Source organism: Pinus tabuliformis, chromosome 2_1 (genome assembly GCF_031772625.1).
Source record: "Pinus tabuliformis cultivar Carrire ecotype Pingquan chromosome 2_1, CPIR1, whole genome shotgun sequence".
Classification (NCBI taxonomy): domain Eukaryota; kingdom Viridiplantae; phylum Streptophyta; class Pinopsida; order Pinales; family Pinaceae; genus Pinus; species Pinus tabuliformis.
In genome coordinates, this window is record NC_142299.1 from 716,173,160 (window position 1) to 716,317,338 (window position 144,179).

Below are 144,179 nucleotides of genomic sequence, written 5' to 3' on the forward strand. Positions count from 1 at the left end.
GGGTAGGACAATGTTAACAACTTATACAACACATTTTCATAAATATATGTATTAGAACAGATGAATGAGTTCAATTGTTTAACACAGGTTAAAGAAACATGTATTACAAGTGTTCAATATTAGTCTTACAAACAGTTACAACACGTGTGAAAACATGCTAGCCTATTATCACGTTTCTGAATTAAGCGAAAGTTCCAATACACATCGATACACCATACATCACTAACCTCGTGGGTGGGGTGTTGGAGCCATTACTCGCTCCTCAAAGAAAATATTATAGACTCTAAAGGCTATGTGGGAGGAGCCAAGGTGAAAATTCCTTTGCATGTACAAATGAGGGGGTATTTATAACCAAGGGTAAAACTGGCCCTTGTGACTATTCAACTTCCCTCATGACTGTTTGACTTATTTAACTCTTCAAATTTACATGACTCTTCGTATGACATGTGGGTCTCTTGGACTTCCACGTTACATTACATTGATTTACACAGTATGGCCCACAATAGTGATGTGGCCAACATGACTCATGAAACGACTCGACATGACAGTGTTGGTATGTTCATGTTGCTGTTGGTGTGCATGTTGAGCTGCAGTGCTGCTGAGTGATGGATGTCCTCTTTGTGTATCACAAATTCACCTCTGCATGGCGAGGTGTGCTAAGTATTCGATGGTCATTGGTGTTCTCTTGATGTTGCATGTGCATGTTGCTCGCTTGCTTGTAGTTTGGCATGCTTGACATGTTTGTCCATTCATGAAAATTTCTCTTCGCATGTTCGTCTATTCGCGAAAAATTATCCTCACATGTTCATCCGTTTGCGAAGAATTCTCCTTGCATACATCATCCATTCATCCATTCGCCAACACATCTCTTGCATGTACTCTCCTTGTTCATCCCATCTATCGTCGCGTCATGTTTTTTCATGTACCTATTTCTGCAGTCACTCATGATGAGATGACATCAAATCCATAAACCTCCTAGTCTACCATGATGCATATTCATCCACTTTCAAAAGCAGGTGAATGGGAGAGAGGAAAAGGATGCGAAATTGTGCAAGGCAAGTTTCAAGATGGGATAGAAGCTCTAGGAACTGCTGCTGAAAATTGCGTAGAGGTCACTCAGAGAATGAGATGGACAATTTGAATCCGTAGTGACTGCCTACGGGATCTGGCTTGGCTAGAGGTAAGATCTTCACAATTTCTAGAGGGAGGTAGTGTGGGAAACAGAGGGGCTTGGTAGTAAAAACTGCATAATTCTTGGATGGAGCTGGCTGTGGGATTTAGGAGGCTTAGAAGAAAAAATGCGCAATTCCTGGAGGGAGTTGGTAGTGGGTTGCGGGATGTCTTGGTAGCAAAAAATACGCAATTCTTGGAGGTAGCTAGCAACGGGATGTGGGGTTGTTGGAGACAAAAACTACGCAATTGCTGCGAAGCTGACCAACTGAACACCTCTGCACAGTTTCTAAGCTGAGCAGGATGCTGGCTGTTGAGGTTCTTTCTCATGAAATCTGCACAATTTTCTGGGTGAGCAGCTGCCCGACTTACTGGGTGGTTGGCTGGAAAAATTACGCAATTTTTGAAGGGAAACAAGGACAGACATTTGGTGTCTGTCCAATATATTTGTGCAGTTTCCTTAGTCAGTGGAGCAGGCAAGGTCTGCAGCTTTTGCGCAATTTTTGAGGGGAGTGAGTCTCGGGCTCATTGCCCGGTGAAACTCTTTGGTTTACCAACAAGAGGGTTGGTTGATTAGCTTGCGGGCAACGTTGATTGAAATGGATTGTTGGACACTTTTGCACTGCTTTGGGTGACAATCGGTCGAGTCGATTATAGGGTGGAGGTCTGGCTGTTAAACGCTGATTCGGTTGTCAAAACTTCAACAAAATGACTAAGTTTGTGAGTGAGTGAATTTGTGCATACGCGACCTTGAAAACACACACTTAACATAACTTGAAAACAAGACACCTCAAACTACCAAGACAACATATGCTCAACATGAATGACCGATAGTGCGAGTGACAAGTGCGATGCTTGTGATGGATCCTTGAACGTCCGCGACGACGCTTGCGCAACAATTCATACAACTTCATGCGTGAGTGCAAAAAATGTTTACATAGCGAACACAACATGTACACACGAAGCGGAGACCTTGTGCATGACCAGAACATGGTTACAAGTGAGACATTGTGACCAACATGCAACAAGCTATTCGTTGAACATTCAAGAAAAGAGGGTGCGAAATCTCAACATGAGCCTACGGGGTGAGCCCAAGTGATTGTAAACATCAAGTAAAAACTCAAGGGAGGCTCCGAACTTGGATGCAGGCCAAAACTTTGGAGGATGTTGCAGTGTCTACAACAGAACCTTTCTAGGAGAAAAGCCAACCTTTCTATTGCTGCTCTGCTTTGAATTTCTATTAGTCAATCAATTGGTCTTTTACATAGCTTGCTGACTCCCATCAACATGGAGACTCAACTTCATATATATAATGCCAACAACAATGACTAGGAGGCTCGATACTACTGATCGATTTAGAATACTATGTTCTCTATGGATCTCTACAAATTACCATCCGCTGAAGGCCACCAGGATTAGTTGATCCTCGCCCAAATAACATTGGACTCTCCAACCACCATTGGATTAAGAAACTTCTTCCTTTCGCTGAAGCTTCGCCATCACTGCTCCTTTCTCATGAAGTCACTGCTCCTCTACCACTATGTGGACCTCCTTTCATGTATTTTCAAACTGGATCCCAAGACACTATTGCCAACCAAAAATCATCTCTGCATACATGCTCTCAGCAACAAGATCTTATCATCAATCAAAATAAAAATAATGCACAAAATTTGTGCTCTCCAATAGTAAATTGTGGCCACACAAATATGAATACTATCAAACTCTCACAACAATATGATGCTGCATAATACAAATAACATAATAAGACACATGGATATGTGATAAATGCATCAACAAATCCTGCAAAGCAAGTGTGAGAGGATCACCAACATATACTCCAACAACATACAACACTCTCCAATCAATCTCTACACTAGAACTCTAAATCAGAACTATACTAAATCATGCTTCATATCTACACATTATTCAGTCATGAACGCTCATGGACTGAAGAATTTATGCTCTACAAAATATCTGAAGCATCAAAAATCAATGCAACCTTCACACTCTCTAGCATCCTCAACTCAATCAATTAACAATCAACCATAACATAGCTCCAAGATCAAGTATATAAAACCTGTAGGGAAAATTTGAGCTTGGGGATAGGATCAGAGGTGCATAAATTGGACAAAATCAATCCACTAAGGTCACTACTAGTGCACTAAATGCATTCACATCGAGAGAGGACCTTTTCAAAAAATTTACCACCTTTTTTATTTTTTCTGGAAGCCTCTGGAAATTTCCAAACTAATTTCCTTCCGAACAACGTGAGGAATGCACATGAAAAGTCATGAAAACCCTTAGTCGTATGCTTAACAATCTCTGCACTCGACAGGGGCTATAAATTCTCCCATAAGCTGGACACCATGTGACAGGAGCATTCCAACCATACCCATAGACCTTTGTGCATGCTACTGGGACTTATGCTCTCTAAAAACATCAGTTCTTTAGTCCAGAACCTTTGTTAGCTATTGAATCACCTTTACATGCATCTGTACTAGCCTCCATACCTATGAAATCACCTCTAACATATATTAAAGTAGATCAAACATGCCTCCCAAATTTCACTACCAATTTTACCTAGAAGGGCCAACAAACAAGGTTGGTAAGTGTGTCAACAAATCCCCCTCTCTCCATGAGACCTCTGAACAATATACAAATCATCTGAATGGACCTGCAAACTTCTATAGCACATCTACAACATTAAAATCATCATCATGAATGCATCACAATGCAAGAAATCATCTCCATGAACCTTAAGCATGAAGACCTAGTTGAAAACTCAACTAGTGTGCCATGAACCATCTCTATCATATGTAGATCTGATCATCACCTATGGCAACCTCCTCTACCTATAGCAAGACCTATTTGACAACTCAACTAGTGCTCCATGAACCATCTCTAATGTATGTATATTTGATCATCACCTATAGTAGCCTCCTCTACCCGTAACCACATCAACAAACCATCATGACATGTCCATTAATGTACATGCCAACACATCCCAACTCCTCCAATAGCATCATGCTACCATCAAGCTCCATTAATTCCAACACATACCGACACACACCATGGTACATAATTCTACATCATCATGAGGTTGACATACATGCATGACCTATAGAGTTGACATCAATGCCAACACTACCATCTCACTATCAATACATCAATGCCAACCAATAGGATCACCAAGTCAATACCCATCACAGAAGCATAAGTGTTATAGACATATTTGGGCACATCAACCCCAAACTCATATGTCGATGATATTAGGGCTCATCAACCCCTAAAAGAGTTGTTTTATACCCTAAAGAAACTTAGTCATCTGAATGCCTCATTCCCCAAAAGTTCCATCTCAGAAATCATCTAGAAAGTGCGTAAACTGAACCATATCTGAAAGCCCTGTGTTAGGGTGAGATGCATCTCACCTACTACACTGTCTAAGTAAGATGCATCGCAGTTTGGCCCTTTAGTAAGTGCGATGGGCGAGGTTGGACATAATTTCGGGACAGTTTGTTAGTTGGTTGCTCATGGAATCTTCTAGAAACTTCTCCTGTGCCACTTGCCTCTCTGAATTTTCCCAAGGATGACCAAGGGAACTAGGAAACCATCTCCAATTCCCCTCTCTTGTGGAACTAATTTCAACAAATGGAATGGCATTCATCATCCCCATTAATGACTCACCCTCTTGCAATCATCTATAAAAGTATCTCCCATCCAAGAGATCAGAAGGCTGAATTATTCTGAGTTGTAAGGAAGTGCTGCTAGTTTTAGTATTGAGGTGAAAGCATTATGTCATTGTTGGTGTGTTCTTGCTGATTCATGAGGTGAAGAAGGCTTAAAGCTGGGAGGATGGCGCTAGATCAGACTTCTTATGGGTTGTAATTCTCCTTGATATTAATATAGTTCTTCAAGATTTTTCCCAATTGATTGTGTCAACTGTAAATGCATTCATTTATTTATCATATTTCTGATTCTATGATGTTTATGTTGTGATGGATCATTATGCTTTGACAAGTCTCTGTTTCTGTCGCTGTGCAGGTACTCTCCAAGCATGTTAAGTATGAGGAGGAGTTATGGATCCACCAAAGGAGGAGATCAAGGGAGGATTCAAGCGAAAGTTACAGGTTGGTCTTTCATAATCTCTTTCTTATCTATCACTCATAGGAAAGATATTGAATTGCTTTAAACTGTTGTTTCTAGGTTAGCTACCAAAACTAGAGCATAGAGGGTTAGGATTTTCATTGGTCAAATAAACAGAAAGATTGTTTATCATTGTAGATTGCATCTTTAGGAATTTCATATCACATTTCGCGGTGAACCATCAAAGGAAATTTTTTAAGAAAGATCAAATTTAAAATGAACTTAACACAATTTGGAATCTAACGCAACACATTTAGAGGTCTAGGCTAGAGACGTGTTCCGACGTCGTTAAACCTAGTGGCTATCATTTTCATTGAAGGTTGGGTGATTCCTCCTCTTTGATATGACAAGTGCTAGCATGGATTTGTGCTACCTGTACCGTCGCGTATATATTGGGAGACCCTAGTAGGCTTAAATCCTTTATCCTTAGGAAACTGAGTCTTCCACCTTATTGATCGCAATGCACTGAACACAACATTTGGGAAGATTGACTGCCGTACATAAGTCCTTGGTAATTTCTCTTTAATTTATCACCAAGGTGTATATTGCAGTTTTGTGATTGGTCTGGTAAACCTTTTTGTCTAGATTCTCCAGAGTAGTCACTTTCGTTCCTTTTCGACTCTCTAAAAGAAAAGGTCCATCTGAGCACTTGTCCTTTCAGGCTCATTAAAAATCGAAGGCGACTAGAGTCATCTTTAGCTTTTTCTCGACTCTTTAAAACTAAAAAAGAAAAGTTGTGTCCAAGTGTCGTTAAAATAAATTGACCGCAAATAACATCCCTATTCCTTAGTTGATCTTAGGTTGAAACATATGGCGACAAATCTGGAGTCCATCGATCAAGGAATTCCTTTTGATGGGAATCCTAGTCCTTTTCCTTCTTTCAAAAATATTGGTGCTCCTTATATGGCTACATTGTCCCTTCCGGGATTTACCATTGGCTTGCCAGTATGGTTGTTTTCAACCTCCTTGGTTCAAAATGTCGTGATTTCTCCGCAATCGAGTACACCTCCAACTGGACAAAATCAACCTCTAGTTGATCCTAAAGTTAACGCTTTGCCTTCTTCCTCGTTTGTTTCTTCCTCCCCTTCTTCCTCTTCGCCTGGTGAAAGTGTTGGTACTAGTAACCAGGTGGCTAAGAAGAAGAAGAAAGGGAAGAAGAAGAAGAAGAAGCAAATTCAACAGAGGGGCAACCAAGCAACCATTGCTCTGAATGCAACCACTGATGAGAAACCATCCGTTAAGCCACACAAAGTTCAATATCCATGCAAAATTTGTGCGGGAGACCATCTTCTTTGGAATTGTCCTAATATTCCTCAGATCTTGAAGAATGGTGTTCTCGTTCACATCATACCGTGTCATCAACCTCTGAAGACCATGTTGGTGACATGCCATCAACTAGTGATAGTAAAGTTCATGGAAAGAAGGGAAAAGTTAAGTTTCCATGTAGGTTATGTGAAGGGAATCACCCCATTCAACTTTGTCCCTATCTGGATGAAGCCAAGAAAGTGTTGGATAACCATCCCACTTCACCGCAGTGACTTCCATCTAGTTACAGGAAACTCTCCCTAAATCCTTCACTAGTTGATGAACCAACTGACCAAAATCAACCATCGGTCGAACCCACTCTCTCTAAAAGTGAATCCTATGAGTCTATACCTGACCAAAATCAACAAGTCGAGGTAACAGTTGACTCGATTTCACCTTCAGTAAATTGTACCTTTTCCGAAGAGAGTGAACACCATACCGCTTAGGTTATTTTTGTTTCTTCAGATTCAAATGAGCTTGGGGGAAATCCTACTGTTCCATCAAGACAAGAGGAAAATCCTCCCACTCTTGTAACTCAAGGGGTTAATTCTCCCATTTCTACAGTACCCCCTCCAAGTAGTCTAGTCACTTCCTTTGATTGGAATCGACTGGCAGGATTCCACCTTCCTTCTTATGTGCCTTTCCAGATCATAGTACAAGTTTGTAAAATTATTGTATCTGGCACTATTATAGATGAAGGTGCATCAATGAGTATCCTTTCCTCAACTGCTTGGCAAGCACTTGGTTCGCCACCGCTTGTGCCTGTTACACAGAATCTGTTGGGCTTTAATAGAGGAACCAATCGACCATTAGGGATCCTCCCTCAGTTACCTATTACTTTGGGAGGAAAAACCATTTATTTGAACATGATGGTACTCCCAGGCCCATTAGATTACAATTTAATTCTTGGGCGCGATTATGTTTATGACATGGGAGCTATTGTTTCATCACTATTCTGAGTGATTTGTTCCCCACATGAAGGCAGGATTGTCACCGTTGACCAGCTTTCATTTCCCGGTCCAAATATAGCTCCTAGTCAACCATCGTCCCTAAATGGTCCATTTATACCAATGGTATCATCCCCGCCACGGGTTAATTATGTGGCAACCTGTTCCATACCTACATCAACTGACGATCAATTCAGTGATGTTGTACATCATGTACCAGGGGCATTGGAACCAGAGCTCTTCGAGGATAGTTCGTTTTCTTGTGTCAACCTCGTTAAAAAATGAAACAAGGAGTCCGAGGATAGTTCATTGTCTTGTGTCAACCTCGTTAAAAAATGAAACAAGGAGTCCGAGGATAGTTCTTTGTCTTGTGTCAACCTCGTTAAAAAATGAAACCAAGGAGTATGAGGATAGTTCTTTTACTATGTCAACCTCGTTAAAAAATGAAACAAGGAGTTCGAGGATAGTTCCTGGTCTTGTGTCGACCTCGTTAAAAAATGAAACAAGGAATATGAGGATAGTTATTTTGCTATGTCAACCTCGTTAAAACATGAAACATGTCCATGAGGATAGTTCTTTTACTGTGTCAACCTTGTTAAAAAATGAAACAGGTCCACGAGGACAGTTCCTTGTCTTGTGTTAACCTCGTTAAAAAATGAAACAAGGAATCTGAGTAGAGTTCCTTGTCTTGTGTCAAGCTCATTAAAAAATGAAACAAGGTTCCCTGGAGAAAAGTTCCAAGTCGAATCTTTGAGTAGATCTCATAAAATCCCAGTTGAGTCTTTCACTTGATCTCGTAAAAGAACCTTCATTCCATCCACCAGATAGCCATGAGTAGTCTACTTAGGTAAATGTAATGAAGCTTGGGGGGCATGCACCTAATGGTAAAGTTAAGTTTCTTTGTAGGTTATGTGAAGGGAATCACCCCATTCACCTTTGTCTATCTGGATGAAGCCAAAAGGTGTTGGATAACCATCTTGCTTCACTGCAGCGACTTCCATCTGGTTACCGGAGACTCTCCTTTTCATCATGCTGGGGGCATGTAAACCAATTCAAGCATAATTTTTCATTTCAAGCTTGCGTAAACATGAAACTGAATCCAAGCATAGTTCCCCATGGTTCAAGCTTGCGTAAAAATGAACCCATTTCCATTTTAACCTTTGTGATTGCCATTTTATCAGCCTCTTTCGTCATATGAGCCTTGGTTGTTTCATTCCATCACCACCATCTCTTTGGCCGATCATACGCTTTCACTTGGTTGTTTTACCCTTTTTGAGGAACAACTGCAATGAGTGGTCTTATTAGCCAACCTCTTCACATCAATCAATATGTTTTGAGAAGTTCCAACATCACCAGAACCAATTACTACCTTAGACACCACTTGTTCCTCAAAATAGAGTCCTCTTTAAACCCTTTTCAGACTCTCTAAACATGAAAATATTGTCGAGCGCTTGTCTTTTCCGGCTCGTTAAAGTATTGGAAACATCATCCCTCTTGTATTATTTTATCCTTTTTCGGACCTGAGGGATTACTTTACGAAAAAGAACTTATGGAGTTTTCTTTTTGTCCCTTTTCAAACTCTCTAAACATGAAAAGGACCGAGTTATCCTTGTCGTTAAACTCGTTAAAATAATAGCGACAAACTTGTCCATCTAGACGAGACCGAGTTTCACTGTCGCTAGACTCGTTAAAACATCAAATAGCAATGGGTTTTCCCGAAGGGTGAATTATAGAACAAGCATATGTTATCCTCCTCAAGCTTGACAAAAATAAAGAGGTACTGGTCAGCAATGACTGGGGAAAAAAGGGAAAAATCTTGAAGAATTTATGGTAGCAAGTCGCTCTTGAACATGACACTTTCACTTCATCTCCATGATTGAGTTGGGTTGGGTTATTCCGTTCACCGGTCATCATACCATTGGTCTTTCATACCATCCATATTTTGGGGTTAACGCTACCAATTCATCTCAGTGTCGCCGATATGTTCAAGAGAAGTCATCCAGTTAATGTCTCATACACTGCAATACCTCCAACCTTCATTTTTCATGACTGCCATTCCTGGACCTTGTGTCGTCAGTTCATTTTCACCTCCAAAAATCATTTGCTTCATTTCATGTCGTAGATGTGGGATACATCAAGGCCCTCCTACGACGAGTCACTTCTTGTCAACATCAGCTCATTATCCAAGAAGTTGACTTAGAAACACTCTTCCAGTGCTTTGAAGCTTGTTTACATCAATGGCAAGTTTCTCTCTTCCGGCGATAGGTTGACATCAATGGCCTTCAACCGAAAGATTTTGTGTGGTGTTTGACATCGGATCATGTATTCGAACCACGTGAAATGTACTATAGTACCTTGAGGATCATTATCATTATTGGTGATCCCTCTCGTGTCTGTTAACAACTCACATCATTGGCTGGTAATTAGGCGATGTCTTTCCATGTTCGATCTCAGAACATCTCTTCACATGGATTGACTTGTACATCGAGCAAAGATTGAACGAGTTTGAAGACCTCGGATCTAGTTTCATCCATCTAGGCTACGATATATTCAAGGATACAAAAATATCAAATGTACAAAGGCTCTACATAGATGGTCATCCTAATCATGGATTATGACTCTATATCTGTAGAATCACAAGTCTGTATCTGTAGACGACTATCTGATCTATGTACATGAAATGAAAATTTATAAAGCTGAGCATGGGAATGCCTCCCTCAGCTAGTTCATGAAAAATCATATTATTATGATGTATTGTATTGAAATTTATGCAAGTCACCTTCCAGTTCAAAAATTCCAATCCTCATGATAAAGCATTTCACCCGACATGAACATTTACGACCTCATGCTTTAGGGGGCAATTGTTATAGACATATTTGGGCACATCAACCCCAAACTCATATGTCAATGATATTAGGGATCATAAACCCCTAAAAGAGTTGTTTTATACCCTAAAGAAACTTAGTCATTTGAATGCCTCATTCCCCAAAAGTTCCATCTCAGAAATCATCCAGAAAGTGCCTAAATTGAACCATATCTGAAAGCCCTGTGTTAGGGTGAGATGCATCTCACCTGCTACACTGTCTAAGTAAGATGCATCGCAGTTTGGCCCTTTAGTAAGTGCAATGGGCGAGGTTGGACATAATTCTAGGACAATTTGTTAATTGGTTGCTCATGGAATCTTCTAGAAACTTCTCCTGTGCCACTTGCCTCTTTGAATTCGCCAAAGGATGACCAAGGGAACTAGGAAACTATCTCCAATTCCCCTCTCTTGTGGAACTAATTTAAAAAAATGGAATGGCATTCATCATTCTCATTGATGAATCACCCTCTTGCAATCATCTATAAAAGGATCTCCCATCCAAGAGATCAGAAGGCTGAATTATTCTGAGTTGTAAGGAAGTGCTGCTAGTTTTAGTATTGAGGTGAAAGCATTGTGTCATTGTTGGTGTGTTCTTGCTGATTCATGAGGTGAAGAAGGCTTGAAGCTGGGAGGGAGGATGGCGTTGGGTCATAATTCTTATGGGTTGTAATTCTCCTTGATATTAATATAGTTCTTCAAGATTTTTCCCAATTGATTGTGTCAACTGTAAATGCATTCATTTGTTTATCATATTTCTAATTCTATGATGTTTATGCTGTGATGGATCATTATGCTTTGACAGGTATATGTTTCTGTAGCTGTGTAGGTACTCTCCAAGCATGTTAAGTATGGGGAGGAGTTACGGGATCCGCCAAAGGAGAAGGAGATCAAGCGACGATTCAAGCGAAAGTTACAGGTTGGTCTTTCATAATCTCTTTCTTATCTATCACTCATAGGAAAGATATTGAATTGCTTTAAACTATTGTTTCTAGGTTAGCTACCAAACCTAGGGGGTTAGTCGTTCAACAAGAAACTAATTTTCCTCGAAATAATAAGACAAGTATAACCATCACCATGACTTGTTGACATCAATGCAAACACAACAATTCCAAAAAGATGAAGCCTACTAATGTTTCTAAGGTCAGGAGTTTCATTGGGGTAGCACATTACCTAAGGAAGTTCATAGCATCATTTTCAATGGTAGCAACACTGCTCCATGCTATAACAGTAAGTGTAAACAATTTCCAGTAGGGAAAATGTCAGCAAAGGGCTTTCGAAGAGCTAAAGAAGAAGATAAGCCAAGCACCAGTTTTGGTATTACCAAACTTGCAGCGACCCTTTGAAGTGGAGACAAATGTGAGTGGGTATGCTATGGGAGCTATCTGTAGGAAGGAAGGCCTGTATGCTACCATTATTAAGTATTTCATGGGGCATTCCTTAAATACCTATTGTAGCATCTGCAACACCCTCGAAAATTTTGGCCTGTACTCAAATTTCAGAGCCTATTGTGCATGTTGTGATTGATCATTCCTTAGTCACTTATTTGGTAAGTTGATAATATCAAGATTCCCTCTTCAACCTTAAGAGTCGTTCACACTTTTATCTCTATATAGTATGTTTCATATTTGGACAGGGGATTATCGCTTGTAATTAAGGGGATTGCTTCAAGGGGAAATATTTGTGAGAATGGGTTGTCCTCACCACAAAGTCATGTTTCACACTCATCGTACACACTAACTGCGCAATGCGCACAAATCCAAACCTCCCTTAGCATTCAAAAATGCGCAGTGGGTTTCCCCCAATGTCCTTCCCTTAGCCGGAAACCACTATCTCCAGAAACTGTGCAGTTTGTCCCTCACTTGCTCATTCTGCCTTGCATCCTGAAATTGTGTAGATGTGTCCTCCCAGGGCCTCGTCCCACAATAGTCACTAGCCATTGAAACTGCGCAAACATGTCTCTCAGTGATCACAAGAAGGATGACATGGTACATGACTCTCAATGAGCTGAGGAGGAAGATAAGAAGACCAAGGAACCCAAGGTATGATAGAAGATTAGGACCGCATGAAGACTCCATTTGATGCATAACCCTTTGGAGGGTAGGTATGGAAAATAAAGCACATCTTTTGAAATACACCTCTTAGTGTAGCTTGAAGGAATTCTTATCATTGTCATATCATTCTGTCTTCAATGACATGCATGGTTGCAAGCACTGAAAGTCATTCCATGTTTTTCCTCTACGTGTCTTGCTCCCTTTCACTTGTTGGATCAATTGTCATATTTTGACATGTTTGGTTGTTATGTCATGTTTGTGAATCGTTCTAGTGACCTTGAAGGTTGGTATTTGTGTATACAAGTTTTCCTATCCATGTAAACACCTATTGCACTCATACACAAAGTTGTAAGAATTGTCGCACAAGTGTCGTCACAGTCGTCCAAAGGTCTATCCCAAGTGTCGCACTTGTCTCTTTCAACTGTAAATAGTCCCACAAAGGGTCATGCTTTGTTATGTTATCCTAGTTATCAATGTTGTCATGTTGTCAAGGTATGCTAAGTGTGTGATCACAATGTTGATTCCTCACAATTCCACTTTCCTCTCAAACTTAGCCATTTTCCTAAAAATATCTCTGATTGAACAACTCCACTTCACCAGACCCTGATTGAGCTAGAATGCGTAGTCTCAACCCTTAGTGGCACTTCTCTGCTACCTGTAATTGCGTATTTCTTAAGGATATCCTCCGAGTCAGTTTCACTGCGCAATCCTAGAGGTGAGTGGCTTGTCTTCCTTCCCAGACCTTTGCAAAAACTTCCTCAAAGCCCAACCTGAATTGCACACTTCACAATATCAGTCATCAAGCCTTCTTCTTGTTTTCTGGAACCCCGCATTGCATAGAGACCCGAGCCTACATTGCTCCTAGAAACTACACATATGTGTCCCCCCAGTGACATCCCTTAGCCGCAACTCACTGCTCTCAAAAAATTCACAAAACTATCCTCTAGTCCCTCTGCTTTCCTACCTTGTCTTCCCTCAAGAAACTACGCAGAGGTGTCCCTCAGGGTCCCACCTTGCAATTGGAATTGGTATCCTCAATTGCGCAATCCTGCCTCCCAGTAGACTCTATGCAGTTTTCCCCAACAGTAATGACTATTCCCTAGAGCTCCCCATCCAAGTCTAAGCCACGCTCTACGCAGTCTTCTTGACTAGTCTCCCTCCTTGTTACTTGGAACTGCGCAGTGCACAGTTACTGAGCCCTCTTCCCAGTCTGCCATCTGTCCTGGGCCCATTCCATGGAAAACAATGCATCATCTTAGACTAGGAGGTTTTGGATTTAATTTTGTCCTGTCCTAAGTGAATTTTAGGAACAAGTATGCTGATAGATCATAGCAAGATGACGAACGGGATGAAGAAGAAGCGAACATGCTAGAAGACTTACTTGCAATTGGATGGATGAAAGAAGCTCAAGCGAAAGGAACACATGCATGTAACCATCTTACAATACCAAGACCATTGAAGACCTCGCAACATCAATCCATGCAGAGGTGAAGACAAAGAACATCCAAGATCACATACATCACTTAGCAGCAACAACAACTTGACATTGCCACGACGACTACCCAGTCCATGTCAACAGTGTCATGTCAAGTTGTGTCATGAGTTGTCAAGGCCACATCACCACTATGGGCCATATCTATTGTAACTGAATGTAATGTAAAGTGAAATTACAATGGATGCACACATGAAGTTGAAGAGTCATGTCAGTTGAAAATTCATAGGAAGTTAAACAATCATGAGGGTAGTCCAAGAGTCACAAGGGTCAAGCATCACCCTTGGCTATATATACCCCTCCCATTGTATGAACAAGGACTTTTCACCTTGGATCCTCCCATGAAGCATAGAGAGTTTTCAGTCAGTTCTTTGAGGAGCAAGGAGTGGCTCCAATGTCCCACTATTGGAACTAGTGATGTATGATGTACAAATGTGTCATGGAACTTTTGCTTAATTAAGGAGCCTGTAAAGACCAACACGTTTTCATGCATGTTTTGTAGATGTTTGTAAGACTATTCTTTTGGCATTTGTAATGCATGTTTGTTTCACCTGTACTAAGATAGTTGAACTACTTTGGTTGTTTTAATACTTACATTGTTGAGAATGTGTTGTGTTTATTATTGCTGTTGTCTCATCCTTGTGGAATACTCTGTAGGATACTAGACATACCTTCCTTGTTTACTAGTTATAACAACTGTCACATCCATGTGAACTACTCTTCTAGATGGAGTACGTGTTTTCCCTTGTACATTGGTTTTAATGACTACCGCATCCACTGTGGACTATTCCGCTAGATGTTGGACAGACCCTTCTTGCTTCGCATGTGTCTCTTCCTGGGTGGTACTATTACCTCTCACTTAGAGGCTCACTTTTCTCCCCCCTTTGCAGTAAGAGAACCTTGACATAGTTACATTATGCACTCACCAGGCACACATACCTTGCTGTTTGAAGATACCAGTGTAACACTCTAATGTATTGACAACCAGAGCCAAGGAAGATATCTAAGTTAATGGAAACTAGGCCATCATGCTGGATGGGACTCCTACACCAAAATGTGTTAGGTCTAGTTGGGACTTCATATTAGGGATATCACCTTGGTTGACAGATTTCCAACATTGTCAACAAAATGGAGCTAGAAGGAGGGCTAGATGACAGACTGTGCCCGTACAATCTGGTTTGAATCTCTGATTTAAAATGGCTCTTCCTAAAATTATAATCCTAGGGTGTTTTTCTAAAAACCCTAATTGTACCATCCCCGCGAAAGTTATCCATGAGCTGTCCAAACTTAAGTTCAATGGTGAGGGTGAACCGTATTTTCATGTGCATGTGCTTCAAGTTATGACTCTTTTCCATCGTTACCAAATAAAGTTCGAAGATGTCTGGGATGTACTACTCACCCTCACATTCGAAGGTCGTGCTGAATGCTGGTGTCATACATTACCCACTGCTTCTATCGATTCATTCAACCAACTTGCCAAGATGATGATGCAATATTTCAATAAGTATAGCCATCAGGATGTCTGTGAAAAAATCCATTGTTTAAGAATGGAGCCTGATGAATCAGTTGAGGACTTTGTTGATCAGTTCCTTCACCTTTGTTGTGAAATTCCTGACCAACTTTTGAACTTGGATTTCTTGAGACAAGAGTTCAAATACTTGGTTCATGTTTCCCAATACAATGAACCTCCTGATTTCCCTTCTTCCCCAACTCTTATGGATCATGAGGCACCTTATATTACAGAAGAGGATCCCACTACCCCATTTGTTCCTTGTCCTCCTTTTCCAGTCCCGATGTGGGTGCCCCCTTGTGGTGATCATGAAGCTGAGAAATCTGCGCAACATGTCCCCAACCCATCTTCTCATCTGTCTCTCACTTCAATGGAGGAAATTCCAGAATGGCTCAGGGATCCTACAACGAAGACTCACTCCTCCATCCCACAAGAGGATGTCACCGTTCATAACTCAAGTCTCAAATATGATCTTCATCTCTTCCACCTCTATCATCTACAAGCCATGGCTCCTTATACCATGACTCGCTTGATTAATCCACTTCACCAGCTAGTTGTTCACATTCTCTTGATTCTCATGCTGCTAGCTCAAATTGCGATCAAGTGCAAGGAAGTCACATTATAGAGGCAAAGGAGCGGAAAGGTGAGGACACTATCAATCTTCCCTCTCTGTTTCAAAATTGTCCGCATCAAAACAATGAGCTTCTACTCTTTAACGATCCTCAATCTACTTATCGTGGAACATCCTGTACAGTCAATTCTTTCAATCAATCCCCAGCCTTGGGTGATAATCATCCCAATTATCATAAATCCATGTCTGTATGCTATGAAAAATGCCCAATAACATCATGTGGTCTTCCGGTTTCCCATGGAGATTCTAATTTAGATCTACAATGTGCTCCTGTCAAAGAAGACGTCTGTATCGAAACTTCCTCTTCACCTGGATTTCCCTTGTGTCCTACCATTCACAACACAACTACATGCGGCAAAGATATTCCATTCTATTTTGTTTCTCCGTACAATGAGATATCTCCTTGATTGACACAAGATAGTGAGGTTGTCCATGATAAAATTGAAAATAATCTAATCGAACTGGACTCTTCCCACCCCTCATCATCTCGTATGTTGCATGAAGACAACTCATCAAATCAGCTTTATCATGCAAGCTCAACAATTCATTTATCTTTGGATGTACCATCAGAAGAGCCTCTTAAATTGAGCAATATGATTGTTGTTGAAACTTGTGACAGAGATGGCTGCCATTCGGAAAGCAGTTTTGAAATTAGCAGTAGCAGCCACCCTCAAACCATGCATGATCTGGTTCAAGATTCAAAATTTGATTATGAAATTATGGAAAGTTCTAGGACGTGCGAGGGAGTCGAGGCACTTCAATGTCCGTTGATGGTTATGTCAGCACTTTGCGACTCTGGTAAGCCTCCTGAACAAAATCAAATCTAGTTTCTCATGCACAATCCATCTATCTGCATGGTTGCACTCAATGTGAATTCCCGTGTGAAAAATGTTTGGTATTCCAGGTGTGATCTCTCAAATTTTCAAAATTTCACTTATGACCAAATTCACAAATCTATTACAACGCATCCGTCTTCATGCAAATATCTCACATCAAACTTGGGTTGGGAATGTCCACATCTCACGAAGTCATGGAATTATGAAGTTGATCATCTCAAAGACTATCTTTTTTCACAATCATACTTATAGAATTCCTCCCTTCACAGTAAGCTCGTCAGTCTTCTCGCGAATCTTGTACTAGAAATATTTCCTCTCATCACACCAAAAATCTCCCTGTGTGATGATGTACGCACAAGCTATCACACGAATCAAGTTCCTCTCCATTCACCATGCCTCAACTAGTTTCATGCATTCATGGTACGATCATCCTTCTTAAACTCTTGTGATGGCTATGATGCTTGCAAAATTGGTCGCAGGAATGTGATCCATCATATCTAGCTCACAACGAACTTAGTTCCATTTTTCAGAGCGTTCACAAGATTGTTCGAATGAATTTTTCTTTGTTCATTGCAAACTGGGAATTTGATGTCTCAACTAGCTCATATGATCATTTCTCTATCTTGGGTGACTTTCATTCAGCTTATCATTTTCCCATCAGCACATCCAATGACAGTTTCTTCGCGCTCTTTGATCTTCATTGCTTAACATCTCTCTCTTCAGATTTCCGTCAAGTAGGTGAGGCACTTCAACCTTCACTGATGGTTATGGTAGGTCCTCACTATCTTGGCATGACCGCTAAGGATGATCAGATCTATTTTTCTTTACAAGATTCCCATCGTGATCCTGCTTCTCCAATAAAAAATTCATATTTTCAGAGATCACGAGGCTTTCAAGACGACCATCATGAATTTTACGATCCAATTAATGAATGGTTGGAACAATATTACTTTGCAAGCTTTGTTGCAGGCAACAAGTTTCAATCCTTCCTCACACTTGCTAAGAAGCTCAGTGCAAACAAGGATGCACCCGTAAGAGGATTTCGAGGTTTGTTGAAAAGCGGTATCCATCAAAGAGGTAAGCATGTGCATTGGGTAAAAGTAGTGGTTGTGACACATCTTTCTGCCCACAGGCAAGACCTTCCTTCCCATGTGAATTTTTTTTAAGTTTTTGTATTTTATGTTACACATCACCTTTTATCTATTTTAATCCTTCATATATTTATGGATGCAGGTCAGGAATGACTACAGTTTCTTCACTGGAAATTTCATTACACGTAGCTCCGATTGTCTAGTTGTAAGGATAGGAGTAGGATTAGTTGCAGCTTAGTTTTCCTTTCCTTGTGTTAGTGTCAGTCTTTACAGCCTTCCTCCAGTGATCAAATGTGCTCTTACATAGTGATTTTGAAGTGTCAAGGTCAAATTTTGTCATTTCAGTGAGTCTTCAAGCAAAATTTGGTCACTAGTCATTAGGTCTAGGGTTTGCCCAAATGTCAGTCTATGTCACTATCCAGCTGAGTCTATCATCATTCATAGGGTTGTCATTATCATGTCAGTGTCTAATGGGTCATTTGATACCTTGTTCATGCTTCAGTTGCGCCCAGGCAAGGTCATTTCCCTCTCTTAGGGTTTTGAAGGCAGTTTCTCTTGGGCGGACAAATCATCGGCAAAACTTGTTTCCTGATGTTCATACACCTTCCCCTATCCTTAATGTACCTTATCAAACACTTCCCAACACTCAGATCCCCCAAAGTCCTCATTTTTGCACAAACCCTAGTTTCTAGCTACAACCTGGCAATTTTCTAGGTTTGGCCTGTGTTTTGTCCTTTTCGACCCCTTCCCCTCACTCAATCTCTGAGATTCCACTTTCCCCTGCTTCCTAACATCCCTCCCCACTCCCAAAAATTTCCCCAAGAATTTAGAAGCCCTCTATCCCCTTCATTTCGCTCCATTTCGACAAAATCCCTTGTTTCACACATCGGGACAAGTTTCACTAAAATGATGGTTCTGAGAAATCAAAGATGAATTTTGCAAAACTGAGAGAGGTTTTTGTCCAAAACATGCCAAGGAAGAGAAAAGTCCTTCACTTTTTGCACAGGTGTCATGGTTTGAAAGAAATGTCAAGAATACCATTGCCTCAGGAGAATCAAAGGCACCTCTGAAGTGACCTTGGGAAAATCAAGTTTTCTCCTAGCTTGGCTGACCAAATGACTTTCTTGATGGGTAAAATGATAACTAGACACAAATATATTTCCAATGCGCTATCATGAGCTCAATTTGGGGTTGAGGAAGGTATTCAAAAGCTGACTGCAACAACACTCTTCCTTGAGGCAGCCTCATTGGGCACTTTTTGACCAGTCTTGGGAGATTTGATTTTTAATAGGTCAAATAAACTCCAAATTGAAAAATTCTACTTGGGTTGGAAAGTAGACTCAAATACCTTTCCAACGAGCTATCCTGTGCCTGATTCTGACACCGGGAAGGCCCTCAAACAAGGCTGTGAATGTGCGCGACCACTCAGGAGGTGCGCGACCACTCAGAGGCTTTCCTGCAGTGTTAAATTACAACGTGCGCGACTACTCAGGAGGTGCGCGACCACTCAGGCTGTAAGTGCCAAAATCACCTCCAACTCACTCAAAATATCCTTCAAACTTGCAAATTGGGTTGAGGTAGGCTCTCTACAAATTGTTTTGTTGGTTGATGGTGGTTGTGGATCCTCATGCTTGTGATTATACCTCCAAGAATGCAAGGAAAGAAGACATTGGTAGCTGCTTGTTCATGTAGGCATAATGCTAGGGTTTGATGTTTTTTCAAGGTGTTGATTCCCATCTATTCCCTCCATTGTTTCCCATTAAATTCACAATTGTTATGATATGTTTCTATCTTATCTCATTTGCAAAGAATATTAAATTTCCCATCCCCAGTACCTAAACCCTATCCCTCCCTCACATACATTCCCTAAACCCTAATGCCCTCCATCTAATCTACCCAAAACCTTAACAATGGGCAATAAACTATCTTGAGCAGCGCAACAAGCAACTTGAGGATGAGAAAGAGTTGGATGAGAGGTGAAGGATTCGAAGTGACCGAGTCATCAACCGTAGGAGGCCCGGTGACTTGCTGCCCAAGGAGAGGGAATCCATGCTTATCCGTGTGAATGCACACTTGCAGAGGCTGTTAGAGAAGGCAAACAAGGACAAAGGGCTGCTACGAAACATGAAGAACCATTATTGGGCAAGGTTACAAGTTTGTAAGGCAAAAATGAAGATACTCCAAAGGAAGTTGTCCCAGGCCCAAAAGAGGAAGAAGAAGCCCAACCCGCTCCGTATCTTGGCTGAGGCATCACTCACTCACCATGATACTCATTAGTATCCTCCCAGCAGCAAACACAAGAAATTTTGAGGATTTTGAGGCATTTTTGGCATTTTTTTGGCATTTTACAGGTTTTGGTCATTTGAGTGGTCTCACCCCCCGCGCGACCACTCATGGGGACAGCTCAGATTGAGGAAAACTCTACGTATTTGGATTTTTCATGACAAAATACACTTGGATATGGATGGGTTTCAAATTTTATGGAGATTTGGGCCTCCAAAAGCTCAAAATACATGAAAATTTTGACTTTCTGCCCACTTTTTGAGTTGCAGAAAGCTGTCTTGGGAGAAATGACTTTTGAGGGGTCAAATCAACTCCAAATTCAGAAATTCTAGTGGGGTTGGAAATTATACTCATAGACCTTTCCAACGAGCTATCTTGCACCTGATTTGGACACCGGGAAGGCCTTCAAACAGAGCTGCAAAGGGGCACGACCACTCAGGATCAGGGGCGCGACCACTCAGGGAAATTTTGCCAGTTTGACCATTTCGGCCTGCAAAACTCAGTTTTTACTATGGTTGACTCTTAATGCTTGTAAATGATGGATTTTTGGATAATTTTCATGGCACATGGATACATTTACTCTCCTTTAACCCTTCTAGAAGTTTCCTTGATGTAAATAGTGAATATTAAATGCATGGATGGGTTACCTAAGTTTTAGAGGCAAGTTGTTTTGACTGCCTATTATCTAGTGCTTAGTTTAGAATTAGTTCAAACTGCTCCTAGGAAGCTGAGCTCGACCCCTAGAGGTGGGGAAAGAGGTTGGCTTGCCTATATTATGTATTTTCTCAATCATTTTCATGGTTGGAGAGGTTGGACTCTTGAGGGAGAAGCTCCTATTGTATATTTTACTTGTATCTCTGCAATTTGAGGAAAAGGAAGACCAGGGTTTTGCAGACATCATTGGGATTCTTGTGGACTCTTGTGTTGATGGTGTGTTCTCTTATTGTAATTGTAAGTGTGTTTATGTGTTCCATCTCTTTCTTTACTGCAGCTTATTAAACAAATGAAGTGATAAAGTTTGAATTCATGCTTGCCATGCTCAGCTTTCAAATTTGTTTAATGTTTATGTTTTCCACTGTCTAGAGAGGATTCAAAGTCATTGTTTGCCCTCTTTAGCTTTTCTCCTTTCTTCCTTGATCATCCATCTCAGCTAAAGGCATCAGCACAAACTCCTACCTTGCCCCAAAGATCCACCTGCAAAAACTGAGCTCAATCCCCGCACCCTGAATTGCACTCCCTCCAATTGCCACCAAAAACCCCAAAAACTTTAAATCAACCCTCCTTATCAGTTTACTAGCCTAATATCAGTGTTCCTAATTGGGTCAGCTCATCCTATTGAAAGATCTACCGAGTTTGACCGGAGAGAGCCTTCTCATACCCCGTAGGGCTAGCTACGAGGTGAAATGGTTTGATGTTGCCTTGAAGGTTTACCTTCCTCAGCCTAGGGTGAAATCTCAAGCGCTAACACCTTGCACTCATCTTGCACTCGTTCTTGGTAGTTCATTTTGGTTTTCTTATTCCGGTTTTACATCATGTTCACTTTAGTCATTTTGTTGTCTTGTATTTCGATTTTGGTTTATTGGTTCAGTGTCTTCTTTATTTTTGCTTTGTTTCCTTGTTCAATTTTCCGTTTGTTTTCACTACGCGAATAAGTGTTGTGCCTGGACCTGCATCCTGGCTTCTAAATGTGTATGTGGCTAAAGTTCAAAGATTCTTGTGACAATGCAGCCCTTGGCTAGTCCCTCGTCCATATTCCTTGTGTCTGGTTGTAACTTTTGGTCGATGAATTCTTGATGGAAAATATGATTCGTCCATAAGGAGAGCTTTGTTCCAACCATGAACCTATTTCCAACCTGGGAACCTCATGCTTGTACTCATTTTTATACTTTGGCGCGTTCAAGTTTCTCCAACTAGTAGAAATGGAGAAGGGGAAATATATAAACTAGCAAACCTAAATAAGACGTCTTTACATGCTTCTCTGAAGGAACAACCTCTCTTGCTCTCAATAAGTAACGATCCCTCTTCTTCCCCAAAAATAAATAATTTCCTATGCACAGTTCTCTTTCAAAAATAAAAAAGGCGAAATAAGAGAAAGGCTTGCTACACAGAGACGTGAAGCAAGAAATTCCACTGGGGTACTATCCAAGCTTGCTGGAAGTGGATCAATGTTTGTGTTCTCGAATGAATTTGCCATGGTACTATCCAGGCCTAATGGCAGTGGAGAAACACCAGAGATGAAAAACTACACTCTTAAAATCTTAAGCTTGTGAGCTAAACTACCCTTTCCAACTTGAAACACTGTGATCGGGATGAATCTTGTGTTGTGTTCAACTGAGTTGGGACAAGGAAAACATGTCTGTTTGTGGGGTGGGTGGGGAATTCAAATTAATCTGCATGATGAATCAATACTCCCTAATGTACCAAGGCCCTGCACTGAATGAACCAAGACAAAGAAGTCGGAATTCAACTAGTGTGTCGCCAAGTGTTGTAGCGACTGCAAAACCCTCCAAAATTTTGGCCTATACTCAAATTTCAAAGCTTATTGTGGATCCTATGATTGATCATTCTTTAGTAATTTATTTTTTTAAGATGATGATCTCAAGCTTCCCTCTTCGATCTTAAGATTCATTCACTCTTTTATCTCTATATAGTATGTGTCATATTTGGGCAGGGGATTATCGCTTGTCATGCAAGGGGAAGTTTGTTTTGCTTCAAGGGGAAATCTTTGGGAGAATGGGTTGCCCTCACGACATAGACTTTTTTTTCACGCATCGAACATGCTTACTGTGCAATGCGCAGAAATTCGAGCCTCCCTTAGCATTCAAAATTGCACAGTGGGTTTCCCCCAGTGTCCTTCCCTTAGCTGGAACCCATTGTCTCTAGAAACTGTGCAGTTTTGTCCCTCAGCTGTCCAGTCTGCCTTGCATCCTGAAACTACACAGATGTGTCCTCCCAAGACCTCATACTACAGCAGTGCCTTGCATCCCAAAACTACACATTTTTTCCCTCAGCTTCTCAGTTTTGCTTGCATCCTAAAACATCTTTATGTGTCCTCCAAGGGCCTCATCCCACAACAGTCATTGCCCACTGAAACTGCACAAACATGTCTCTCAATGATCACAAGAAGGATGCCATGCTAGAGGACCACATGAAGAATCCATCTGACGTATAACCCTTTGGAGGGTAGGTATGGAAAACAAAGAAAATCCTTTGAAATACACCTCCCAGTGTAGCTTAAAGGACTTCTTATCATTGCCATACCATTTTTTCTTCAATGACATGCATTATTTCAAGCACAGAAAGTTATTCCATGTGTTTCCTCTACGTGTCTTTCTCCCTTTCACTTTTTGGATCAATTGTCGTCTTTTGACATGTTTGGTTGTTATGTCATCTTTAAAGACCATTTTGGTGACCTTGAAGGTAGGTCTTTGTGTATACAAGTTGTACTAGCCATGTAAACACCTATCACACTCATACACAAAGTTGTAAGCACTGTCGCATAAGTGTCATCATGGTTGTCCAAAGGTCTATTCCAAGTGTCACAATTGTCGCTTTCAACTCCAGACAGTCCCACAGAGGGTCATGCCTTATTATGTTTTCCCGTGGTCAGGGTTGTCATGTTTTCGATATAAGTTAAGTGTGTGATCAAAATGTCGAGTCCTCACAAGACCACTTTCCTCTCACACTTATCCATTTTCATGAAAATCTCTCTAACTGAGCAACTCCACTTAATCAGACCCCAAATGAGTTGCACTGCATAGTCTCATCCCTCAATGGCACTGCTCTACTTCCTGGAACTGTGCAGTGCTTGAGGCTATCCTCTGGGTCAGTTTCACTATGCAATCCCAAAGGTGAGCACCCTGTCTTCCTTCCTAGAACTGTGCAGAAACTACCTCAAATACATACCTATACTGTGTACTTCGTAAGATCAGTCATCAAGCCTTATTCCTGTTTGCTGGAACCCTGCATTGCACAGAGACCTGAGCCTGCACTTCTCCCATAAAATTCACATAGGTTTCCTCCCAATGACATTGCTCAACTGGGACTAACTGCTCTAAAAAACTGTGCAGAACTGTCCTCTGGTCCCTCTGCTGTCCTACCTTGTATTCCCTCAGGAAACTGTGCAGAGGTTCCTGTTAGGGTCCCACCTTGTAGTTGCCACTGGCGTCCTCAACTGCGTAATCCTGCCTCCTAGTGGCCTTTGCGCAATTTTCCTCGACATTAAAGACTATGCCCCAGAGTTCCCCATCCAAGCCTGAGTTGCGCTCTGTGCAGTCTCAATGACCAGTCTCCCTCCTTGTCACCTAGAACTGTGCAATGTGCAGTTACTGGGCCATCTTCCCATTCTGTCATCTGTCCCGAGCCCGATCCATGGAAATCAATGCATCATCTTAGATTGGGAGGTTTTGGTTTTAATGTCATCCTGTCCTGAGTTAATTGTAGGAATAGTTACACTGATAGATCACGACGAGACGAAGAACGAGATGAGAAGGAGCGGACATGCTAGAAGACTTACCTATAATTGGATGGATGAAAGAAGATCAAGAGAAAGGAACACATGCATGTAACCATCTTACAGGACCAAGACCATTAAAGACTCTGCAAGATCAAGCCATGCGGAGGTGAAGGCAAAGCACATCCAAGATCACATCCATCACTCAGCAGCAACAACAAATTGACATTTCCACCACAGCTACCCAGTCCATGTCAACAATGTCATGTCAAGTTGTGTCATGAGTTGTCAAGGCCACAACACCACAACAACACTATGGGCCATATATGTTGCAATTGAATGTAATGTAAAGTGAAATTCCAATGGACGCACACATGAAGTTGAAGAGTCATGTCAGTTGAAAAGTCACAGGAATTTGAACGATCATGAGGGTAGTCCAAGAGTCACAAGGGTCACGCATCACCCTTGGCTATATATACCCCTCCCATCGTATGAGGAAGGACTTCTCACCTTCTCTCCTCCCACGAAGCATAGAGAGTTTTTGGTCAATTCTTTGAGGAGTGGCTCCAATGTCCCACTACTAATACTAGTGATGCATGATGTACAAATGTGTCATGGAACTTTTTATTAATTCAGAAGCCTGTTAAGGCCATCATGTTTTCATGCATGTTTTGTAGATGTTTGTAAGACTATTCTTTTATCATTTGTAATGCATGTTTGACTCACCTGTACTAATATAGTTGAACTACTGTGGTTGTTTTAGTACTTACATTGTTAGGAACGTGTTGTATTGGTTATCACTGTTGTCTCATCCTTATGGAATACTTTGCAGGATACTAGACAAACCTTCCTTGTTTACTGGTTATAATGACTATCACATCCGTGTGGGATACTCTGCTGGATGGAGTACATGTTTTCCCTTGTACATCGGTTATAACGATTATTGCATCTGCTATGGACTATTCCGTTGGATGTTGGACAAACCCTTCCTGGTTCACGCGTGTCTCTTCCTAGGTGGTACTATTACCTCTCACTTAGAGGCTCACTTTTCTTCCCTTTTTGCAGTAAGAGAACCTTGACACAATTATGTTATGTACTCACCAAGCACACTTACCTTGTTGTTTGAAGATACCAGTGTAATACTCTCATGTGCTGACAACTAGAGCCAAGGCAGATCTCTAAGTTAATGGAAACCAGGCCATCATACCAAACGAGACTCCTACACCAAATGGTGTGAGGTCTAGTTAGGACTTCATATTAGGGAGATGACCTTGGTTGATGGATTTCCGGCACCATCAACACTACCCTACCTATGATAATGAGTTTCATGTCATGGTGCAAGAAGTGAAGAAGTGGAAGCACTATCTGATGGGAATGGAGACAATAATCCACACAAATCACCAACCATTAGAGTACTTGTAGGCCCAACACAAAAAAGTTGATCGATATGCTTTCAAGGCCACCCATATTGAAGATTACATATTTGGGGACTCTTATGCACATGGAGCTATTCACCCATGATGCATACAAAGAGGCATATTCAGAAGATGAGGACTTCAAGAAGGTGTATCAAAAGTTTTAGAGTTAGAGTCATGTGCATGATGGCGACAACACCCTTGACTACCATCTCTAGGATGGGTTACTCTACAGGCTGGATAAGCTATCCATTCCTTAAGGTGAGTGATTTCAGTTGATAAGAGAGGCTCAAACCTCCAAGGTTGCAGGGTACTTTGGTGTAGGGAAGACTGTGGCTATTGTGTAGAGGTATATGTATTAGCCCAAGATGCAAGAGAAAGTAGCTAGGTTCATAAGAGGATGCATGATTTATTGTACTAGCAATCCTAGCAATAGGAAATAAGGTCTATATAATCCCTTACATGTACCTACTCATCCTTGGGAAAGCATTTCCATGGACATTGTGGGAGGTTTACCAACAACCAGGAAGAGACATGACAACCTGTTCATGGTATTGACAGGTTCAACAAGATATGTGTTCTGATGCCCTATAAAAATACCATCAATGGGAAAGAAACATCAAACTTGTTCTTTGGACATGCCTGGGTGCACTTTGCGATACCAAGGAGCATCATTTCAGACAGGGATACAAGTTTTCTAAATGAATTTTGTACTAAATTGTGGGAGAAGATGGACACAAAGTTCAAGATATCTACAATGTTCCTTCCACAGACGGATGGGAAGACAAAACTAGTTAACATGAATTTGGTGGAACTTTTGAGAGGATACAACCAGAAACATCCAAAGACCTGGGATGAAAATATGGTACATATACAACATTCCTACAATAGAGCAGTCCAAGCATCCATAGGAAATTCCCCATTTGAAACTTGTTTTGGATATTTTCCGCCTTCACCTTTGGATATTGCATATGGGCAGCAAGGAGAAGTGAGGGAAGATCTTACAAGAGATGTTTTTAGGGTTGAAAAATTCATAGAGAAGATCATGCAGATCCATCTACAAGTACAAGAAACATTTCAGAAGTCGCAGGGGAAGTACAAGGCCATGCATAATCAACACAGAACAAAGAATTAATTTAAGGTGGGAGACATCGTATGGTTACTGTTGAACAAGGATAGGCTGTATGGGCCTAGTAAGAAAATCAATGCTATGAGGTATGGTCCCTTTGAGATACTGTAAAAGGTGGGTGATAATGCCTATCGATTCAATTTACCACCATACATGTGCATTTAATTAGTTGTCAATGTAGAGAATTTTAAAATCTATGATCCTTCCATGCTATATCAGGAAGATGAAGAGGTCCTACCTTCTGTGGAGGATTTGGCATCAGATGCTAAGGTAGAGTTGACAGAAGATACAATTTTGTAGAAGAGGTCTAGAACTACAAGACAGGGGCAACATGACCTTTGGCAGATAGGGTTGAAGGGACAACTTGTGTAGGTTTTAACCCTGTACAAAAATTACATGCAAGTAAATTCTTAAAAGAAATAAAATAATAGCGAGAACATAAAACAAATATACACAGATATTTTCCCCTGGATCCCAAAACCAGGACTACCAGATTGATTTTTCATTATTTTCCTTTCAATGTTACAATATATATATATATATATATATATATATATATATATATATATATATATATATATGCTGAAGCATTCATAAAACCCAATCCATTAACAATGTATTAGAACATAACCGTAGTTCCCTTGATTGGATCTATAAAATACCATCGGAAAAAAAAACCATCATGCCCAAAACCATGTGTAAAACCCATGCACAAAACCATGGGTAGGTCCGCCCACCATCTTTGAGTCCGCATATATATAAGATTTTTTTTCTCGAGGCACTACCCCGGATCCCATGCATGGGGGCTACTACCCCTTGTAAACCCCCAGATAGGGGGGGATGCCGCCCCCCCTGTGATCCCCCTGCTACTCCTGACAACTTTCAGGCAAACCTAAATGGTACACCAGAGAAAAGGTGAAGGAAAAATTTCCTCACATCATTCAGTAAAATATTTTGGGGACCAAAATCTTCCCAAAATGGGGAGGTGTGATCCAAATTGGATCATTATATTGTCTTTCATCCATCTTGATGCATTTAGAGTGGAAAAAGTGGATGAATAAGCTTAAAGGACGGTTTTTACCGGTGGGACCTAGTTTGGCAAAACGAGGTCTGATACCTTCCAGGAGCATTTTGAGGCACACAATGATGTTTTTTGGGGTTAAACGTTGTTGTTTTTATGTGCACCATATCATGCTATTATGCACACAAAGATATTTCCAAAGGTGCAAGAATCACATAAATCAGAGTCCGTATGCAAAAGTTATGCCACTCAAAAGTTGACCTTCCTGTTTTCACACCTATAGTTCAGGAGGATGTCGTTTCAACTCCCATTATTCATGGAAAAGGGGATATCCACGTGATTATGATGTAAAAGACTCTAGACGATTATATATTGTAAATCTAGTTAAGATTTGATGTAGTCAAAATCAACCACTAGTAGGCTATTGGGTTGTGTTGTAACTGGGCCACTAGGAGGAATAGGCATTCCATTTTTTTGAGAGAATTTTGTTCGATAGTTGAGCAAAGATGTCTAGGAGAGATATGATGTATAACAAATAGAGAGGATCTGTGCACTATAGAAGCCCACAGGCCACATGCATTACTTTTTTGTACCTACAACCATATTTCCGGACAGAGAAAGAAAGTGAAGCGACCTCATCTTCTAGCTGGGTTTTCTCCCGAAAGGGTTTCCCAAAGAGCATATATTGTGTTTTTTGTGTACTTATTTTGTCATTTTCTAGTTTTTTGCGTAATTTCCATTCACATGCATGAACTAATTACAATTAAATCTACAGATCTTAAAGTTTTAATAAAACTATAATAGTGTAAAATCTCAGATTTTTAACATAATATTATCAGATATGTTGTGACGAATTGTCCCATGGAATATCCATGGTAGTTTATAGATCATTTGGTATCAGAGAAATTTTCTTTGGGTATTTTGTGGAAATTGTAGGGATCTAGATCGGCGGGCTCGAAAATCGTAAAACACTAATCATGGTCGACGAATTTGTAAATGAACCTGCAGAGGTGAGGTTTTCGCGGCTTGAACAACAAGTCACAGATATAAAACACAATTTAAACCTCTTCATGGTGGCCCCAAGAAGTAAGTTGGGGATATTTGGAGAAGATGGAGGTTTGAATGCAGAGGAAAAATTAGAAGGGCGATCAGGAGATCAGAAAGACATGAAGAACCAACCAAGGAAAAAACTTGGAAAAGATCAACCTAGTTCAATTTATGTGAATCAATACCTATTTACAATTGAAGAAAAATTTGACATCAAGCCATACCATGATGAGATCGACGCTCTAAAGCTGAACCATTGGTTATAGCAACTAGAAGTTTATTTCAGCTTCCATCAGATCGAGGAAGGGAAAAATGTCTCATTCGTGCGACTAAAATTAGAGGGCCATGCACTGACTTGGTGGTAGAGCCACATGGAAACCCTTAAGTTGGAGGGAGAACCTCCTGTGACTAAGTGGGAATATTTCAAAACCCTCATTACGTCACAAATTTATCCCATTGGGTACATGGAGGACCAGTCACGGATTCAGTGGCATTACTTTAGGCAAAAGTTGGGCCAAATCATGTAAGAGTACACCACGAAATTAAGAAAGATGGCTATAATGTTGCGTACCTCGCTAAAGAAGCCAAATGTGATCCTCAAGTATTTGGGGGGTATTCACTGCTATCTGTGTGAGAAAGTGATTATGTTCAAGCCCAAATTATTGGATGAGGCTTGTGTATAGCTACAATACCTAGAAAACATAGGCTCGAAGAGAGAAGAATCAAGTGGATCAAAGCAGAAGGAGCAACAAGACGATTCTGAGGGGAAAAAGAAGAAAAAAGGGGGAAAATATAAAAATATGGTAGCTACAACACATCAATGCAAAGATCCTAGCAACCACTGCAACTACTAAAAAAATGATGGCCATATAGAGGAAAAATGTTGGAAGTGGCGTCTAGAGCTAAACCCAAAGAGAAAGAAGAAAGATAACAATAATAATAATCTCATGGCCATGGATTTGAGGAACCAAGTTGAAAGAAACTTGAACATGAATGAGAAGATCGTCTGTACGCCAATTTAGAAGGAGGTGAATCTGAGTAGCCTTCAACCATAGGAAGAGAAAGAAATGACCAAACTCTTCCATACAAAGATACAGGTGAAGGAGATGAAGATTGATGCTTTGTTTAACTTCGGATCTTAGACAAATATCATTGCAATAGAGATGCTCAAGAATTTGGGGCTCGAAGTTCATGATCATCTAAACCCATATCCTCTGGAATGGTTAAATAAGGATGCAAATTTGAAGGTAAAAAACAATGTAAAATGAGATTTTCTATCAATGCTTATTTTATTGATGACGTAGATCTAGATGTGGTTCCCCTTGATGTATGTGGAGTCATGTTTGGGAGTCCATACATGTACATGCACAATGTAATATTCATGAGGAGAGCTAATCAGTCCTAGCTCACCAAAGGTGAAAAATCATTCATCATCAATGCACACAAAGGGAAGTCGAAAATTTCACTGGTAAGTGCCAACCAAGTTATGAAATTGATCAGTTCTAGCAAGAAGTATGTTTTATTATTTTTAAGAGAAAGTCAGTTTGAAGAGGATTCAATAAGAGGCAAGGCATCCTTGGAGGGGTGTACTAAGAAACAAAAACAACAATTACAGGAGTTGTTATAGGCATACAAGGATGTGTTCCGATAGCCTAAAGGGTTACCACCTAAGAGAGAAGTGGAGCATGAGATGCAACTATTTCCATAATCCCATTGCCAAATATTGGGCTTTACAGGCAATACTTTATAGAAGCAAGTGAGATGAAGAAACAATTGTGACAATTTCTGGAACATGGTGTCATTCGGCCAAGTACATCACGATGTCGGTCACCCATCATCATTGTGCCGAAGAAGGATGGGACTTAGAAACTTTGAATAGATTACATGGTGTTGAACAAAATCACGCTCAAGAACATATACCCCCTTCCTAGGATAGATGATCTGATGGATTAGTTTTAGCAAGAAAATTACTTCACCAAGTTGTACTTGAAGTCTGGATATCACCAGGTTCGAGTCAAAGAAGAAGATACATGGAAGACAACATTTAAAAGTAGGCAAGGTTGTATGAATGGTTAATTATGCCATTTGGCCTATGTAATTTACCAACTACATTTATGATATTAATGAATTATGTACTACACCCTTTTACAGATTCATTTGTTATTGTCTATTTGGATGATATACTGGTATATAATGCTACCTAGAAGGAGCATATGTCAAATTTGATGCGGGTGCTGAAACATTGAAGAAGTAGCAAATCTAAAGAAGTGCGATTCTGCGCAACAAACTTTGGTGTATCTGGGGTATGTGATTGGTGGAGGAGAACTGATGAGAAAGGAGACAATAATCCACACAGATCACCAACCATTATTGTACTTGCAGGCCCAGAGTAAGCTACAACAGACTAGGAATTACAAGCGGATGGGGTTTTTACAACAATTTCATTTGTTTATCAAGTATAAGAAGGGAAACACAAAAAAATTGTTTGATATTCTTTCAAGGATGCCCACATTGAATATTAAATCCTTGGGGACGCTTATGCACATGGATCCATTCAACCATGATGCATACAAAGAGGCATATTTAGAAGATGAGGACTTCAAGGAGGTGTATCATCTGTTGCAAAGTCAGAGTCATGTGCATGATGTCGACAACATGGTTGATTACCATCTCCAGGATGGGTTACGCTACAAGTTGGATAAGCTATCTGTTCCTTAAGGTGAGCGATTGTAGCTGATTAGAGAGGCTCACACCTCTAAGGTTGCATGAAACTTTGGTGTAGGGAAGACTATGTATAAATTATAGAGGTATGTGTATTGGCCCAAGATGCAAGAGTAGGTAGCTACACTCATAAGAGGATGCATGATTTGTTGTACCAGCAAGCCTAGCAACATGAAACATGGTATATATCATCTCTTACCTGTATCTACTCATCATTGGGAAATAAATTCCATGGAATTAATGGGAGGTTTATCGATAACCAGGAAGGGACATGACTACCCATTCATGGTAGTTGATAGGTTCGGTAAGATGTGTGTGACGATGCTCTATAAAAAGACCATAAGTGGGAAAGAAGCAACAAACTTGTTCTTTTCACAAGTCTGGGTGCACTTTTGGATACCAAGGTGCATCATTTCAAACAGCGATACGAGATTTCTCAATGCATTCTAGACTACATTGTGGGATAAGATGGGCACAAAGTTAAAGAGATCTACAACATTCCATCCATGGATTCAAGTAACCAAGTTGAAAGCAACTCAGGCGTGGATGAGAGGATCGTTTGTATGTCAATACAAAAGGAGGTGAATCTGAGTAGCCTTCAACAATAGGAAGATAAAGAAATGACAAAAATATTCCATATAAAGATATAAGTCAAGAAGATGAAGGTTGGTGCTTTGTTTGACTCAGGATCACGGGAAAATCTCATCGCAACAAAGTTGGTAAAAAATTTGGGGCTTGACGTTCATTATCATCCAAGCCCATATCCACATAGCTAAAGGTAAAAAACAATGTAAAATTATATTTTCTACCAATGTTGATTTTATTGATGAAGTAGATCTAGATGTGGTTCCCCTTGATGTATGTGAAGTCATGTTTGGGAGTCCATACATGTACATGCGTGATGCAATATTCATGAGGAGATCTAATCAGTATCGGATCATCAAGGATCGAAAATCATTCATCATCAACGTGCACAAAGGGAAGTAAATTTTTTTACTCATAAGTTCCAACCAAGCCAAGAAATTGATCAGTTCTAGCAATAAGTATGTTTTATTGTTTTTAAGAGAAAGCCAATATGAAGAGGAGTCAATAAGAGGAAAGGCATCCATGGAGGGGTGTACTAAGAAAAAAAACAACAATTGGAGGAGTTGTTACAGGCATACAAGGATGTGTTATGAGTTCCTAAAGGGTTACCACCTAAGAGAGAAGTGGAGAATGAGATCCAACTATTGCCAGACTCCCCTGCCAAATATTCGTTTGTACAAGAAGTTTGTTATAGAAGCGAGTGAGGTGAAGAAAAAATTGCAGTAGCTGCTGGAACAAGGTGTCATTTGATCAAGTACGTCACCATGTGGGTCACCCATCATCATTATGTTGAAGAAGGATGAGACTTGGAAGATGTGTATAGATCACAAAGCATTGAACAAAATCATGCTTAAGAACATATACCCCCTGCCTAGGATAGATGATTTGCTAGATCAGTTGCAACAAGAAAATTACTTCACCAAGTTGGACATGAAGTCTGGATATCACCAGGTTGGATTCAAAGAAGAAGATACATGGAAGATCACCTTCAAAACCAGGAAAGGTTTGTATGAGTGGTTAGTTATGTCGTTTGGCCTATGTAATGCACCGCCTACATTTACGATATTAATGAATGATGTACTACACCCTTTTATATATTCATTTGTTATTGTCTTTTTGGATGATACATTGGTACATAATGATACATGGAAGTTTCATCCAAAGATAAACCTAAAGAACAAGAAGAAATATAACAAGAAGAATAATCTCATGGCCACGAATTCGAGCAACATATTTGAAATCATTTCATACGTGGATGAGAAAATTGTTTGTACGTTAATGCAGAAGGAGGTGAATCTAAGTAGCCTTCAACAACAAGAAGAGAAATAAATGACCAAACTCTTCCATATAAAGATACAGGTCAAGAAGAAGAAGATTGATGCTCTATTTGACTCAGGATCATAGGCGAAACTCATTGTAGTAAATCTGGTCAAGAAGTTGGGGATGGAAGTTTGTGATCATCCAAACCCATATCCACTGGGATGGGTAAATAAGGATGCAAAGTTGAAGGTAACAAAATAGTGTAAAATTAGATTTGCTATCACTGCTGACTTTATTAATGAATTAGATCTAGATGTGGTTCCCCTTGATGTATGTGGAGTCATCTTTGGGAGTCCATACATGTACATGCGTGATGCAATATTCATGAGGAGAGGCAATCAGTACTGACTCGTCAAGGATGGGAAATAATTCATCATAAATGCACACAATGGAAAATAAAAAAATTCACTAGTAAGTGCCAAACAAGCCAAGAATTTAATCAATTCTAGCAAGAAGTATGTTTTATTGTTTTTAAGAGAGTAAATTTGAAGAGGAGTCAATAAGTGGCAAGGCATCCTTGGAGGGTTGTACTAAGAAACAAAAAAAACAATTGGAGGAAATTTTACAGGAATACAAGGATGTGTTCAAAGAGCCTAATGGGTTACCACATAAGAGAGAAGTGGAACATGAGATACAAATATTTATGAAATCCCCATTTCCAAATATTGGGTTGTACAGGTAGTGTGTTATAGAAGCGAGGTGAAGAAACAATTGCAACAACTACTAGAACAAGGCGTCATTCAACTGAGTACATCACCATGTGGTTCACCCATCATCATTGTGTCGAAGAAGGATGGGACTTGGTGGATGTGTATAGATTATAGGGCGTTGAACAAAATCACACTTAAGAGAAGATACCCCCTTCCCAGGATAGACGATCTACTAGATCAATTGCAACAAGCAAAGTACTTCACCATGCTGGACTTGAAGGATGGATATCACTTGGTTCAAGTCAAAGAAGAAGATACATGGAAGACCACCTTCAAAACTAGGAAAGGTTTGTATGAGTGGTTAGTTATTCCATTTGGCCTATGTAATGCACCAACTACATTTATGAGATTAATGAATGATGTACTGCGCAATTTATAGATTCAACTGTTATTGTCTATTTGGATGATATGCTAGTATATAGTGATACTTGGGAGGATCATATGTCACATTTGACGTAGGTGTTGGAAACATTGAAGAAGCACTAACTGCTAGCAAATCTCAAGAAGTGCAAGTTTGTGCACCAACCTTTGGTATATCTAGGGTATGTGATCGGTGGAGGAGAACCGAAGATAGATACTTGCAAGATGGAGGCCATCATGAAATGGTCGATACCTAATAATGTATATGAGGTTAGGTGTTTCACTGGGGAAACACAGTATCTGAGGAAATTCATAGCCTCATTTTCAACAGTTGCAACACTACTCCACGATATAACAACAAGTGGCAAGAGTTTCTAGTGGGGAAAATGTTAGCCAAGGGATTTCGAAGAGATAAAGAAGAAGATCATCCAAGCACCAATTCTGACATTACCAAACTTGCATCGGACCTTTAAAGTGGAGACAAATGAGAGTGGGTATGCTATGGGAGATACCTCAATGCAGGTTGGAAGGCATGTATGCTATCATTCTGAAGTATTTCATGGGGTAGTCCTTAACTACCTTACCTACGATAAGGAGCTCTACACCATGGTGAAAGCTTTGAAGAAGTGGAAGCACTATCTGATGGAAAAGGAGATACTAATCCACAAAGATCACCAACTATTATAGTAATTGCAAGCCCAAAGTAAGCTATAACAGACCATGCATTACAAGAGGATGGGGTTTTTACAACAATTTCATTTGGTGATTGTAACAACCCTGGTAAAAAATCTATGTAATAAAAGTAATAAAGGCAAAATAATAACCATGGTCACAGGACACGTATTCCAAGTTGAATTTTGGGAAAAAAATCCTAGTGTGGGTGTTCATTTGGTTTATTATGGCTATGGAAATTGGAAAAGGAAATGGCAAAGGCTTTGGAAAGGCAAAGTGCCATTCATTGGCATTTATTTATGGAAATAATGGAAATTAGGAGAAAGGGAAGGTGAAAGGTCACACGTTTCATGTGAGGATGAAAATGAAGGAAAATAATGGAAAATGAATAAATTAGAGGCCTCATTAATAAAAAAGGATTCTGAGGATCAGTGCACAGATTTTTTTTTCAGTTCAGTTTTGGTGCTCTCATTCTATTCTCTCTCTCTCATACTCTTGGATACTTATAGTTTTATTGGAGCACTCTTGGAGGAGTGTGGCATTATTTGTATTTGGAGAAAGAAGGCAAGGGAAGAGTAGGAAATCTCATGAGGACATTGGGATCAACAACTACAATGAGTTTTTCTTGTAGGTACCGAGTTGCATGTATGATTTCCTTACTAGTTTTGGCATGCACGGCATATGCATGTGGTTTATTGGTCATGATATTTCATTGGCATGGAGGATTGCCTGGATTGATAGTGGTTTTTCCTGGCCTTTCCATTTCTTGGATAACCATGGTGTTGTGGGAGTCTTTCCGTTTTGTTTTCTAGTTGGTTCTTATGTTCCTTTGGCTGTTGGTTGAGTTATTAGTTGCTAGAGCCTTGGTTAGAAAAATGCTCTGGAGCCCTAGAAAACTTGGATTGAGATCAATATGGTGATGGTTAGTGATGTGTGACCATGAGGTGGAATCACTGGTTGAAGGTTGAGGTAGTTTGGCCTCTGGAAGCCCTGGTTTGGTTTTGATGGATTTGTTCTATGAGATCCCACATTCATGCTTGGAATATGGCACAGGGGTGATTGGATGAAGAGAGATTTGGTTCAACCAATCTATGGCTGGGTGGAACGTGGAAGTCCTGAACCTGGTTGGCCTTTGCATTCATTATTAAGAGATCCTTCTACTTGGTATTCTATGGGTAAATATACTTGTTTATATGTGGTTTATATGGTTGTTATATCCTTGATATTTCTGTTGATTATATGATGGTTATGAGTGAGTTTTATGATAGTGATAATGCATGACTCTCATCATGTTTTGCTTAGTCACAGAATGTAAAATGAATATATGGCTTAATAGATGGTAATGAAGTTATTGTGATGAGGCATCAATGTTTCTCAGTGCTTCTCAAATAAGTATGAGACCCCTATGCTCATATCTGTTGTTTAAACTTGTAGAATGCATATTTGTGACATGTTTGACAAAATGTTTGTCATGGCTAGTAGGGGTCCAATAAAGTCGTCGTTCAAGTATTTTTATCTGTATCATTTTTTCGATGTTATTTTTCAAATTTTCTGGAAGTTTCATGGAGTTTTGAGCAATGGGCTAAGTCCTGGCCCAAAAAAAGTGGCACATAATCTGGAGTCATTGGCACATAACTACCGTAAAAATACCTAGTCACATGCATGCCTGGTTATGGGAGTGATTGGAGGGTCCCAGTCACATGCATGCCAATGTCAAGGGAGCTACTGGAGGGTCCCATTCACATTCATGCCAATTTCAAGGGAGCAACTGAGGCTTTAATGTAGAAAAATGTTAGTTTATCTCAGGGGCTGGTCACCTGGATGGGTTGGATGGCCCTTGGGGGTTTTGTTGCATGTGTAGAAGGTAAGGTTGGATGTGTTATTTTTGTTCCACTTCCTTAACTAATACATAGGGATTTGAATCATATCATAGTAACTCTTCTTCACATGTTTACCCCAGTTGGCTAGTTAATTAGGTAGATGTGGGAGGAGGGTGTTATAGTGATCAAGTATAAGAAGGGAAAAACAAAGAAGTTGGCTAATATGCTTTCAAGGCCACCCACATCGAATATTACAACTTTGTAGACTCTTATGCACATGGAACTATTCACCAATGATGCATAAAGAGAGGCATATCTAGAAGATGATGACTTCAAGGAGGTGTATCAACAATTGTAGAGTCAGAGTCATGTGCACGATGGAGACAACACCGTTGACTACCATATCTAGGATGGGTTACTCTATAGGTTGGATAAGCTATATGTTCCTCAAGGTGAGTGATTGTAGTAGATAAAAAAGGCTTGCACCTCCGAGTTTCACAACACTTTGGTGTAGGGAAGACTGTGGCTAGCTTGAAGAGGTATGTGTATTGGGCCAAGATGCAAGAGCAGGTCGTTGTGTTCATAAGAGGATGCATGCTTTGTTGCACCATCAAGCCTAAAAATAGGAAACAAGGTCTATATCATCCCTTACTTGTAACTACTCGTCCTTGGGAAAGCATTTCCATGGACTTTTTGGGAGGGTTACTGACAATGAGGAAGGGACATGACTACCTGTACGTGGCAGTTGACAGGTTCAACAAGATGTGTGTTATGATGTCCTGCAAAAAGACCATCAGCAAGAAAGAAGCAACAAACTTGTTCTTTGGATAGGTCTGGGTGCACTTTGGGATACCAAGGAGCATCATTTCAGATTGGGATATAATATTTCTCAGTGCATTTTGGACTACATTGTGGCAGAAGACAGACATAAAGTTGAAGAGATCTACAACATTCTATCCACATACAGATGGACAAACAGAATTAGTCAACAAGACTTTGGTGTACCTTCTGAAGAGATACAACCAGAAGCATCCGAAAACCTGGGATGAAAATTTGGTATATATGCACCATTCTTAGAACAAAGCAGTCCACACCTCAATATGAAAGTCCTTATTTGAAACTTGTTTTGGATATTTTCCACCTTCACCTTTGGATATTGCATATAAGTAGCAACGAGGAGTTAGGGAAGATCTTACAGGAGATGCTTTGAGGGCTGAAAAATTCATAGAGAAGATTAGGTAGATCCATCTACAGGTACAAGAAACACTTCAGAAGTTGCAGGAGAAGTATAAGGCCAGGCATGATCAACACAAAATTTAGAAGTCATTCAAAGTGGGAGACAAAGTATGGTTACAGTTGAACAAGGAGAGGCTGTAGGGGTCTAGTAATAAAATCAGGGCTCTGAGATATGGTCCCTTTGAGATACTTGAAAAGTTGGATGATAATGCCTATCAACTAAATTTACCACCATACATGCACATTTACTCATGTGGTGCAGGTAAAATTGTAAGTGCGGACACAAACAATTCCTCTAGCTCGAGAGCGGGTCTAGCCACAAACAAAACATTCTATGGAAGATTTCCTTAAGCTAAAATCAATTAAGAGGGCCTACCTCTTAGTACACTTATCCTGTTTGGTGACGACCTTGCTTCCTCGCTCCAGTTATCATCCTTTTCCTTCTTCGAGTACCTGAAACAAGTAAACAACAACAAACAAAAACCATGATAATATACAAACTGTAGTCAACCTACTTAACAAGTCAAGAAACATTAAGCCATAAACATGTGAGATGAAATTTTATGTAGGAAATCAATCGATATTTGCATCTTTATTAAATCAAGAAGAGATTACAACTGGTGTCTTGATGTTGTTGTTCTCCTCCGACAAATCCGGGTTCCCACACACTTTCGCTAGCATTACATGGATGGCCCCAACAATGGTAGTCTCAAGGCTCTTACCCTTAGTCTTCACACTAAACCAAACTCACAATTCTCCCTTATACACAAACTAGAGAACTACAAACTATGAATAACTTGCTGATTACTCCACAATCAAAACCTTAACCAAAGCCTAATTAAGACTAGCACACACACACTAGCTTGTGCTAGGGAAAAGTGGAGATTTATATAGCTTGAATGGATGGGAGATGGTTCCTTTTCTCATGGGAGGAGGTCTTATCTCTTGAGGCAGTTCCATCCTAATAGGGGTCAGGAGCCCAATTTGACCTCCTCGGCTCCATTTGACCTAACCATTTACCAGACTTCTGTTACGAAGCTTCTTGAGATGGAAGCTTCAACTCCAAATTTAAAAAACTTTCCAAAAGAGGATCAACGTGACTGGGAAAAGGCTCAGTCGCTTCAGTTGGCATGAGGGACAATTGTAATCCACGCATATCAGCGTGGGGAGGACACAGGTCATTAGCGTTTGTCTTGTAAACTGGGAAAAACAGAAGATTTTGGGAAAATGATGCAAAAGGGAATTGTTCTGCTCATGAAGAGGGACACAATGGGAGTTTCTTCATGATGGGAAAGCATGAAGGGTTCACTATAGAGGTCCTCCAGGATCAAGGAATGGGGAGTACAGGGATAGTGACAAAATGTTGTGTAAAAGATGCCCCCTAAACCGTGAACGCTGAACTAGAGTGAGGGGTGAAATGATTTATAACTCAGTGAGGGGAACCAGAGTCTGTCCTCGAAAAACCTGCAAGCAAGTATAGATACATATACATTACTGAAAACTCTATCAAACGATACATGAATCATGGTTTGGATGCAATCAACCAGAGAATGATCATGTAAATGGATCTAGGTGGCACAACCATCCGATAAAGAGGATCATATCGAAACCAAGGTATGGTCACAACCATCCAACAATGAGAAGGATCACATATGACAACTCAAGGTATGGTCGTAGCCATCCATCTAAAAGATACATGTATATCAGCACAACCATGTCACATCGCCTTGCAACTTGGAATTTTGTAATCTGAGCCTAGGGTCTTGCGCTCCAACACGACCTGATCAAAGTATAGATTCTAACATGTGAATAGATGTGTTGACATCGAACATGCTATAAAATCACTTGATTACCAGTCAATGATGTAAATTGTTAACAAGCGCGAGAGAAACCACCAATAATTACAATAGTTCTCAAGGTACTAGCAACACAATTCATAGAATGTGAATGAAGGAACTAAAATCACCCAATCAAAAGCCAATGATGTGAACTTATGGTCGAGTGCGAAGAACTTGCCGTTAAGGCATGCAAGCTCCAAGGTACTAAAGAGAAGTCTCTCGATAACTTCCTGGATAATGAGTTGAAGTTGAAAGGAAGTGACCGTGTCGAAGGAAGGCCATGATGTATCCCACATCATTGACATGAGATAAAGGGATGAAAATGATTTTGGATGATACAGAGAATCAGAGGTAAGTGTAACTGCAAAAGGACACCTCTTGAACATATCGGTGACACGACTTAGAGTTTAGCACCGTTTGGATCCATAGGATTGGTGGTCATGATGATGCGAAATAGATCAAATGGAAGGCAACCATAAATGGCCCAACCCAGGAAGGGCAAAGATGAAGTGAGGATATCCCAACCTGACACAAAGCAGAAAGTGTCATGTTCAAGAGTGAGCTACCGAAACAACTAATAAAATTTCCCATTTTCGCCCACCATTTCTGGCAGGTACCCCAATTATTTTTTTAATCACAAGCTTGAAGGGGATAGCATATGCTTGCACTGTAAGTCCTTCCTTTTAATGAGCCCTAGGAAGGAGAAGCTCATGTTTGTCACGGTGACAAATCCATGTCATTTAATGTTTTAACAAGTTTGACAAAGGTGTAACTCGGTATCTTTTTCATGTTTAGAGAGTTTGAAAAAGACACTGAAAAGAAAATTCCACATGGTCCCTTTGCGTACATTTGTGTCTCTTGAGCTCAAAAATGTAGAAAATGATACTTTAGAGAACCGCTTGACCATTTCAGTTAAGGAGTACCTTTTTCGTAAATAGTTCATCCTAACCCAAAAGGGGGTAAACGTATATTGGGTGAACGACATTTCACAACCTTTAAAGAGTTCAAAACGACAAGAGATTGAAAATCTCTGCATATTTAAAGGGTCGGAAAAGAGCTTGAAAGCCAACCCCCAATTCTATTCTCTTTAACGAGTCAAAAGGGAAAAATACTCGGCAATCTTTTCATTTTTTTACGAGCCAGAAAAGAGCTTAAAGGTGACTCGTCCTGGAGGAACGAGTGGTATAAAGGGTAGCAACTGGTTCTGACAATGGTGGAACTGCTCAAAACATGTAATGGTCAAGAGGCTAGCTAATAAAACCACTCATCGTTGTGGTCCCTCAAGAAAGGAAAAATAGCCAAGTGAAAGCATATGATTGGCCAAATAGATGGTGGCAATGGAATGAAACAAACAAGGCTCATCTAGCAAAAATTAGCTGATAAAAAAGGCAATCACAAGGTGTAAATCGGGCATGGGTTCATTTTTACACAAGATTGAACCTTGGATAAATCTACTTGGATTCAGTTTCATTTTTACACAAGCTTGAAATGAAAAACTATGCTTGCTATAAGTTCACATGCCCCCAGAATAATGACTCAATCGAGGTACATTCCCCCAAGATTCATTTCAGTCAACTAGGTGGATGGAATGAAGGGTCACATTCGATATCTTGGAAAGACTCGACTGGGATTTTACGAGATCTTAATCAAAGACTCGATTTGGAAAAGGGAGTTGCTTCATTTTTTAACGAGGTTGACACAGTAAAATAACTATCCTCAAAATCAGTTTCATTTGTTAATGAGGTAGATACATGAAGAAACTATCCTCGGATCCTTGTTTCATTTTTTAACGAGCTTGACACAAGATAAAGAACTATGCTCACACCCTTTGTTTCATTTTTTGATGAGGTTGACACAAGACTAGGAACTATCCTCATGACCCTTGTTTCATTTTTTAACGAGCTTAACAAAAGACAAGGAACTATGCTCACGACTCCTTGTTTCATTTTTTAAAGAGGTTGACACATGACTAGGAACTATGCTCATCCCTTGTTTCATTTTTTAATGAGGTTAACACAAGACCAGGAACTATCCTCACAACTCCTTGATTCATTTTTTAACAAGCTTGACACAAGGCAAGGAACTATGCTCGAAAATTTGTTTATGAACCATACGAGAACATGGCTCCCAAGAGGTCTTCACTAGATAGAAGAACCATGCTCCGGGAGGAATACGTGTCATTTGGTACCAAAGACAAATCAGGTTCCAATGCCCCTAGTACATAATGTAAAATACCATCTGTGTGATCATCAACATATGTGGAGATGGAACGCATAGCCACATAATTGACCTGTGGTAGAGAAAGTACTGCTTGCAAACAAGTGCCGATAGAGGATGATGGTTGCAAAGGAGGTGCTTGGTGACCAATGAACAACAGTTGATCAATAGTCACAATTCTCCCTTCGTGCGGAAAACAAACCACACAGAAAAGTGAAGAAACAAGAGCTCCCATGACATAAACATAGTTGCTCCAAGGAGAAGATTGAAATCTAAGGGACCTTGGACTACCATCACATTTACATAGACGGTATTTCCTTCCAAAGTAATAGGGAACTTCGGAAGGACCCCCAAGGGTTGACTAGTTCCTTTGTTGAAAGCCAACAAATTCTAAGTGACAGGCACAAGCTATGGGGAACCCAAAGCTTGCCAAGTAGTAGAAGACATGATGCTAACAGACGTGCCTTCATCTAATATAGTTCCATGTACTACCATATTATAGGATTGCACTGTGATCTGGAAAGGCACATAAGATGGGAGGTGGAAAGTAGTAAATTGACTCCAATAAAAAGAAATAACAGAACCACTCGGTGGGGGTATCATATGATTTCCCCCATGTTGTATAGGAATAGGAGAAGGGCTCTCCTGAAAAACCAGGATAGGAGGTTCACTCTTCGATTCATGAGAATCTAAGGAGACGAGAAGAACATGATCAGTATGATCACTATTCTCTTCAGGTACAGAGTGAACAACTGAAGGCGAAGCCAAGTCAGAACTCTTTGTGACCAATGGTTGGTCAGGAAAAAACACAAGAGGGTCTCACACAGGAAGAGTAGTATGGGCAAGAGATGAATCCAAGTCAATCTCTTTACCAACCGGGAGAGGGTAAGAAGAAATCCTCTAATAACCAATAGGAAGTTGGGGTTGAGGAGCTGCAAGGTGTTCCAAAACTTTGAAAGCATTATCCATAAGAGGACAAAGGTAAAGAAGATGCTCTCCTTCACATAACCTGCAGTGGAATCTAATCTTCCCTTTCTTCTTACCATCGCTAACCGAGGGTGCAACATCAACATGATCTCCAAAGGTCAATGGGGATGGTTGATCCAGATTTTGAGACCATACCTCTAAGACTCTGGGAATGCTAAGATAGTCGTGAAGGAGATGGTCACCCTTACACAGCTTGCAAGGGAATCTGACATTCCATGGAGGATCGAAAGGTTTGTTGATAGGAAGTGCATTTAAAGCAATAGCTGCACGGTTGGTCTCTCGCTTATCTGACTTCTTCTTCTTCTTCTTCTTAGCCTCCTGGTTACTGGATTTCAAACTTTCACCAGGCAAAGTAGAAGAGGAAGAGGAAGAAACAAGGGGAAGAAGGGGAGAGGTCAACCTTAGAATCAACATGATGTGATTCAAATGAAGGAGATGGCAGGGCAGGAGTTGGGACACTCGGGATCACCGAGGTTGAAAATAACCAGACAGGTAAACCAATGGTTAACCCAGGGAGGGACAACATTGCCATATAAGGAGCACCAACATTTCCAAAAGAAGGAAAAGGACCAGGATTCACATTTGGGGGGGATCCTTGACCGGTAGACTTTGGAAATGTTGTCATTGGAATCAACCCTAAAGAATTACTAAGGAAGATAAATTTAACCAGGAATATTTCGTGGGAAGTTGATTTTAAAACATTGAAAAAAAACTTTGCCTTTTCATGTTTTAAGAGTCGAGAAAGGGGAAAAAGGCGACGCTAGTCTCTTTCAGTTTAAACGAGCTTGAAAGGAAAAGTTCTGGATTATATTTTAAATTTAAAGAGTCAAAAGACCAAAAATTACTACTGAGGGTACTCTAAGCATAAAGGATTACCAGGTAACCGTGAACTGTAGAATACCTCCTGACGAACTGAGAAGTACGTACATGCAATCTCCCCAAATGATGTGTTCGACGTATCACGTTTACAAGGTGACAGACTCGACTTCCAATGGATAAAGGATCCCAAACCTAGTGGGGTCTCCTTTTATATACACGACGATACAGGGAGCACAAGTCTATACTAGCGCTGTCTAATGTCGCAGCGAAAGACAACTGCTAGGTTTAAAGACACTGGAACATGTCTCTAGCCTAGACCACTAAATGTGAGCATTAAGTTTCAATGCTTCCTTAGGCTAATTCGATAAATTTTAATTGTTGATCTTGAATTAGGTTTCAATTAAAAGGCCCTATTGCTGTCATCTAACAAAACTCCTACATGCAGCTATATGAGAAAGGAAACCTTTGTCTTCGATGAAAGCTAACACTAATTAAGCAATAGAGAGCACACAATCAAGGCAACAATCAAGGAATGAATTTTTTTACTAATACATGTCCTAAATGCACTGAATCTTCCCTTAACAACAAAATAAGTTTCATTTCATTTCCAATGCTTATTATGATGCAATTCTAGCTTCTTAATGACGCTACTAATGCAATATTTCGCTTAAGTAAACTAGAATGATGTTCTTCTTTTCATAAAATGAAAAATGAATCTTTCACATAAATCACTTTAATGAAAATTTTCACAATGCCGAACAAACAAGCATAGATAAAATCCAAAGCATGATAAATGTAACTAAAAAAACCTTCTTCCCTGAATCAAATAGACCATACACACAAATGATTCAATCGACAAACCAAGGAATGTAATCTATGCTCAGAATGAGAAAAGAGACACTTGAAATAAGAGAACAAACGAGACTCTTTCACTCATTCAATTGAAAATGAAGCAAACAAAGCATCCAAGTCACTTATGGGTGGAAGAAAAGAGTCTGGGGGTCAAGACACATTGGCACTGGAATGGGAGAAATTCTAATTTTTTCTTAACTCAGAGACCGAAGCAACTGCCTAACTGACAACTAGCACTGATAGGCATGACCAGCACGATCGACTAGTACTACAACTAATGATGATGACCTGATCGACGCAACTTCCTAACTGAGAACTAGCGCTGATCGAGGGATTCAAAGAAAAAATAAAAAATAGCTTCACACAGGGCCAGACTTAACACATCAGAGGGTGGGCTAAACCAAGTAAGCACACAAACCAAGCTAAATGAAGCTTTCTAGTCATGAAGAACACAATGTAGACAAGCTAAAAAGTAGAAATCAAAAGAGAAAGACACACTGGTCGAGATCTAGGGTGAACACTAATCTTCACATATAGGCATCGGTGCAACTACCTAATTGACAACAAGCGCCAGAAGGGGGTCAGAGTGACTGTTTCTGAGTATATCGTGTTGTCGGCATGACTGTCAGTGAAATAAGCGCACTGATCGAGGATGCAAGGAAAAAATAAAAAAATTCAAAGGCTGAGATGAGACTTTCTACTGTAGATATCATACCCAAAGCTGTAAACAAGGCAAATCAGACATAACTAAAGGGAAATGGTGATACTAGAAAAGTTCACACAAACCATGAAATTACAAATAAGCAAACAAAAGGATTGGCTCCCTAGCGGAGTCGCCAATTTGTGGTGCAGGTAAAATTCTAAGTGCGGACACAAACAATTCCTATAGCCCGAGAGCGGGTCTAGCCACAAACAAAACATTCTATGGAAGATTTCCTTATGCTAGAATCAATTAATAGGGCCTACCTCTTAGTACGCTTATCTTGTTTGGGGACGACCTTGCTTCCTCACTCCAATTATATTCCTTTTCCTTCTTCGAGCACCTAAAACAAGTAAACAACAACAAACAAAAACCGTGATAATATACAAATTGTATTCAACCTACATAACAAGTCAAGAAACATTAAGCCATAAACATGTGAGATGAAATTTTATGTAGGAAATCAATCGATAGTTGCATCTTTATTAAATCAAGAAGATATTACAACTAGTGTCTTGACGTTGTTGTTCTCCTCCGACAAATAGGGTTCCCACACACTTTGGCTAGAATTCCATGGATATCTCCAACAATGGTAGTCTCAAGTATCTTCCCCTTAGTCTTCACACTAAACCAAACTCACAATTCTCCCTTATACACAAACTAGAGAGCTACAAACTATGAATAACTTGTTGATTACTCTACAATCAAAACCTCAACCAAAGCCTACTTAGGACTAGCACACATACACTACTTTGTGCTTGGGAAAATTGGAGGTTTATAAGGCTTGAATGGATGGGAGATGGTTCCTCTTCTCATGGGAGAAGGTCTTATCTCTTGAGGTAGTTCCATCCTAATAGGGGAAAGGAGCGCAATCTGACCTCCTCGGCTCCATCCGGCCTAACCATTTATTAGACTTTCGTTAGGAATCTTCTAGAGTTGGAAGCTTCGGCTCCAAATTAAAAAAAAAAAAATTCCAAAAGAGGATCGACATGATTGGGAAAAGGCTCAGTCACTCCGGTCGGCACGAGGGACAGTTGTTAATCCCCACACATCGGCATGGGGAGGACACGGGTCATTAGCACCGGTCTTGTAAACTGGGAATAGCAAAAGATTTTGGGAAAATGATGCAAAGGGAAATTGTTTTGCTTATGAAGAGGGACACGATGGGAGTTTCTTCATGATGGGAAAGCATGAAGGGTTCACTGTAGAGGTCCTCCAGGATCAAGGAACACGGAATACAGGGATAGTGACAAAATGTTGTGTAACACTTCACCTTTGGATATTGCATATAAGTAGCAATGAGGAGTTAGGGAAGATCTTACAAAAGATGCTTTGAGGGATGAAAAATTCATAGAGAAGATTAGGTAGATCATCTATAGGTACAAGAAACACTGCAAAAGTTGTAGGAGAAGTATAAGGCCAAGCATGATCAACACAAAACATAGAAGTCATTCAAAGTGGGAGACAAAGTATGGTTACAGTTGAACAAGGAGAGGTTGTAGAGGCCTAGTAAGAAAATCAGGGCTCTGAGATATGGTCCCTTTGAGATACTTGAAAAGGTGGATGATAATGCCTATCAACAAAATTTACCACCATACATGCACATTTACTCAGTTGTGAACATAGAGAATTTGAAACTCTATGAGCCTTCCATGCTATATCAAGAAGAGGAGCAAGTCCTACCTTCTGTGGAGGATTTGGAACCAGATGCTCAAGCAGAGCTGAAAAAAGATATAGTTTTGCGGAAGTTGTCCAAAAATACAAGACACGGGAACCATGACCTTTAGTAGATAGGGTTGAAGGGACAACTTCTAGCTAAAGCTAAATGGTACACCAGAAAAAAGGTGAAATAAAAATTTCCTCACCTCGCTCAGTAAAATAATTTGGGAACAAAAAGCCTCCAAAATGGGTAGGTGTGATCCAGATTGGATCATTATATTGTTTGTCATCCATCTCTATGCATTTGGAGTGGAAAAAGTGGAGGAATCAACTCATGGGACCGATTTTATCGGCGGGACCCAGTTTGACAAAACGGAGTCTGAAACCTTCTTGGAGCATTTTGAGGCATCAAACGGCATTTTTTGGGGGTAAAGATTTTCCTATTAAGTGCACACCATTTCATGATATTCTACACACAAATATATTTCCATCGAACTCCGTATGAAAAAGTTAAGCCACTCAGAAGTTGACCTTCCTGCTTTCACACCTATAGTTCATGAGGATGCTACGTCAACCCCCATTATTCATGGAAAATGGGCTAGCCACATGATTATGATGTAAAATAATCTAGAAGAGTCTATATTGTAACTCTAGTTAAGAGTTGATGTAGTCAAAATTTGTAACACCCTCCTCCCACATCCAACCAAGTAATTGACCAATCGAGGTAAATATGTGATGAGAGGCTACTATGATTAGATTCAACCTCCTATGTGACCTTAAGGAAGTGGAATCGATAGAAACACAACATACATACCTTCCACATCAGCTACAAGACTCTTAGGAAATATCCCAACCACTCAGGTAGCTAGCCCCTAGGTCCCACTGAAGTTTTTGACCATTTGACCTCTGGACGCTCTCATGCTATAGGCCTGCCAACATCCAGGAGGCACTTGATGCTCCCGTGACAAGGAATTCCAACATCCAGGGATTGTTTTTCTCAATGATATGCCAACGTCCCCAGGATTTGAGCCACTTTTTTAGGCCCAGAGCCCAGGTCACTGCCCAAAATTGAATGACACCTTCAAAACAATGAGATAATAGGGAAATAATGATGCAAAAGTAAATACTTGAACAAGTCCTTAACTAGACCCTTACTAGCCCTGACAGGAATTTCTTCAAACATATCATAAATATTTAATCTAGAGGTATAAACAACATATTTGAGCATACATGTCTCATACTTATATGAGAATCGCTAAGAACCGTTGTTCCCTCATATCATTTGCTGCATTATCATCTATTAGGTCATAGATACCTTGTCCATTCCTTTACAAGTAAAAACATGATGGGAGCCATACGTAGCCACTGCCATAAAACACATACATAACCAACATAATAGAAACAAAAATACCAATGAAATCACAACCATATGATCCACATATAAACCAGTACAATACTCATAGAAATACAAAGAGAAATAACCTCATGTTGATGATGCAAATTTCAAACCTGAGATGGGACTACCATGTTCCAAATGACCATAGAATGGCTAAGCCAAATCTCTCTTCATCCATTCACCACCATGCCATATTCCAAGCATGAATGTGGGACTCAAACCAAAAGAATGAACCAGGGCATCCCAAGACTAAACCACTTGACCCTGATTAATAGAAACCAGACTTTACTATAATCCATCCCGAATCACTAGGCCAACACAATAAACATGTCATAACAATATTTACCATGATATCCACCTTATCACTAGACCAAAAAAGCATGGATTCCACTGGATTTCTCTGCTTACACTGTGAGGATTTTCCTGTCTCCTAGTTTCTCAGGCTTTACCGCAATCCACACTAGATCAGTCTAGGCCCTAAAGTGAGACCCACTCTCTAGGATTTATCGCATATCCTAACCCAGGATTACTAGGCCCAACGGAGATAAAACCACCTCTTGGATTTAGCGTATACCTTACCATTCACTAGCAAGGATTCCTAGGCTCACCGAGGCAACACAAAATCTAGATTTACCACAACCCACAATCCAATTCAGGGGTTACTAAGCCATGTGTTCTATCATTCGGAGATCCACCTCACTCAGATTCGAATCCATTTGGCAATCTAGATCAACCAAAGCATGAGAACCCTATCACACCATGAATATATAGAAATGGAAAGGATAGGCTGAAAACATTGTCACATCTGGAAAAATCCATGCCATAACAACAAAATAACCACATGCAATACCATGCATGCCAAATATAGAAAGGAAAATACACATGCAAATCGATACCTACAAAGAATACTACTATAGCTGCTTGATCCTACTCTTCCTTGCTTGATCTGTGCTTCCTCTTTCCTTCTTTTTCTTTCTTGATCCAATGCCAAAATGCTCCAAGAAGATCTAACTGTCCAAGAGTGAGAGAGAGAGATAGAATAATGAGAGAGCTCCAAAACTGAACTGACAAAAGGTTACCAACTGATCCTCAGAAGCCTTTTTATCAATGATGCCTCTATTTTCTTCATTTTCCATTATTTTCCTCCTCACATGCAACTTGTGACTTTTCACTTTCCTTTTCCCCTAATTTCCATGATTTCCATAAATAAATGTGCCGAAAATGCCATTTTTCCTTTCCAAATCCTTTGCCATTGCCTTTGCCAATTTCCTTTAGCCATAATAATCGAAATGAAAACCCACTAGGATGTTTTTCCCAACATTCAACTTGGAATACACGTCCCATCAACTGTGATCTTACATATTTTTACATGAGTTTTTAACTAGAGCTATTACAAAATTAACCACTAATAGGCTATCGGGATGTGTTATAACTGGGCCACTAGGAGGAAGAGGCATTCCATTCTTTTGAGAGCATTTCGTTCAATAGATGAGAAAATATAGACATGAGAGATATGAGGTAGAGAACACAAATAGGATATATTCAATGTAGCATCCCATGAGCCGTAGGCATTACTTCTTTGTACCTACATCCATATTTCCAGACAGAGAAAAAGAGAAAAGCGACCTCATCTTCCCGTTGGGTTTTCTCCCGAAAGGGTTTCCCAAAAAGAATATCTTGTGTTTTGTGTGTGCTTATTTTGTCATTCTCTAATTTTATGCATAATTTCCATTCGCCCACATGCACTAATTACAGTTAAATCTACATATATTAAAGTTTTAATAAAATTGTAATAGTGTAAATCTCAGATTTTTAATATAATATTATCATATTTTTTGTGACAAACTATCCAGTGGAATATCCACGACAATTTACGGATCATTTGGTATCAAAGTAGGTTTCTTTGGGTATTTTGTGGAGATTGGAGGGATCTAGATTGACGAGGCCGAAAATCATAAAACCTTAATCATGGTAGACAAATATGTAAAAAACCTCGTGATCATGTAGAGGTGAGGTTTTTGCTGCTCAAACAATAAGTCGTGGATATAAACCACAATGTAAAACTCCTCATGGTGACCCTAAGTAATAATATGGGGATATTTGGAGAATATGTAGGTTCTAATGCAGGGGATGAATAAAAAATGGGATCAAGAGATCGTAAAGACACGAAGAACCAAATGAAGAAAGAAACCAGAAAAAGATCAACACAATTCGAGTGTCATGGATAAATCCCTATTTAAAATGGAAGGGAAAATTGATATCAAGCCATACAAGGACAAGAATGACACTCTAAAGCTGAACCATTGGTTGCAACAACTAGAAGTTTATTTCAGCATCCGTCAGATCAAGGAAGGGAAAAAGATCTCATTTGCATGACTGAAATTAGAGGGCAATGCACTGACTTGGTGGGAGAGCCACACGGAAACCTTGAGGTTGGAGGGAGAACCTCCAGTTATTAAGTGGGAAGATTTAAAAACCCTCATTAAGTCACAATTTTATCCCATTGGGTTCGTGGAGGACTAATGGATCCAGTTGCATTACTTCAGGCAAAAGTTGGGCCAAAGCATGTAGGAGTACACAACAAAATTTAGAAAGATGGCTATAATTTTGGGTATCTCTCCAAAGAACTAGATGTACTCCTCAAGTATTTTGGGAGTCTGCACCATCATATGTGTGATCAAGTGATGTTTTTCAAGCCCAAATCGATGGACGAGGCTTGTGTATAAGCACAATACCTGGAAAACATAGGCCTAAGGGGAGTGCAATCAAGTGGATCGAAGCAGAAGTAGCAATAAGACGCTTCCAAGGAGGGGAAGAAGAAGAAAAAAGGGGGAAAAGATAAAACTATGGTAGCCATAGCACATCAGTGCAAATATCCTAGAAACCACTACAACCAATTCAACATTGATGGCCATCCAGAGGAAAAATGCTGGAATTTTCATCCAGAGCTAAACCTGAAGAACAATAAGAAAGATAACAAGAAGAAGAATCTCATGGCCACGAATTTGAGCAACCCAGTTGAAATCAACTCAGGCGTGGATGAGAAGATATTATGTACATCAATTCAGTAGGAGGTGAATCTAAGTAGCTTTCAATAACAAGAAGAGAAAGAAATGACCAAACTCTTCCATATAAAGATATAGCTCAAGAAGACGAATATTAAGGCTCTGTTTGACTTAGGATCACAAGCGAATCTCATTGCAGCAGAGCTAGTCAAGAAGTTGGCGCTTGAAGTTCACGATCATCTAAACCAATATCCACTGGGATGGGTAAATAAGGATGTAGAGCTGAAGGTAACAAAATAGTGTAAAATTAGATTTGCTATCAATGCTAATTTTATTGATGAAGTAGATCTAGATGTGGTTCCCCTTGATGTATGTGGAGTTGTGTTTAGGAGTCCATACATGTACATGCACAATGCAATATTCATGAGGAGAGCCAATTAGTATTGGCTCTTCAAGGATGGAAAATCATTCATCATCAACACACATAAAGGGAAGTTGAAAATTTCACTCGTAAGTGCTAACCAAGCCAAGAAATTGATTAGTTCTAGCAAGAAGTATGTTTTATTGTTTTTAAGAGAAAGTCAAGTTGAAGAGGAATCAATAAGAGGTAAGGCATCCATGGAGGGGTGTACTAAGAAACAAAAATAACAATGGGAGGAGTTGTTATAGGCATACAAGGATGTGTTTCAAGAGTCTAAGGAGTTACCACCTAAGGGATAAGTGGAGCATGAGATCCAACTATTTCCATACACCCCATTGCCAAACATTGGGCTGTATAGGAAGTCTGTTATAGAAGAAAGTGAGGAGAAGAAACACTTGTAGCAGCTATTGGAATAGGGTGTCATTTGACCGAGTACATCACCATGTGGGTAACCCATCATCATTGTGTTGAAGAAGGATGGGACTTGGAAGATGTGTATAGATTACAAGGTGTTGAAAAAAATCACACTCAAGAACAAATACCCCATGCTTAGGATAAATAATTTGATAGATTAGTTGCAACAAGTAAAGTACTTCACCAAGTTGGACTTGAAGTCTGGCTATCACTGGGTTCGAGTCAAAGAATAAGATACATGCAAGGTCGCCCTCAAAACTAGGCAAGATTTGTATGAGTGGTTAGTTATGCCATTTGACCTATGCAATGCACCAACTACATTTATGAGATTAATGAATGATGTACTACACCCTTTTATAGATTCATTTGTTATTGTCTATTTGGATGATATACTAGTATATAGTGCTACCTAGGAGGAGCATATGTCACATTTGACACAAGTGTTGGAAACATTAAAGATTCACAAACTACTAGAAAATCTCAAGAAGTATGAGTTTGCGCAACAACCTTTGGTGTATTTGGGGTATGTGATTGGTGGATGGGAACTGAAGATATATGCTTCCAAGATGGAGGCCATCATGAAATGGCCAGTTCCTACTAATGTTTATGAGGTCAAAAGTTTCATTGGGGAATCACAGTACTTGAGGAAGTTCATAGACTCATTTTCAGTTGTAGCAACACTGCTCCACACTATAACAACAAGTGGAAATACTTTCTAGTGGGGAAAGGTCAACAAAGGGATTTTGAAGAGCTAAAGAAGAAGATTAGACAAACACCAATTCTGGCATTACCAAATTTTCAACGACCCTTTGAAGTGGAGACAAATGCGAGTGGGTATGCTATAGGAGTTGTCTTGATGCAAGGAGGAAGGCCTCTATGCTACCATTCTAAAGTATTTCATGGGGAAGTCCATAAATACCCTACTTATGATAAGTAGCTATACACCATAGTGAAAGATGTGAAGAAGTGGAAGCACTATCTTATGGGAAATGAGATAGTAATCCACACAAATTACCATCCATTATAGTACTTGCAGGCCAAAAGTAAGCTACAACAGACCAATAATTACAAGTGGATGGAGTTTTTATAGTAGTTTTATTTGGTGCTCAAGTATAGGAAGGGAAACACAAACAAGTTGGCCGATAGGCTTTCAAGGCCACCTACATCGAATATTACAACTTTGATGACTCTTATGCACATGGAGCCATTCACCCATGATGCATAAAGAGAGGCATATTCAAAAGATGAGGACTTTAAGGAGGTGTATCAATAGTTGCAGAGATAGAGTCATGTGCACGATGGTGACAACACCATTGAATACCATCTCTTTGATGGGTTACTCTACAGGCTGGATAATCTATATGTTCCTTAAGGTGAGTGATCGCAATTGATTAGAGAGGCTCACACCTCCAAGGTTGCAAGGCACTTTGGTGTAGGGATGACCATGGATAACTTACAGAGGTATGTGTGTTGGCCCAAGATGCAAGAGCATGTAGCTAGGTTCATAAGAGGATGCATGACTTGTTGTACCAGCAAGCCTAGCAGTAGGAAACAAAGTCTATATCATCCCTTAGTTTTACTTACTCATATTTGGAAAAACATTTCCATGCACTTGGTGGGAGGTTTACATAAAAACAGGAAGGAACATGAATACCTATTCGTGGTAGTTGACAGGTTTAGAAGGATGTGTGTTCTGATGCCCTATAAAAATACCATCAACGATAAGAAGTAGGAAAATTGTTCTTTATATAGGTATGGGTGCACTTTGGGATACCAAGGATCATCATTTCAGATAGGGATGCAAGATTTATCATTGCATTATGGACTACATTGTTGGAGAAAATGGACACAAAGTTGAAGAGATCTACATCATTCCATCCGCACATAGATGGGCATACATAAGTAGTCAACAAGACTTTGATGCAACTTCTGAGGGGATACAACCAAAAGCATTTGAAGACTTGGGATGAAAATCTAGTATATATATAACATTATTACAAAAAAGAAATCCACACTTCTACACAAAATTCCCCATTTGAAACTTGTTTTGGATATTTGCCACCTTCACCTTTGGATATTTCACATGGGAAACAAGAAGGAGTGAGGGAATATCTTACAGGAAATGCTTTGAGGGCTGAAAAATTCATTGAGGAGATCAAGTAGATCCATCTATAGGTACAAGAAGTATTGCATAAGCCACATGAGAAGCATATGTCTAGGAATGATCAACACAGAACAAAGAAGTCATTCAAGGTGGGAGACAAAGTATGGTTACAAGAACCTTCGACCAAGAGCTATTAACCGAAGCGAGTCCCCCACTGGAGATATGCGCATAAAATGAGAACTCACTTTGCCTTTACTGGGTCAATGGCTGGAACTGAAACCGGATCTGGGACTGGAACTAGAAGAGATGCTGAGGGGACTGGATCTTTCGAACGAATGGTCGGTATGGCTCCTGCCTTTGCCTCTGCCGTTGATGCTTAAACCTTTGAGCTCTCGACCTGGAAAGGATGCCGGTGGATAAGCAGGGGCCTGGTAAGAAAATCAAGGTGGTGAGGTATGTTCCCTTTGCGATACTAGAAAAAGTGTGTGATAATGCCCATCGACTGAATTTACCACCATACATGCACATTTACTCAGTTGTGAATGTAGAGAATTTTAAACGATACGAGCCTTCCATGCTAGATCACGAAGAGGAACAAGTCCTACCTTATGTGGAGGATTTGGAAGTAGATGCTCAGGAAGAGTTGAAATAAGATACAATATTGTAGAAGAGGTCCAAAACTACAAGACAAGGGCAACATGACCCTTGGCAGATAGGGTTGAAGGGACAACTTCCAAGAAAATCTAAATGGTACACCAGAGAAAAGGTGAAGGAAAAATTTCCTCACCTCATTCACTAAAAGATTTTGGGGACCAAGAGCCTCCCAAAATGGGGAGGTATGATCTAGATTGGATCATTATATTGTTTTTCTTCCATCTTGATGCATTTGGAGTGTAAAAAGTGGAGGAATCAACTAAGGGGACCATTTTTACCAGCGGGACCCAGTTTGGCAAAACAAGGTCTGAAATATTCTGAGAGTGTTTTGAGGCATCAGACGATGTTTTTTGGGGGTAAAACTTTGCCTCTTTGGTGTGCACCATTTCATGCCATTTTACACAAAAATATATTTCCAATGGTGCAAGAAGCGTGTCAATCATAGTCTGTATGCAAAAGTTATGTCACTCAGAAGTTGATCTTCATGTTTTCACACCGATAGTTTGGGAGGATGCTGCATTAGCCCCAATTATTCATGGAAAGTGGATTAGCCACATGATTATTATGTAAAAGACTCTAGATGAGTCTATATTGTAACTCTAGTTAAGAGTTGATGTTATCAAAATTAACCACTAGTAAGCCATTAAGTTGTGTTATAATTGGGCCACTAGGAAGAAGATGAATTCTATTCTTTCGAGAGAATTTTGTTCCATAGCTGAGAAAATATAGGCAAGAGAGATAGGATGTAGAGCACACCGAGAGGATCTGTGCATTATATCATCCCACAGGCCACATGCATTACTTCTCTGTACATGTAGCCATATTTCCAGACATAGAAAGAGAGTGAAGCGACCTCACCTTCCAGCTAGGTTTTATCCTGAAAGGGTTTCCCAAAGAGCATATCTTGTGTTTTGTTTGTGATTATTTTGTCGTTCTCTAATTTTCTACATAATTTCCATTTGCATGCATGCACTAATTACAGTTTAATTTACAAATCTTAAAGTTTTAATAAAACTGTGATAGTGTAGAATCTCAGTTTTTTAATATGATATTATTAGATCTGTTGTGATGAAATGTCTAATGGAATATCCAGAATAGTTTACAGATCATTCTTCCACAAGAATGACTCCTTACAAAACTTGTTAGTCAAAATTGCATTCATATATACATATGCATCAACATGATTAAGTACACAATATACAAGCACATGTGAAAATAAGGTTAGGGTTAAGAGAGCTCCTTTTTACCATTTTTCTATCCATCATTTCTATGGACTCAACCAACCTACTTGGTTGTCATTACACATACCACTTACCCTTTTTCTTTTGCATATCCCTGTTACCATGTTCCTAGGAGCTTGCCTAATAGAATTCAATATGTAATTCGCGTGTTGCCCCCTTTTTAGGAATTTGTGGCTCCCTTGCTACCTCAACCAACTTGTTCCAAGTCCCCAAGTATGTAAATTAAGGGACAATTATAAAATCAATAGGAAATGCAAGAGGAAAAAAAAATGCAACATCGAAAAAGGAAAATAAAATCCATAATCAAAGTCATCAAGGAAAACCACACACAAAAACAACATGGGCATGCTTATCCATAAATTAAATTGCACAAATACATTTCAAAATCATAGCACATCAATCATCAAGTAAAAAAGTCCCAAAACTTGACTCATCATCCCGATTTTGACATTCATGGCACTTTCTTCCATCATACCATGCATACATAGGTGTAAAACATTTCCATCATACTACAAGCATATTTGCGGTCCCTATTCAATTCCACAATCAAGATCATAATTACTCCTATTCGTAATCAACTATAATACCCGAGAAATAGAGTCCCACTCCTCTCTAAGGGTTCAAACTTGAACCTCCTAGTTAGTTAACTTGGGGATAGGGTACTAGATTTATCCCCAAAGTTCTATGGTTACAACTTAATATTTTATTACTTTCGCAATAGGGCCCATTAGGTCCAAGTGTTGAAATTGGAAGCTATGATACCACTTGTAACACACCCCCTTACCCATTCTAACCCATGGGTAGTGGTTACAAGGTTATTCGACTCTCATGTTACAGTTAATGGGGTAAGCATTTTTTTTGTAGCATTACTTTCATAAATTCAATGTGAAAGGTATAAACTATTTAACAAATTATAATGAAAACATTTGTTTCTTTTAGAATACTATTAAGGTCACAAGCCAAAATCCACCCCATCCACTGACATGCAATAGGGAAACTCTTTGATATGCTTCCAAGGGTAAGCACAAGAACAATTGCTACAAACAATCCCATTCATACAAATGACTTATGAGCAAGCACCAAGGGAGAATATACTTCCTAAAAAACTATTAACAAACCTAACCTGTTTTCCATCTTTTCAACCTTGGCTGAATGATCATAGCTAAAAACAACACCCCAAGGATGAATAGAATTGACAAGAACCATTACTACTCTGTTCTTTCCAACTACTTTTTAAGGGTATCTAAATAAACTTCCTAATTCCTTTCTGGAATTAAAATTATATTGCTTGGCTTCAATGCCATTGTATGTCGAAAATGCTTCATAAAGTGGATACCTTGGTCTTGGAAACAAAATGTTTGCATATTTACAACCCTAGAAAGTAATAGTTACATCCATGGCTTGTCTACAACCACATGTTAAGTAGACATCATCTACAACTAGTTGGTAAGGAAGGTTGGGAGAGAGATACCCTGCCATTGCCACATGTCCTCACTCTAGATCCATTTTGTAATCATTAGAGAAATTTTGAGGTCTGTATGGGCCTCAAAACAAAAATGTAAAACCAAAATAAACTTTATAAGAACCAATAGGATTCAAGATAATTATTTCAACCCTGGGGGATGATTCACCGTCTTTACAGGTAAAAGGTAAAAAGTTAAAAAAATAAACAAACTAAATTTTCAACTCACATTTTCAACTTATCTCCCTATGGTTTACTCAATTTTCTAGTGGCAACACTCGTTTGATGCGGAACTTAATTCCTCATCCAAGGAGTAACCATGTTGCATACTTTCAATGGACCTTGCTACAGGAAAAATTAGAAATGCATGAAAAATGTGATTGCAATCACATTTTTTCATGTATTTCTCATTTTTCATGTAGCAGGGTCATCAAAAGTATGAAACACATGTACTCTTTGGATGAGGAATTAAATTCCACATCCAACGAGTGCTCCCACTCGAAGTTTGAGTAAAACCGTAGGGAGATAAATTGAAAAGGTAGTTTTTTCTTTTTGCCCTTTAAATTTTGGTGATGTAATCTAATCTTATTTTATTATTTTTACTATTATTTTATAATATTCCTTAGGAGGCCCACTTTAGACCCCAAAAATTCTCTAATGAGTCTGTTCTAGACAATCTTTGAATTTATTTCACATATTCCATGGGGATGCATTCTTTGCGGATGTTGTTAACTTTGTTTCATGAGCTCTTCCCTAAGAAGTGTATGCTAGTTGGCATAAAGATTTTCTATAGTAGGGAAGGGTCCATTCTAGGCACTTTTCTTAGAAACATATGACAATCTAAGGGGGAATCTTTTTTTCAAGGTATCCCCTTGTTATATTCACGAGTATGAGAACATAAAGAAGTATCAAGACCTTTATTATGGAGCACCCACTTCTCTTTAAGGGAATTCATCAATTTTCATGTTAGAAGAAACGATAATTGGGAGCAATTTGGAAAAGGATCACAGAACCAGTGTTTCTCTGAGAGTATGGATGGATTGCTATGGAGAAAAAGCACTTGAATTGAAACATGGTGCAATTCATGTCTTTAGCTAGGGATCAATGACATATGATTTCGAAAGCTACTGGAGAAACTTCAAACCTTACACTAATTCAACTCCTTTGTATCCAATAAGAATCTTTGTGTTAGAAAATGTAAAATGGAAACTTATTTTCTCTTATTTTCTTAACCTAGATACTTTCTCAGCTAGGAAAAAACCCTCCAAGGGGAATACGTGGAAAATATTCTCTTCTTAGAATATTCTTCAAATGAGATACAAAGACCCAATCTCTAGACCAAGTCCTTCTCCTAGTATCAAGTCATCCCTTCCTCAAGTCCTTCCTTGATTATGTACCAAACTGCTTCTTCCTTACAACTTTGACCTGCCAGATTCAACAAATTTGACTTCCCAACTACTACTACTTGACCTGCAACTTCAACCCAACTACTTCGTCCTTGCAACTTCTTGGAAGTCCTAATACAACCTCTTTCTAAGACCTACTTAGAGCGAGATAACTCTCCCAATGTCAACGAGATCTAGACAAGTGTTTTCCCTCTTCCAGCTATATATTCTGCACTTTGTCCTCCAACAACTTGAACATGCAATTTAGGCCTTCTACTGTAGTCCACAATTCCATAATTTCGCACGTGTGAGAGAGATAGAGCCCAAAGACAAGATATTTTGGCCTCTTAACTTCTTTTAGAACTTCTCTCTCCTTCTTCCTTTCCCAGCTATAGATCAAAGTATTTCTTGTAGATCGAACTTGCGTGAGTGTGCATCTCTAAATGAAGTCAAGATTCTCTTTATATAGGCTTCTCAAGGGGTCAAATTCCCTCCTTTAGGCTGACTTGAGGATCCCAGTGTTGAATTGTACTCTTGGAGATTCCAAGAATTTCTAGACTCAAAAATATTTCTCTTTACAATTTCAAATGTCCGGGAAGGGTCATATAAACATGATGTTGACTGATTTGAGTCACGACAATAAATCCTAAGACCTAACAAACCCTAGAAGGACGAAGAACATGATTTTACCTAAAATACCATCAATAATGATCATGAAACCCATGCTTTAATAATAATAATTTTCTTTTCCTTTTTCTTGTTTGTTACATGTGATACATATTGAAATGAGTACAATAATTATGGAGATCGAAGCTAGAAACATTTCTCAACACTCCCTCTTAACTAGGGAGGTATTCATAATTGTACCACTAGTACAACATTATATCTCAAACTGAAGATTTCTCAAGGAGAGTCAAATTGATAAGCCATACTGTTAGCATCATCATTATTATGACCAACATTGTCCCTGAGGCCTAACTGGATAATCTCTTCTTTATTCAAGAGTGTTATGCTAGGAGGCTTTATTTGTGATAATGCACTACCTCTCTAAGGTACATACCCAATCTAGATGTCTACAAGGTATGTCCTTTTAGGACTATTCTTATTTTGGATCTCCATAACTGAGTCCTCGAAGAACATCGGTCCTCTTCGACCACTCTTCTCTTGGATTCCTATCCCATCCTCAAGGAGTTTCAGTCCCCGAGACTACTACCTCTCTTGGATTCAAATCCTCAAGGAGCATCGGTCCCCTTTCATTTCTTGGTTGATCTATGCTCAATGAGACCATAAATTCTTATCCAATCCTTTGTCATTATTTCTTGACCACATGAAGAAGAGAATGCATATGCCATTCAAATATCACTCCCTCTCAAACCGAAGAGTACATACCTATTCTCCTTTATGATTGAGAATAGATCCCTGCTCCTATTTAATGAGACTCCTTTTACTCCCTCTCAAAACCAGAGGATATTCCAAACTTCCTTTCTATTTGAGAAGCCAACACCACAAGCCTTACTACTTGTCTTCAAAAGAGTACCAACTTCTAGTTATTCATAGCTACATGGATCCCTCTTTTCTTTGCATCTCTTGCATCGAGCCTGTTTTATTTTCAAGGTATCATGGAACCAATTCCCATATTGTTCATGTGATAAGATCCAGGTCATATTTCTCGCTCATCACTTTCCTTATTTGACATAAAGGCATTGAATAGAGCCTTGCAAACTTCAAATTCATCATGGATTCTTTATGGAAGTGATCTTCTTTTACCTTCAAGTTATTTGCTCGCACAATTGCCCTTTCAATCCCAGGATGGACCCATCTTGTCTTCATCATTTCCACGTACCAAATATTGAATTTCCCTCAATTTCATACAATGGACCTTATCTCAACTATCATCATGTATTCCTGCAACATCCTTTTCCTGGTAGCTAATAATAATATGTTAGCCAGATAACCAAACCTTAAATGAAATAGAATTACCTCATCATGGTGACCTTCTCATTCCATCAACATCCTCATTGACCATCTCCACTTGATATTTCCTTCTTACATTAGAGTTCCCAAGGATCGAACTTGAAGTTATAACTTTTATTTTTCCGAAGATCATACTAGATGTTAATCGAGATCAAATATATATTCTAGAGAAAGTCCTAATATTTCATAAATTATTTAGTAAGTCAAATTATATTCTTTTCCAAAATCATAAATACTTAAGAATATCCAACTTTATTTCACAATATTCTCATACACATGAATCTTATCCATACATTCCTATGCTTTCATCCAATCATCTAGCTATCCATATATCCTCACAATTTTTTTTTCATTTTTACCAATTGCAATTTTTTCATTTTGACCAATTGCAACCTTTCATCTCTTTACTTCCCATATCGCAATGATCCAATTCAGCAATATGAAAACATCTACCATAATGTTAGATAATATCTGGATGAACAATATGAAAAATGGTCTCACATTCCATCCTAGATGATCTCTACTAAGCAACATAATAGATTCCAAACACGGTATCATCATATGCTTCTATATTGTGATGCTTATGCAAAACATACCATCCTATAAGAAAGATAAATCATCATAGAGAACCTAGAATCTACTGAACCTTATTTAGTAGAAAATATCCTTCACTTCTTCCTTCTTTGTCTTCTTTTTAGGTTCTCCCATTGCTTCGGATACATGAGATTCACTTCGGTCCTTTTTCTTATTATTCCCTCCTTTAGGATGAATTGAGGATCCTAGGGCTGACCTGTACTCTTGGAGATTCCAAGACTTTCTAGACTCAAAAACAATTATTTTTACAATTACAAATTGCCTTGAAGGGTCATATAAACATGATGTTGAATTCTTTGACTCATGACAATAAATCTTAAGAACTAACAAACCCTAAAAGCACGAAGAACATGCTTCTACCTAAAATACCATCAATAATGAGCATGAAACCTATGCTTTAATAATATTAATTTTCTTTCTCTTTTTTTTGTTTGTTACACATGATACATATAGAAATGAATACAATAATTATGAAGACTGAAACTAGTTACATTTCTCAACAAATTGAACACTGAAGGATAATATAATATGACAGAAAAGGAAATCAACAATATAATTTCTGGATCAAACATGGCATATGCACACAAAGATACACCTGCCACATATCTAATGGAAAATACATTTCTACTTAGATCATTTATTTTGGTAATAATCTCTAGTGATGCCCCTGTACATGGAGAACCTAAATTAAGCATATTAGGAATGCCAAAATAATTTAGAGAATCCGGACATGGTTTTTGTAAGGATATACCATAAATACTAAGCTTCCATAATCAAATCAAAAGAAACACATAAATAAAAAGTGTACATGGAACCAACCAACCTAAGAAAGTAGCCAATGATAGCTATTTTTGGAATGGATTTCCCCATGATAGATCATGAGTTGAATGACATGGATATTAGATTTTCATATATGTTCACAAGGGTTCATAGAACTTGTAGTTGAGAACCATCAACAATAATAGCAACAAACATATCATGTAGGTTACATTATCTTATCTTTGAAATATGCCAAATTCATACAAGTAATCCAGAAGCTATATTTGGTACCCTACTCCAGCAATACCTGAAGAATTTCGAAGCTGTGTGTAGATCCTGGAGGTAACAAGTAGTTTATTGATATTTGTATTTCAACAATGGTACTCAAAGGTACAATTAATTCAATGACTATTGTAGCTAATGAAGTGTGCATGCAAAAAAAAGTTTCTCATGGTAGCTGTAACTAAGGCTCTCCTACTTTCAATTTCATAGACACTTACATTAGCCATCCTTTTGTCCATCATAAATATAGTACCCTATTATTATGTCATTGATGCGGGTCCTAGTATTATTATGTCACCAACCTTGCAGAAAATTCAAAGATGATAATCATGTGCATTATCATCTTTGATGAGGAAGATTAGAAGACAGATCATTGATGCATTAAGCATAAGAAATTTATTTATATCTTATGAGCGACCACAAAGATAGGTCAATGGGAGTAAAAGAGTACCATCAATCTAATACAAAGTGGGAGTGCCATAGCAACACCTAGATCTAAGAAGAAGGCCATATAGAGCTAGGTTACTAGTCCAAGAAGGAAAGGAAACAAATATATGAAAAGGAATGAGTACAAGAGTAATCTATGCCACTTGTTAAAAGCTTCTAGTAAAAAGCAAATGATGATTTTTTCCATTAAGTTCTATTAACATTTGAAATTGGGAGAGACCTAAAGTAAATGATGATATTTTCCATTAAGTTCTATTAACATTTGAAACTGGGAGAGACCTAAAGTCAACTAGAGAAGTACCATTGTGACCTTGTATAGTCTCTCTGCACTTTAGGTTAGTGCATGCTAACATTGGGAAAATACTTGAGCATTCTGAACATCAAATATAAACTTGGGAAACTAAATTCTTTTTCATACTAAAATAGTAACTTACGGTCATACAAATTACATATGAAATCCCTGTGGCAAATATCTCGACAACAATACAATGCTGAGTTACACCTAAATAATTAATTCTTCCTTGGTAACCATGTAACCCTGCTATAAAACATCTCAAATCTAGTCTTTATTACAATGTATTTTATACGTTAGGTGACGATCTAGATGCAAACAATATGAAATTTCCATGTAAAGAAATCATTTAGTAAATGCATAAAAATATTCCAAAATATTAAAAACTAAGTCCTTTTTGTCCTTACCTACCCCTATCTCAAAGTTGTAAGCATCATTAATAATGCCCTATTCATAGCTCCATGTTTAACAATATAATATGTAAACCAGGATTCTATATAGTTGCTTTCATGAATGAGAGATGGTGCTTTTTGCATCTATATTGGGGAGTTGGAAGCTAGAACTAGAATACAGTGTCATCGCTGGACAATTCTATGGTATGAGATTCTACATGAAATGAGTTTTAATTTCTAGTTAAATATCCAACAATAAAGAAAATAACATGTCCCTATTGCTATTTTAATGTTTAGAGAACTTTGAGATACTAAATATTGCTCTTGCGCCAAACTCCTTGTCTAAAAGTTTTTTGGTTTGGCATTTTTGGCCTAGTTGCAAAGTTTGACATTTCTTATTAGACACATAGGCAGGGAAGACTTCCCAAGTTACAGAGAAAACAATAATATATAATAGTTACAGAGATAATATTAAGCCCTAACACCAAATTTCATGGACCCAATGGTAAATAAAAAGATCAGTTACCTATAAAGAGTTTAAACAGAAATAGATCACTCAAAAATATTTTTAACGACAAAATTTCTTTAAAATTTGGCCAAGACCAAATAATTACCCATTGTGAAGGACACAAGGAAGAATTTCCAAATGATAACAAACCCATAATTCCAATAATATCCCTGCGCACTTGGGCACCTTGGAGATCACATCAACAATTGAAATAACTGTGCCAATCTTGTGAATATGAAGAAATTGGTCCTCAAATATATTCAAACCAACACACTGCACAAAGATTTGAAAGCTAATTCTTCATATGAGAGGGAAGAGTCTTCCGGATTGAATATAACCATGAGCATCCAATTTCCTATTTGGATTGAATTGTTATGGAGGGAATCTACAACGTTTGGGGGTGGTATTACCAAACCAGCACAGTCTGGAACAACGAAAGCCAGGTCATTTCCATTCTCCTCCTTGCTGCCTCCATTGCCCTCTCTTTGCTCGCCACTAGGGTGATTTACCTCGAAGTTACAAACTTTTCAAAGAAACTTAAGACAGAGAAAATGTTAAAGGAGGAGGAAGCTAAGAGAAAAGAAGATAAATCTAAATTAATTCTGCACACATCGCGTGGCACAAGCTAACCATTGGGATAGTAAATGAAATCATGTGAAAATTAATCACAACTCATTACCTACCAGAATCTAAATACAACACTTGATGAATAGTCCAGATAGTCTAGGTACACACAATCCATTAAATATCAGGAGCTAAACATAGAACATACTAGGCATTTTGTATACACACAAGTTTTTGGATAACATAAATATACACAACATGTTTTGAACCTTCCATTAACATCAACTGATTGTTGGAATTATGGCTAAAGTGTTGTCCTTGATGGCAACCCATTCAGGTGATAGATCACAGTACTTCAAGTCAGCAGTAGAGATTGATGATCAGCTATCAAATATTGAAGAAAATAAGGGGTATGCAGGTACACCTTGCATAAGGTGCGTACACGCAGGTCAGTGTTACATAAAGTGCGTACATACCCGCAGTGATCCCATTCAGGAGGTGTGTACCCCCAGTGCACACATTTCAAGGCAAAGAAATTCACATGTGGGGTTTTCTTATGTTTTACTCTTGGTATTTAGCCGACGGTATTGTGTTATTGTGGTGTCGGCTCGTGGTATTGATCCATGATTTAAGGAAGAGATTTCCTATATAAAGCAAAGGAGATCATTTGGCTTGAGCATGTTTTGGGTTGAAGATCTTATGAGGGCTAGATCTGACATATTATGATCTCTCTTGGGAGTATGTCTAGATCTAAATAAGGCGAATCTACTGATGGATTGAGATCTCTTCGGCGCATGTTCAGATCTGTAGATCTGACTATCTGGGTTATTTATGAAGTCTTGAAATCATCTATGCCCAAAGGTACGCAGGTACAGTGAAAGAAAAGTGCGTACATACGCAGGAACGAAGAGTTTCAGGTGCGTACATACGCAGCCACAGAAGGGTTGCAGGTGCGGAGGTCCGCAGGCAGTTCAATGGACTCAGAGCGAGGTACGCAGGCTAGCAGTTGAGCAGGGTGCGTACATAAGCAGGCGAGCAGTTGAGCAGGGCGCGTACTGTAAGCAGGCAAGCAGTTGAGCAGGGTGAGTACTGTAAGCAGGCAAGCAGTTGAGCAGGGTGCTTACGTAAGCAGGCGAGCAGTTGAGCAGGGTGCTTACTTCTCTTAAAATCTTTGTTTATCATTGTTGTGTTCTGGGTTTGGCCCTATTATTGTTGATCTGGTTACTACAGTTGACTGGGTGATTCTCTTATACTTGATGATCATTTGATGCTTATGGATCCAGTTTGAAAATTTATGAAAAGTGGTCCTTGTAAGAAAAGAAGTAGGGGGTTGTATCTCCCTTCCAGGAGAGACTGGAAAACGAGAGAGAGAGTTGTAGCTCTCTGCAGGTTGCAGCTTGCGTACTGGTAAAGGACTGCACCAGTACAAAACCATTGTAAAAGGAGTTTCTAATTTGAAAGAAGATAGAGACATATTGCAGCAGGTGGTTTTCACCCACATTGGGTTTCCACCTTACATCTTGTGTTCTTTGGTGTGACTATCTATTTTCTTTTGTTCATGCTCATTATTTTATGGTACTGACATGCAAAAATAATTCAAAGAACAAATAAAGAAGATTTATTAAAAGAATTAGATAATACTGATTCACCCCCCTCTCAGTATTATTTCCAACAATTGGTATCAGAGCAGGTCCTTCAGAGAAGCTTGATCGCTTGAAGGTAGATCGTTCATCATGAGCAACTACGAGAGAGAAGCATCAATCAGGCCACCGGTTTTTGATGGGACAAACTTCAATTATTGGAAGGTAAGAGTTACTGCCTATCTTCAATCTCTTGGTACAGAAGTTTGGGACATCGTAGAGACAGGCTACGCTTTTCCTTCAGCTACTCCTACAGATGCAGCCGAGAAAAAGAAGTATGAAGCAAATGCGAAAGCAGTCAGTACTCTATTAGGATGTATATCTCAATCAGAATTCATGAAGGTAATGCACTATAAATCCGCAAAAGAGATATGGGACAAAATTGTCACGAGCTATGAAGGAGATGAACAGGTAAAGCGTGCTAAACTTCAAACTCTCAGAATTCAGTATGAGACTCTCAAAATGTATAATGATGAAAGTGTGGCTAACTATTTTCTTCGGGTAGATGAGGTTGTTAACTATATGAAAATTTTGGGTGAAGAAATAAAAGAGGCTATTGTGGTTGAAAAGGTTCTAAGATCATTGTCCCCCAAGTTTGAATCTAAAGTATCTGCAATAGAAGAAAAGGAAAATCTACGAATTCTTACTATGTCTCAGCTACATGGAATTCTAACTGCTTATGAAATGAGAAAGGGAGGTCCATCAGACAGAAGAGAAGCTGCTTTCAAGGCATCAGGCAAAGGAGATTATTATGAAGTGAGCCACGTCCCAGAAGAAGAGGAAGAAGAATCAAATTTTGTCAGAAATCTTCAAAGGGGTTCTGGAAGGTTCAGAGGTAAGTTACCTTTTAAATGCTTTGCTTGTGGAAGAGTAGGTCATTATGCTGCAAAATGTCCTTATAAGGATAAAGGAAAGGAACTTGCTAGATGGAACAAGAAACAGAATGCGAATAAGAAAAGCTACTACACTCATGAAGATAGTGATGGTCTATCAAACAGTGATGAAGATGAACAAGGTAATGAATATAAGTTGTTAATGGCATTTGAAGATGATGATTATATGGATGCTATAGATGTGGATAACCTTTATGATGAAATTACTAGACTCAAGAGATGTATAGAAGAAAAGAACATGATCATTGATACTCTACAATTTCAAACTTATGAAAAGGAAAAGCATCTTGAAAAATTAGAAGGTGAAATTGTTGGTCTTAGAAAAGAGATTGAGAAAACAAAAGCTATTAATCTCAAGTTTGTCAAAGGATCTGAAACTTTGGATGAGATTATCAATGTGCAGCGGTCTCCACTAAACAAGACAGGTCTGGGCTATAATGGAGAAACTTCTCAAGCATCCACCTCAAAAATTTATCTTGATGCAGCAAGAAGAAATGAACAAAAGCACAATGAAGATCATCAGGAAAAGCAGGGACGAATTACAAACAGAAACTATCAGGGGCAATCCATCTTAAGGGTGAACAAAAGCTACAACCAGCCACAGGTAAAATCTTCTCAATTTGGTTCAAGAATAGATGACAATAGAAATTACAATCAATTGGCTGGTAGATTCGATAACCGCAGAAGTTTCTTCAATGGACAATGCTTTTCTTGCCATAACTTTGGTCACAAAGCAGCTCAATGTGTTGCATATAAAACGATCATGACTAGGGAATCTCAAAAACAAAGAAGTATGACGGGGATTACAAAAAGGACCTATAACAACTTTTCGGTTCTTGAAAATGAAGTTGAATGTTCTATTTGCAATAACTTTGGTCATGAAGACTCTGAATGCAGGAGCAGGTTTCAGCAGAAAAAGGAACAAGCCTCAAGCACCAAAACATGGAGAATAAAGGAACCTCAAACAGAAAGATGTGGGATAGCATTTTATGCAGAGGGACAGGAAAATCTATGGTACATTGACAGTGGATGTTCGAAGCATATGACAAGTGATAAAGAAAAACTTGAGTCTTATTCTACTCTAGAAAAGGGAAAGAAAGTCTCTTTTGGAAATGATACTCCTGCAACTATAAAAGGAAAAGGCATTGCTCAGTTAAAAGAAAAGGTCAAGGCTGGAAATGTTTTGTATGTTGATGGATTGAAGCATAATCTTCTAAGTGTCAGCCAGATGTGTGATCAAAGAACCGAGGTTATATTCAGATCAAACGGATGTCTTGTTCGTGATCTTGATACAGGTAAAACAGTGATCAAAGGCAAAAGAACTCCAAATAATCTGTACATATTTGAAGAAGGACAACAACAATGCTATCTAAGCAAGGATGATGAGCACTGGTTATGGCATCGGAGGTTGGGACATCTAAGATTTTCACAAATAAGGAAAGCATGCAAATATCAGGCAGTTCGTAATCTTCCAGATATCAAAATTTCTGACAACACCATATGCAAATCATGTCAGTTTGGAAAACAAACCAGAACTAACTTTCCAGAGAAAGAAGGATCAGCTAGCATGCCTCTTGAGCTAGTACATACAGATACATGCGGTCCTTTCAGGAAAAGAACACCTCGAGGAGAAGAATACTTGATATTATTCATTGACGATTGTTTAGTCAATTTAGTGTTCCTAAATTGATGTCATTAATTGTCAACCCGGGGCTCGTAAGCTGATGAAGTGAAGGTGTACTATATGTACTTAAGCAACCTCTTAGATCTTTTTGTCTTTTGGGGGTGTTGTTTGTGGTCAATTTATCTTCCTAAGATGGAATGGAGGTTTTATAAACAGATGAGTGATAGTGTGTGTAAAGTGATTTCTAAATGAGTGAGTGTGTGTTACTGGTGGTTTCTAACTACCTTCTAAACTTGCAAAGAAAGAGCTTGAAAGAAATAACTTGAAATGAAACTAAAAGCAAAGCATAAAAACCACTTTCTAATGGCACTAGTCACTACTCATGCTGCTGCAATAAAAAGGTAAGAAAAACCACTTTAAAGACCAATTATAATGTTCATCTCTTCCTAACACTCTGCTTCCAACATATAGTACTATGTGAAACACGATTAAGAAGTAGTTAGAAATAAGTCTAAAAAGTAATCAAGCTCTAAGATGACAAATTATAACACCACTGTACCTCTCTTCAACATTCTGCTTCCAACATACATTGTAATGTGTAACAAGTGAAGAAAGAGTTAGTGATATAAGTCAAAAACTACTCAAAGCAAGCTGTGATTTATTAGTATTATGATCTCTTAAAGATGAACAACTTATGATAAGGAGACCATCAATATGTTAGCATACAACTTGAGAAACTAAACTAGAAATCAAGCTAGAAAAACAGAGTAAAGGCAGCAACTATGAATATGACAACTGAAAATACCATTAGAGATAAAGCAAATACAACAAAGACACACAATCCCGGGCTAACACCTGCAGAAAACAATCCTGATCAGTTAAAGTAAATGCTGGAAATGAAATGACAGTGAAAGTAAATCAAAACTGTACATGTATTAAAGAAAAGGAAAATTGCTGAATTCAAAAGAAGGAAATGGCAAGAACATAAAGGTAAATTTACTGTACAAAGGCTGTTATGAATGGGGGCCCTCCATCCACAAAACCCAAGGAAAGATCAGCTACTTGAAGGAGTCAAAACAACACAGTCTTCTATTAACTCATATGCAGAAATTACAGTAAAAAGTGCTGAAACAGCAGCTTCAAAACAGAGTTTCTGTACACACTAAAATTGTAGCAATTACATAAACAAAGCAACTGAAGACTAATCCTTAAGCGTGCGCAGACGCTGGATTTTATAGGCGTATGAACAACTGCCTACTGCGTAAAACATGAAACTAGAAATTAACTGACAGTCATGCTAATTAAAGGTACAGCAACACGTCAATAGGTCCGTGTGTTATCTGGAGGCTTCTGTCGTCATGGAGGGTGAATCCAAAGTTAGATCCTGTCTCCCATAACCTGCATAGCGTGGAGGAATCGCCATCTGGAGTGACGTGACCTATCAGCTCACGCAGCACCGTTTGAGCTGGCTTTGTTGACCGAAGTTTGATCCACGTTGACCGGAGGTGTGCGTGGCGTTGCTGACCGAACCAATAGCATAGGAACCTTTAACACCTTCATTCCTACGTGCCCATGTGATTCGTTTTTCAAAATGACACGTGGAACATAGAGATCAATAAAAAGGCTGCGGAATGACTAGATAGCTACGGAATTGCTGAATGGCTGCGGAATTGCTGTGCATATGTCAAAAATCTAGACAAACAGTCAAACATTAGCAAAGTTAACCAATCATGCTTAAAGACATCAAATGTAATGATCTGGATAGGTTTATGGGGAAAATAGGGAAAAAGAGAGAGATAAGTGAGGAAAAGCTGTAGGTAGTGATAGATAATTAGGTGCAAGTTAGAGGCTCTACATACCCCCACTACGAGGGTGTTGCATGTCCTCATGCAACGAAAACATTGTTTAATCCACCTGCTGAGATGCCTCTGCTAGGACATCTAGTCTTCTCCTCTTCCTCTGTGTAGCCACATTGACTCTTGGTTTCCTCACCAAGCATCTGAATTTTAAATTGACCAAAGCTCTGCTTAGCTTCCTGCATTTCTTCTTTAGCTTTCTGTTTTTCCTTTGCCAAAGGCCCAGATGAAGCATGGTATTATCGTGGACCATCTTGTCCACTTTAGCTCGCTCCTTCAATGCTTCATTCTCTTGTATGATGTGGCGATTTAAAACTTCAAGCTCAAAAATTTCCTGTTTGAGTGAGTGAACTTGCTGCTCAAGAGGTAGAACAGTGCTTGGACCAGCAGCAGCTTGTTCTAACGTCTCCAGGTAGTTATAAACTTTTTGCTGGTCTGGGTCAATCTCTGGTGACCTCTTTGGACTAGGCTCATGCTCAAATTCGATTTCATGCTCCTGTTGAAAAGGGCTTTTCTCTCGTGGAGGAGTAATCTCAACATGTGGTGGGCTTGCCTCAAAGTCAAGTCTTGTAGCAACCTTTTCAGGTGTGCTCAAGTCAATAATGAGTGACTCTTTGTCCTTTGTGGCCCCCACTTTGTCTTGTAGCCTACTGCTCCTCCTCACGGTGGTGATGCTCTGTTTTTCCTTTTGTTGCTTTTGCTTTTGTTTTTGCATCTTCTTGGAAAGGGCAGCCTCATGAAGTTGGGCCAATCTATGTGCCAATGGCTGAGTGTCCTCTTCACTGGAATTTTTAGGAGTAAGGTAGGTTTCTTGGGCTATAGCTTTTCCTTTATCCTTCTTTTGTCTCTTCCTACTCTCCTTTTTCTTTTGAGCAGCCTCTTGGACAATTTCTTGCAGGGTTTCTGTAATGATTTCTTGGGCTGTTTGGTCAATATCTACAGCAGGCTCAGGGTCATTTTCTTCTTCAGAATGATGTGCAGCAATTTCTTCTTCAATCAGGTCTTGGACAGTTTCTTCTTGGTCAGCAGTTTCAGGGACAACAGTTTCTAATTGGACAACAATTTCTGGGGTAATTTCCTCTCTTCTTTTCCTTCTACTCTTTTTAGGCACTTGAGGTGAACCACCAGAGGCTTCCCCTATCTCTTGGAAATGATTCCTTACAAGAAATCTTTCCCATGTATCTCTTTTTGCTTTCAACTGTTCTTCAACTAGTATCTTGACAAGCCCATGATGATACAAATGTGGCTCAATGTTTCTTGGGTTTCTTTGGACTATTGAGCACATTTTTCTAAGGCTTGAGAGTAAAAAATATGGAAGGTTAATGTCATGCTCTCCTAAGAAATGCATCATAATTTTGGCATGGTAAACATATAGAATTCCAAACCTTCCCTCACATGTAAAGAATTTTTGTACTAGTAGAAGCAAAGCTGTCCATTCTTCTTTGACAAGACTAACAGGGATTCCCTTTGTAAAAATGCTAGTATCCATAACTGGATTCTTCAGAATTTGCTTCCATTGCTGGTCTTTTACTGATCTGTTTTTGAACCATCTCTCCCCAGTTTGTGGTAGTGAAGTGGCCTGTGCTAAACTGCTTTCAGTGACTGTAAATTTCAGATCTCCTATCTCCACTTGGTTGTCTTTGAAAGAACGTGCAAAAGCCTTTGTGACCTCTCTATGGTAACCCTTGAATTTTTGGATGCACTGGAGCCAATTTGCCTTCTGCAAAGCGTCTTTGATTTGGGGATATCCTTCCAGAAATTTGGAGCCCTCTGGCTCTGCCCTCAAAAGTTTACCCATCAGCTCTCTGGCTTGTCTTACAGCTTTGTTTTAATACTTTGGAGAAAGGGTTATACGGCTTCAATAGTGGCTTCAACACAATAGATTTACGGCTTCAACACAACAGCCGTAATGCACTCACAATAGTGGTCAAAGTTTAGCGGAGAAAAAAATGAAGCAGAGTATGGTTACGGTGGCAGAGTAGTGAATAAGGAAGAGCAGTGGAAAACAAGGGAAATGCGGAAGTGAATCAACAACGTGAATGAGATTATACATGCGTAGGAGGGTTATGAATAATGGGAAGAAACGGTTAAGTCCCTTAGATATCGGTCATGAGTGTACAATTGGCTGCGGAATCATAACGCAGAGAGTCGTAGTACAATTGTCTACGTCACTCAGGTACAAAAGTTTTAATGGAAGAGCAGTCGTGTTTGAGTTTTAAAATCGTGATGAATAGGGACTGTTAAGGCTGAGAGATACGTGGATTTCCGGTCGAGTAATGGAAAGGACTGGTAATCATTACATTAAATGGCTAAAAACACAATCCGGAAACCATGCAAAATGTTATAACCGTAGGTTTAGAAATTAGATCATACCTTATGCATCCGCGCTTTGATTCCTTTTGCTCATATGACACTAACCTTTCATTGTTTATTGCTGCTACATGACCTTTTTTCAATTATTGCTGATGACTTTTGGACTGCAGATTCCTTCTTAAAACAGACTGTGTTTTTTTTTATGCAGGTGCAGAAAGTGTATCGGCTGCGGAATTGGGATGTTGGCTGCGGAATTGCTCCTCAGCTGCGGAAACTGCAGTGATACCCTCTGTCTGCACAAAACAACTTTAGCTGTGTGAAATAAATCTGACAATGACTTTATTGGTGAGATGGAATGTAATGGATGGATGGATGGAAAGAAATGAGGTGGAGTGAGAGTGATTGGATGAATGAGATGGTGAATGAAGTGGGCGAAATGAGATGGAACAAGGAGAGAGAGATTTTTTTTTTTGGAAAATGTGAGGTGTCAGGTGACCCTGATTTTCACCTCAGATTTTCTGCATAGGACTGCCAATCAGAGACTGGTTTTCAGGCCTATACTTATATATATATATATATATATATATTTATTTTTTTTTTTTTTTTTTCAAAAACCAAAGATTAGGCTGATGGAGGAGAAGAATCCTTCTCCATCAACCTGATTGCAGAATCTTCTTTAAACAACTTGACAAATTCCTCTTTTGAGAGTGGCTTCTGGTAGATCTTCAAGCGATGGCCATTCACAATAAGAGGAGTATGAAATTCATCAATAGTTTTCACTCGAACTGCTCCATTGCTAAAGACTTCATCAATCTCATATGGCCCAAGCCAATGAGTTTGAAATTTTCCTTTGAAGTCTTTAAACTTTGAATCAAACAATAGAGCCCAATCTCCTTTCTGAAACTTCTTCTCCTTGATGTGTCGATCATGCCATTTAGTTCTTTGGTGCTGACCTAGATCGGTCCTTAGAATTGCATCTTGTCTTATTTCATCTAGCTCATTTAACTGCCCCATTCTGTGCTTCTGGGCTTCTGAAAGATTCATCCCCAACTGGACTGCCATCTTGAAAGTTTTGACTTGGAACTCAATGGGGAGCAGGACTTCTTTCCCATAAACAAGTTCATAGGGAGAATATCCTGTGGTACTCCTCCATGTAGTTCTATAGGCCCATAAAGCTTCAGGTAGCCTTTCAACCCAATCTCTTCTATGCAGATGAACAGTCTTGGTGATGATATTCTCAAGGACTTTATTTGTAGATTCCACTTGACCATTTGCTTGTGGATGGTAAGGAGTAGATGTTCTATGCTTGATCTTATATTCCTCCATCAGCTTCTCCATCAATTTAGATGTAAATTGGCTTCCCTGATCTGTCACAATTTCTCTTGGGACACCAAAACGAGTAAAAATATCCTCAAAAAGAAATTGAACAACTGAATTTTCAGTGGCAGAAGGCAATGCCTTGGCTTCTACCCACTTAGTAACATAATCAGTACAAACCAATATATACTTTTTTTGCTTTGATGGTGGATTAATAGGTCCAACGAAATCTAGAGCCCATTTCTCAAAGGGTTCGATGCATACCTGTGGCTGTAGTGGCATTTCATTTGAAGGAGTTGGTCTCCCAACTCTTTGGCAGCTGTCACACCTTCTAACATACTGCTTTGCATATTTAAAGAGAGAAGGCCAATAATATCCTAGAGAAAGGATTTTATAGGCTGTCCTCTTGTCAGCAAAGTGTCCGCCGCATGGTTCATCATGACATGCCTTAAGGATGTCAGGCATTTCATCTTCCCGAACACATCTTCTGATTATACAATCTGGCCCTGTTTTGAACAATTCATTAGAAATCCAAGAATAATGTGAACTCTCCTGAATGATTTTCCTTTTCTCATTAGGAAATAAGTGTAGAGGTAGCTTCCCTGTAACGAGATAATTAGCAATATCTGCATACCAAGGAGTCTTGGTAGTTACTGCAAACAAGTATTCATCTGGAAACTTATCTTCTACTGGAGAATCTTCATTAGTGTTTTGGATTCTAGACAAGAAATTAGCTACTGTGTTTTGTTTCCCAGGTCTATCTAACACAGTAATGTTGAATTCTTGTAAAAGTAAAAGCCATCTTGTAATTCTGCCATTAGTAACAGGTTTGTTCATGAGATATCTAATTGCAGAGTGATCAGTATGGACAAAAGTTTCATAGCCGGTTATATAATGTCTAAACTTGTTAATTGCATGAACAACGGCTAGAAATTCTTTTTCAGTCACAGTGTAATTTAACTCAGTGGGAGTCAAATTTTTACTAGTGTAATAAATGGCATAAGGGATCAAATCCTTTTGTCCCAAGACAGCTCCTAGAGCCGTATCTGAAGCATCAGTAGAAATGTGGAAAGGGAGTTTCCAATTTGGCCCCCTTAAGATGGGTGCTTCAGATATTCTAGTCTTTAAAGTTTCAAAGGCAGACTGACACTCAGGATCCCATTTGAACTCACAGTCCTTTGTAAGTAGTTTGAAGAGCGGGGATGCTATTTTGGTGAAGTTTTCAATAAATCTTCTATAGTACCCAGTAAACCCAAGAAAACTTCTAACATCCTTTTGGCAGTTTGGAATAGGTAACTTGGAGATGACCTCAACTTTGGATCTATCAACCTTAATCCCATCTCCTGAAATATGATGTCCTAAAACAATCCCTTCAGTAAACATCATAAAACACTTTTCATGACTTAAAGAAAGATTTGTTTCCTTACATCTTATCAGTACTTTTTCCAAATTTTCCAAAGCTTCTTCAAATGTATTACCGTAAACTGTAAAATCATCCATATAGACCTCTACACAATCATGGATTAGATCTAAAAAGATACCTAATACAGCCCTTTGAAAAGTAGCAGGTGCATTGCATAATCCAAAAGGGAGTACTTGGTAGGCAAAAGTTCCCCAAGGATAGGTGAATGTGGTCTTATCTTGATCTTCAGGTGATACCTGAATTTGATTATACCCACTAAAACCATCCAAGAATGAGAAATACTTCTTACCTGCTAAAGTGTCTAGTACCTGATCGATGAAAGGTAGAGGAAAATGATCCTTTAAGGTTGCCTTGTTCAATTCTCGATAGTCAATGCAAACTCTCCATTTACCATTCTTTTTGGGCACTATAACCAAGGGAGAAACCCATTGGCTATCTGAAATGGGGTAAATGAAGTTTACCTTGAGCAATTTCTGAAGTTCTTCTTTCACGATTTCCCTAAGGTTTGGATTCATCCTTCTCTGTGGTTGCCTAATAGGTCTGTTGTTTTCTTCAATATAGATGTGATGAATACAAGTCTTAGGATCGATTCCTTTCATGTCAGTGTATTCCCATGCAAATGCAGTAGAATGTTTTTGCAAAAGTTTGGTTAATTTTTCTTGTTGTGGTCTTTCCAAGTTTCTATTAATGTTCAATGTTTTTCCTGGAAGGATTTCAACTGTAGAACTACCAAACTCTTCCATTGAGAAGAGAGACATCTGTCTAGAGGAGAGATATTCAACGTCCGCATCTAACTGAAACCGTGTAGAGTCATATTCTGAAGATATTTCAAAGTTTTCTAATGTATTTAGGATTTGACTGTCTTCACTGATCTCAGAGATGGTTAGAACAGGTTGTATAGTATCCTCATCATCGACCCACTCATCTTCTCCTATTTCTGTTATTGCCTTTGCTGGAGGATACAAGTTGAATTTCTTGGTGGAATTACCATCTGATATATACATGTCCCCAGACCTACAACTGATAAAAGCATCAGCTGTTGCTAGCCAAGGTCTTCCTAAGATAAGAGGATGTCCTCCTAGATTGTTCTTGGGAGTCAAAATCATAAAATCAACTGGATATTCCCAAGAGTCTAGAGAGACTGGAATGTCTTCCAATACACCATCAGGTTTAATGATTGATCGATCTGCAAGTTGCAGTAAAGTAGGTGTAAAGAGAAGGTTAGGAAGCTTTAACTGATCCATGGTCTGTCTACTCATGATGTTGATAGTGGCTCCTAAGTCAATCAAAGTATTTGGGATTTCAACCCCATTAATATGAGTTTTGACAATAGGACTACTGGGATCCACATATTTTTGCATGGTAATCTTACCCATCATAATGTCTGCAATTTTTCCAACCAGATGGATCCTTTTGGTATCTCTGGTTTTCTTTCCTGTTTTCTTCAAACTCAACTCCTTTATTGTCTTTGCTAGAATGGGAATTTCCTTAATGGCTTGTAACAAGGGAATCTTGATACAGACATTTTTCAATTCATCTAGAAAGTTATAGTCAGGCAACCAAATTTGTTTTTCCACTCCCCTATCAATTTGCAATCTCTCAGGAAAAGGGGGAGTGGATGAGGATGTAGGTTGCTCAACTATGGGAGTTGTAGGGGTTGATTCTTTTTCTTTTTCTTTTTGGATATTTTGGTTTTGAAGTGATACTTCAGAACCCTTATTGACTTTAAGAGATTCTTCCTCAGAAATGCTTGGCTGTTGAACATTTATAGAAGGTTGATCTAGGATTCTACCTGATCTGAGTTGTACTTCATTGAGAGGAACAATCATATAGGTAGGGAATGGTTGACCTTCCATCATGTAAGCATTTTGAGGGTTCCTATTATTGGGATTTGGTAATGGCTGAGAGGGAAGTTGATTTGACTTCTGTTGGGATTGAAGCAGATGGACTTGTAAAAATTGAACTTCGAGCTCTAGTTAAAAACCTTCCCCTAGAATCTCTAGCTCTATGCATGTCATTTTTTTTTATTATTTTTCTTCAAGTCAAGTTAATAGTTCTTTTTCTGATCTTCCAGGTCACTCTAGGTGCAAGAAGAGAGCATACTCAAGAAACTACTAAATCAATAACTTTCTCTTTTCTGATCCTCCAGATCACTTTAAAGTGCAAGAGGAGAGCATACTTTGATAGGTTATCAACTTCTTTTCTTGAAATTTTATGTTTTTTTTTTCCTAAGAATATGGCTACTTAATTTCACTTCCCTGGCAACGACGCCAAAATGTTTAGTCAATTTAGTGTTCCTAAATTGATGTCATTAATTGTCAACCCGGGGCTCGTAAGCTGATGAAGTGAAGGTGTACTATATGTACTTAAGCAACCTCTTAGATCTTTTTGTCGTTTGGGGGTGTTGTTTGTGGTCAATTTATCTTCCTAAGATGGAATGGAGGTTTTATAAACAGATGAGTGATAGTGTGTGTAAAGTGATTTCTAAATGAGTGAGTGTGTGTTACTGGTGGTTTCTAACTACCTTCTAAACTTGCAAAGAAAGAGCTTGAAAGAAATAACTTGAAATGAAACTGAAAGCAAAGCATAAAAACCACTTTCTAATGGCACTAGTCACTACTCATGCTGCTGCAATAAAAAGGTAAGAAAAACCACTTTAAAGACCAATTATAATGTTCATCTCTTCCTAACACTCTGCTTCCAACATATAGTACTATGTGAAACACGATTAAGAAGTAGTTAGAAATAAGTCTAAAAAGTAATCAAGCTCTAAGATGACAAATTATAACACCACTGTACCTCTCTTCAACATTCTGCTTCCAACATACATTGTAATGTGTAACAAGTGAAGAAAGAGTTAGTGATATAAGTCAAAAACTACTCAAAGCAAGCTGTGATTTATTAGTATTATGATCTCTTAAAGATGAACAACTTATGATAAGGAGACCATCAATATGTTAGCATACAACTTGAGAAACTAAACTAGAAATCAAGCTAGAAAAACAGAGTAAAGGCAGCAACTATGAATATGACAACTGAAAATACCATTAGAGATAAATCAAATACAACAAAGACACACAATCCCGGGCTAACACCTGCAGAAAACAATCCTGATCAGTTAAAGTAAATGCTGGAAATGAAATGACAGTGAAAGTAAATCAAAACTGTACATGTATTAAAGAAAAGGAAAATTGCTGAATTCAAAAGAAGGAAATGGCAAGAACATAAAGGTAAATTTACTGTACAAAGGCTGTTATGAATGGGGGCCCTCCATCCCCAAAACCCAAGGAAAGATCAGCTACTTGAAGGAGTCAAAACAGCACAGTCTTCTATTAACTCATATGCAGAAATTACAGTAAAAAGTGCTGAAACAGCAGCTTCAAAACAGAGTTTCTGTACACACTAAAATTGTATCAATTACATAAACAAAGCAACTAAAGACTAATCCTTAAGCGTGCGCAGACGCTGGATTTTATAGGCGTATGAACAACTGCCTACTGCGTAAAACATGAAACTAGAAATTAACTGACAGTCATGCTAATTAAAGGTACAGCAACACGTCAATAGGTCCGTGCGTTATCTGGAGGCTTCTATCGTCATGGAGGGTGAATCCAAAGTTAGATCCTGTCTCCCATAACCTGCATATCATGGAGGAATCGCCATCTGGAGTGACGTGACCTATCAGCTCACGCAGCACCGTTTGAGCTGGCTTTGTTGACCGAAGTTTGATCCACGTTGACCGGAGGTGTGCGTGGCGTTGCTGACCGAACCAATAGCATAGGAACCTTTAACACCTTCATTCCTACGTGCCCATGTGATTCGTTTTTCAAAATGACACGTGGAACATAGAGATCAATGAAAAGGCTGCGGAATGACTAGATAGCTGCGGAATTGCTGAATGGCTGCGGAATTGCTGTGCATATGTCAAAAATTTAGACAAACAGTCAAACATTAGCAAAGTTAACCAATCATGCTTAAAGACATCAAATGTAATGATCTGGATAGGTTTATGGGGAAAATAGGGCAAAAGAGAGAGATAAGTGAGGAAAAGCTGTAGGTAGTGATAGATAATTAGGTGCAAGTTAGAGGCTCTACAACGATTTCTCCAGGTTTGTCTGGTTAGGACTTATGAAACACAAAGATGAAGCATTCGAAAAATTCAAATCCTTCAAAGCCTTGGTTGAAAATGAATCAGGTCACAAAATTAAGTGCCTCAGATCCGACAGAGGTGGGGAATTTACTTCAAATGAATTTTTCAATTTCTGTGAAGAACATGGGATAAGAAGAGAATTCTCTATAGCAAGAACTCCTCAGCAAAATGGAGTTGTGGAAAGAATGAACAGAACAGTCCAGCAAATGGCTCGTGCTATGCTTGATGAGTCAGGAACTCCCGCAACTTTATGGGGTGAAGCTGCACATGCTGCAGTTGTTATTCTCAACAAAACAAATGTCCGGGTGAACAGCACTCAAACTCCTCATGAGCTCTGGAGTGGTAGGACTCCTTCAGTAAAGCACTTCAAAATCTTTGGGAGCAAATGCTATATCAAGAATACTGATGAGCAGCTTGGCAAACTTGAACCTAGAGCAGATGAAGGCATTCTTCTTGGTTACTCTCCACATAGCAAAGCATACAAATGCTACAACAAAAGACTTGGCAGAATTGTTGACAGCATTGATGTAGTGGTTGATGAGAAGGGATACATTCCTAGGCAAGTACATCATGAAGACATCGAAGAAGATGAAGGCTACCCCCAACGACAGAATGATGAAGAAGAAGAACCTCAAGAAGAACCAGAGGAGCAAACAAGAATAGAAGAAAAGACTCCATCCAGATATGTTCAGAAGAACCATCCAGAATCTCAGATTATGGGGCAGAAAGAAGCAGGTGTACAAACAAGAAGAACAGTTGCAGAAGCTTCAAGCTATTTGGCATTACTCTCCTCTACTGAACCACAAAATGTGAAAGAGGCATGCAAAGATGAATGTTGGGTGAAAGCAATGCATGAAGAACTTGAGCAGATCGAAAAGAACAACACCTGGGAGCTGGTTCCTAGACCGAAAGATAAGAATGTTATCGGGACAAAATGGGTCTTCAAAAACAAATTGAATGAAAATGGAGAAGTAATTGGAAACAAAGCCAGACTTGTTTGTAAAGGGTATGCGCAGCAAGAAGGAATAGACTTTGAAGAAACCTTTGCTCCTGTTGCAAGACTTGAGGCCATCCGAATGTTCCTTGCTCTCTCAAGTTTTCAAAACTTCAAAGTATTTCAAATGGACGTGAAATCAGCCTTTCTGAATGGAGACTTGGAAGAAGAAGTGTACATTGAACAGCCAGATGGGTTCATTCTTGGAAATGATCCAAATCTTGTATGCAGATTGAAAAAGGATCTCTATGGTCTCAAACAAGCTCCAAGGGCTTGGTACTACCGTTTGGACAAATATCTTCATCAACAAGGCTTTTCAAAAGGATCGGCAGATAGCAATCTTTATATAAAAGTTGAAAATGACAAATTGCTAATACTTGTTGTGTATGTAGATGACATTATTTTTGGGAGCAATGAAGAAGCTATGAGTCAAAACTTTGCCTTGGTCATGCAGAAAGAATTTGAAATGTCCTTGCTAGGAGAACTGACATATTTCCTTGGTTTGCAAATCCAACAAAAAGAAGGAGGAATCTTTTTATCTCAAACCAAGTATCTCAAACAGATTTTGAAGAAATATGGTATGGAAGATGCAAAACCAGTATGTACACCCATGGTCACAAGATGTAGCCTCAGTGCAAATGATGAATCTGCAGCAGTACATCAACCAACCTACAGATCTATGATTGGAAGTTTACTTTATTTGAAAGGTACCCGACCAGACATCATGCATGCAGTTGGGATAGTTGGAAGATTTCAGGCAAATCCGAAGGAGACTCATCTTCAGGCAGTGAAGAGAATTTTCAAATATCTTCAAGGGACTCAAAATTATGGCTTATGGTATCCTAGAGATACAGATCTTACACTTCATGCTTATACAGATGCAGATTGGGCCGGAAGCGTGGATGACAGGAAAAGCACAAGTGGTGGTGCGTTCTTTATGGGTTCCAGACTGGTATCTTGGTTCAGCAAGAAACAGAGTTCGATTGCCTTGTCTACAGCTGAAGCGGAATATGTTGCTGCTGCATCTTGTTGCACCCAACTCCTTTGGATGATGCAGACTTTGCAGGATTTTCAAATCACTTGTACACCACCAATCCCCATCTTATGTGATAACACAAGTGCAATCAGCATCTCAAAGAATCATGTTATGCATTCAAAAACCAAGCACATACCAATCAAGTATCATTTTCTCCGGGAAGAAGTGCTTGAACAGAAGGTCAAGTTGGAGTATGCTCCTTCTAAGGAACAAGTTGCTGATATTCTCACCAAACCATTGCCCAGGGACACTTTTGAATACCTCAGGCAAAAGCTGGGGGTTGTTGATGCATCATCTTATTGTTGAACCTCTTCTGATTGATGGTACAGGTTCAAGGGGAGCATATAATGCATTGTTGGCATTATGGAGGATGTGCAGAAGGAGATCTTGGAAGTAGCTGCAATATGTCTCTATCTCTTTCATGGTGGATTATGGTTCTTCGTTGCAGATCTGGTTCATATTCAGGGGGAGCATGTTCTTAGGGGGAGCATAACCCTTTGCCCTTGATGTCAAAGGGGGAGAATGAAGCTGAAGTTTTGAGGTTGCCATCAAGTCCAAAGGGGGAGATTGTTGGCATTATGGCTAAAGTTTTGTCCTTGATGGCAACCCATTCAGGTGATAGATCACAGTACTTCAAGTCAGCAGCAGAGATTGATGATCAGCTATCAAATATTGAAGAAAATAAGGGGTACGCAGGTACACCTTGCATAAGGTGCATACACGCAGGTCAGTGTTACATAAAGTGCGTACATACCCGCAGTGATCCCGTTCAGGAGGTGCGTACCCCCAGTGCACACATTTCAAGGCAAAGAAATTCACATGTGGGGTTTTCTTATGTTTTACTCTTGGTATTTAGCCGACGGTATTGTGTTATTGTGGTGTCGGCTCGTGGTATTGATCCATGATTTAAGGAAGAGCTTTCCTATATAAAGCAAAGGAGATCATTTGGCTTGAGCATGTTTTGGGTTGAATATCTTATGAGGGCTAGATCTGACATATTATGATCTCTCTTGGGAGTATGTCTAGATCTAAATAAGGCGAATCTACTGATGGATTGAGATCTCTTCGGCGCATGTTCAGATCTGTAGATTTGACTATCTGGGTTATTTCTGAAGTCTTGAAATCATCTATGCCTGAAGGTACGCAGGTACAGTGAAAGAAAAGTGCGTACATACGCAGGAACGAAGAGTTTCAGGTGCGTACATACGTAGCCACAGAAGGGTTGCAGGTGCGGAGGTCCGCAGGCAGTTCAATGGACTCAGAGCGAGGTATGCAGGCTAGCAGTTGAGCAGGGTGCGTACATAAGCAGGCGAGCAGTTGAGCAGGGTGTGTACTGTAAGCAGGCAAGCAGTTGAGCAGGGTGAGTACTGTAAGCAGGCAAGCAGTTGAGCAGGGTGCTTACGTAAGCAGGCGAGCAGTTGAGCAGGGTGCTTACTTCTCTTAAAATCTTTGTTTATCATTGTTGTGTTCTGGGTTTGGCCCTATTATTGTTGATCTAGTTACTATAGTTGACTGGGTGATTCTCTTATACTTGATGATCATTTGATGCTTATGGATCCAGTTTGAAAATTTATGAAAAGTGGTCCTTGTAAGAAAAGAAGTAGGGGGTTGTAGCTCCCTTCCAGGAGAGACTGGAAAACGAGAGAGAGAGTTGTAGCTCTCTGCAGGTTGCAGCCTGCGTACTGGTAAAGGACTGCACCAGTACAAAACCATTGTAAAAGGAGTTTCTAATTTGAAAGAAGATAGAGACATATTACAGCAGGTGGTTTTCACCCACATTGGGTTTCCACCTTACATCTTGTGTTCTTTGGTGTGACTATCTGTTTTCTTTTGTTCATGCTCATTATTTTATGGTACTGACATGCAAAAATAATTCAAAGAACAAATAAAGAAGATTTATAAAAAGAATTAGATAATACTGATTCACCCCCCCTCTCAGTATTATTTCCAACACTGATGACCATATTCCAAACATTTATGAGAAGTCGAGAAAGTTAACGTGAGAGGGACACTTATCTCAAATGAAAATAGAAACCGAGTTAGGTACGATGGTTCTCGTCCTAATGAAAAATTTCTGCAACCAAGTTTCTTGTACTGCGGTCACCCCCGAGCTAGATTCCAGGGTTGGAGAGGACTGCTCCAGGGACAAAACGATTATGGAATTTGGTCTAGGAATCCTAGAAATGTTGCATAACAACCAGAGGTCCTCTCTCCTTCATATGTAATCCTGCAATGCCTTCAGGAATGTGGATTGACTAGTATTCCCCTGCGTTTCCTCAAAATGGGTACAATAATCAACCTTAAGACTGTTGGGTTGTGTTATATTCTTTCCACGACTAGCCCACATAGTTAACAGGGGGGTTAGAGGGGGAGCGGAGCCCCCCCTTCATTGCATTGATTGCGTAGCGGCGCCGAGGGGGGGGGGTCACAGGGGGTTTGAGGGGTGCAGGTAATCCCCCTCTATGGGGTCTGGGGCAGCACCCTGGAAATTTTTTTTTTTGGACCTTATATTAGGTTGGGCAGGCCTACCTATGGTTTTGTGCATGTATTTTGCACATAGTTTTGGACGCGATGGTTTTCAGTCCATGGTTTTGGACGCAATGGTTTTCGGTCCATGGTATTGGATGCTTTGGCATGTATAAATATGTATTGTAACATTGAAAGGAACATAATGAAAACTCAAGATGGAAGATATGTTGGTGGATAAAGATCAGTGGGTAACGGCAGATCCAGGTACTAAACCAACGGGAGTGTCCGATGAAGAATGGAAGAAGTTGGACTGGAAGGCAAAGAGCACAATACGATTGTGTGTCTCAGAATTAGTATTGCTGAATGTATCAGGGGAAGCTACAACGAAGGCTTTGTGGGACAAGTTAGGGACTTTGTACCAATCTAAGCCTCTGGTGAATAAACTATTCCTACGTAAAAAGTTGTATAACCTGAGGATAAAAGATGGAGACTCAGTGATAGAGCATATGAACGCATTTAATACGGTGGCAAGTAAGTTATTATCTGTTGATATTAAAGTTTTAGATGAATATAAGTGCATCAATTTGTTGTGTTCTCTACCAGATTCATGGGATAGTCTCGTTATTGCAATAGGTAGCAATGTAACTGCCTTGCAATTTGATGAAATAGTCTCATCCTTGCTGACGGAGGAGATGAGATGGAAAAATATGGAGAGCCAGAATGGTGATGCCTTGTTTGTATGAGAACAGTACCAGAACAGAAACAAAAATAAGTCATCGAGTGGGAGATCTAAATCTCTAGGAAAAACTGTAAAGGTGGTGTGCTGGAAATGCGGAAAGGAAGGGCACTCCAAAAGGGACTGTAAATATAAAGCTCTTGATAAAGGAAAGGGATTTGATGATGCTATTTCTGCAGAGGCGAAAACCACCTCAGATGAAGGTGGGGATGTGTACTTGACTTCTTCATGTACAAATGTAGATCATGAGGCATGGTTGATTGACTCAGGTGCATCCTTTCACTTCACACCCCATAGAGAGTGGTTTTACGAGTATGAGAAATACGATGGTGGTGATGTCTTCTTAGGGGATGATAGGAAGGCTAGAATCGTTGGTCATGGAAAAGTAAAGTTGAAGTTGCAATGTGGAAGGGTTAGAACACTTCCGGGTGTTTTGCATATTCCTGCATTGGCCAGAAATCTGATTTTTGTAAGCAAGTTGGATGATGCAAGTGTAAAAACAGTGTTCGAGAAGGATACCTGCAAGATGGTTCGGGGAGCACTGGTATTAATGTGGGGAGTTCAGATTGGAACTCTGTACAAGCTGCAAGGTAGAACTGTTTTTGATGGGTGCAATAGCTCTGTGGTTCCTGAAAGTGGAACAGAAAATCTAGTGGTCTCTGGAGAGAATAGCATGCTGTGGCATCAAAGGCTTGGACATATTGGAGAGAAGGGCCTTCAAATAATTCATCATAAAGGTATGGTAGAAGGTATGAGTAATAGCTCTTTGGATTTTGATTTCTGTGAAAATTTTGTATATGGGAAGCAGAATCGGGTGAGTTTCCCCTCTGGTGGTAAGAGGGTGAAACATATATTAGAACTTGTGCACAGTGATGTGTTTGGACCTGTGAAGGTTCCATCACTGGGTAAGTTTGTGTACTATGTATCATTTATAGATGACTTCTCAAGGAATACATGGATATATTTCCTTAAGAAGAAATATGAAGTCTTTGACAAGTTTAAAGAATTTAAGGCTCTGGTGGAACGAGACAGAGAAAAAGATAAAGGTGTTGAGGATAGATAACGGTGGAGAGTTTTGCAGCAAGGAATTTGAAGAATTCTATAAGAAGTGTGATATAGCACGACAGAAGACTACTCCATACACACCTTAGCAAAATTGAGTTGCAGAAAGAATGAAAAAGACGTTGATGGAAAGGGCAAGAAGCATGCTCAGTGGTGTCACGTTAGGACAGGAATTCTTGGTAGAGGCGATGGAGACATCATGTTACCTGGTCAACAAATCACCTTCATCAGAATTGGAGGATAAGACTCCACAAGAGGTATGGACTGGTAAGAAACCCTCTCTTTCACATCTGAAGGTATTAGGATGTGATGCATATGTACATGTTCCAAAGGAGAAAAGAACCAAGTTGGATAGTAAATCTGAAAAGTGCATCTTTATTGGGTATAAGGATGGTTTAAAGGGTTATAAGCTTTGGAACCCAATAACAAGGAAGGTTGTGTACAGTCGAGATGTGGTGTTCAGAGAGGTGAAAGATGTTATTAAACATGAAGTCCAACCAAAGGAACCTGAGAAGATAGATTGAGCTTAAGAAGGAAGAATCAGACTCTACAACGGAGGAGGAATTAGAATATGAAGAGCCACAAACTCCGGGTGTGAGAAGATCAGTTCGACAAAGAAGGGAGCCAAAAAGGTATAGTCCATCTACTTTCTATTCAAATTTTTCTTTATCTGTTACTGATGATGATCCTAGAACTGTGTAGGAAGCAATAGATTCAGAGGATGGAAAACTTATGAGATAGGCCATGGTTGATGAAATGGCATCTTTGCACAAAAATGAGGCTTGGGATCTGGTGGAGTTGACGACTCGAAGGAAACCCATTGGAAGCAAATGGGTGTTCAAGAAGAAGACAAATGCAGAAGGAAAGGTGGAGAAATAAAAAGCTCGGTTGGTAGCAAAAGGTTGTTCCCGGGTGCCAGGAATTGATTTTGGTGATATTTTTTCTCCTGTTGCCAAGGTAGCTTCTATTAGATTACTTTTATCTGTTGCTGCTGCTTTTGATTTTGATGTAGAACAAATGGATGTGAAGACAACATTTCTTCATGGGGATCTAGAAGAGGAGATCTACATGAAGCAACCTGAAGGCTTTGCAGTGAAGGGTAACAAAGAACTGGTATGCAAGTTAAAGAAGTCTCTGTATGGGTTAAAACAGTCACCAAGGATGTGGTATCAAAAATCTGATACATTTATATGGGGACTTGGCTTCACCAAAAGCAAAGCAGATCACTATGTATATTTTAAATTAATTGGTGACCATGTTATTTATCTGGTCTTGTATGTGGATGATATGTTGCTGGTTGGAAATGGCAAAGAAATTATCCAGGATTTGAGGACCCAATTGTCCTCCAAATTTGACATGAAATATCTTGGTGTTGAAAACTATATTTTGGGCATGGAAATTAAAAGAGACCGGGAAAAGAAGAAGCTCTGGTTAAACTAGAGGAAGTATGTCGAGACAATACTACAGAGGTTTAATATGCAGGATAGTAAATCAATGAAGGTTCCTATTCCTGTAGGTGTGAGGTTATCTGCTGAACAGTGTCCCAAGACACAAGAAGAGGAATATGACATGTCCCGTGTTCCATATGCAAGTGCAGTCGGTAGGCTGATGTATGCAATGGTCGGTACTAGACCAGACATTGCACATGTAGTGGGAGTATTGAGCAGGTTTATGTCAAAACCAGGGAAGGAGCACTGGATAGCAATGAAGTGGGTTTTCAGGTATTTGTGTGGCACTAGTGATTATGGTTTGTGCTACCAAGGAAGACCAGGATTGGATAGAGTGTTGGATATTCATGGCTTTATTGATGCAGACTCGGCTGGAGATCTGGATCAGAGAAGATCTATAAGTGGGTATGTGTTTATCCTATTTGGAGGTGCATTCAGTTGGATGAGTAAGAAACAATCTGTAGTGGCACTATCAACTATAGAGGCAGAATACATGACAGCCACTCATGCAAGCAAGGAAGTAGTTTGGTTACAGAGATTGTGTTCAAGTATGGGGTTAGCACAGGGAGCTATAAGGATATATTGTGACAACCAAAGTGCAATTTTCTTGGCAAAGAACCCTGCATATCATTCAAAGACAAAGCACATTGATTTTCAGTATCACTTTGTGAGGGATATGATAGAAGACAAAAAGGTGTTGCTGGTAAAGGTGGACACTTTGAAGAATACTGCAGATGCATTGACAAAATCTGTGAGCTCTAAGAAGTTCTCTTGGTGTACAGAAACAGTGGGAATTGCAGGGATGGATAAATGACTAAGCTCTCTTGTGCCCCCCTGTGGAAAGATAACAACAAGTGGGAGAATGTTGGGTTGTGTTATATTCTTTCCATGCCTAGCCCACATAGTTAACCTGGGGGTTAGAGGGGGGGTGGAGCCCCCCCTTCATTGCGTCGATTGCGTAGCGGGGGGGGGGGGGGTGTCACAGGGGGTTTGAGGGGTGTAGGTAACCCCCCTCTATGGGATACGGGGCAACGCCCTGAAAAATTTTGTTTTTTGGACCCTATATTAGGTTGGGCGGACCTACTATGGTTTTGTGCATGTTTTCCGCACATGGTTTTGGACGCGATGGTTTTCGGTCCATGGTATTGGATGCTTCAGCATGTATAAATATGTATTGTAACATTGAAAGGAATATAATGAAAAATCAAGCTGGTAGTCTCGGTTTTGGGATCCAGGGGAAAATATCTGTGTATATGTGTTTTATGTGTTATGCTCTCGCATTGTTTATTTTCTGTGTTTTAGAATTACTATGCAGGTAATTTATGTACGGGGTTAAAACCTACAAAGACAAATCTCATTAGCGATGCTAGCTCAACCTCAAGAAGAATATGGAGAATATGACCCTCCCTTCAGCTGAGAAAAAACACAAATTTTGGCCATGGGAATGAATACTCAACCTATGTCCCCTGAGTAAAATCTCAACTATTCGAACTCAACCTGATGGTAGTTAGTGTCTAGTCTAGTCCAAATTCTTTGGACCAATAAAAATGTCCATTTTGTCCTTTGTTTCCAGATTTTTGTGGCGATTGTCCTTGTTTGGTATTTGTATCTACCAACCAAGTATTGCAAGCCAATCAAACTAATTCCACTTAACCTTTTTCCCCATGTTTTCCATCTCTCCTAAGTAGCATGTCTTCCGTAGCCCTGTAATCTTTGTCCCTTTGACTCAACCCATGTTTAATTTATTTAATTTACAATAAATTGGAAAATGTAATCAGGGTTATTAAAAACCTCTCCCCCTTAGGGGAACACCATCCTCGGTGTTTTATGACACAAATACAAACATAAAAAAGGCTTAAAAGACCACATGTAGTTGAGATAGAGCTTTATATGTAGCTTGTTTGATATTTTACATCACATGTTATATGCATTGTGGTTTACCCAACCACTCAGTGAATGTCACTTTATAAATTCAACCATTTTCCAATGGACCACTTTAAAGTATTTTTGATGCTTTAGATGTGTTCAATCCAACTTGTATTTATTCCCTTTCTCTGGAGTGGTGCCTGCCTCTAATGTCCAATGCTACTATCCTTACATATCTTGTCCCTTCAGCGAATAGTTCTCGACTCATTATTTTTTGGGAACACCCCCAATGTGTTGCTGATTATAATTAGCTAAGCTCATGACCAAAACAAATTTATTTTCTAGCCTTCCTTTCTCTTCTTCCCAAAACTAATTTATTGTATGGCATTCCCATTGGAGAGGTCTCAAATCCAAGGAATATCCTTGCCTCAACAATATCATACCGATCATAACATGCTTTATGTAAATTAGTTGGCACCATTGGTGCTAGTGTCCCACAATGGCTCGTTCCTAAAACCTTTGGCTTTTGAACACTACTGTTTTTCCATTTTGTGGCCAACTTTGTTCCTGAAGTGAGCAATCTCATGTTTATTCCTACATCATAGACACATAGATCCCATGATAATCATCATAAAGAAAAATTTAATGAATGTAAATTATACCATATTAATATTATATCCTTGCAATGAATTTGGGATTTTCCATAATTCCTACAACAAACCAGGTTAGTGTATTATGAAATCATCATAAACTAAAAAATATCATTGAGTTAGCTCAAAAATCCAAGTTATCATAAATCATGACCATAATTAAAAAATTTAGAAGATCAATAAAGCATTGGTACTGATCTTGATTTAATGACTTCTCCTTTTATCGTACACACATGGGGTCAATTTCCTACCCTGGCAAACACCCAAATGATAACATGTCGTCCCTTGGCAAAGTGTCGATCCAAAGTGGATGTTCCAAGGCTCTAGGTACCCTCCAGACTATTTGTCAAGGTACCAACTTAGCAGTCATGCGGCTCTAGAGCTTCAAGTACCCTCTAGACTAATTGCCCACATACCCACCCCACAATCATGTTGCTCCAGGGCTCTAGGTACCCTCCAAGCTAACTTCCCAGGTACCCACCCCACAACCATGTTGGATTGGTTTCCAAAGAAACAAGGGAATCTAGAGGCTCACCTCTAACTTGAACTATCACTAGAATCCAAAGGTTTATACTTCCATCCAATGCTGATTATATATAAGCTCACTCATGACTATGGGCACTACCAAACTAGGTAGTCTTGTGTCGACAAAAGTATTGGGAATCTAAGACTATCTCGCCTCCACCTAGAAACAATACATAGAATGCGGGCTTCAACAAGTAAAAAACACATATACATATACGTGTGACACCATACCACATACACATAACATGATGCCATGTTCACATAGAAAAAACACACATATGACATGGTACACCACATACGCATTTACACATTTACAACACATGCACATATACACAAAGAATAAGGGCATCTAGGGGATTATACGTCCGCCCTCAAATCAATAAATGACTTTAGAACTTTTTTTGAGCTCCACTAGATATGTAATAAGAGTCCAAATCACTTGCTCCACTTGCGTGTCTTTCCTTATTGTACAACGTGCACCACATTTGCAATAATTGACTATAGTCCATCATTCTTCCACAAGAAAGACTCATGAAAAAACGTGTCAGTAAAAATGGAATTCATATATACATATGCATCAAAATAATCAAGTACACAATATATAAGCACATGTGCAAATAAGGTTAGGGTTAAGAGAACTGCCTTTTACCATTTTGTTGTCCATCATTTCTATGGACTCAACCAACCTACTTGGATTTCATAACACATTCCATTCACTCTTTTTCTTTTTCATATGGTCGTTACCTTGTTCCTACCAACTTGTCTAATAAAGTTCAATATGTAATTCATGTGCTGCCCCTTTTTTAGGAATTTTTGGATCCCCTGTTACCTCAACCAACTAGTTCCACGCCCCAAGTATGTAAATTAAGGGACAATTATAAAATCAACAGGAAATGCAAGAGGAAAAATAAAATGAAACATATAAAAAGGAAAATGAAATCCATAATCACTGTCATCAAGGAAAACCACACACAAAAATAAAAATAAATTAAATTGCACAAATAAATTTAAAAATAATAGCACACCAATCATTAAGTAAACGAGTCCCAAAACTTGACTCAATGTCCCGAGTCTGACATTCAGGGCACTCCATTCCATCATACCATGCGTACATACATGTAACAAATTTCCATAATACCGCAAGAATCTTTGCGGTCCCTATTCGATTCCTCAATCAGGATCATAATTACTCCTATTCGTAATCAACTATAATACCCGAGAACTAGAGTCCCACTCCTCTCTAAGGGTTCAAGCTTGAACCTCCTGCTTAGTTAACTTGGGGATAGGGTACTAGCTTTATCCCCATAGTTCTAGGGTTACAAAATAATAATTTATTCCTTTCATAATAGGGCCCATTAGATCCAAGAGTTGAACCTGGAAGCTATGATACCACCTATAACACACCCCCTTACCCATTCTAGCCCAAGGGAGGTGGTTACTAGGCTATCTGACTCTCATGTTATTGTTACAAGAATGTGGTAAGCATTTTTTTGTGTGTGTAGCATTACCTTCATAAATTAAATGTGAAAGGTATAAACTATTTAACAAATTATAATGCAAACCTTTGTTTCTTTTAGAATACTATTAATGTCACAAACCACAATACACCCCAACCGCTGACATGCAACAAGGCATCTCATGGATTCTTTATGGAAGTGATATTCTTTGACCTTTAGGTTATCTTCTCGCACAATTACCCTTTCAATACCAAGATGGACCCATCTTGTCTTCATTATTGCCAGGTACCAGATATTGATTTTCCCTCATTCCATACAGTGGACCTTGCCTCAACTGTCATCATGTATTCATGTAACATCCTTTTCCCGGCAGCCAATAATAATATGTTAGCCATACAACCAAACCATAAATGAAATAAACTTACCTCATCATGATGACCTTTTTGTTCCATCAACATCCTCATTGATCATCTCCACTTGATATTTCCTTCTTGCATCAGAGTTCCCAGGGATCGAATTTGATTACCGAGTTACAAAATTTATTCTTCCAGAGATCATACTAGATGTAATCAATATCAAAAATAAATTATAGAGAAATTCCTAATCTTTCATACATTCTTTAGTAAGTCAAATTCTATACTTTTCCAACATCATAAATACTTAAGCATATCCAACTTTATTTCACAATATTCTCATACACATGAATCTTATCCACACATTTCTGTGCTTTCATCAAATCATCTAGCTATTCATATATTCTCACAAAAAGTTTTCATTTTGACCCATTTAGACCTTTCATCCTTTTACCAACATGTTTCCACATTACATAGAATACATATTATTCTTGTCATAATGCTCCTCACAAGGACTTCCTAATATAATGGTCCTTCCCGGATCTTAATGATCCAATTGACCAATATGAAAACCTCTAACATAATGTTAGATGGAATCTCGATGAAAAATATGCAAAATGGTCTCACATTCCATCCTAGATGATCTCTACTAAGCAACATAATAAATTTCAAACATGCTATCATCATATGCTTCTATACTATGATGCTTATACAAAACATATCATCCTATAAGAAAGATAAATAATAATAGCAAACTTGGAATTTAGTGAACCTTATTTAGTATTAAATATCCTTCACTTCTTCCTTCTTTTCCTTTTTTTTCGGGTTCTCCCACTGCTTCTGCTACATGAGATTCACTTATGTCCTTTCTCTTATTGTTTCGTTTGTTTAGAAAATCCCTTTTAAAGTGTCCAATTTCATTGCATCCAAAACATTTCACCTTGGACATATCTTTCTTCTTGGACTTTCCAAAATTCCTTTTCTTCATCTTCTTGGCTTGGGCTATAAAGGCTTGAGACTGCTCATCTGATCCAATATCATTTTTGACCTTGATCCTTGATTCTTCCAGTATGAATTGTGCCCACAACTCATCAAAGGGAGTTGAATATTTCTTGGAGTAGACAATTGTTGTAGAGTTGCTCCATTCTGGTGGCAATGCATTTAGAACACATACAGTCACCTCAGAATCAGAGATGGGTCCCCCAAGTCCTTGCAAATGGTATCTCAAATGAGAGACTCTCATGAGGAAGGATGTTATATCATCATCCTTTGACTTCTTCATTCTACATACAAATTCACTAGTTTATCACACATTTCCTTGGCAGTCTTTAGATTTACCGCAAATGGAACAAGATAATCCTTGATTTATTCGATTATGATCCTTTGTGCCCTTACTTACATTTTCTTGTACTTCTCTAGTTATTGTGTCTTTCCTTTTTCTGGTTCAGTGATTTATCCAGTGACATATTCCATTACTTCTTGTTTTTTTAGTATCAAGTGAATCCTTTTCTTCCATGCTAAATAGTTTATTGCCCCAACGAGCTTGTTGGTCTCCTTGCATAAAGAACTTACATGAATTGAAGGTTCAACCATTATCAGATAGCATGATACTTACTTGAATAGCGTCTCCAACCTTCTTGATGCCTTCAAGACCTTTGGAGAGTCTTTGATGATATCCTTGAAAAAATTTCTACAACAACTTCCAAGATTGATGTCTTCCAAGTAGACTTCTTCTTGCGAGGTTCACACCCTTCTTGCGAGATGGTGTAGTTTTGATCTTATCCAATGTAGAAACCATAAATTATAAGGGTATTCTACCAAAGAACATTTAACCAGATCCCTTCAAGAGACAATCTTCTTCCTTTAGGCCAAGAGATTCCTATCCTTTGATCAACAATTATTTCTAGTGTCCTTCCAGCTGCCTTGCATGCTAACCTTAACTCTAATTCATGTTAGAAAATTTAAAGTGGCAACTTATTATATCTTATTTTATTAACCTTGATACCTTCTTATTAATCTTAGTTATCTTCTTTTTATTATTCAGTTATATCTATTCATAAAACAATATCAAGATTCAACAACAACAAAATAGGACATAGATATAGGCTCTCAGCCAGGGAAAAACCACTATAAGGGGAAAACCCAAAAACTATTCTCTTCTTAGAATATGCTTCAAATGAGATACAAAGACCCAATCCCTAGACCAAGTCATTTTCCTATTATCAAGTCGACCCTTCCTCAAGTCCTTCCTCGATTAATTATCAAATTGCTTCTTCCTTGCAACTTCGACCTGCTAGCTTCAACAACGTCGACTTCCCAACTACTACTACTCGACCCGCAACTTAGGCCTAGATAACTCATCCTTGTTGCTTCTTGGAAACCCTAATACAACCTCCTTCTAAAACCTACTTAGAGGAAGACAGATCTCCCAAGATAAATGAGGTCTAGACAAGGGTTTTCCATCTTCCAGCTACAAATTCTGCTCTTCATCCTCTATCAACTCAAACCTACAATTTCAGCCTTCTAATTCAGTCCAACAACTCCAAAATTTTGCGCGTGTGAGAGAGATATAACCCAAAGACAAGATATTTCAACCTCCCAGCTTCTTTCAAAATTTTCTATCCTTCTTATGCCTTTTCTAGCTATAGATCGAACTTTTTCTTGTAGATCGAACTTGTGTGAGTGCATGTCTCCAAATGAGGTCAAACTTCTCTTTATATAACTTTCTCAAGGGGTAGAATTCTCTCCTTTAGGCTAACTTGAGGATCCTAGGGCTGACTTGTACTCTTGGAGATTCCATGACTTTCTAGACTTGAAAATAATTTTTTTTCCAATTAAAAATTGCTTGGAATGGTCATATAAACATGATGTTGAATTCTTTGACTCATGAAAATAAATATTAATACATAAGAAACCCTAGAAGCACGAAGACCATGATTTTACCTAAAAGACCATCAATAATGAGCATGAAACCCATGCTTTAATAATCATATTTTTCTTGTTTGTGACATAGGATACATATTGGAATGAGTACAACAATTATGAAGAATGAAACTAGTTAAATTTCTCAACAAACTGAACGCTGAAGGATAATATAATTTGAGAGAAAAGGAAATCAACAATATAATTTCTGGAGCAAGCATGGCATTTGCACACAAAGATATATCTGCCACATATCCAATGGAAAAGACACTTCTGCTCAGATCATTGCTTTTGGTATTCATCTCTATTGATTCCTCGTACATGGAGAACCTAAATTGGGCAGATTAGGAATGCCAAAATAATTTAGAGAATTCAGGCATGATTTTTGTAAGGATAAACCACAAATACAAAGCTTGCATAATAAAATCAAAAGAAACACATAAAGTAAAATTTTACATGGAACCAGCCAACCTAAGAAAGTAGCTAATGATAGCCATTTTTGGAATGTATTTTCCCATGATACATCATGAGTTGAATGACATGGATAATAATTTTTCATATATGTTCACAAGGGATCATAGAACTTTTAGTTGAAAACCATCAACAATAATAACAACAAACATGTCATATAGATTACATTATCTTATCTTCGAAATATGAAAAATTCATGCAAGTAATCCATAAGCTATATTTGGTACCATACTCCAGCAATATATGAAGAATTTAGAAGATGTGTGTATATCCTAGAGGTAACAAGTAGTTGATTATCATTGGTATTCAACGATGGTACTCAATGGTATGATTAATTCAAAGAATATTGTAGCTAATTAAGTGTGCATGCAAAACAAAGTTTCTCATGGTAGCTGTAATTGAGGCTCTCCTACTTTTAATTTCATAGACACTTACGTTAGTCATCCTACTGTCCATCATAAAATTTAGTACCCTAGTATTATGTCCTTGACACGGATCCTGGTATTATTATGTCACCAACCTTGCAAAAAATTCAAAGATGATAATCACGTGCATTATCATCTTTGATGAGGAAGATTAGAAGATGAATGATTGATTAATTAAGTAGAAGACATTGATTTCAAATGGAATTTAAGATAATTTTATTTATATCTTATGAGCGACCACAAAAATAGGTCAATGTGACTAAAAAAGTACCATCATTCTAATACAAAGTGGGATTTCCATAGTAGCACCTAGATCTAAGAAGAAAGCCATAGAGAGCTAAGTTACTAGCTTAAGAAGGAAAAGGAACAAATATATGAAAATGAATGAGTACAAGAGTAATCTATGCCACCCGTTTCAAGTCTGTGTTTAATTTGAATATGATGAAATTTTAAAAATAAAAGTTGTTAATATTAAGTTCTATTAACATTTGAAACTGGGAGAGACGTAAAGTCAACTAGAGAAATACCATTGTTAACACTAGAAAATTGTACACATATTTGTACAATCCAAAAGACGCCCAAAGTTATCCAACAAAATCCACAAGTGAATATTTTCTAGCTGAAGATATTATGAAGTTCAAAAAATTTAATTTCTCCTACGGTCTAATGTATATTGAACTAAAAATTGACGACCGTTCGAATTTCCCTTCGATAGCCACAAGATAAGGGCATTTCCTTCTAAAGCCGTGCAGTTGAAGAAATGGTTGACTTAGCAATTTCGGGACCACTTCCCACACTTAGAAGATGATTCCCTGACTTGTTTCCAGTAAAGGACAGTCGAATTCAAGTCATGCTGAAGATATGCAACCCTCAAAGGAATCCTCTCGTCCTACTCATAAGTCATTTTCATTCATAAAACTAAAGAGGGAAGAGGGATTCAAAAAATTCTATATAAATAGAGCATGGGATAACCAAAGATAAGACAATTTATCCTGGCCAAATTGCTATCAGAGTAACCTTTCGTTTCATTGTTGAAGTAGAAGAAGTAGAGCACTATTGTGTTGGTAGAATTGCTTCTTAGCAATCCATCACTCTAGTGTGGAGAGGATTTCACCATTGAGAGAGACTTGATACTTCTTGGATAGAGAGGAGAAGCTTGCAAATAGAGTGAAGAAAGGAACCTCCTTGTTGAGGATTTTTTATCACTATAGCTCAAATAATTCTCTTCGAGTGTTTAGTATTCTACTATTTTTATTCATCTTCTACCACCAACAGTAAAAAAAGGGAGCCATTTTCCATAATTGCATTGACTTGTTTGCTTCATTAAGCATTATTTGTGTGTTTATCTCTTTGTTTTAGTTTATGTTTGTATATGCATTGTTTTCACCATTTGAAATTCTTTGTTTCTTCATGATTGTCCATCGAAAACAACCAAACTTCTTGTATTTCTTTGTAGGGAACAACCAACTGCTAAGAAGTTGTCTTTTGGTACTCCATTGTTACAAAAATACTACAACAAGATTGGAAACTCCAATGTTTTCTTTTATTTACTCTAAATGGTTGTGTTTGCAGGACCCTATCTCTGCATTATCACCTCACAAGGCATTCAACATCTCTCTGGAATTTTTGCAGGACCTTTTGGACCTGTTGGTGGCCGAGAAGCTTGTCTATTCATAATTCTTTTTTCAATCTCGCGAGTTTCTTACAGAAAGACGCACAAGGTATGAATTTTTCTCAGATAGACATGTCTATGCATGGTAAAACCTGCACAGTTTCCAGAAAGAAAAAAATTCCTTGTAATTTCACTTTTTTCAGGTGATTGGCAGCCTTTAGTGAATTTCCTTCACCTCTGCAATTTTTTTTCCAGTTAGTTTAGATTACTTAATTTCTTTACTAATCACAATTAGTAGGGTAATTAGATTATCTTTATTTTTATTTGCAATTCTCACATAGCTTAATTAGGGGGAAAAGTAAGTGGCCAAATTCCACATATATTTTTCAATCTATTTTGCTAGTTTTTGAAAATCGCAAAGCTTAATTAGTAAAGGTGTAAGTGGACCATCATCCACAAAGATTGTTACTAAACAAAGATTTGTTTTCATTTCATTAGTTTTGGGACTACGCCCAAGTGTCATTATAGAAAGTAAGTAATATTTTCTTCCCTTGTGTCTTTTAGGTGAACCTAGGCTAGCATATGAAAGATTTCTTAAAGCACTTGTGTTTCCCATCTCCCTTTAGCCACACATAGTGTAATAGGAGAAAGAGTAAGAAACCCATTATTTGCACATAATTTATTTTTCATGCCAGGAAAAATTTAAATCTAGTGTAATTAGGAGGATATTGTAATGGATCATGAATATTGACATCTTATCACACTTTGCATGTTCACTTTCTCACTCACACACAATTACACATCACACACTAAGCTTATATAAGCTTTGTATAAGAATGCATCCAGTGTCCGAATATTTTTGTACTTAGCTTGTTTTGGCTTACATCTCACACCCTAAGAAAAGAAATACCCTTAAAAGCAACCATAACTTGACCAACTAAATTCCTCACAGGGGCCACAAAATAATTTATAGTTTAGGTTATGACCATTGGGGGTAGGCATCCCATAATATGCCATGGTCATGTTACATCTTTGAGACATAGCAGTTGACTTTTAGGGTCCTTAAATCATTCAATCATCCTATAGAGAAGAATACCCGAGCATGGCAAAGAATTGATTCAGAGGGGGTTCGACTTAGGCCCAGTGCGTGTGGTACTATTTTGGGCTACCCGACCTGTCTAGTGCTCGGTACTAGTAATTTAATACCAAGAAGCTAAAGACTCAAATTCTCACGAGGGATGAAGGAACTTTGGTGGCTAAAATCTAGGGAATCCATCCCTATAGGTGGAGGTGCGAGCAACACCAAAGCCTCATCCATTACCTTGGTTGATTCTTTGGCTGCTAGAAGGCATCGCCAGTTCTTTTGGGACGTTGACCCAATACCCATAAAAATATATCTCCACAAGTCCCAATTTACTTTGAGAGTGGCAAGGATAAATTGGTCTTCGTAGGATCTTTTATCATACGCAAAATCAAATAAAAACCATTTTTTGTTTGATTGATCACATAGTCTAAGTTTAAGGGAAAGTAATCATTTTAGTTTTTCTTAGTTTTATGTATGTGATCTAGTATTTTCTTTGAGAATTATCTCCTTCCCTCAATCACACAAAGTAGCACACACTCTACTTGACACCATAGGGGATCCCATGGCTCCCTATTGATCTAGACGTTTTCAAAACCTTTCTCCATTACCAAGAGGAGTGCCAGGTCTCTTGTCGTTTAGGTGTAGAAGACACCGCACAACTATCATCATAGGATCTTCCTTTATCATTGCAACTTTTCTTGGAACTCCTCATCATCAAAGTACCTCTTTCACTACCCCTCAGGGGAACCCCCATAACTCCCCTCCCAGGATTGCAAACCATCCTCATCAGGGAACCTCCATACATATAGCTATTTAAAATTGTTTCGCAATGACGGACAACTCACAAATCTCATTTTTATCTTCTTTAAACGTCCCTGATTTAAGCAAGCTAACTAATGCCCCAATTGCACATGACTAAAATTGGACAACCATGCCCACCAAGCTCCCTTCAGAAATTCCAAAATTTGAAGGGAAGCAGGGAAAAGACCCAGGAAATCATGTCATGACCTTTCACCTATGGTGTTCATCCAATAGTATCACAAATGACACTATTTGATTACAACTGTTTCAACGCACCCTTATAGGGCATGCAATAAAATGGTATATTGACCATCCTTCTGCGTCACATTGGAGCTTTAGTTCCCTAGACACAACATTCCTAACATCTTCTAGTTCCTAGTCTGTCAGTTAGCCCTGCTTGGAACTCCTCACCCATTTCAAACAAACACTTGCTATACACATATTTGATCACATCCATGAGTGGAGGAAACACTGTAGCTTGTGTAAAGCACATTTGGAAGACAAACTCCTCCTCGACCTATTTTGGAGATCTCTAACATCAGAAATATTAAGATATGTGGCGACTTCATCTCCAAAAAAAAGGATATTCCATTAGAAAATCCCAACAGTTAGAGCTTATATACACCCAATATGGATATTGCTATCATGTTCTTCTAGACGCCCCACTCATGCAAACTTTTAAACAAGAGACACCAGAAGCATCTAATGTTGATGATGGATTGATTGGTACCATAGCCCAAAATCAACCCACAACACCTTCCAGTACCCTGGATACAATTACAGTGGCCAACCATTCAGCGCCAAATCACCATCACACCACACACGATATTACCCTAGTCAACCTATGCCTATGCAGAATCCTTCTATGCAGGTTAATCAATATCAACCCACGTAGGTCAGCTAATCCCTCCCATGCAAGGTGGCCCATACCCCCTAGGAACGTGGAAGAAATTCCTCCTTCCTAGAACAGATATTCTAGTCAGGGACAAGGGAACCGATATTTCTCTTCCCTCGCACCTCAACAGAATAACCCATCATCACAAGCTAATGCAAGGGTTAATCTAGTGCATCCTTCTCTCGCTCAACAACAACAATTGGTTGAAAAACTGAACACAACTAACCCACCTAATGTTGCTAACAAAAAACCAAAGAGAAAGCCAAAGGGAGAGCCTAGTCAAGGGGGTACAAATCAACAAAAAACTCCATGGGAACTGGCTAGGGGAAAACCCAACTCGAACCAAAACTAGGGACCGAAAAATAATAACCCACAAAGGAAAAAAAAGAACATGAGTCTACGTACTAATCACACTTGTGCCATTTGTGGTGAATATGGTCATTACTAATCCAGATTTAAATAGGAACACAACAAATTACTTAAATAACCATAAATACATAGATGCGGCAGACATACTACTTCATTTCATTAATGTAAAATACTAAAATATGCTTACAAACAGAAATGGAAATAAACCAGCTAGGGCGATGGTAGCTCATCTCTTAGAAGAGATGTGGCAGCTACATCCCTCTTAATTGTCTTACAATGAGGCTCGAAGGCCTATTTATTGTTGAGAAACAATGGAAAACCCTAAACATCCAAAAACCTAACCCTAGGAGATGAAGTGCCAAACTATGGGCCCCGTTTTGGGTAAATTGGTACATCGACTTCCAGGGGTTGTAACTTTGACATACGATCTCTATTTGACACACACAATACCTCGTTAGAAAGATCTATCTAAGTTCTAAAACTTTGGGATGAGAAATATTGATCAATGGTCTCACGTTGCCCCCAGTTTTCCAAAAAAAAGTCATTTAGGGCCTTAAAACGGCTCCAGAAGTTCAGGACCCGAAAAACTGCTAAAAATAGTAAATTGTGCTACAATTGAGGAAACTAAAAAAACTAAAAGAAACAATTGTGGGGGTCCAAGTGGGATAGGAGGGTGGCCAGCAACATCCATTTGGATCAATTACACCCATCACTGTCCTCAACTCCCTGATTTGAAAAGAATGAAATACAATGGGGGAATGGGGGGAAAAACCAACAACCTGTAGTGATGCAACATCCCTTTCCCCATCAAGGAGTGGTAAATACCCAACATGAACACTCCCAACAACACTAAAACCCTCCTGGAGGAAGTTCCCAAAGTTCCTCCAACCGCAACATTAACATGGTAGGGGAAGATGTTCTCCCCAGACACAAAACGGGAGTACATAACTCCACCAGAAACTAACCTTTCTACCTCAACTACTGCAACACCTACAACACCTTTGACAATCCCTCGATATGCCATGGAAGCCATCCACAAGATGGTTAAAGGTCCTTTATAATGAGCTGGACAAAATTCAAATGCTGCTCACAGTTATAGCATAATCGATGACTTAGCTCAAACTCCTTCAACTATGTTAGCATTGAAATTTTTGGAATCATGCCCAACCTAATGGAAATCCTTACTTTTTGCATTAGGAGCAATCGATCCTTTCAATTCTCATTTAATGGTCTTTGACTTGGATAAAGACACCCCATGTCTTCCATCATTCGTCACTTTTTAAATTACAGTCTCAGTGTCGAATATCACCATCCACAGTTGCATAGTCGACAAGGGGGAATACACATGTATTATGTCCAAAAAAGTTTGGAAAAAGCTTAGATCTCCTGAAATAAAACCATCTGACATCACTCTCAGAGTGTACAATGAGTGCCCTTCTATTCCCGTAGGCCTATACCAAGGCGTTTTAGTACAACTGGTTGGTAAAACAGTGCTCATAAACATCGAAGCATTGGAAACACAGTTGGATTATAATATCCTTCTTGGCACGCAATGCCAGCTCTAGCATCTTTTGTATCCAGGGTAATCATGTTTCCCCATGATAGGAAAAATATTACAATTGGCCAACTCACATACTATAAGAAGAAGAATTAACTTCCCCTGATGGTGTGCTACCTTTCGTCAGATCTTCTCTCAAATTTGTCACAACTTACACTGAATTCGGCTCCGGACAATTCAAGCCACCAACGCTCCTCGGGACATTCCCATGAGACCCACCTATGATAGAGGATATCCCTCTAGCCACAGGAGCCCTAGTATGCATGATGAGTTCGTCAAACACCCATCAAGATCAAGAACTAGTTCCAGATACCAACAACAATGTTGTTCTTGATCCTTCATTCTTACCATATGTTATCACCCAAACACCCTTCTTATTCCCTCCACTTGGTTTTGTCTCACACCAAGTCATTGCAACACTCTTGTTGCCCAATATGGCTCTGGTAATACTGGTCTGGTATCTGGCCCCTCAGGCCATGTTGACAAACTCAGGTATCACCTTGACATGCGTCAATCCTGTACCTCCTCCTCAGGATAACACCCCACAACAAGTAATGCTTGCATTGATATCAACTGGTGCCAAAAAAAGGGATAAGAAAAAATGAAAGAAGGTGGAAGCTTCAAACACTTCCTCCTCTAGGGTACCTCCACCCTATGCTTTGTGTGAAGTAGTTGGGCACCCCACCAATATGTGCCCTGAGTTAGACGAGTTAAAATATCTTCTGCATGCCCCAAAAGTGCTAGTGAATCCTCCTACTCCTGCTGGAGAAAATACCACACCTATGTGTTATAAGGCATTGTGCACCAATCATGCATGCACTATATGTAAGGAATACAAGCATTACACTCATCATTTCCCCAAAATCCCTCGATATTGAGATGCATTAGGTGCACTCGCCCAAGCCAATACCATGACCCCATCACTACCAACATATGATGGGTCTAAAACCATTTTTTATGTCATGAGGGAAGAAGCTTCATGCTCATATCCCTCTTATGGCCCCTCAACCTCTCACCATGCATGAAGGCAACCAAAATTAGTGACATCCCAACATACCTCCATGTGCACTCTATGCGACAAACTAGACCATTTCATAAACCAATGTCCTGATTTACGGGAATTTAGGTTGTATTAACCTAACCTACACCCAACCCGAGCAACAGACCCAGACATAGGTGTCATAGTTACCACATTTATTTAGGTAACCATCATACCCAATGTTTCTCATATCTTTCCTGATTCCACAAACTGTTAGGATTTATGTGGCGATTCATTGCTAAGAAATCTGATCTAGTCGAATCAGATACCCTATCCTAGGATAACACCACACCAGTGGGGGATGAAAGATCTAGGTCCATCTTGTGCGTATTCAAGGACAAAACTGTAGTTGAGAAAAATTCAGGCAACCACCAACGTGTCAACCCCCACCACCATCAGTCTAGATCTAGAAGGAAGACAAAATGACCTCAGGCCACTTTGTCAAAATCACCCCACACATGCACCCTATGCGATAGACCCAACCACCTGGTAAATCAATGTCGGGAATTGGGAAATATTACAACCATATTTCACTTGTTGGTCCATAATTTGTGACCTAACCACATTAGACATTCGTGCCATTAATGTCACATCTTCTCTCAAGCAAACCATACACAGAACTGTTAGTACCTTCCACGTTTTCAAGCAACAAGAGAAACATTGGGAACACACCTGATGCTGATACTAAGATCCAGGGGCTGTCGACACCTAGGATTGCCCCACCTCATGACATAAACCAGGCATCATTGTCTCTTGCTATGGACGATATTGACACCCACACCATTTATAGTGTTAGCACTAGTTCTGTGTGCAATATTTGCACCAGTAACTCTCGTAGTTATGAGACATGTTATATGTTTCAAACACTAGAATACTTGGGATTCAAAATTAACCTCATCATGAGGAAGAAAGTTTTTCCCCTCGGACACCACCCAGGTTGAAAGAAATTCCTCCCACTCATTATTGACCCGCCATTACAGAAATTCTACCACCACCTGATGCTGATGACATGCAACATCATATATGATTCATTTCCTCGTCCATACGAACCATGATTTGTGTTGTCTGCTCATACTTTTTTGGTTTCGATATTGATAAACCCACCTCACCAGTGGTACGATCATTGATGGTGCCCATCCCATCTTCACATTTTCAACTTCGCTAGGTTCTATGACATCAACCGCCGAATCATGTTCTTGCTTGTCGACCAACACAACTAGGCTTGAACACCAACCTCATGGTCCTGCACAACCAAATTCAACACTAGATAATTTTTTTCACTCAAACAAAGATATTCTAGAAACTTGAATGCCCATGGGATGCCATGCACCATCACTTGTACTTTATACCTAAAAATTCATTTGTACCTACTGATGCACCTAGCCTTGATATTTGTGCCATAGAATCAAAATATTTCTTGCCTCTGGGCATGTAGATTGGTTTAAGAATCCCATCCCGACAATATATGAATTCAAGGAAGGGAACATGTTGAATATTTCACCTACCATTAAGGTCAATATTTCAAACAAACCTAGCGTAGTTGAAGAGATCTCACTAGGGGCGGCTTGCTCTCAAGAAGAGGTGGCCTCATACACTGCCCTATTCCAAGAATATAGGGATATATTTGCATGGTCTTACCTTGAGATTCCAGGCATCAACCCCACCAATGTGGAACATCATATTGAAACTTGACTTAATGCCCACCATGTTATGTAGAAACAATGTCAATTGTATCCCTCTAAGGCATAAGCGATAAAACAAGAAATTGAGAAACTCCACAAAGCTGGTTTCATCTATCCTATCACTTACACTTCTTGGGTTTCTAACCATATACTCATCATGAAAAAATAGGGATCATCAAAGTTTGTACTGATTTTTGAGATCTTAATAGAGCATGTACCAAGGACAGTTACCTACATCATTCATCAACCAAGTTATTGATGATTGTTCAGGTCATGAGGCCCTATACTCCATGTTGAGCCTCGAACCTGCACTTTCCTATACACCCTCTCAGCCTTCTTTTTCCACTCATTTCATCCACCTAGCTAATTAAATCATTGTATTTTAGTTTAAAAAGGAGCTTTGACATGATTTTCTAACTACGCTGATGACTGTTGTTTGGTTTATAATTTTGTTCAGACAGCTGCGGAAGCTTCTCAGTTTCCGCAGCCGACATAGGTTTCCGTAGCCGACCCAGGATTCTGCAGCCGACACAAGATTCCGCAGCCGTTTTGTCAAACACCATGCTACAGGTGTCCTCTGAAGGAACGAGCCACATGGGTAGGTTCCAGGAGTCAAGGACATGGAACGTGACCCTCCAGATCATCCAGCACGGCCATAAAAGCCCGCGGTCAAACAGGGGGCAAAGGATAGTCAACGGAAGTGTTCAGCGGTGGCACGGCTCTGCATAGCTCTGTTTTTGAGCACGTGAAGCTACGTGGCACAGTCTTTAGCCACGAAGACATCCTGGTAGCGCGAATCCAACAGCCATACCTCTCGGATTTAATAAACATGATGACAGTTACCTAGATCCGGGCTGAAGAGGATTTACGTGTCTCTGGCAGCGTGGTTAATAGCGTAGATGTAGTTAATCTGTTTAGCTTTCCTTCCTTATAAATAACGCATCCATGAACGCTGTAAAGTTAATCTTTGTGAATGTAATTTGAAGACTGTTGTATTTCCCCCACTGCACTTTTACGTTGCTGTTTAATATATGAGAAGACTGGTTTAAACTTACGCTCATAGCTGTTTGTTGAATCGGCTGAAGTGGCAGAGGGCCCCTGCTTACTAAAGCCTTGTACAGTTGTCCTTTAACTCTTGCATTACTTTTTTTCTTTTCATGTATATTAGCTGTACAGTTGTCATTTAAATGCTGCGTTTTATTTCATCATGTATATTAGCTGTATATAACAAAGCTTTTTTATTTCTGTTGATTTATATTTTCATTGCTGCTCTTTTATGGTTACAACTGATCAGTGTTTTCTGCAGGTTTTCTTAGGCAGCCCAGGGAAATTTTTCACCTTTTCTTTTTATCTCTATTGGCATACGAGATCATCTTGTCTTTGTTGTTGACTCTTGTTTTCTGAAGTTTGATTTCCAGTACTGTCATTTCCTTGAGTAGTACATTTATTTTCTGTTCTTAGATATCATGCTATTCATCTATTAATGGTTTCTTTCTATAATCAAGTAACTTTATTAGGAACCAGAATATCACTCATTATAGCTTGATTTAGTTTACTTTAGACCTCACATTGCTTGACTTGTTCATGATTGTTTCTCATAGGGTAAATTAAACTGAAAGGCAAAAGGTCAAGAGAGTTAAGGTAGTGTGATTAGTTCTTTTATGCAGTTTAACTTCTTTTAGATTTCACATTGCTTAACATTTCATGATATCTTTTCACAAGGAAGATTGAGTTGAAAATTTGAAATAGTGTGGATTAGTTGTTTTTACTTTTAATTGAATTTAGTGTAGATTTCACTTTCATTTTCATTCAGCAACAAAGATACTGGGCCGATGTCATTAGTTCATTGTTAGATGTCTTTATTTCTTTTTAAGAATTGATTTCATTTCAGTCACTTTAAAGCTTGCTTTCTTTTAAGTTTTGAAAAACCACTTAGAAACCACCATAATCATCCATATTTCACTTGATTTATCACATTTTCATCATCTCACATTCGGGAAAGATAAATCCAAAAACAAACTTAAAAAAACGAAAAACGACAAAAGACTAAGGAAATGGTTATCTAGTACATATAGTACACTTCACTTCGTCAGTTTACGAACCCCGGGTTGACATTTTAAAGTAGCAATTTATACCTCACTAAATTGACCAAACATTTTGGCACCGTTGCCGGGGAAGTGAAATTAGGTAGCCAATTTCTAAAAAAAAACAAGAAAATTTCAAGAAAGGAAAATTGATAACCTCTCAAAGTATGCTCTCCTCTTGCACTTAGTGTGATCTGGAGGATCAGAAAAGAGAAAGTTATTGGTTTAATAGTTTCTTAAGTATGCTCTCTTCTTGCACCTAGAGTGACCTGGAAGATCAGAAAGAGAATTATTAGCCCGACTTGAAGAAAAAAAAAAAAAAAAATGACATGCATAGAGCAAGAGATTCTAGGGGAAGGTTTTTAGCTAGAGCCAAAAGTTCGATTTTTACAACTCCATCTACTTTAAGGAATAGACAAGAGACACCTCCATCATCTCCAACTTACACTCCTAGCCCTAGGATTCCTGGAATTCAAGAGGCAGGAGTCGACTCTCCCACACCTTCCATCGAATCTGAACTAGAAAGAAATCCTTTCCTTCCTTCTACAGAGAGACAAATTGTAATTGAAGAAGTAGAATCATCTGAAGAAGAAGAGGGAGAAATTCCTTCTCATTCACCTTTAGTAGAAGAACCAGAAGACTCTGAAGTCTCCAGGGAAACTATCATGACAGAGGAAGGAGCAACTGGATTTGGTAGAGGTAGAGGTAGAGGAGGAGGAGGAAACAATGGAGGAGGTAGAGGTAACATTGGGGGAAATAGGGATGGGGATAACTCATTCGGATTTCCTATAGTCGATGAGGACTCCCGAGCCACAATGAAAAACATCTCACCATCTGTCCTCCCAAACTTCCATGGGTTCAGGAATGAGGACCCTGAAACATTTCTATTTGAGTTTGAAGTCATGTGTCGAACTTATGATTATCTGGAAGACTCTCAAAAACTCAAATTGTTTCCTTCAACATTGAAAGGAGCAGCCTTGAAATGGTTCATGGGATTACTCACTCAATCCATTAGGACTTGGAATGATATGAAACAAGCATTTTTGGATAGGTACCTGGACTATTGTATGCCCACCAATCACAAGGATGAGGTATTCAAAATGGTGCAAAAAGAAGATGAAAACTTGGAGGAGTTACTTGAAAGATTTCAATACAACCTGAAAAGAGCAAAAATGAGTAACTTAGATGAGGAGACCTTGAAAGCCCTTCTATTAAAAGCCATTAGAGATGAATGGATAGATATTTTGAACATGATGAGAAAGGGAGATATATCTCAACTTCCACTTTCTGATATAGCAGAATTATGTGTCCATCTCTCAAGGGGGAAATCTAAAACTCAAAAAGGGCCTAGAGATCCTTCTCTCATCAGAGCAAACAAATCTGCAACTGGATCAGTAAGTAGGGCTGAGATTGGAAACATGCTTGATGAATTCAAAACTGACATCTTAGGGAGTCTTAGTGAGCAACTAGACACCCTTAAGATTCACAATAAGAAGAAAGCAGAAGCTGAGGCTTTAGCCATCTTTTGCCCAAAGTGTAGGAAGAAACATGCTCTAAGGGAATGTCCCTTGGATGCAAAAGTTGTAGAAACATGTGTAATTTGTTCAAAGAATCATGAGACCAAGGATTGTCCTTCAATTCCTGGGCTCAAAGCTGTCTTTCAAGAAGATCCAAATACAATCGAATCTCTCTGTTTTGTTGCAAGGAGACCTTGGCAGGGGCAACAAAATCAAGGGTTTAGCTACTCTATGAATTTTCAACCCCCACCAAATTGGAATCCTTGGCAACAACCTTGGTCCCAACCTCAAAATCCTTTTCAATCATGGGTACAAGGTATGCAAAATCCTTATGGGAGATTTGCTTAATTTTATCAATATCCCCCATCTTTTCAAAACCAACAAGCTCCACAACTTCCAAATCAAAATCCACAACTATCATTGCCATTTCCACAACAACCTTCTCAACAGAATCCAAATTCTCAACTCTTGCTTCCATTCCAACAAAAATCAAATCAACTTCCCTCTCAGCCATTGCCAAACCCCAATAACAAAAACCCTCAAAATGCTTACATGATGGAAGGTCAACAATTCCCTGCCTATATGATTGTTCCTCTCAATGATGTACAACTTAGATCAGGTAGAGTCTTAGATAAGCCTTCTATAAATGCTCAAAAGCAAAGCATTTTTGAGGAAGATTCTCTTGAAACCAATAAGGGTTCTGAAGCATCTCTTCAAAACCCAAGTACTAAAAAAGAAAAAGAAAAAGAGTTAACCCCCACAACTCCCATAGTTGAGCAACCTGCATCTTTATCTACACCTCCTTTTCCTGAAAGATTACAAATTGACAAAGGAGTGGAAAAACAAATTTGGTTGCCTGACTATAATTTTCTAGATGAATTGAAGAATGCCTGTATCAAGATTCCCTTGTTACAAGCCATTAAAGAGATTCCTATTCTAGCAAAAACAATAAAGGAGTTGAGCCTTAAAAGACCAGGAAAGAAACCAAGAGACACAAGAAGAATCCACCTGGTAGGAAAAATTGCAGATATCATGATGGGAAAAATTACTATGCAGAAATATGTAGATCCCGGTAGTCCAATTGTCAAAACACATATCAATGGGGTAGAAATACCAAATACTTTGATTGATTTAGGGGCTGATATCAACATTATGAGTAGACAGACTATGGAACAGCTAAAAGTTCGTAACCTTCTCTTTACACCTACTTTACTGCAACTTGCAGATCGATCAATTATCAAACCAGATGGTGTATTAGAAGACATTCCAGTCTCCTTAGACTCTTGGGAATATCCAGTCGATTTCATGATCTTAACTCCCAAGAGTAATCTAGGAGGACATCCTCTTATTTTAGGAAGACCTTGGCTAGCGACAGCTGATGCTTTTATCAGTTGTAGGTCTGGGGATATGTATATTTCGGATGGTAATTCAACAAAGAAGTTCAATCTGTATCCTCCAACAAAGGCAATAACAGAAATAGAAGAAGATGAGTGGGTCGATGATGAAGATACTATACAACCTGTCTTTACCATTTCTGAGATCAGTGAAGATAGTCAAATTCTGAACACATTAGAAAACTTTGAACCATCTTCAGAATATGACCACACACAATTTCAGTTGGATTCTGACATTGAGTGTCTATCATCTAGACAAATGTCTCTTTTCTCTATGGAAGAGTTTGGTAGTTCTGCCATTGAGATTTTTCCAGGAAAAACATTGAATATCAACAAAAACTTGGAAAAATCACAACAGGAAGAGCTAACCAAAATCTTGCAAAAACATTCTACTGCATTTGCATGGGAGTATACCGACATGAAAGGTATTGACCCTAAGACTTGCATTCATCACATCTACATTGAGGAAAACAGTAGGCCAATCAGACAACCTCAAAGAAGGATGGATCCAAACCTTAGGGAGATAGTGAAAGAAGAGCTCCAAAAGTTACTTAATGTAAACTTCATTTATCCAATTTTAGATAGCCGATGGGTTTCTCCCTTGGTTATAGTACCTAAAAAGAATGGTAAATGGAGGGTTTGCATTGATTACAGGGAATTAAACAAAGGACCTTTGAAAGATCACTTTCCTTTACCCTTTATTGATCAGGTATTAGATACTTTAGCAAGCAAAAAGTATTTCTCATTTTTGGATGGTTTTAGTGGTTACAATCAGATTCAGGTAGCACCTGAAGATCAGGACAAGACCACATTTACTTGTCCATGGGGAACTTTTGCTTACCGAGTACTTCCTTTTGGATTATGTAATGCACCCGCAACATTTCAAAGGGCAGTACTAGGAATCTTTTCTGATCTAATTCATGATTGTGTAGAGGTTTATATGGATGATTTTACAGTTTATGGTAATTCATTTGAAGAGGCATTAGAGAATTTGGAAAAAGTCCTTATAAGATGTAAAGAAACAAACCTTTCATTAAGTCATGAGAAATGCTTTATGATGTTTACTGAAGGGATTGTTTTAGGACATCATATTTCAGGAGATGGGATTAAAGTTGATAGATCAAAAGTTGAAGTCATCTCCAAGTTGCCTATTCCAAATTGTCAAAGAGATGTTAGAAGTTTTCTTGGATTTATTGGATATTATAGAAGATTTATTGAAAACTTCACTAAGATAGCATCTCCGCTCTTCAAATTACTTACAAAAGACTGTGAATTCAATTGGGATCCTGACTGTCAATCTGCATTTGAAACTTTAAAAACAAGAATATCTGAAGCACCCATTTTGAGAGGGCCGAATTGGAAACTTCCTTTCCATATTTCTACAGATGCTTCAGATACAGCTCTAGGAGCTGTGTTGGGTCAAAAGGATTTAGTTCCTTATGCCATTTACTACACCAGTAAAAATTTGACTCCCACTGAGTTAAATTATACTGTGACTGAAAAAGAGTTCTTAGCTGTTGTTCATGCAATCAACAAGTTTAGACATTATATAACAGGCTATGAAACTTTTGTCCATACTGATCATTCTGCAATTAGATATCTCATGAACAAACCTGTTACTAATGGCAGAGTTACAAGATGGCTTTTACTTTTACAAGAATTCAATATTACTGTGTTAGATAGACCAGGGAAACAAAATACAGTAGCTGATTTCTTGTCTAGGATCCAAAATACTAACGAAGATTCTCCTGTAGAGGATAAGTTTCCAGATGAATATTTGTTTGCAGTAACTACTAAAACTCCTTGGTATGCAGATATTGCTAATTATTTGGTTACAGGGAAACTACCTCCACATTTATTTCCTAATGAAAGGAGAAGAATTATTCAGGAGAGTTCGAGTTATTCATGGATTTCTAATGAATTGTTCAAAACAGGGCTAGACTGTGTGATCAGAAGATGTGTTCGGGAAGATGAAATGCCTGACATCCTCAAGGCATGTAATGATGAGCCATGCGGTGGGCACTTCGCTGACAAGAGGACAGCTTATAAAATCCTTTCTTTAGGATATTATTGGCCTTCTCTCTTTAAAGATGCAAAACAATATGTCAGGAGGTGTGACAACTGCCAAAGAATTGGGAGACCAACTCTTTCAAATGAAATGCCATTACAGCCACAGGTACTCATCGAACCCTTTGAAAAATGGGCTTTATATTTCATTGGACCTATTAATCCACCATCTAAACAAAAGAAGTATATATTGGTTTGCACTGATTATGTTACTAAATGGATAGAAGCCAAGGCATTGCCGTCTGCCACTGAAAATTCAGTTGATCAATTTCTTTTTGAGGATATTTTTACTCGTTTTGGTGTCCCAAGAGAAATTGTAACAGATCAGGGAAGTCAATTCACATCTAATTTGATGGAGAAGCTGATGGAGGAATACAAAATCAAGCATAGAAAATCTACTCCGTACCATCCGCAAGCAAATGGCCAAGTGGAGTCTACAAACAAAGTCCTTGAGAACATCATCACCAAAACTGTTCATCTACATAGAAGAGATTGGGCAGAAAGGCTTCCTGAAGCCTTATGGGCCTATAGAACTACATGGAGGAATACAACAGGACATTCTCCCTATGAACTTGTTTATGGGAAAGAAGTCCTGCTCCCCATTGAGTTTCAAGTCAAGACCTTCAAGATGGCAGTTCAGTTGGGGATGAATCTATCAGAAGCCCAAAAGCACAGAATGGAGCAGCTGAATGAGCTAGATGAAATAAGACAAGATGCAATTTTAAGGACTGATCTAGTTCAGCACCAAAGAACTAAGTGGCATGACAGATATATCAAAGAGAAAAAGTTTCAAAAGGGAGATTGGGCGCTACTGTTTGATTCCAAGTTTAAAGACTTCAAAAGAAAATTTCAGACTCATTGGCTTGGACCATATGAGATTGACGAAGTCTTTAGCAATGGAGCAGTTAGAGTCAAGACCATTGATAAGTTTCAAACTCCTCTCATTGTGAATGGCCATCGATTGAAAATTTATCATAAGCCACTCTCAAAAGAGGAAATTGTCAAAATGTTTCAAGAAAATTCTGCAATGAGGCTGGTGGAGAGGAATCCTTCTCCTCCGTCAGCCTAGTCTTTGTTTCTTTCAGTTGAAAAAAAAAAACAAAAAACTTTTGTATAAGCTTGAAAACCAATCATAGATTGGCAGTCTTATATAGAAAATGTAGAGTGAAAATCAGGGGCACCTGACACTCTATATTTTCCAAAAAAAAAAAGAGTCTCTCTTTCTTTCCATCTTCATTCCACCTCATTTTTCATTTCAGTTCATCCATCTCATTTTCATCTCCATCTTCACTCCACTTCATTTCCATCTCATTCCACTCATCTCATTTCATTCCATCAATAAAAGTCCCTCTCAGGACTATTTTATTTAGTTAGTTCTTCTCTAACTATCTTTGTGCAGTTAAAGGGGTGTTGTCTTAGTTTCTGCAGCTGGAAACCGTTTCCGCAGCTAGAACCAGTTTCCGCAGCTAGAAACGATTTCCACAGCCAGCATCACTCTATCTTTACAGCCGGCATCACTCTGTTTTCAAAAAAAAAATCACAGTCAAAGGTTAGTGTCATCATCACCAAGTGCAGCAAAGACATGGGGCATCTTCAAGATTAGAGAACAACAATGGGTCAGAAACCTTAATCAAGAAATGATAAACTTCCAAAGGTATGATCAAAAATCTCTACCAAATAACAATTTAATGTCATTATTATGCATAGTTATTTAACCATGGAAAGTTCCACTAAATGCAATGATTTGATACGGCAAGCCCCATACCACTCCTCTTCCACGATGTCATTCCACAACGGTCCCACGATCATTCTAAATTTAAACTCGAGATGGACTGCTCTCCCATTTATTGGCCGTACTTTGGAGACGTGACCGACTGTACTACGACTCTCCTTCACCATGATTCCCGCAGCCGTCTGCTGAGACGTGTGCGCAAGTCATCCGACCCAAAAGGACTCAGCCGTTATTCTGCCCATTTATCACTTCACTCCCGCATGCATTCGATGTTGAACTCGTTACTGTTTACTCCCTCGGTACTCATACCATTCCCTGTTCTCCATTTCCGCTGCATCCATTACGGCTTGCTCCAAACCCTGGCCACAGTCACCACATACATTCCGAACCTCGATTACGGCCACTCCAGTTACCCTAAGAACCCCGTAATCAGCCCATTTTTTCCTGAACCGTCATACGCAGTAGAATTTCCAGTCGGAATTTAAAGCCGAGAATGGGAAAACTGCTAAGAGCTGAACCGGAAGGGCCAAAATACCTGGAGGGTTATCCTCAAACAAAGGACTCGTTGAAGAAAGCAAGGTGGCTGAAATTCATTCAAAAGTTCAGGGGCTATAACAAAGAAGTGACTAAATCTTTTGCAAGGTCTTTTAATGGACAAACAGTGGAGGTTGGAGACTTGAAATTTACAGTGACCGAGGCCACAATAGCAGCTGCAACAAGTCTTCCGCAAGAAGGTGAAAGGTGGTTCAAAAACAGAAGTGTGGAAGATCAAATATGGAGAACAATGCTACAAAACCCAGGTATGGATACCTCTATATTTACAAAAGGAATCCCTGTGCATACAATAAAAGAAGAATGGTCCCCTCTGTTATTACTTATCCAGAAATTTATCACATGCGAGGGTCGTTTTGGCTCCATGTACATGTATCATGCCAGGCTAATGATGAATTTTATGGAAGGTTATACCCTTAATTTGCCTTATTTTCTGTTATTAAGCTTGAAGAAAATGAGCTTTACTGTTCAAAAACACGTAGGAAATATTGAACCCCATCTTTACCATCACGGGTTCATAAAAATCCTTATTGAATAATAGTTGAAAAACACTAAGGATACTTGGGAAAAGTTTTTGACAAGAAACCACTTCCAAGAACTGACTGAAGCCTCTGGAAGCAGTCCCCAAAAATTCCAAAGATAAGTAGGAGGAAAGAAAAGAATATTACAGCCCAAGACTCTCCTACAATAGACATTCAGGAAACTATTCAGAAAGAAGAAGAAAAGGGAGCTAAAAACAAGAAACAGAAGAAGGACAAGGGCAAAGTAATCATTCAAGAAACCTATCCATCCCCTGAACCATCCATAGAGGAAGATTCTCAAACTTTGGCAGAAAGATTAGCACATCTTCAAGCTGCTGCCATAGCAAAGAAACAAAAAGGAAAACAGAGTGCACAGGAAAAGAGCACTAGTCCACATGTGAGGAGGAGCAGTAGGCTAAAAGGAAAGAAAAGTGTAACCCAAGAAAAACAATCACACTTTATTGATTTAGGTGAAGGAACACCTGAAAAAGCTCCAGCTCAGCCAGACATTGAGTCAAGTCCTCCATTTGATGAAAGCCCTTTTCGGCCAGAAAGAGAGGACAGTCTTCCTCCTCCACCAGATTTTGATTTTGAGCCTAGCCGAAGAAAAACACCAGAACTAGATCCTAATCAGCAAGAGGTATATAACTACCTAGAGTCCTTGGAACAATCAGCTGCAGGACCAAGCACCACCTTGCCACTTGATGCACAAGTACAGTCTTTAAAACAGGAAGTGTTTGAATTGGAAGTCCTAAATAGGCACATTAAACAGGAAAACGAAGCACTCAAAGAGCAGAGTAAGGTAGAAAAGATTGTCCATGATAACACTATGCTCCATTTAGGACTGTGGCAAAAGAAGAACAGGAAGCTGAAGAGAAAGTGTAAAAAGTTGAGCAGGGCATTGATTAATCTTAAGTTCAAATGTCTAGTCAGAAAACCAAGGACCATTTTAGCATCAAAGAGAAAGAGAAGAGGGCTAGATGTTCTTGCAGAAGCCTCAGAGCATATGGATTAAAGGAAAATAACTAACTTTTGGTTGCATGAGGACATGCAACACCTTCACAGTGGGGGTATGTTGAGCCTCGAACCTGCACTTTCCTATACACCCTCTCAGCCTTCTTTTTCCACTCATTTCATCCACCTAGCTGATTAAATCATTGTATTTTAGTTTAAAAAGGAGCTTTTGACATGATTTTCTAACTACGCTGATGACTGTGGTTTGGTTTAGAATTTTATTTAGACAGCTGCGGAAGCTTCTCAGTTTCTGCAGCCGACACAGGTTTCCGCAGCTGACCCAGGATTCTGCAGCCGACACAAGATTCCGCAGCCATTTTGTCAAACACCATGCTACATGTGTCCTCTGAAGGAACGAGCCAAATAGGCAAGTTCCAGGAGTCAAGGACATGGAACGTGACCCTCCAGATCATCCAACACGGCCATAAAAGCCCGCGGTCAAACAGGGGGCAAAGGATAGTCAACGGAAGTGTTCAGCGGTGGCACGGCTCTGCGTAGCTCTGTTTTTGAGCACGTGAAGCTACGTGGCACAGTATTTAGCCACGAAGACATCCTGGTAGCGCGAATCCAACAGCCATACCTCTCAGATTTAATAAACATGATGACAGTTACCTAGATCCGGGCTGAAGAGGATTTACGTGTCTCTGGCAGCGTGGTTAATAGCGTAGATGTAGTTAATCTGTTTAGCTTTCTTTCCTTATAAATAACGAGTCCATGAACGCTGTAAAGTTAATCTTTGTGAATGTAATTTGAAGACTGTTGTATTTCCCCCACTGCACTTTTACGTTGCTGCTTAATATATGAGAAGACTGGTTTAAACTTACGCTCATAGTTGTTTGTTGAATTGGCTGAAGTGGCAGAGGGCCCCTGCTTACTAAAGCCTTGTACAGTTGTCCTTTAACTCTTGCATTACTTTTTTTCTTTTCATGTATATTAGCTGTACAGTTGTCATTTAAATGATGCGTTTTATTTCATCATGTATATTAGTTGTACATAACAAAGCTTTTTGATTTCTGTTGATTTATATTTTCATTGCTGCTCTTTTATGGTTACAACTGATCAGTGTTTTCTGCAGGTTTTCTTAGGCAGCCCGGGGCAATTTTTCACCTTTTCTTTTTATCTCTATTGGCATACAAGATCATCTTGTCTTTGTTGTTGACTCTTGTTTTCTGAAGTTTAATTTCCAGTACTGTCATTTCCTTGAGTAGTACATTTATTTTATGTTCTTAGATATCATGCTATTCATCTATTAATGGTTTCTTTCTATAATCAAGTAACTTTATTAGGAACCAGAATATCACTCATTATAGCTTGATTTAGTTTACTTTAGACCTCACATTGCTTGACTTGTTCATGATTGTTTCTCACAGGGTAAATTAAACTGAAAGGCAAAAGGTCAAGAGAGTTAAAGTAGTGTGATTAGTTCTTTTATGCAGTTTAACTTCTTTTAGATTTCACATTGCTTAACATTTCATGATATCTTTTCACAAGGAAGATTGAGTTGAAAAGTTGAAATAGTGTGGATTAGTTGTTTTTACTTTTAATTGAATTTAGTGTAGATTTCACTTTCATTTTCATTCAGCAACAAAGATACTGGGCCAATGTCATTAGTTCATTGTTAGATGTCTTTATTTCTTTTTAAGAATTGATTTCATTTCAGTCACTTTAAAGCTTGCTTTCTTTTAAGTTTTGAAAAACCACTTAGAAACCACCATAATCATCCATATTTCACTTGCTTTATCACATTTTCATTATCTCACATTAGGGAAAGATAAATCCAAAAACAAACTTAAAAAAATGAAAAACGACAAAAGACTAAGGAAATGGTTATCTAGTACATATAGTACACTTCACTTCGTCAGTTTACGAACCCTGGGTTGACATTTTAGAGTAGCAATTTAGACCTCACTAAATTGACCAAACACTCCATGGATGGGTTCTTTGGGTATAATCAGATTTAGATTCGCCACACCAATCAGTATAAAACAACCTTCACAACCCCATGGGCCACATTTGCATATCGAGTGATGCCCTTTGGCCTTAAAAATGTTGGTGTCATCTTCCAGTGAGCCATGAATTATATCTTCCATGATCTGGCTCATCTCATTCTCTCCTATTTGGATGACCTTACTATACGATCCAAAAAGTGCAATGACCATTTGGAGGACCTTTGCCTGATGTTTCAAATATGTTGACAATATAACTACACTTGAACCCTCTCAAGTGTGTCTTCCGCGTTAACGCATGATGACTACTAGGATTCATTGTTTCCCAACAAGGCATTAGAGTTGGCCCTCTCAAAATCCAGGCATTAAGGAAATTACACCTCCAAAAACTTTAAAGCAGCTCCAAAGCTTGTAGGGTAAGGCCAAATTCTTACGTCGCTTTGTTCCCAACTATTCCACTTGTGTGCATGACTTCTTGCGCCCGCTTTGTCAGGATATCCCTTTCCACTAGGATTAAGATGCACAAGACTCATTTGAAGCCCTAAAAGACACATTATCTCAGGAACCTTTGATTAGTCCTCCTAACCATAATAAGGAATATACCCTATACCTCTCAGCATTTGAAGTAGCCATTGCTGGGGTATTGGTCCAAGAAGGACCTAATAATAGAGAGCACATAATCTATTATGTCAGCAAGAACCTCTCCGAGCCTGCATTGAAGTATGAGCCAACTGAAAAGACAACCTTAGCCCTCGTCCACTCTGTATAGAAGCTTCAACATTACATAATCTTACGAACCACCACCGTAGTAGAAAATATCAACCCTATGCGATATTTTCTCACTCGTTGTATGATGAACCACAAATATGCTTGATGGGTCATTATTTTGCAAGAGTTCAATCTTCAGTTTGCCTCACTTAAGAGAAAGAAGGGCCTTATCCTCGCTGAGTTCATCAATGATCTCCCAACATAGACCTAAGGATCTACCGTTAATGATGCATTCCTCGATGACCATTTGTTCTTAGTATCAACGGGTGACCCCTGCTATGATGACATCTCGTTCTACGAACTCATAAGTTCAAACCTTAGCTTACTCATGATGACCGAAGGTGTATATGCCACCAGGCCCCCCCATTACCTCCTTTTGGCAGATTTCCTCTATAGAAGGGGCGTTGACACCATCCTTTGCTGATGCCTCACTCACGAACAAGTTGAGCATCTCTTAAATGATTGCCACAACGGGGCTTGTGGCAGTGACCTCTCAGTGATGGCCACCACTCAAAAAGTCCTCCGTGCCGGTTATTTCTGGCCCACCCTTTTCCATGAATGTATTCAAGAAATCAAGAAATGTTAGCATGCTAAAGATACACTCATAAGGCGCGAGCCCCTCCAACTCCCCTACACCCAGTCATCATTGCCGACCCCTTCTACAAATGGTGCATAAACTTCATGACCTAGAACCCCCCATCATTAGGAAACCATAAGTACATTGTGGTTTCAATCGAATACTTCACCAAATGGGAAGAGGCCATGCCCACATACAATAACAATGCAGAAACCGCTGCACGGTTTTCCTTTAACCATGTCATAATACAGTTTGGTGTTCCCAAGGAGTTGGTATCCGATCAAGGCAAACATTTCAAAAACAAAATATTTCAGGATTTATCCTAACACCTTGGTTTTTCCGATGAGTTCGCTTCCCCATAATACCCTCAGTCTAATGGCAAGGTAGAAGGTGTCAACAAAGTCCTCAAAATAATGTTACAACATATGGTGAACAACCACAAAATTAGTTGGCACCATATGGTGTTTTTAGCTCTGTGGGCATACCGCACGGTAGATATTTTATTTAATTAATTTAATGCATATGGTAGATAACATTATTTCATTGTTTTAAACGACTTTTTAATAAGTGTTTTTTTTATTAATTTATCATTTTTAGTTTATATTATTACGTCGTTTTATTAATAAAGATTTTTATTGGCTTTGGATTTCAAGATATTTTGAAAATTTAAGATGAGAAGGGTGAAGTTAATTATTTGAATTTCCAAAATCTATAATCATATTATACTCTAGCTTAAAAATACATCGTCATAAGTAAATCATATATTAAAATATTTTCAAGATATTTTGAAAATTTAAGATGACAAGAGTGAAGTTAACTATTTGAGTTTCCAAAATCTATAATTATATTATACTCCAGCTTAAAAATAAATCATCATATATAAATCATACATCAAAATATTTTTATTTCGTAAGGCATGCCCCTTTGAGAAGAACACCCCCAGCTGCCACTCTGCCCCAATCTACACCGTCAGATAGAATGTTAGACAATTGAGGAATAATGTGTCGTTGGTTTGATAAACTCTTCTCCTATGGTTTCTGAGATAGTTGGATCTTGCCAACAAGATCACGCAAGGATTGAAAAATTTGATACCTTGTGATAGAGGGGTTTACAGGCATTATTTCGTTGGTCACCCGACACATGGAAGAATTTGACATGGAGGTGTCATGGAGAGATGACTCAAGCTCAGATAATCCAAATAATTGAGAGCATGCTTCATTATTGCTCCATCATCGATGCTCCTAGAGGTTCCTATGATAACCTCTCAACCCACTCATCTAACCAAATTTGTGGTCCAAGGGTTAAATGAATAAAATGTGTTGCAAGAGCATGAACAAATGTAGGCTTTTCTCTTTGAGAATTTGGCGAGGGTTTGTTTCTTCTTGTAGAAGAACAAGCCCCTGCTCAATCTGTTGGCATACACACCATACAATATTGTGATTTACACCATAGAAAATATGCCACTAGAGAAGAATATGTCCTAGAAAGGCGAACTCACTGGAGTAGTTTTCTTTCTTCGCCTTGGGCTTATTGGACTTGAAATAGATCTAAGGGCTTAGAACTTAAATTCCTTCAAAATTCCTTTTATTTTCAAATTGATGGAATAGTTAGTCATTCATAGGAGAGGCAATAAAAAAAGGTGAAAAATGCCAATAACTGTACATAGGAGAAATGACTTCAAAGATGATGAGGAAAGTTTCTCAATCCTTGCACTGTTTCTGCTTAAAGTTAGCTGAATTTGATCAAAGAAAAATGAAAATGCAGCTGAAGCACGTAGGAAAAAACTAGGAAAATAACTATGTGACTTATGCGTGGAAAGATGGCCTTCGACATTTTTGGGACCACTCATGAGTGGTTGAAGGGAAGGGTGTTCTGACCATCTGCTTTTGTGATTGATAAGATCCCGAGTAGTTCAAAGAAGTAGCAGATCAAAAAAATCAGCTCCATCATCAACGCTCCCGAAGGGTGCTATGATAACCTCTCAACTCGCTCGTCGTTAAATAAATTGGTGGTCCAAGGGTTAAACGAAACAAATTTTTTGCAAGAGCACAAATAGTTGTAGCATTTTCTCTTTGAATGTTTGGCGATGGTTTTTTTATTCTTACAGAAGACCAAGTCCCCGCTCAATCTGCTGGCATACACAACACACAATACTGTGATTGCCACCGAAACAAATATTACGTTGGAGAAGAATTTGTCCTAGAAAGACGAACAAACCAGAGTGATTTACTTTCTTCGCCTTGGGCTTACTGGACTCAAAACAAATATGAGGGTTTAGACCTTAAATTCCTTGAAAATTCCTTTTATTTTCCACAAATTGATGGAATAGTTAGTCATTCATAGGTGGAACAATAAAAATAGGTGAAAAGTGTTAATAAATGTTCAAAGGAGCAACAAATTCAAAGATTATGGGGAAGCTTTTCAATCCTTGCATTGTTGCAACTTAAATTTAGCTCAATTTGATCAAAGAAAAAAAAAATGCAATTGAAACACATAGGAAAAAATTAGGAAAATAACAGTGTGACTTGTGCATGGAAAGATGGCCTCTAACAGTTTTGGGACTACTCACAAGTGGTTGAATGCCATGGTGTTATGATCGTCTACTTTTGTGATTGATAAGCTCCCTAGTGATGCAAAAAAGTAGCGAACCAGAAAAAGAAGCTCCATCAACCAATTTCTCCATCATCAACACTCTCAGAGGATGCTGCGACAACCTCTCAACTTGCTCATCATTAACCAAATTGGTGGTCCAAGGGTTAAATGAATCAAATTAATTGTAAGAGCACGAACATATGCTGTCTTTTCTCTTTGAACTTTTGGTGAGGATTTGTTCCTTCTTGCAAAAGACCAATCCCTCGCTCAATATGTTGGCGTACATGCCACACAATACTGTGATTGCCACTGCATAAAACATGCCACTAGAGAAGAATATGTCCCAGAAAGACGAACTCACTGGAGTAGTTTTCTTTCTTCACCTTGGGCTTATTGGACTCAAAACAGATCTAAGGGTTTAAATCTTAAATTGCTTCAAATTTCCTTTTATTTTCCACAAATTGATGGAATAGTTAGTCATTCATAAGCAGAACAATAAAAAAAGGTGAACAATGTCAATAATTGTACAAAGGGGAAACAAATTTAAAGATGATGGGGAATATTTTTCAATCCTTGCACTGTTGCCGCTTAAATTTAACTGAATTTGATCAAAGAAAAATGAAAATGTAGTTAAAAAACACAGGAAAAAACCAAGAAAATAACAGTGTTACCTATGAGTGGAAAGGTGGCCTCCATCAGTTTGGGACTACTCATGAGTGGTTGAAAGCCAGGGTGTTCTGACCCTCTACTTTTGTGATTGATAAGCTCCCTACTGATGTAGAGAAGTAACAGATCACAAAAAGAAGCTCTTGGTTTTCAAGGCGTCTAGGTTCCCCTGGATTCTAATATTTAACCAAACATAAATGTCAATATTTTCTACGAAATATTTTAAAGAAAGGAATAGACAAGACCTCAAAAAAAAAAAAAAAACCTCCAATTGGCTAACAACAATTTCCTCCAATAAAAGGTAACACAATTCTCAATGTCATAAATTCCTTTCACTATTTTGGAAAATTTTTAAACATATAACGAAAAGAACTTGGTGGTGTTAATTTTGAGGCAGAGAGTAGTGAATCCCATTCCAAGCTTTCTGATTTAAACTCACTCACTGTTGATGATTTTCATGCAGAGCTTTTAGCCATTTCATAGGTAATCATGTATATATATATTATTTTCACAGATATATCTCCTTTGTCTCTTTTAATGCTCCAATAATTGTTTTTGTTTGACAAGATATTGGAGAGGACGAAGAGAAAAATCTGAGGAGCTTCGTAGCACCACATCTACTACATTGGATCGAGTTTAAAATCGCATAGGTTTGTGACTTAGACAGTTTTTTAATAAGAGGAAAACTCTATATGGTCTTTATTGTTGGGTATGAAATTTAAATTTAGTTTAATGAGTAGGCAATGGAAGAATCAGTTTGTAAGAGGATGGAATTGCAGTTGAGCATAGATGAGAGTGAAAAGAGGTTGAAAGAATGCTTGGGAAACCATTCTCACTAGGTAGCTCATTATCCTAAATCTATATACAATTCGAAAAGTTAGTGTTTCTGAAATGAGGTTTTGATACAGATCTTGGTTCAATTCAGGTCTAGGGTTTCTATAACTAATATACATCATGCCCTGGTTCAATTTAGGAGAAGGATAATTGTATTTTTCATTTGTGTGTATTTTTTCCTATCCATCATGAACTGTGTATAGTGAAATTGGAATTTGGACTGCCTTGATGCTTAGTTCTAGCAATATTTGTTTAAGGAGAAAAATCCCCTTGATCCCTTTTCTTATTTATCTTTAAATTATCTACTTGAATTTTATGGTGACACCCTAACCACATCATAAGGAACTCTAGGCTCAATTGAGTCCTCACAAGATTTGAACTCTTTCCTACCTGTGTCTCTTTTTTGGGGAGCTGGAAAAAGCTTAGCATTTAAACTTTAAACATATATTTACCACCCCTATTAACCACCCCTATTCCAACAGAGGTTTCCAGAGTCTATACCACACAACTCTCTTCCTATCTCAATGTCTTGACTCTTAAGAACATTCTTGGAGACAGTTTTCCCATTCACTGTGCTCCATTGTTTTCTCTTTGTTGTAAGGATCTTTGCACCTCTGTTGGGTGTAGGTTTGATGCCTATTTTTTGTAATCTATTAAAAGGAAGTGAAACATATCCACCATGGGAAGTTGTGCACCTTTAAAATCTCATGACACTTACCATTACTTGGAGGATAAAGAGCCTTGGAGACAGTTATTTGTTGCTTGTATATTCTGCTATTCTAGGAAGCCCTGAAAGGAGTTATTTGTTGATTCAAGCTTGTATACTGTCCACTGTGTCATTCCTTTCAAATTTGCAATCTAAGGCATTGTTTGTAGAAAGAAACTATATGCTTATTTTCCTTGATCTAGTACAATACTTTTTATTTCTTGTAGGAAATAGCCCCATAGGACTTGCCCTTACAAACCAGGCTAAGTTTGAACATGTCACAACTACATAGTTTGGACAGTAAAAGAATTGGTGGTTACAGTTGGGTTGGAGGTATTCTTGTGATTTATGAGCTCCAAAAATGGGTATTCAGTTTACAAGAGGCCTTAGAACTCACACCTTACAATGTGTGAGTAGATTTAGATGAGGTATATTGGTGTTGTCCTGTATCAAACAAGTAATTTTTAGTATTAGTCTCTAGATATTTTTGGAGTTATGGTTTCTTAGAATGAGCTTGACAATTTGTTCTAGTATTGTAATTGTGATGTTGATTTTTATTAGAAGAATTGTAACTTATTGCCAATAAATAATATATTGATTTTTATACAATACTTGTCATATGTTTATTGTAGATATTATCCAGTACCATGGAAGCACTTCAAAAGTTGTGTCCAAGGAAAGTACCTTCAACATTCTCATTTGTGTCCTCAAAGGGTGATCAAAATCTTATTTTCCAGTTCTTTATATTGTTCTTTGTCATGGTAATAAATTTTGTTTGAACAATCTTTGGACATTGTAAATATATCATTTTGAAACATTCTAATGGTGTGAAGAGATTGCATTGATTTTACAAGACACTTCAAGCTATAGAAGACACCTAGGTAGACCCATTTGCTCATAAGGATGGTGCCTCTATTGAAGAGAAAAGGGAAAATGATGTACTGGACAAGAACATTCTTCAGTGTTTATTGCTTCCATTGGTGCTCTGAAGAGAACCAATTCTAAGAACAAAAGAAGTTAATGCCACAAGTGAAGGCATATGAAGATGCTTCCAATCTAGGACAACTAAATAGTCTATGTCGAAACTTGATAGAAATTGCAACTACTCAAGATTTAAAACTGAAAACCAAGAGACACAATTCTACTCTACTAATCTCTGGAATGAAAATCACAATTTAGAATAACATGCATAGACATGAAGAAAATCCATAAGTACATGATGATTTCTAGGGGAACCCAACTGGGAAAAACCCCTCAAGCCTCTTTGCATTAATCCGTTGAATAGAGAAACTATTACAATTGATTGCTCCAACTCTGAGTGCAACCTACAAAAGAATAATTGTTCTCACTACTGAATGAGAGCCTCTAGCCAACAATTAGTCAAATTCTGGATCATCCAACCTCCTATTTCTTTGCATAATCCTGGGAAAATTCGATCTCCTAAACAATATGAAAATTCCCTATTTCCTTGTGAAATTCCCAAGGATTGATCATCTGACTGCATGCACAACTGTATGCTCAACTAATATACACTAATTGTTACACTAGCCTTTTGCCCCTCCACCTTAGCTGAGAAATTCGAATTATATGCATGAGTTATTTTGGGTTGATTGATCAGTTAACTAACAAATCTCTAAGTTAGACTGTTGTACCACTGCACAACTAACCCTCAACTGACTCTATCCATAGTTAGATGTCAGTTAACTGGATACAATTGAAAATAACTGAACGAGATTTCTAAAATCTAGCAATCAACACATGCATGACTGAACTCCAAGCCCCTAACTCGAATTTAGTGAGCTAACTGAGTGACAAGAGCCATGCCACACTAGTTAACTACCTCCAAGTTGTCCTGCTGATGTGGAATTTCGATTTACTCAATTTAACTAACGCTAAAGTCAAATTGAGCCTTTCTTGCTACACTTTCTAACAAGCTACTTACCTCAAATCCATATATTTTTGCCTATTGAAAAACATAGTGAAAGGTTATTCTTAAGTTATTTTTTGTAGGATTTACATTGCTACTGAGGGGAAAACAAAATTAGGCAAAATTTTATTGATTTTGATGCACATTTCAAAAGGTTTTTGAGAAGCTAGATGATATAAATAGGAGGGAAAGGAACATACTTGAGATGATAGTGGATGATGAATGCTAGAGTGTTAATGGTATTTTCAGTGTCCCACGAGTTCAAATAACTTAAATCGATGGGATTCAATTGATAAATGTCACATATTTTCCTTCTTGGAGAAACACGCTATTTTGAGTTCTTGGAATATGGTCAGAGGGAAATTTGGTGAGACAATTCTATTATGGGTTGTTTTTAGTTTGCATGGATTGCATGAAAGAGAAAAATAGAATGTTAATTTTGAGAATTCCAAGGCATTTTTGAAAATTTAATGTGTGAAACGAAATTTATGCCTTTCTGTATTAGTATCCAAAAAATATGTCATTTTGATTTAGTAGGTTGGGTTTTAACATATTGTTGGCATTGTATCATGAAAGATATAAAATTGATCTATTCAAATCACTCTTTGGAAATGATTAGTAAATTTCTTCTTGCAAACACAATGATGTTGTTTTTTCATAATTCCCAGTGCAACATGCAAATTTTGGATTCGTGGTGGAATCATACCAGTTTTATTCTTCCATTTGGCCATTGTAAAAGTGGCGACAATGATGCCTTGAAGGATTTAGTTAAGTCCATACCTAAATAGGAGAAGAAACAACATGTTCACATTCCACGAATGTAAAGTGTGTTCAGTTAAATCATGTGGTCTTTGCCATGGAAAAACAACCATCGATTAATGACTTAAAGTAAAACTATTTGGCGATGTAAAAAAGCTTCCATATTTCAAGGATTTTCAATATTGTTTATTATCTATGCCATCGAGATGAAATTAAATTTGCAAAATGCCTCATTTTGTCTTTATAATTATCTCAAGTGTAATAATTCAACACATTTTTGCTTGTTGACTGGTGGAGGAAAAGAATCCCTGAAATAATTAAGTGTTTTAGAAGAGAAGAGTTTAACATATGACAACCAATAAAATTTATAGTTGCACAACTTTTCTATAATTCCTTGTAGATTGAGTTTTGATCAGTTCGTCCACCTTTAGCTAATAAAAAATGCAACTGCAGTTTAACATACAAATTATTTTTCTTCTTCATCTTATCAAATGATGTAACTGTGGTTTAGCATGTAGAAAATTTTACTTTTGTACATAGAGGAAATGTTTGTTCCCAATCTATGTTCATTTTTTTTCCCGGTTGTCGTTAAAATTTTCTGAATTGTTGCTTGGATGAGCCTCAAAAAATGATTTTACTTATTCTTCACAATTTCATCTATATTTTCCTTTGTATTTCTTTATATTCTGAGTTTTTTCCAAGTGGGAGTGTCTCTTAGACTTGGCTTTTCAAGTTGTTGATGAGTTTTAGACTTTGAGTCATGTTACCTATTTCAAATAATAGTTTTGGTGATAAGTTTGGGATTGGGTTACTTGGTGAGTCTAGCCAATAATGGGCAACATTCTTTCAGCTGCTATGTATCATTGGTCATTTATGATTTAATCATTTAAGGACAAATTTATCAATGATTTAAGAATGCTTCATTTTTGAAGGCACACATTTTTGTTTTCGAAATTAACCTATTTAGTAGTGAGAAATTACCCTATTCTAATTTTGTATATTAGAGTAAAAACTAAATAATTGTACTACATTATGACAAATGTGAAATCTGACAGTTTGAAAACTCTTTAAAACAAAATTATAGCACCACTTCATGGGAATTCTAAAATTTAACAGTTCAAATCACTGATCTTCATGGGAATTATGAAATTTAACAGTTCAAATCACTGATAAAAAGATGAAATCATTAATTATTTTTCTGGAAGACATGTGGTCTGAAAAAACATGGATTGCATAAGAAGGAAAAAAATAACTATTATAACAAATTTGTGACCTCAATTGGCCAACAATCCCCAAACTTGTGTTGGAGAGTCCCATTTTGAGGTTTATTTTTGAAACTATGATGCATCAAATTCACTTTTAAACAATTATTGTTCAATAGCTAGATAACATACCATTCTGAATTAGAAGAATATATCATGAGAAATCTCAAACTTAACAGTTCTAAAAACTATTTAAAACAAAATTTTGTATATTGTATTATCAAAACTCTAAAATTTTATGGTTCAAAAAACCCCACATAAGTGATAAAATGTGGAAGTCTTAAATTTGACTTGTAGAAAAATATACGAAGTGCATAAATAAGGGGAAATTTTTAATTTTGAGACTGCAGTTGGCCTCAAACAAAGTTGGACAATCTTGTTTGATGATTTATTTTGGAGAATCTAAATCTCTGAATGCAATTTAAGCCATTCTTGTATATTTCAATCTGATTTTACATGTTAGGGTACAACTGAATACAATTTAAAATTTCTAAAGATATGATCATTGATATTACATGTCCTTGCTAAGGATGTTGAACATTCAAGAGTGTAACTTTGTGTTGCTTTGTAGCTGGTCATCCCATGAATTTTGAGTCAATAATGTAGTAATCAATTCTCAAGGTGAAATTAAAATAAAACAAAGGGATGTGGACAATGGAGAGGTCTTGATGGGCTTAAATTTTTAAATTGCTAATTTTTCAACTTGATTTGCAATATCTCTTGTTTGTATAAAATGTTGATTGTTTTACATTCTCATCCAGGCAGGATATGAGTTTTACTTGTTTGTTTGTTAAGATATAAGTTTCAGAAGTTTCTGTGTATTCCAAATATTTATTTTTTACATTAGGGTGATGTTGCTATTGTTTAAATTGGTCCATATCTTGTTAAGTGGGACACTATTACCTATATTAATGACACATTGCTTTCTAATTCACATAGGTAGGTAGGGAGCCTCTTTCTCCCATCTCCCTATAGATTACTATTGTCACATATTATTTCTTCTATCCTATGCTACCACCTTATGGCGTTTCCTTTGCAACATCTGGTGCAATTGCTAGTTAGAAAGTTCTACAAAACGTTTCGTTTAAGAATCATTCATTATGTAACTTTTTCATAAGACTAGATGACTCAGATGTCTGAACAAAATGAACCATGAATCTTTTATGTATTTTAGAACTTCATCAAATTATTAGAAAATTGGTCCAAGCATCAGCATACAAGAATTGTAACTATACGCTTATTGTGAAATGCATAGTTAATAATAACATTCAAGACAATAATAACTTACATAATTAAGCAAAAGCGGATTGGCACATCATATGAACCATACAAAGTAGGCTATCAGGGCAATGGAGCATGTGGAGTGTGTATAAATATGAACTAGACAAAGTAGATTATTAAAGAAATGGAGTATGTCGAGTTTGTCTAAGGAAGTTTGTGAAATCAAGGAGGAACCATTTAAGGAAAAGGCGGGGACTCAGGAAATGGGATCCCTATAGGTAGAGGTGGAATGCTTAGGGGGAAAGTTCAGAAAAGGTGAGGGAAGAGGAAGATCAAGTGGTGGGAAACCCAACACTAATTTTGGTATAGGAGGGGGAAGAATAAGATCAAGAGATGGGAAGCCCATAACTAGTTTTGGTAGAAGAGGGGGAGGAGGAAGTTCAAGAGGTGGGAAGCCCATAAGAACTTTTGGCAAGGGAGGAAGATTTCCATGAGGAAATAAGGCAACTCTATTACTTGATGATCATGTGTTGACTTCATGTAGTGCATGGCCTTATCTGAACGATTCATGATCAGATGAGATTTTGTGAGAACACAATTTGCTTTCAGAATGATAGGATAACGAAGGGAATGTGAAGGTAGGGATCCCATTAGATTTTGATGTGAATATTAATTGATCAAATGAGGAAGTACCCAATGATGGAACATTGAATTTCTCTAAGGGGCTGTTGAGGAGCCTCGCTGAACAATACCCTTTGAGAGGGGAACTATGATCTTTTGAGGAGAAGAGTAGCATAGATGATATAATAGGGCTGGGAAGATCCACCCTGAATTCTCCATTTTTATCTGTTTTTCCTTCAATGGAAATTGAGACTGCATTCGTTTTCTTGTTGAGGCCAACGTGACACTCCACAACAACCACACCACCTATTGGATTAGTATTCATTTCAACATCACTATATGTATAGGCTACTTAATATCAAATATAGTTGATATAGTTAGTATTTTACTTAGCGATCAACTTATTTATCTAACAGAATCATGAGGTGTATATTAATTGGTTTGTGTGCGATTTAGTCCCACTAGGAAGCTGGTTCAAATTGCACGGGGAGGGGTTGAGGATGGGAGCCACCTTTGAGGGAATTAAATTGTCCAAGTTCGACTGAGCTCCTATCCAACATTGGGGTCGACTACGACCCAAGTTCACTTACTTATCTACATGATGCCATTTGTTATTTGATATCGTGCATGCTAATTTCATGATAATATAAAAAACTTAAACATGGACCTAGAGATACAAGGGAGTTAATATTCGAAATTTCATCTATTGATATAGAGGAAAAGGAAAAGATGTGTCAACATATTCATTTATGATGAGAAGATAAAGATTCTCATTCAGAGAAATATATATCAAATGTAGTTGATATAATTACATAGGTATCATTTTTCCTTGTTATAATTACTTACTTATCTATTTGATGCCATTTGTTATTTGATAATTTGTATGGTAATTTCATAATAATATAAAAAAGGTAAAATTAGATTTAGATATACAAAGTGATAAATATTTGAAATCTCATTTATTGATATAGAGGAGAAAGCAAATATATGCAAACATCTTCATTTATCATCATAAAATTAAGATTTAGATTAAAAGAAAGATTAATCTAGTTATTAAATTTTGTGCACATAACATTGGAATTGAAACAACTTTTTATAGTGTGGTATGACCTCTAATTATCACCTTATTATTTAGGGATTAGATCATGTCGATGTTATTATAGAGTTATGAATTTAAAATTTTATTCATAAAAATTAAATTAAATTAATAATTTTAATTATTATAAGTTTTTTTTATTAATTAAAAAATCTAATTTCAAGCAAATTATAACTCTAATCATTTTTATAAGAATATATATTCTATAAATATGAATGTAAAATTAATATATATTAATTATTATGATAATGAAAAATAATTATAACACTTATGTATATTATTATATTATAAAGCCATTCAAGTTTGATAATTTTTACAAGAATAGATATATATATATGAGTTTGGTAGATCTTTCATTTTCATTATAAAATAAACAAGTTACAACCACATAAAAGTAGGTTAGGTGGTATCAATTTACCTATTGGAAAACCAAGTCTATGGATCACCTAACTGCATGATAAGCCATCCACTAGCAAAAAATAATGAGTCTATCTACCCATGCTATATAAGTTTGATTATCATGTCCACATACATACTCTATTTGCCTATACATATATATGAATGTAAATTGGAAATTAAAAGCTATCCGCATAAAGATTGATAAAAAATAACTGAAAGCAAGCATTCTATTCATCCTTCTCAGTGGAGGCAGATGCGACCAGGGCCGGAAATTTAACACTGAATCCTGACAGCTCTATCTGCAAAAGCAGACAAGGGAAGTGTCTCTCCATGTGGCCAAGGCATCCTTCTTGTTTCTACATTTGAAATTGCAGCTTCTGAAAATCCTATTTATAATTAGGGAAATCCTGAACAATAGTCACCATGCTCACCGAGATTTGTTCCATGGCCTTACCCATGACACTTTTCATCACCCAGTATAGATACAAGGCTTGTTTAAATTGAGTCACTTGCCCTCTAGTGTGACCAGGATCCAGAACTAGGAGTGTTTAGTCCTCCATTTCAACTTCATTAGTGCTTGCTTGTCAATTTAATTCTTCCTTCCATTCTTCTATCAACCATTTGATATCGTTGTTGGTGCCTTCCTTGTATGTTGTGGCCACTTCATTTATCAGGTTACCCACTGGATTTATAACGCGTCGCTTGCCCGAGGAGCTTGGTTCATCCTCCGCCTCAACCACCTGAGGTCTCTTGCCTTGACCCTTACCTTTTATCGTTCTGCCCATTACCACACTGTGTTGGTGCCTAATACCAAATCATATGGAAATGAGGAGACTAGCCTCGATGCTCTTTGCGCCTGAGATTGATTACCGTGTTGAGGACCTGATATGGAAACAAAACACCAGAATTGCCAAAACATTATATTTTGTTTTTCTGTCGCCCGTAGGCTTTGCCATTCCACAAAATCCTCCACCCTTGGTTCAATTGCATAACAATAGAATTTAAGGATCCCATACCCAGCATGTCCATTACCCGCACCCTGGTATAGGTTCCTTTGCCCCAGCTAACGCCTCGTCATAACCATTGCCTTGTAGACGCTTCGACCTTGGCCTTGGGTATGAGGCCCCAACAACTGGCCAACCACAAACCCTGTAGCAGGGTGACCAAGCCCACTAATGCCAAGCCCCTCACCTCCATTGCCAACATTTGTATGACCAATCCCCAACCCAAGTGACTCAACACCGTCTCAGCAGTACCCTTACCGACACTGCAACACAAGCTTTAAGCATCTAGCCCCAAGAAACAACCAGCCAAAACTTTGCTTGCCACCCGAATTCCACTCAACCATCCGAGGCTGGCATGTCCAGCGCTAGATTCATGCCCAATCCCAGACCCCAGATGACCCTGCCCCTCAACAACATCCCCACAACTTTTTCGACTCAGGTTCTAGGTGCCTACCCTCAGAAGCCAACCTGACAAAACCTTGGCAACAACCACAGTGACAATAGTATAACAGACGTTGACAACATCCCAATCCTCGTCCACCCAGTTTACAAGTTAGGCTAGATAGAATTATACCCCTGGGTTGACACCCTTGCCCCCAAGCCATATTAGCCCCATGCGAGAGAGGAAAATCCCATAGTGGATTGACACCAAGGAGGTGCCAATGAAGTTGGGGTTTTTCCACTAGACTCCTGACGCCATGCACTTCCCCCAACCCGACTTACTCCCACCCACCAACCAATTTCCCCCATACATATCCCAATTATCAAAACCAGACATGGGGAACATGATGGAGGGAAAGAAGAACCAATTTACATACCCGGTAGCTAGCGTTTGGAGTTGATGGAACCTCCACCGCTTCTGAAGTCATTGCTCCACTCTCGCCTCCAGGACCTCTACACCTTCTATCCCCTTACTGCTATCCTTCACAGCGATCTGAAAACTTACCAAAATGTCTCTGCCACCTTTCTTCGTGACGATTATCTTAAACATGCCAAAGGCCACTGCACCCATCGCCTCGAGCGTGTGGGGGGTGGTGGCATCATTCCTCTGCGTACTCATCATAAAGATGATCTTAATGGATTAGTCCGACAGCTTGCACCCCGATTGAGGGTATAAGTTATATATATATATTAGTTATTATGATAATGGAAAATTAATTGGCTGTGAATTTTTTGTTATAAGTTAATTTTTTTGTAATTTCAGTATTTGTGACTCATAATAATAATATTACTTATTTCTATCTGAATCTTGATAAATGCTATATGATAATTTATTTTTTTTGTCGATCAAATAATTTCTATTAATTTTTGAAAACAGTACAATAGATTTTCTTGGTTTCCACTTATTTCCCAACCTCACTCTAATCAAATTTGTTAGTCAAGAGAGATATATAAAAGCTACTAGAAAAATACCAGAATTTAAACTGTGACCAAAAACAAAATGCATAGAGTACCCACCAGCGTAGATCCATATTAAATACAAATCAAATATGAGCCGAGAAGGATACGATTTCTTCATGTGCAAATATTTTTTTGAGTCAACATTATTTAAATATTTTGTATGGTTATTTTTTATTTATTTTTGGATTCTTAGATTTTTTTATTTTGGTCAACATGAGAAAAATTTCAATGTTGATGATGGACGGACAAAGTTACACATCATACTGGGCTGTAGAATGAGCCTCTCGGCTCAAAAGACACATTCATAATACAAATGAAACCCACTACCATCAAGGATTATGAGGAGATGCCAATGCCTAGCTAGCACCAAGGATGTTTGAGGGTCTAGGATCCTCGTGAACATGAAACTCCAAGTGTTCAATCCATCCTTCAATCTGAATCAACCGCCTAATGGTTCATCTTTGGTTCCATCTGATTGAGGCCAACCTGACCATAATTTCTCATGGATTGTGTTGTAATTCATTCATAAACACAATCACATTGTTCCTATCTTTGTTCCTTTATTGCCCCAGTTCTACCAGGAGTGCAGTAACATTCCAGAGCTGCATTTATAGAGATTCCAAAGATGGAGGCACAACCACATTACCTGGTGAGGGAACTCGGTCATGGGCCTACTAGCCCTCAAAAACTGCATCAACACCCCCATAACCCTCCACTTCACCCGCCTCCACTATCCGCTTGATGACCACAGGGTGCCCTGCCTTGCTTGGCATGCCCTCGTTGCCTGAAAATTTCTCCAAATAATTCAGACTGCCAACAACATCTATAAACAACTACCTAGACATTGAGAAGCAACTAGGGAGCTCATCTCCTAACCCCAACAAAAGAAAACCCATCAAACACCCTGTACTCATGCACCTGAGACAGCCGAATAATACCCCCTAGAGCCCAATGATGTCTCTTAACTGCACTACCACAAACCTCTGAGAAACTGGTCACCCATGGATCGAGGTAGATAGCCCAATACTTCAAATTCCCACTAGCAGCCTCAAAGAAACCAGGAGACAAAATGGCATTGTATATACCATTGAAAACAGGAAGGGCCCCAAAGAATTCCATGAAGCACGAAGAGAAGAAGGCACAAAAAGAACAAACACCCATCACACTCCAATGTCCCTTGACAATTAAGTGCCAAAGGCCAAAATACATGCATGTAATACCGGTCCAACGACAGAAGACTGCTCCTCCTTAACTCCCCTCCCCCCTCTTGAGTTTTCCACGGCAAGTTGGTGCAGAAAAGCTCGTGTCCTCTCCACTTTCATCAGGAAATAGGGGCATTCATGACTCTTCAATGCTCCAAGGTCTCAAATCATGTGAGGGTTGTTGTACAAGTATATGATAAATTTTATTTAATAGTAAAACTCTATAATGTAATAATAATTATATATTTTAATGATATTTCTTTAATATTAAAAAAATAAATAACCCATGAAATCAGAGCCTATTGGCCCCCTGTATCCTTTGATCAATGTATGGGCGGTGGTAGTACTGATAGTATTCTTGTCCCCTCTGCTCCTGAATCAACCATAGGCCCTAGGCTGGATCATGACCTCCTTGGATAACTGGTCGAAAATCTGATTGCGCTCCCTGTAGATGTGATGACAACAAATGGAGTCAAAGTGTGATTTCAAAAGCAATGCATCATCCAGTATATTCTTGAGTGTGTGCACATGAAAAATAGATGTGTTGTTGAACCAGTTTATAATGATATTACAGTCAAATATTTGTATATTCCTACACTCCTTCTCTAATGCAAAATACAAAAGATGTCTGAGAGTGATCAATTCTACAAAATTGTTAGTTCCAATGCCCAATCCCATATGAATTTTGAAATAATGATTATCTGATAAATGTAAGAGGGCACCTCCCCCACAACCATTCTCCTAGGTTGATCCATCAAAATAGGACCAAGGTAGGTTCCAGTCAATCACTTCAGGAGTGATGGTTTGCTGAGGTGTAGGTCAGTCATCATCGGGGATGCTAGAGTATAAGGATATAACATGAGCAGAAGCCTGAGTCCAGTGAGGTTCAATACCTTTGAATATGGATTTGTTTCTAAGCAGCCAAATAGACCAACAAACCAGAAGGGGAAGGTTCCTAACTTTAGGAGGATGGGCAGAGGTCCACCACGATTTCCATGCCTCAAGGATGGAGTCCCCCTGCCATCAAGGGGTGATAGAGAGAGAGTTGAGAATCTATGACCAAAAAGGTAAAATGTAGGGGCAATGAAGGAAGAGGTGGTCAATTGTCTCCCAATCCTATCGACAAAGAATGCACTAGGTAGGGCCATGGAATGAACACTTCTTTAAGTTTTCTCCCATAGGTGTTTTATATCAGAGAACATTCCACATGAATTGTCTAGATCACGACGGGCCCTTCATCTTCCACAATACACTCCACCACCAGTCCATAACCGGGGGCTTGCGTGCAACATATATGATTGTATAACCATCCTTAGGTGCATTGATTCGAATTTAAGCAGGAACGCAACAAATTATAGATATAACCATAAACATATAGACGCAACAGAAATAACACTTCTTTTGATTTATATCAAATACTGAAATATGCTTACAAACAGTATGGAAATGAGACTAGCTCGGCGATGGTAGCTTATCTTTGAGAAGAGATGTGATGGCTACATGCCTCTGAACTGTGTTACAATGAGGCTCGAGGGCCTTTTTATTATTGAAAAATAAGAGCAAACCCTAAACAACCAAAACCCTAACCTGAGGAGATGTAACACCAAGAGTTTATGGGCCCCGTTGGGGTTAGTTGGGAAACCAACTTCCCTGGGTCGTGACTTGGTCATATTATCTTTGTTTGATGCACATGATACCTCGTTAGAAAGATCTCTCCAATGAATGTGACGGAAAAAATGACTTATTCGAAGTTGCTGGCGGTAGATTGCCAAAAAAAACGTCGTTTAGGGCCTCAAAATGGCTCCAGAAGTTTAGGACCCGAAAAACTGCTAAAAATAGTAAAGTGTACTACAATTAAGGAAATTGAAAAAAATGAAAGAAAGAATGGTGGTGGTCCAAGTGGAATTGGCGGTTGGCCACAAATATCCACCTGGATCATTCCTCCTCCCTTAGGAAGTAATGGTCCCCATTGCTTTGAGTTCCTCCATGAGATGAGGAAACTTCTGCTGAACTTGGTCCCTGGTGAGCCACTTGCCTTGGTGAAGGAGTTGGCCTTCTTTGATGACTCGATACTGTTGGAACTTCTACTCATGAGTGTTATTGATATGCGTGTCCATGATCTGATCAGTTACATCTTGTTCCATGTAGTCTGGATTTATCTATGTTGGTGTGAGTTGTTCTGCAATGTCGGATGTGTCTAGTAATGGTGGAAAGTATGGCCAAAGGCGATCCACATTAAACACTGGGTGCATGCCAAGGAATGGGGGAATGCTAATCTCAAAAGAATTATCTCCCATAGCCTTGGTGATGGTGTATGGCCCATATCGAAGCAGGCAAATCTTGCAGTGGGGCCCAACGAGGCACTCCTTTTGCAAATGTAGCCAAACTTTATCACCCACCTGGAACTTGTGTGGCACCCGATGTTGATCATGTCGCTGCTAGTACTTGGCATTGACTTTTTCCAATATGTCATGGTCCTATTGGCAGATGTGTTGAATATGCTCAATGAATCTATTTGCCTCATCGGCTTCAGAGTGGACATGTGTCGAATCTCCCTGATTCGTTGCAACTAGTATGACCACATCAATGGGACATAGTGGTTGGAATCCAAAGCCCACCTGAAAAGCGTTGTGGCCAGTCGAGATGTGGAGAGCTCATTTGTAGCTATGCTGGACATAAGGGAGGTTCTCATCCCATGTGCTTGGATGCTTTGATTTGTACATTCACAGAATGTGTACGATCATCCTGTTGACGACCTCTGTCTGGCCATCAGTTTGGGGATGGAAAGTTGTGGACTTAGTTAGCTTGGTGTCCAACATCGACCAGAGACTGGACCAAAATGTACTGAGGAGCTTGTTGTCCCGATCTGAGATGATAGACTGTGGGATCCCAAAGTGTACCCACACTCGTTCAAAGAAGAGTTTAACAGTGGCTTCTGCTGTGATACTCTTCTTCCAAGCCGCCATAATGGCCATCTTCAAGAATCTGTCAACGACCACAAAAACATAGTTGTTGCCATGGTTTGTAGAAGGGAGGTCTGACATGTAATCCATGGAGATGGATTCCCAAGGTTGACTAGGGGTAGGCAGTGGAGTATAGAGACCTTGCTTCTTGATGGTCAGTTTGGAAATGACACAGGCAGTATAGAATCTGATGTACTTCCTAACATCTTGTCGAAGATTCAGCCAATAGGAATACTTCTGTATTACAACCACTATTTTCTCGACCCCAAAATGCCCAGCGACCCAACTGTAGAGCGCCTCCCAAATCATCTTCGCACACTCGCTTGAAGGAACACCAAGGTGTCCCATATGGAATAACAGATCATCCTGGGGGTAAAAACCTGGAACTTGCTGACCCTCCAAGAGCGTATGGTATGTGTGGCTGAATTCAGGGTCACTTTTGTAGAGAAGTGGCCAATCATAAGTCTCGTGCCCACAAGAGTTAAGCACGACAATTAATGCTATGATCGGTGGTCGGCTGAGATAGTTTGCAACATTATTTGTGTTGCCCTTCTTGTACTTGACATCCAAATGGAACTGTTGCAGGTATGTGGACCACTTCTGATGGTGATCATGTACCTTCCCTTGCATCTATATGAATTGCAGGGGTCAGTGGTCTGTGTGGATGACCGTTTCCTTCCCCAAAATGTAATGCTTCCATTGTCAGCATGCCTGCACAATGGAATACATCTCTTTATCACAAGTGGGATACTTCAGAACCATGTCTGAAAGTGTCTCACTGTGATATGCCACTAGATCCCCTTTTGAGTAAGGAATACCCCAATAGCATAGTCAGAGGCATCTGTCTCAATATCAAATGGTTGTTGCATGTCTAGTAATGTGAGCACTGGTGCAAAGCAAAGGCGATGTTTCAATTATGCGAATGCCTTCTATTGAGATTCAGACCAAAAGAATTTTTCTTTCGCTCCTCCTTTGGTGACTTGACTCAAGGGCCAAGTGATATGAGAGAACCCCAACATGAACCTGCAGTAGAAATTGGCAAGACCCAGAAAGCTGCGGAGCTCTGTCAGAGTGGTTGGGGTTGGCCAATCCTGAATGGCTTGGATCTTGGCTAGGTCCACATGCACTTCTCGTTCATCAATAATTTATCCCATATACTGAACCTGGGTCATGCCAAAAGTGCATTTATCCAAATTAGCACACAGCTTGTGTTGCAACTGTGTTTGGAGAACCTGTCGGATGTGGTGGAGATGTTCTTCCTAACTTTGGCTGAAGATCAGGATTTCATCCAAGTATACCACTAAAAATGAGTTGGTGAATGGCCGTAATATGTCATCCATGAGCCTCATGAAGGTTGAAGGAGCATTATTCAACCCAAAAGTCATAACCAACCATTTGAAAAGGGCCTCCTTGGCTTCAAAGTCAATCTTTCACACATTGGAGGGTTCGATTGATACCTGGTGATATTCGGACTTCAAGTTGATCTTGCTTAAATATTTTTCTCCCTTGATTTGGCCCAGAAGGTCATCAATCCATGGGATCAGGTACCTATTCTGGACATTGATCTTGTTTAGCGCGCCTGATAGTTAATACAGAGTCTCAAAGTCCCATCCTTCTTTTGTACCAACAAGATCGGGCTCCCATAAGGCGATGAACTCGGCCGGATGTGACCTTTCTGCAGCATCTCCTGAATTTGCCTCTTGATTTCATCGTTCTCCAAAACCGAGTGTCAATAGATTGGTCCATTGGGTAACAACACACCTGGGATTAGATCAATGGAGTGCTTGACCTAACAGTGCAGAGGCATCCCTGCGGGGAAGGTGAAGATGTCCCCATACTCCTCCACGACTTTGTTCATCTGTTCTTGTGATGTGGAGGGGCCTTGTCTGGAGGTCATGGCCACTATCTTCTTCTTTCCTTGAGGGCGTATCATCAGGGAAACAAATTTCTCGTTTTTTAAAATTAGCTTACTACATTGTTTTACAGTAACCAGATAGATGGTGGTAGGCGGGGCTACCTTCGGTATCCTATACAACTTATTTGCTAATGTAACAATAAAGTCGCGAGGCCTTGACTCATACACAACATGTCGCTTCCATAAGTATGGTTGGCCTAATAATACATCACAAACATCAAGGGGAGCAACGTCACATAATACCTCATCCGTGAAGGGCTTGATGTTGTATGGAGGCGACATTGTTGGCTCACGCGCAGATCCCGTCCTTGGTGAAGTCACCTGATGGTGTACGATTGTGGGTGTGTTGTGGTCAGTAATACCAACCACTTTACGACCTTTGCTACAATGAGGTTCTTTTGGCTCCCTCTGTCGACAATGAACTATAGCGGGGAACCCTTCACCCACATCTGGGAGTGGAAGAGACGCTCCTCCTCCTTTAGATGTTCGGGTTCCTCCTTCTGGATCTTTGTGATGGCGATGGTGGCATTGGGCTCCGAATCACTAATCTGCTTCCCTTTGTAATTCCTCTTGTTGGGTTCTGACTTAGAGTTGGAACATACAATTGATTCTCAAGCCTTCAGCTTGGCCATCAATGATTGCTTGGCCCGACACTCGCTTATGTTGTCAGTGGAGCTCTTATGGAACTCACACCACTTTCTCATGTCCTTCTTTGGCTTTGCAGTGTTATCCTTTGCTTGTGGCCTTGGCAGGTTGTCCTGGGTTGTCTCGCCTTGGCTTTGTCCTTTGTTTTGCAGTTTGGGGGCACCTTTCCCTTGCTTCGGATTCATAGATCCAAAGTCTCGCTTCTTCTGTTTAAACTTCTACTCAATCTTGACGACGTATTGGTACGCCGTGCCGAGCGAGGAGAAGTCCAAGAAATCCATCTCGTCCTGGATGTATCTATGTAGGCAGTCGTGGTACTTGAGTACCAAATGTTTCTCAGAATCCTTGATGCCCAACTTCATGCACAGGGTATGAAAAACATTGGTAAACTCTGGCACATCTTGGTCCCTTCCCTGCCGCAGTGTGGTCCACTTTATGTATTTGTCCTCATAGATCCCGACAAGGTAGTACTGCTCCTTGATGGCGTCCCGAAATGAATTCCAAGTGGGGGCGGATGAAAACAGTGAGTTCTTACTTTCATCCTTCTTCTCACAATAGGTTTCCCACTAGTCCTTGATGTGGGGGGTGTCTTTGAGAAGAGAAAAAGTAATATTTCTCAGCTGGAAAAATCATGAACAGAAAAATATCCTTCTAATAGATTCAACCATCTAGGAAGTCTGCATCTATTTGGCCCTCAAATATGGGAATATCAAAGTTTACTTGTACCTTAAAAGGTGTGGAGCCTCCAGAGTGGTTGTTGGATGTGGATGTGCTTCCGATGGGAAACCATTGAAGGATCTAGGCAAAATTATCCATCATCACGTTCCTTTGTTTCTCGAGGGCCTCCTTGAGCAATATTTTGATAGGATCTCCTGCTCCCTTGTCTTTCTTTTCTTCCTCCATGGGAGGCCGTTAGGATTTACGAGACTAGTCTTGCAAAGGTTCGACCAGTTCGAGCCCTAACTCCTTATATCTCGACCTCGTTGGGGACATGCAAAGAAAAATAGAGAAAGATCAGACTGCGCTGATACCATTTATCCGAGTTTAAACAGGAATGCAACAAATTACAAATATAACCATAAATATAGAGATGCAGCATAAGTAACACTTCCTTTGATTTATATCAAATAATGAAATATGCTTACAAATAGTATGGAAAAGAGACTAGCTCGGTGATGGTAGCTTATCTCTGAGAAGAGATGTGATGGCTACATGCCTCTGAACTGCATTACAATGAGGCTCAAGGGCCTTTTTATTATTGAAAAATAAAAGCAAACCCTAAAAAACCAAAACCCTAACCTGAGGAGATGTAACACCAAGAGTTTATGGGCCCCGTTGGAGTTAGTTGGGCAGCCTGTTGGAAATAATACTGAGAGGGGGGGGTGAATCAGTATTATCACATTAATAAAACTTTTTCATTTCCATAATCAGATTCATATATGCTACTTCCACAACTTCTTATGATTAAGTTAATTGATCTTCAATGAGTGCATTAGAACATTATCAATCATATTATCAGATAACAGATGTTGTAATAGAGAATAGATCATCACACATAAGGCACACACATGAACACCATGATATAAGGTGGAAACCCAATGCGGGAGAAAAACCACCTGCTACAAGTCATCTCAATCTTCTTCTTAATAAGAAAATCCTTTTACAATATTTGTACTGGTGCAGTCTTATACCAGTACGGGAGCTACAACCCCCTTTGCTCTTGTACTAGCTGATCCATTTACTAGTACGCAGGCTACTACCTGCTACAATGCTCCAAAGATCTCCCTTAGCTTTTGTACTAGCTTAGATACTAGTACATAGGCGATGGCCTACAATCTTCTCTCCTCCAGGTACCATGTTTCATCAATTTTCAGACTGGATACACTGAAGCACAACACATAATCTGAAGGCCACTTTTCATCCAATTTTCATACTGGACCCAACAACAACATTGAAGCTCATAATCAAACAACCTTCTGAATCACCCAATCACCAGATCCATACATATACAATGATATTATGAGAGTTATCAACCAGATCTAGTACATAAAGATAAGTTATTAATCATGCTGTTATCTGAACTCAATTCCAGTAACCAAACATCAGTTATGCACCCAAAACCCTGCAGAATAGTCAAAGGCAATTAAAACAAATTTTAAGTAGGGATCGCAACTTCACTGGTATAGATCTGCGGATATCTGTACTACCTCCGCACCTGCGCCTTCTGTGGCGCCGCAACCACCGCACCTGCGCCTTCTGTGGCGCCTCCGCACTGCACCTTCTGTGGCGTCTCCGCATTGCGCCTTCTGTGGCGCCTCTGCACTGCGCCTTCTGTGGTGCCTCCGCA

General features: G+C 38.9%; 1 pseudogene; it reads right to left on the reverse strand.

Moving 5' to 3' along the window:
- Positions 1–130,790: 130,790 nt before the first annotated feature.
- Positions 130,791–131,532, reverse strand: LOC149202597 (uncharacterized; annotated as a pseudogene).
- Positions 131,533–144,179: the final 12,647 nt, after the last annotated feature.